We start from the raw sequence: 109747 nt of genomic DNA on the forward strand, positions 1-109747 counted from the left end.
TCAGACGCTGCGTCAGTAGTCTTTGAAATAGCCGAAAGGACTGCCCATGTGACCATAGGCAGCAAGAACATGGTGAAACGATTGAGCAGGCAACTATTCAGCATAGGTCGGCTTGGGCATGCCGATGCCCTCTCCAGAGCATACTGCCTCATGGTGCAGGCTGCTAGATCCGATGGCTCTATGCTGGAGGAGGATATGTAGTAAAGTGACTGAGGCCCAGTATGTCAGCTGTAGGGTGATGAGGGCCCTGAATAAGGGCATGGCCCTTTAAGAAACCTTACCTTAAAAGGTGGTAATTGCTGGAGACCTTCCCCAGAAAAGAATGAGGCACAAGAGAAACTAGTCCCTTGCACAGGCACCTGGGGCTCGGCCTCAGTTCAGACCTGAGAGAAGCTGATTAGCTGAAAGGCAGTTGAGGACAGCTGGTACAAGATGGTAGGACAGAGTAACACTAACTCAAAGTAATGCTCTGGGTTTATTTTTTATTATAACCTGTAAAAGATAATCTTTGACACCTCCTTTACAAACTGAAAAGCCCAAATTCCTCCAGTCTTTCCTCAACTCAGACATTTTGATACCGGGATGAGCTGTGTAATTCATCTCTACATTGCATCTAGCACTGGAATGTCTCCCTTGTGTCTTGGTGACCAGGAATGGATGCAGTACTCAGTGTGGTCTGACTAGAGCACTAAAGTTTGACCATTGCCTCCTGACTTAGTCTACTGTTTTTTGGTTAAGCAGTTCAGCTGCCTTTTGGCTTTGGTTGCTGCTCTGGGACGGTTGGACATGTTGAGTCTGTTCAGACTAGAGTATGCTTCAGCTGTAGATGTTTCAACACAATTCCTGGAGTACATGTTGCTTATTTTTATGTGCAGTACTTTACATTTGTCTGAATTAAATTTAATTTGACATTTTACTGTGCACTTGCATTTCTGTCCCCACACTTTGACATAACTCCTGACCCATGTTAGTTGTTATCTGTTTTATGGCTAAAGGGTAGATTTCAAAATAAGGCCAATTCCCAATATGCCAGGACACTAGCTCTCAATGGTTCTATTTATTCTGAGAAACATCAAGGTCATTATCTGTGTTGTCTACTAAAATTGTTCTAATTTCAGTAATTGTACTGTTCTTTTCAAATGAAGGGAACATGGAAAAGGTTTTTTAATAGATTGTTAACATTATTGCAATTGATATGAGCACATGATTGTAGTAAAAGCAGTCAGATTTAACATTTACTCCCAAACTTTCCTTCAATATCTTACCCATTACTGACAAGTACACAGTGTAGCTTTTTGCTCCATGTCCACTGCATAAGAAATGTAAAGTTTACCCAAAAAAACACTACTTAATGCTACAATAGCAAATTCAACATTTTTTAAGAGGTATATTTATTCTAAATTCTACAAATGTTTGAAATTATCCATAAATTGATTTGTAATGCTATTCTGAAATAGGATAATTATGACCATTTTCTACATATCCGAGACAGGTGTTCTGGGTGATGAAACTAGGACTTTTCTGCCATAATTAGATTTTATTACCATAAGTTACTGTCCTTTAATGGCAATTAATTGAAGATATTATTGAAAATTCATCAAGATTCACAGTTTGTTCTTCAGTGAGCAGTTTTCTTTAGCAACAACTACATTCAGTTTTTTTTTGCAACTTCACTAGTATTGATTTACTGACCAACATACCTATTCTACCCATTACTGGATATGTCTCCTAATAAGAGCCTAAAGGATTACAACCAGAAGATTGCTAAATTGATAAGATGACAAAAAAAAATTTAGTCAGGAACAATTTGATTCTTGGTTGAACAGATTCAATTTTCAAAAGCTATTAATTTAATTAGATTTTAAAAATCCTAATTTAGATTTCTGTAGCTGGTAAGGATACTGGATTGTAACTGATGTGACATTCCATAGCATAACCTTGCACATTTAAACAAACCCATTTTTTTCCTGTTACAGATACAATGATGTGAACACATGATTTATGAAGTTTTTCCTTCAACACCAAAGTACAATGGAAAAATGTCTCCACATTCCCTTTCATTTAAGAATTGGTACAGCTGCCCTAGATCCATATGATTTCCCTTGTTACCACGTACATCAAATATTTTTTCTTCAAAATTTGTGAACTTCTGAAACATTCGGATTTCAGCATCCATATTGACATTTGTGACGTCCAAAGTAGTATCCTCCCTGTGGCGGATTAGAATCCTTTGCCAAGTCAACTTTTTTACTCTGCAAGGAGATGGAAAGATGTTAAAAGGATATGGAACAGGTGGTCACAGTCTTGATTCATTCCCACAATGATATGGCCAAGTTCAGGCCAGGCACTACCCCCCCCCCCCCCCCCAGCTGATATTGTGCCCAGAGTTGGTTACATTCCTCCAGATGACTGACTGCTGACCTCAAGTTTCCATTATTCTGTACTCTCAGTTGAGGAGACTCATTTGAGAAAGGGAAGAAACAAAGCAATATCCTTCCTCCAAAGAAAGAAATGATACAGAATGTGCAGTAGCTGTTACTGAACATAGTATAGCCTGAGTATAACATTTCATTGTAAGAGTCAGCATTTTATGTCACAAGGAGTCCATATTTCTTTCACAAGCTTTTGTAATATACAAACCTCCAAGTCTGAATATTTACTGACCTGACAGCATATTACTTTACAGAATATTTTTATGAATTACCTTTTGTCATATCTTGATACGTGACTTAGACCCTTCTACTGTACCTACTACTGCATACTACTTTCATAGATGCTGTGCATGGAACACTCTTGATTGCCAAAAGTTAAAGTGGATGTCCTTATACTCACCATTATTGTTTCCTGTCAGAGCTGAAGCTACTTTCAGTGATATGTGACTAGGTATTGCAGTATAGATCAAGTACTTTGATCCTGTGCTATTGTTTGGCTTTCTTCTGCAGTGTAAATTTTAGTATGTAATCAGACTTTTAAAAATAAAAACGTCCTAGCTTTTACACGTCCTTTCCCTTGTACCATTACCCACACCTCTAAGATCGAGGTGCACAACAGCAGACTGAATTGATCTGGTCCCAAAGTCTTTCTCCCTTTCCTCACTTCTCCCCCTGACAGAGCTCAAGAGGGGGGGAAATCACAAACACAAACCCATATCCTACCACTCCACAACACTATGTGCTACTAAATGCAAAGGGATATGTCCAATCACACAAGAATTATGCATCAGATTTGGAGCTACAAAGCGTTAGCACCACCAAGTGTCAATCAGGGATACTGCAGAGGGTAGAATCAATTTTTTTAAAATGTTGAGTACATTTATTATAGAATACCTTGTGTGAAACTATTCCACAAAGTTAAGTTATCAAAACATGGTTTTAGGGTATTGTAGGCAAAAAGAAACATTACCGTAAAGCACTGTTGCTACTCACTGCTGGGCCCTGAGTCCCTGCAGTCACTGTTGTCTGGGAATGAAAACTGGCTTTAACAATGGTTGAGAAAAAGAAATGGAAAGTAGAGCAAGATAGCAACCAGACCAGAAGTTAAAAAAAATCTATAGGAAATCAAATCATGAGGCAAGAGTGGAGAAGAAAAATTATGTAGTAAGATGGGAGGGAGCAGGGTCAGATTAAAAATAAGTGATTTTATAAGCTTTTACTTCCCCTGTCAGCTTGGGAGTGTTAATTTTATAGGTAGCTTTTAAAAATATCTGTAGTAGTCTATGGAGTAGACTTGAACATGGGATCTTTGTCTCAATTGCAGGGGATGAAGCGAGTGAGCCTCATGAGCAAAAAGGGTAGAGAAAATATATTGGATGGGGTTATGATGAGAGACACAGAGAGACCATGTGGTAGAGAAAGAGATCCTGTAGCTGTAAAAAAGAGGGAAGAAACTGACCCTGTTTGGGGGGATGGGAAAAGTAAAAGCTAGATAGACAAAGAAAGATTGGCGGGCGGAAGAGAAAAAGGGACACTGTGTTGGGAGCAGAGGAAAGAGAGAAACCCAGTTGAGGGGGATTTTTTTTTTCACATCCTTTTCCCTGCCTGTTCATTAATGGGAGGATTGTGGTGTCACTATGTATGGCTATTTACAGGACTGAGCTCAGATGTCTGAGTAGTGGAGCTGAGTGTAAGAGTTGTAGGTCCTAGATGGAGACTTCAGGTCCAAAGTCAGGAGAAGTGTTCGGGCTCGAGGCTGGGCAATGGGGTCTGAAGAAAACATAACCTGGAAGGTGTAGGGAAGGAGTTCAGGAGACAAAAATAGGCACCTCAAGCCCTGAATAGTTTTTCCTTTTAACTGGAAGCAACGTTACAGGACATCACTGGTACGTGTGTCTTGTGTAAATAAAATAAAAACCAAAAGCACCACAGCAGAACTGGAAAAATATATCAACCCAAATAAGTGTTTCTCTGCTAACGGTGACCAGGGAGGGAGAAGCAAATCTCTTTGGGCCCAGGAGTGGCAAATTTAATAATTATAATCTATGTTCCCCAAAACTATGGTGAGGAAGCTAAGTTCATATTTTATCCTGTACTCTGATGCTCTCTTGATGGTACTTATTCTGAAGAAACCAATAATGTACCAAGCCAAACCTTGCCCAGTATTCTTCACATGCGCTCTGTGGTCCTTCCACACAAACCACTCCAGGCTTGCCGGGCATACTGAACCCGGTAAGTGAGAGCTCTTTTGCCCACTCCACAATATTCTTTCTCTTTTCTTTGTTGTAGATGTGGTGGCTGTAGATCCAGAGTCTGGTACAAATTGCATCTTTGATTCTGTTATCAGTTTGTCTCTTTTCAACTGGAATAGTTTCTTTGCTCATGTAAGTGGCTGCATGCTCTTTGATCCACTCGATTGCATTCAACATACATATCTCACCACAGCACTTCTCTCTGAGATATTCTTGAAGGTCTGTATTTAATTGCCCCTGCTGTGTTCTGTATAAAGCATCTGATCTGGAAAACAATGTGTCAGTTACTTTAAACTGAAGTTATCCAGTTTACAGCACTTCAAGAGACAGAAAAATAAACAATGTATTCTTTCAACTCAGCTCCAGGCAAATAATAAGCTGGGAACAGCCTCATTTGTACTCTTATTATAGAACTTCTTCCGTAAGTATAGAAAATGCTGAAATACACAGCAGGTCCATCAACATTTGGAAAGACAAATGATGGATAAACATTTTGGATGTAGACACATCATCAGAACTTATGATGGAACTGCACCCAAAATGTTTACCTGTCCTTTCTCTTTCCAGATGCTGATGGACCTGCAATATTTTTCTAGCATTTTCTGGTTTTATTCAGTACGTGCAGCTTTTTTTTCTTTGTAAACCTTCCATTATTGTACTGGTTCCCTTGATGACAAAAACACCCCATTTATACTGCACAATGGAAAATTCCAAATGCACAGTTGCTGTAAGTTCTGTATAGCAATCAGAAGGGCCGAACTGACAGAAATGCTTGCAATGGCAGCCATCAGCATTTTGCTATCAGTGGTACCCAGTGAAGCTGCTCCAAGGACTGTTTCAGTGCCTACAAAGGTTTACAAAGAAAAAAAAGCTGCACGTACTGAATAAAACCAGAAAATGCTAGAAAAATATTGCAGGTCCATCAGCATCTGGAAAGAGAAAGGACAGGTAAACATTTTGGGTGCAGTTCCATCATAAGTTCTGATGATGTGTCTACATCCAAAATGTTTATCCATCATTTGTCTTTCCAAAGGTTGACTTATGGGAACAGGAGTAGGCCATTTAGCCCCTCGAGCCTGTTCCACCATTCAGTAAGAGCATAGCTCGTCTGTGACCGAACTCCATATCCCTTAACAACTATGGTTAACAAAATCTATCAATCTCGGATTTAAAATTAACAATTGAGCAAGCATCAACTGCTGTTTGCGGAAGAGTGTTCCAAACTTCTACCACCCTTTGCGTGTAGCAGTGTTTCCTAACTTCACTCCTGAAAGTCCTGGCTCTAACTTTTAGGCCATGTCCCCTAGCCCTAAACTCCCCAACCAGCGGAAATAGTTTCTCTCTATCTACCCTATCAGTTCCCCTTTAATATCTTGAAAACTTCAATCAAATCACCCCTTAATCTTCTAAATTTCAGGGAATATGAACCTAGTTTGTGTTATCTCTCCTCGTAATTTAACCCTTGGTGTCCAGGTATCATTCTAGTAAATCTACGCTGCACTCCCTCAAAAGCCAATATATCCTTCCTGAAAGTGCGGTGCCCAGAACTGAACACTCCGGGTGTGGTCTAACCAGGGCTTTGTATAGTTGTAGCTTAACTTCTACCCCCTTGTATGCTAGTCCTCTATATATAAAGGCCAGCATTCCATTAGCATTTTTGATTATTTTCTGTACCTGTTCTGTGACATTTTAATGATCTATGTACAGGAACCCTAAGTCTCTTTGGGCCTCCACTGTTTCAAGCTTTTCACCATTTAGAAAGTACTCTGATCTATCCTTTCTAGGTCCAAAGTGGATGACCCCACACTTTCCTACTCTGAAATCCATTTGCCTCAGTTTTGCCCATTCACTTAATCATTAATATCTCTCTGTAATTTTATGCTCTACACTGCTTACAATGCTGCTCATCTTTGTGTCATCGGCAAATTTGGATATGCGGCTCTCTATCCCGTCTCCAACATTACTCTTCCTTAAAGGGTTTACCTTGGTAGTAAAGAGGGAGTTAAACATTAACTTTTAGCTACTGGGACATTGACAACATCCATGTCCCATTACTTGAACTAAGCACAAAATTCTAAATTTATCATCCCTCACCCAAGTGTCAACATCTCCCTCCCCATCGTAAACAGTACAATAGCTATTGCTTCTCAAAACAGGCCACACACACACACTCAAGGCACAAGTTGTTTTACATTTTTCCAACAATGTTGTCAGCCTGAATATTTGATAAAATGATGTTTCTACATATGCTTAACTTATGTTTTTAACAATCATGGAGAGATGGAAGAAGGGAAGTGATTAAGCCAGATTGCAGGACAGTGGAACAACCAAAATAATCATGGAAATTGTAATCTAGTTAGGGCCTGTAGTTTTCCCAATCCACTGAGCCATGGATCTGCATCCTTTATTCCTTATGTCCAGAGTTCTTGATCTCAGCTGTGCCCTCAGGTGGAGGCACCAGAGGACATACACTTCCCCTCACATGGGAGAAGATTTGGAGAGCAGACCACTCTGACCTATTCTCATACAGCTTCTAGCAGCCTCTTACAGAGCAACATTAGCAGCTACCTAGGAGCAGGGGTGTTACAAGGGAAGGCCAAAGAGAAAGGAATAAACAAATAAAATGATGGAACCTCCACTTTTCCTCACAAAAAAGCAGCATCTTGTCATGTGATTTATGGCAAACACAAACATTTGACACTTGATACTGAACCTTCGAACAGTTTCTAGTTATACCAGCAGAATTTGAATGTATTTTGCTTAAATTGTTTCTTTTCAACCTGCTAATTAGAGTGATGGCTTCAAATTTTAAAAAAATAATCTACTGTGCAAATGCACCATAATGTACAAGTACTGTACCTTGTTGAAATTTCTGGTAACACTGCTGGATAATTTGGGGGAATGGCACAAGATAATACACAGACCACCTGGAAACAAAAGAAGTAATTCCATTGGAGGAAACAAAATAAAATTTGATTTTCATGTACAATTATTCAAAACAGTCATAAACTATATACATTACGTAAACAATTCTAATGCAATACTGACATTAGGAGCATCCAGCTGGAGGTGAACAGTGAATTGTAGTCTTGATGTTGGTGGGCTCAGCATCTTTCCCTGCATGTAGTCTCTGAGTTCCGCTAAAGCCAATTGATCATCCACTAAAAGCTCATTAGGAAACATGCTGAACAGAAGCTCCAGTTCAGATATCTGGGCCTCGGCATTAGTAGGACTGGACATTTTTCAAAGAATGGCTTCTAAAGGTGTGATAACCCAACTGGAAAACCTAAAAAGTCAACATGCTGCATGTCAAATGTTGATTATATAAAACGACCACTGTTAAAATAGCGTTTTTTACATTGCTTGGGGAAAATTTCCCAGCATGCTGAAGAGCATCCTCCTGTAGAGTCAGCATGAGATGCCCATGAGCAAGACTTCCTCATTCCTAATGTGAATGTATATAAGTAAATGGGGGGGGGAAATTACAAAAAAAAAGTACTCTAATTAGATAAAATAGCCTGTTATTGCACTCCTTTTGTTTCAAGCATATTCCAACCTATTACCTATGTTGAACTGGCAATTTAATAAATCTTTGAAGCTCCCAAACTTCATTCATTCAAATGACCAGTTTTTATATCAAGTTCAAATGAAATTTCATTGCTGATCCCATTTCTAGCTTCCATGGATCTAATGTTTCTCCTGCTCTTTTGGCTCCAGACCCATAGACACCCATAGTTTCAAAGCCCAAGAGATTTAGGTGTCCATATCCACAAATCACAAAAAGCTCGTGCACAAGTACAAAAAGTAATCACAAAGACTAATGGAACATTGGCCTTTATCTCAAGGGGATTAGAATTCAAAAGTGAGGAAGTCTTCAGTTGTACAAATCCCATCTGGAATCCTGCATTCAGTTTTGGGCACTGAACCTCAGGAAAGATACACTGGCCTTAGAGGGGGTACAGTGCAGATTCACCAGAATGATACTAGGGCTTAAAGGGTTAAAAGGTTGAATTATGAGGACAGGTTGCATAAACTTGAGTTGATTCCCTTGAGTTTAGAAGGTTGAGGGGTGATCTAATTGAGGTGTTTAAAATAATTAAGGGATTCCATAAGGTAGATACAGAGAAACGATTTCCTTTGGAAAACAAGGTCAAAGACTCAGGAGTGGTTCATATGATCCAGCTCAAACTTTACAGCTATCTGCCAAAAAGGTAAAACAAATATTCCCAAAAGATGTCTCTGTCCCATTGTAACATATTTGGGTCTGTCATAGATACCTTCTTGGGTTCAGTAGCATCATTCACTCCTGTAAATGGTCTGAGCACCTTAATATTCTGGTCTAATCAAGTAATTTTATCAGAATAGCTTCTCTGAATGTATTTCATGTAGGTTGCGAATGAAAACAGAAGGGTTACTCAGGGGTTCTGCTGCCACACTCCTTTTTTTCCTCAGTGAAGGGAGAGGCTTTTGGTATATTCACTAACAAACTTAAAATAATTTCTCACAAACTGACCTGTTCCAGCATGGAACAATATTATGCTTGTGGAATGAAAAGCGATTGATTTTGTATGAACCGCAGAGATCTTTTGTTTTACATTTAGGAAGGTATAGAATTAAAGGTAAGTCTTAGTGATTCCAATTTTAAGTGCTTATTCTTGAAATATCTTCTTTAATGGCTTCAGCCATTCCACCTTTCAAAAGCTCCTCCGAGGGGAACGCTGTCAAAGTTGATGTTGCTCCTACTGCAGTTAAAACAAACTCCTCCACCTAATTGGATATAGAAAATGAAAAACATTTTAGAAGAGTAGCACCTTCACAAAGTGCTGACTAATTTGCAAACACACTTGATAATGTAACTCACAGTGAACTGAGTCAAGGCCTCACTTACAAGGGATATCACTGTCATTAAACTCTTTTGGCTGTTCTTTCTCCACCCTCCCCAAAAATGCCATATTTCTTTAATAAGGAACAAATTAATAATGTCAATACAATAATGATCAAAAGGCCGAGAAAGCTTGTCGTCATTTAAATAGATGAAAGTTGTGTTAATTTTTCAGCATAAGTCAAAATAGTTTTTAAGTCAGTGGAAGGGGCTGGAAATGTTGAATAAACCATACGGTAATGTCCAACGCTTCACTGTGGCCTTACAGGTCGGTTATTGGCGACTTTTACGGGACAAATATTACACACCATTACACTGAGGGCCCAAAACAGAGTGTACCGTACCGTGCCTGCACACTGCCACCTTCACCATCCAAACCGCGGTTTGTCCTCCACTTCCGCCGCCGCCGCCGGTAAAACGCCAACTCTTCGCCTCATGGTTTTTTTTTTTTGCCTTCTCTCGGCCGCCGTCTCCTCGGCCTGGCCGCGCATGCGTCGTGGTAAACGCAACAGCCGCTGAGGTTTGTCGGCTTTTGGCGGCCTGCGGAGACCGAGCGACAGGCAGCATGTTAGCGGCGCAGGAGACGGACAGCAGCCCCTGAAGGACCAGGTGAGGGCAGTCAGGCGGGCCTCAGCAGGGCTTCAGCCTTGCGGTTGGTGCCTGCGCTTAACTTGGCGAGGGGAGAACGCTGTGCTCCTCGGTGCCCGGTATCCGAGACCTCGATCCGCATGGGATTGGGCCACGCTGGCGGCAGTGGGGGGGACCGGCGGTTAGAAAGGATTCGGGGCAATGTTGATGCTTATAAGGAGAAGCTGGATAAACACATGAGGGAGAAGGGATAGAAGGATAGGCTCATGAGGTTAGATGAAGTAGGTGGTGGTGGTGGGGGAGGCTCGTGTGGAGCATAAACACCGGCATGGACCTGTTGGGCCGAATGGCCTGTTCCTGTGCTGTACATTCTATGTAATTCTGTGTAATGTTGGGAGTGAGGTTTATAATCAAGGAGCGAGGCGGATTGCAGCCCTTTTTCAAGGCAGGAAATGGTATTTAAAATCATCAGTGGCGCCTGCAGTAAGACACGTTTAAACTAATATGAGTGACTAACTCCTAATTCATGAGATTCACGCATCTTTTAGTTCCATAATATTATAATTTATGGAGAGGCTGAGGTTGTTCTCCTTAGAACAGAGAAGGTTAAGGGGAGATTTGATAGAGGTGTTCAAAATCAGGAACGGTTTTGATAGAGTAGATAAGGAGAAACTGTTTCCAGTGGCAGAAGGGTCAGTAACCAGAGGACACAGATTTGAGGTGATCGGCAGAGATGACATGAGGAAACATTTTTTTATGCAGCGAGTTGTAATGATCTGGAATGCACTGCTTGAAAGGGTGGTGGAAGCAGATTCAATAGTAACTTTCAAAAGGGAATTGGTTAAATACATGAAGGAATAAAATTTACAGGGCTATGGGGAAAGAGGACGGGAATGGGACTAATTGGATAGCTCTTTCAAACAGCTGGCACAGGCACGATGGGCCAAATGGCCCCCTCCTGTGCTGTACCTACTATGATAACTTTATCCCCCTTCCACAATGTAGATGTTGCTTTTTAAAAATTTCCATCTATAAAGTCCCCATGTATAACCTTTTTTGGGGAGGTGGGGAATTATTGTATTTTTAAGATCCTACAGCGAGCAAAATACTGTCAATGCTGGAAATGTGAAAGTAAAAACAAAAAATTGCTGGAAACACTCAGCAGGTCAGGGAGCATCTGTGGAGAGAGAAACAGAATTAATGTTTAAGGCAGATGGCCAGTTCTGATGAAAGGTCATCGACCTGAAAATGTAATGTCGTTTATCTTGCCCCACAGATACTACCTGACCTGAGTGTTTCCAGCATTTTCTGTTTTTACTTCAGATGTGTGTATCACAATCATAGTTTGAGCAGCAGAGTTGTTGTCTCTTAGCAAGTGGATGGAGGCTGAACCCTTGGCGGGGGGTTGGAAAATGATGTTCAGTTATTTCTCTATCTGCATCCGATCCCATATTAACTCTAGTTCATCTGCCACGCCAGTCTTTGCTGACCTCCACTGGCTCCCCATCCATTAAGAACATAAGAAATAGGAGCAGGCCATACGGCCCCTCAAGCCTACTCTGCCATTTAATAAGATCACGGCTGATCTTTGACCTCAACTCCACTTTTCTGCCCAATCCCCATACCTCTTGATTCCCTTAGAGTCCATAAATCTATCGATCTCAGTCTTGAATATACACAATGACTGAGCATCCACAGTCCTCTGGGGTAGAGAATTCTGAAGATTCACCACCCTCTGAGTGAAGAAATTCCTCCTCATCTGAGTCCTAAATCGCCCATCCCTTATCCTGAGACTATGCCCCCTAGTTCTGGACTCTCCAGCCAGGGAAAGCAGCCTCTCTGCATCTACCTGGTCAAACCCTCTAAGAATTTTATATATTTCAATGAGATCACTTCTCCTCTAAACTCCAGAGAGTATAGCCCCATTCTACTCAATCTCTCCTCATAGGACAACCCTCTCATCCCAGGAATCAATCTAGTGAACTTTTCGTGCACCTGCCGCTAAGGCAAGTACATTCTTCCTTTAGGTAAGGAGACCAAAACTATACACAGTATTCCAGGTGTGGTCTCACCAAAGCCCTGTACAATTGTAGCAAGACTTCCCCACTCTTGTACTCTAACCCCTTTGCAATAAAGACGAACATACCATTTGCCTTCCTAATTGCTTGCTGTACCTGCATGTTAACTTGCTGTGTTCTTATGTTCATTGATTTAAAAATCCTTGCCCTTGTCTATAATTCCTTCTGTGGCCTTGCTCTGAACAACTTCTGCAGCATCCTCCAACACCAATTCGTACACTTCACTCTCATAAGTCTAGACAACTGTGTCCCTTAGCCCCGTTCACTCCATCATTGTTGTATAGCCTTTAGCCATCACAGATCTTCCCCAACTTCAAAAATCTTCCTCAAAACCTACCTTTTTTGAAGTGCATTCACTGTTTGCATACTTGGTCTTTGAATGTAATTCATTGGATGCAAAGTGCTTTAGGATATCCTGAGGATGTGTTAAGATGCTATAACATGCAAGTTCATTCTTTAACTTTTTCCTACCTTTAGTCACTTCCCAAACTCTTCTTCCAATTCCTGGTCATATCTGTTTTTCTTTATTTTGTAGAGTGCTGTTGGGTGTTTTAATGCATTAAAGCTGTTATATAAATATAAAATTGAGAAAAACGTAACTGTGATGAATGACAAGACCAGTTGTGTGCCAAGTGTGTTCGAGTTTGTAGTCCTTTGACTTCAGGGAGCGAAGATAGGGTTTGTACCATGGGAATGGCAGAAATGAGTGTAGATAAGTGATTTGGTGGGAATAAGAGCATCAAAGAGAAATTTTGCACGTCAATGGTAGCAGAGGTTGTGACAAGTGGAGGGCCAGAGGAAAAGGCAGTTGGGAGTTTTAAGGGTGAGTTTGTTAGGGAGCTGGGGAGAGATTTTTTTTTCCTTTGGTGGATGGTTAACGTAGTGGGGCTGGGAAGATATATGGATGGTAAGGGAGATGGGAAAGTAATCAGAGCTGGCCAGTGTTTGGAAACCTGCTTTGTTGCCTGCTGAACGTTCAATTATATTCAGCATTTCTTTATTCCAGCAGCTCCTATAGTTATTTTTTATTTGTCATACATGTTTGTGAAATTATTTTTAAGCTGTCTGCACATTGGTTTTATTTAATATCTTCAGATGCAGAGGTCTCTTGACCCTTAAGTTGTCTTTTGATTTTTGTAGGCTCTTGAGTTGAAGAATACTGGAATAGCGTGGAAATGGGAAAGAAGAAGGAAAGACAAAATTCTCCTCAGGATGATGAGACCTCTGATAGTTGTGGTAATGAAATGCTTCTTTGGTTAAAAGTTGTAGTGAGGCTGATCTTCCCCTCCCCTACAAAAGTGTATTCTTTCACACCTCATTTCAGATTGTTTCATTTCCTTTCTTGTGAAGGGAGCCTGTCTCGAACAAATTAGGGTCAAATAAATCAACAGTCAAAAGTAACAAAATAATGACACAGTATTGGGGGAAAAAAAACAACTGCAAAGGTCTGAAGGCCTTAGGCTAAAGTTGAATGGAATCTTTATTTTACTGTATGTGCTATGTGTTCTCTAAATAGTCATAATTTTAAGAAATTTATTGGTGGGAGAAATTAATTAATACTGTGGAGAGCAAAATGTTCAGATTGATTGACTACTAGAGTTTCAAAGCAAATTGAGGATTCCTTCATACAACAAGCCTGCTGAGCTAGATGTAGCAGGGTAGATACTCGGGGAGTACAATTATTTTATACCTAGTGCAATGTCACTCAGTGGAGATCAATTTCAGTAATAGTCTTCATTAAGGTTTCAGCTGATCATATAGATAGAACTCTGGACAGAGAACAGTGGCCAGTGATGTGAATTCACAAAGCACAGGGCTGCTGAAAAGAAGAACTTGCGTTTATATTAGGGCTTTTCACATCTTAAAGTGCTTCACTGCCAGTGAGGTACTTTTGAAGTGTAGTCACTGGTGTACTGTAGGCAAATAAGCCTGCCAATTTGTGCACAGCAAGGTCCCACAGTGAAATAAATGACCAGGTAATCTATTTTAGTGGTGTTGGTTGAGGGAAGAATGTTGGCCAAGGCACTGGGAAAACTCCCTTGCTGTTCTTCAGATAATGCCATGGGATCTTTTATGTTCACCTGAACAGGCCATAGTGGCATTGGTTTAATGTCTCATCTGCAAGACTGCACTTCTGACCGTGCAGCACTCTCTCAGTACTTCACTGAAGTGTCAGCCTAAATTTTGTGTTGAATTCTTTGGAGTGGGGCTTGAAACCGCAACCTTCTGACTCGTGAAAGTGCTACCACTGAACTAAGACTGACACTACCAACATCAATCTGTGCCATAGAAAAGGTAGTTTAGCTCCTGCCAAATTGTGCTAAAAGTTTAATTGTAGTGAAAATGTGAGGCTACGCAGTTTTTAATTTAAAAATTCTGCTCGCATGCCCCAATTAGGATTCTATATTTTTTAAATTCGTTCATGGGATGTGGGCGTCGCTGGTGAGGCCGGCATTTATTGCCTATCCCTAATTGCCCTTGAGAAGGTGGCGGTGAGCCGCCTTCTTGAACCGCTGCAGTCCGTGTGGCGAAGGTTCTCCCACAGTGCTGTTAGGAAGGGAGTTCCAGGATTTTGACCCAGCGACAATGAAGGAATGACGATATATTTCCAAGTCGGGATGGTGTGTGACTTGGAGGGGAACGTGCAGGTGGTGTTGTCCTTCTAGGTGGTAGAGGTCGCGGGTTTGGGAGGTGCTGTCGAAGAAGTCTTGGCGAGTTGCTGCAGTGCATCCTGTGGATGGTACACACTGCAGCCACAGTGCGCCGGTGGTGAAGGGAGTGAATGTTTAGGGTGGTGGATGGGGTGCCAATCAAGAGGGCTGCTTTGTCCTAGATGGTGTCGAGCTTCTTGAGTGTTGTTGGAGCTGCACTCATCCAGGCAAGTGGAGAGCATTCCATCACACTCCTGACTTGTATCTTGTAGATGGTGGAAAGGCTTTGGGGAGTCAGGAAGTGAGTCACTTGCCGCAGAATACCCAGCCTCTGACCTGCTTTTGTAGCCACAGTATTTATATGGCTGGTCCAGTTAAGTTTCTGGTCAATGGAGACCCCCAGGATGTTGATGGTGGGGGATTCGGCGATGGTAATGCCGCTGAATGTCAAGGGGAGGTGGTTAGACTCTCTCTTGGAGATGGTCATTGCCTGGCACTTGTCTGGTGCGAATGTTACTTGCCACCTATCAGCCCAAGCCTGGATGTTGTCCAGGTCTTGCTGCATGCGGGCACGGACTGCTTCATTATCTGAGGGGTTGCGAATGGAACTGACACCATGCTATCATCAGCGAACATCCCCATTTCTGACCTTATGATGGAGGGAAGGTCATTGATGAAGCAGCCGAAGATGGTTGGGCCTAGGATACTGCCCTGAGGTACTCCTGCAGCAATGTCCTGGGGCTGAGATGATTGGCCTCTAACAACCACTAACATCTTCCTTTGTGCTAGGTATGACTCCAGCCACTGGAGATTTTTCCCCCTGATTCCCATTGACTTCAATTTTACTAGGGCTCCTTGGTGCCACACTCGGTCAAATGCTGCCTTGATGTCAAGGGCAGTCACTCTCACCTCACCTCTGGAATTCAGCTCTTTTGTCCACGTTTGGACCAAGGCTGTAATGAGGTCAGGAGGTGAGTGGCCCTGGCGGAACCCAAACTGAGCATCGGTGAGCAGGTTATTGGTGAGTAAGTGCAACTTGATCGCACTGTCGACGACACCTTCCATTACTTTGCTGATGATTGAGAATAGACTGAAGGGGCGGTAATTGGCCGGATTGGATTTGTCCTGCTTTTTGGGGACAGGTCATCTTGGACTTTAAATAATAAGGTAAGCAGATAATCTGCTTCCAGACCATTTTAACTGTTGCTCTAATTAGCCACTAGGAGGCACACATGAAATTAGCTACATTAACCTGTCCAGCAGTTTTTCTGTTTTTTTTGTGGGAAAGTATCTCCTTTCTGCTCAGAGAGCCCAGCAAAGATTAAGAGCTCACTGGGGATTTGCAAGTATCAGTCTGTGTCTTACTACTCCATGGTACAGCACAATCAATGGTACATCAATAAATTATGCCACTAACTGTAAGGCACTGCAGCTTTAACTTTTCAAATTAATGTTAGAAAAAGTTCATCTTGTACCTTTTACATTGTGTATTTGTGTTGAATGCTATTGTGCATATTACATCAATTCAAATTAAAAATTCCTTTACATTAGTCTTTAGAGCAAGAATTTGTGTGTTGCAATCAATAACATTACTTCTGCAATTCAGTATAAATTCGCATGTCCTAAACTGTATGTTGCTGCATTTCTGATTTATTGCAGTGCCACAGTGTGTGCACATTCGTAAGGGACTGAACCAAGGCCTGGTTAAGAAATTGCTACTCCAGCGTTGGGGGAATGCTTGTGAGGACTGCAAAAGTGATGTCAAAACTGGGAGAAAACACAAGGAAACTGATGAAAATTCAACTGTCTGGTTATGCTTAAAATGTGGGCATCAGGTAAGTTGCTGTTTTAGTAAAATATTGCTCTTGTGAAACACAATGAGACAGATTTTGCTGTCAAAATAACTGAGGCTAATGGCTCTCGCTGTTATTTATGCACAAATGGTACAGCAACTTCAGTCGAGTGGCAGATGCGCAGTTAAACTCAAATATCCAAAAGTGTCTGTCCGAGATGTGCCGCTCCACCATTAGCTTTGCAAATCGGCATCTCACTGACTGCTTCCCCATTGAAATGCATTGAATGGTGTGAAGTTGCTGTATTTGCGGTAGATACGAACTAAAACTCGCCACAGAAAGTTAAGTCTTGTCCTTTACAATCTAAGTACCCTTTAACAATGTGATAAGTGTTAATAATTGGCAATCAATCTCTCTGGCACTGAAAATTAACTATTACAAGTGTGGAGTCTTATTCCTTCAGGTATTAATTGTTGGAGATTTTCAAAACGTAAAATTTAAAAATTATTTTTACTTTTCCTTTCAGTTTCTTTTTTTTCTCTCTCTTGATCTAATCTTTTTTTCCGTCTCTCTATTTCTCTTTCTGTACCTGATTTGACATTGAATTCACCCACTCTAATTTACACTTCCTCCTCAGTCCTTGCGCTGTAAATTTCACAATCCTTCAATCTGATTGGTTAAGGAGATACACAGTTGATTGCCCTGTTCACTCAGGTCCCAGATGCCCTGTTTCCCTCGCTGCTACATTATCACCTTGCACATTCAACAACTTGCCACGTAAAAAAATTTAAAAATCTAAACATGCAAGGGTAAGTGTAACTAATGGTAGATGCCTTGCCACTGCAAAATCTGGGCCAATATACTAAGATCTGGGTTTACTTAGGTTCTGGGCTCTGGATCTTCTGCTGCTTCAGACTATTCGATTCCTTTTCTGGATCATGTTTTCTGAAGAACTTCAAATCTACTAAATACAAATCATGTTTAGTTTAATCTTATAGCTAACAATCCAACTTTTTTAGAATGGTTTGACTGATAATACTGAATGTTATGTTCTTGTCTCTGCCACAGAGGTGGTTATTCAATTTCATTTTTGTTTGAAAGGATTAACTGATTTATTTAGCTACATCTACAGTACAATTAATACCATCATAAGGTACAGTATCAGTAAATACAGTGATATAATTCAAAATGGTAACTGTAGGGCAGTAGAGTCTAAATCATGACAATAGTAACAAGTATAATTTTAAGTATCACAATAGCACGATTGCTTGGTTAAGGAGTGCAATAGTGTAACTGAATAACATTCAGTGTTGAAGTTCACAATATGGAATTGTCCAGATTAAATTCAGTTATATTGCAGGCTGACACTGATGGGCTTCCTTTGTTGATCCTGTCCCTTGGGTAAAAGGATAAAGGCATACAAACTGTCTCAAATAAGTTAATTTCAGTATTGGATAGTTCTGTCTCTGCAGCGCTGGGGTACATCTGTGGCAAGTCATTGTTGATAGCCATTTAAAAAAAATCTCAACTGTTTTCCTCCGAGCTTTGTCTAGCTACCATCTTGAACATACTGGTATTTTATACTCTGGAGGGGATGGATAGAATTTTCCGGAATCTCAATCCCGAGGGAATTCTGCAGGAAGGGAAAATAGATCCTGTGGCAGCTCTGTCCATTTTCTGTGGCACATTATCAAGTTGTCTGTACATATTTGTATAAGAAAAATTGTAGCAAAAGCTATTTTTATTAAAAACAAACTAAACAATCAAAATGCAGCCATTTAAAAATCAAACTTTCATCACACAAAGCTATATTGTCATTTAAAAAAAACTTTAACGATAGCCATAGCGCCAAAAAAATCCTGGTATGGTTGAGCCTTCCAGTAACAACAATCACAGACTCGGAAAGCTCACACTGAAGTACTCTGTAGCGGCAATGGAGCTATGACTGCAGGAATAGGCCAGTTTATATAACTGTTGCAAAGCTTCTTTGTTTTACTGCCACTCTTTATCTAGCCTCCTGCTAAATTGACTGAATAGCTGTGTGACGTCACATCCAGGTAATCTGATCAGTCATAGCAAACAAATCGATTTGTATAAATCATTTTAAAAAGTTCAATTCAGCTATCCAAACATGCCTTGAAATAGAAAAACTGACAAATATTTAACCATTAACAGACAAGGTATAAATATTTTTTAATTAATTTTTTTACAAGAGGAAAATTGTATATTGGTTTTTACGTTCATGTTATAGTGGTCTACACTCTCAACATGACATTTACAATAGAGTACATTGACAATGTGATTGTGCATGTATATACGGTAATTTAATACATTTCAGGACTGAGGTGGGATGGCAAATCTGGACAAGGGTGCACAAGGGTTACCCCACCTTTTCTAGGCGTGTTTTTTGGGTTGAATCACTTGTTCTGAACACCTAGGGACAAGTTGTGTTGTACGGTCACTGGCATTAGCCAGTGCTAATTGACTGCTTCGTACTTTTCTAGTTCTGCACTTCGTGTGTGGGAATATTAATCAAATGGTACTGTATACACGTACGCTTTTTTTCAGGGGGTGTGGGGTCGGGACTTAATATGCCATGCCATCAGCCGTAAGATTAGGTCTGAGCAAATCCTGTTTAGCTGGTCACTAGTTTGTTCAACTAAAAAGAGAAATGTACCCCTTTCTCTGATCAATACCACCTGGTACTCTGTGCAGGGTTTCTTATTCAGTTTAAATACCAAAATCATGTAAGAAAATTATTGAAATTTGCTACAGATTCACTGTATACATGCTGTCATCCACATTGAAGAATTAACTATTGTGAAACAGCCACTACAATTCACAATATAGTACTCTGAAATTGAGCAAGTGTAAATTATATCTATAATATATACTGGCCATAAACATTTCTTTGCTAATCAACTATTTCTTTGAAAATTTGCTATCATTACACTACAACCGTTAATTCTTCAGGGTGGAAGTCATTACCTTCAACAGTTGAAGTGTGCTAACAACCTTGCTGGAATGCGATCGACCCAAAATTGAATAATCTTGTAAAATTATTGGGTGGTGTTGAAAAAAGAGATTGAACTAGTAGTTATTTCAACACAGTTATATAATTTTGAGGATCAAATTGCTGTTCCAAATTACACTGCTGCTTTTGTCATTCTTAAAAGCTCTCTTGTATTCTCTACATAACTCTAACTGAAATATTGTTAGAAAGTGGAACTATGTGTACAAAAGAGTTTTAAAAACCATCATAATGTAGATAAAACTTTGGCCTGCTGCCTGTTTCTGTTGTCCACCTTATGTGTATTATGAAATGTTTTCTTCAGCATTGCACAATTACATCATGGCTTGATTTGTATTTTTCAGGGTTGTGGGAGATGCACAGAAGAAAAACATGCCCTTAAACATTACGAGAAGCTGCATTCAGAATCACACTGTGTGGTTCTTAATTTGGACGACTGGATTGTATGGTAGGTTCAATATCTCATGTAGGGAAGCATATTCATGGATTATGACGTGTAAATAGCGCTGAATTAAATTCGTTTTTGGATCAGATTGTGACCAGCTCCTGCTATTTTGATGGTGGATAACATAACATTTGTGGAATTCTAATTAAGCAATACAGGAGCAGAGAGACCTATTGTAGAAGATTCAGAAACCAAATATCCAACACTTGTGAGACTTGTTCATGTTTTCTGCGGTCTCTGAATTCCTACTGGCTAATAAATACATGGGGCAGGATGCTCAAGGGGGGTCAACCGGGATCACTGAAGTCACATGTTTGAGCTTCAAGATCACCTGTCACTAAATTGTTTGCCACCAGTCAGTGTACCTTAAAGGCACAAGTCATTCCATGCCAAAAGGTGTAAGAGAGTGCATGGTATGACATGTCTCACTTGTACCTCCTGGTAATCTGTTATGAACTGGTGGTGTTGATGGATTTGGAAAAAAAATTGCAACCCAGGCACTTTACTCTCCTGAGTAGAGGAGTGTGTGTGAAGGTGGCAGTGAATGGGATGGTGTAGGGTGGGGGAGAAGCAGCTGTATAAGAATGTATTAAATGCACTAAAAAAACGTACAGCTGCAAGAAGCTGTAAAGGGGGAAAAAAAGGTAGGAGGGATTGGAAAGAATGGTTGTGAAGCACAATAAAATGTTCACCTATTTGTGTATAGTTTAATTACCTTTTGGTTATTTTGATGCAGGTGCTACTTGTGTGATGATGAAGTGCATTATGAAGGCAGAGATCAGTTAGGACAATTTGTAGCGTATATCCGAAAAAAGATTGCTGTTAAATGCACCAAAGGAGGTGAGTTATCTAGAAGGACTTTTGAGCTACATAGTTATTAAACAAAATATATATAAATGCTACGTGCTTTACTCCCATTAGTTCTCAGCTATCCCAAATTGCTGTATATTAGGTCGCAGCTATTGAAGACCGTTGAATGTTGCTGTTCTCCACGGACTAAATACACACACGTGCAAGGATTTAAAACTGAATGGTGCAGTTTTCCACTGAGTCTGCAGAACAAAACAAGACTGTCTGGCAAAAGCAATTTTAAATGTGTGTGTAGGTACAGTCTGCTCCTGTAGAATATGATTGAATTATGAATGCTGTAGTAGATGTGGTGCTAATTGCTGTTGGGAGTGGTTAATGTGAGTAACACAAATGTATGTAGTTTAAATTGTGGTCAATTTCAAGTTACAGCTGTACTGCCTCAAACAAATGAAAAAGAGGATAAGGGAAAGGAAGACAGCACAGCAGAAACTGGAAAACATGAGAAAGAAAAGACTTCGGCACAAAACAACCAACGGATACCAGTGAAAGGACTCAGTAATCTTGGCAATACTTGTTTTTTTAATGCTGTCATGCAGGTGATTATAAAGTGTTAACTCAATGTCACATGAAGCATTGACTATTGTATCTTGTGCTTAAAAATATATCAGCTAGCCAGCTCACATTTCATTTAGTTGACATTTTAGATTGCATACTAAAAGCTGCAGTAATGGACAACTCAGACGGTAACTTCATGAAACTAGCTGTCAATCAGCTGTGGATTGAAATCATTGCACAGGAGGACATTATTACTGCTAAAATGCATAGTAAATTGTTTACCCTGTTTTGATTAGGTGACAAGACGACTAGTCATAAAAGGCTATCATTATAGACAGTCATTTACTCAGAAGCCAGAGTACATTTTTATATTCTTTATAAGAACATAAGGAATAGGAGCAGGAGTAGGCCATCCGGCCCCTCGAGCCTACTCCACCGTTCAACAAGATCATGGCTGATTTTCTACCTCAACGCCATTTTCCTGCACCATCCCCATCCCCATATCCCTTGTTGTCTTTAATATCGAGAAATCTATCGATCTTTGTTTTGAATGTAATCAATGACTGAGCCTCCATAGCCCTCTGGGATAGAGAATTCCAAATATTCACCACCCTCTGAGTGAACAAATTTCTCCTCATCTCAGTCCTAAATGGCCTACCCTTTATTCTGAGACTGTGACCCCTGGTTCTAGATTTCCCAGCCAGGGGAAACATCCTCCCTGCATCTACCCTGTCGAGCCCTGTAAGAATTTTATATGTTTCAATGAGATCACCTCTTCTAAACTCTAGAGAATACAGGCCTAGTCTACTCAATCTCTGTCCCTGTCTTATCCTTGTGCTGCTGCACTCTGTATTTTAAGACTGTTCTAGCACTTTAGAATTCTTTGAACATTATCTGAGTGAATTTTGTTCGTTAAAATTTTTTGTTGTTGTTTACTTTGTAATAACTTTTGACAGTTGAAAAGGACAGACAGTATCCTTAACTTTATTTTTTAATCCAGATCTTATCACAGACCTACGTACTGAATGAGTTGATTCAGCTAATAAAAGTGAATGGAACTACAATGACCGTTGTAATGCCTGACTCCTCAAATCTGGTAGGTGAATACGTTGTGAAGAACTGCTTAGAGAGCTTTCATTTTACAGTTTGTAAACTACCATATTATAGAATTTAACCAGTGTACTAACTGAACTCAATATAAAACATTGTCCATTTTGTGAGTTTTTAAATGTACTCTGTCCTTGTATCTGTGAACCTTTGAATGATTTACTCTCTGATTCCAATGATACCTAACAGTCCCTAATAGCACAATAACTGACGTGAACATATTGCACTCTATTATCATTAAAACAACACTTTAGAAAGGAGTGCAAAAATTGTATTTGGTAAGTCTTGTGAATTGACAGATTAACTATAGAATTAAAAAGATCTTTAACTTCCTAAACAACATTTCTTATGACTTCTGGTTCTACAAAGAATGGCTGTTTCTTGGAGTTAACAGTCTTAGACATGTCAACATAGGATTTCATTTCTCCTTTAAAACATGTCAGAAGTTCATGCATGAAAGTGTCTTACACATGATCTTTGTTCATAGGATGTTACAAAGTTGTGATGTTTAGTTGATTGCAAATTTGAAAATTGTGCAATACTTAATTTTTTGGGCAATTCGCAGTGATTTCCAAATTACCTCAGCTAGTAGCTTTTCAGCTACTATTCTATCATTTTTTTTTTACAGAGATCATGAAAACCAAGTCACTTTAATTAGAAAAGATTAGTTGATCCCTATCAGATCCTGGTATAATACCACTGATGTATCAGATACTGGTATTAAAATTTTGAAAAATAAAAAGAACTTCTCGAGACTGGCTTTTAACTCTTTTAAAATTGAAGTCCCTCCATCATCTAATGGTACATCTTTATTAAATACAAATGTTTCAGATAATTAGCTTCTCTTATTCATAAACTCTCTAATATTATACTTCGGACTACACATCTGTGAATTAGAAAACTTCTAGAACTCATTACAGCTGAATAATGGCCTGATGGAACTTATAAGTAATTGTAGCTCTTGAAGGCATAAACATGTGGGAAAAGTTCTGTACTTTTAGATGATCTTTGTGGTAATTGTCTAAGTCTGCTCCTTTCATGTTTCAGGAAAAGAATTTCATTTTTTTCTGGGTAGGGAGCCTGTTGAGAGGTCACTTTCCTGTTAGGTTTTTATATTTTTTAATATAATATATGCACACACACAGTAATGTTCCGGAAGCATTGATTAAATATAAATGTAGATATATGATAATAGAAGAGTTAAGTGTCAGCTTAGCTCAGTTTATAGCAGTCATGCTTCTGAGTTAGAAGGTTGTGGGTCCAATCCCTGCTCTGGGATTTTAGCCTATAATCTAGACTGACTATGTAGCATTCCCTCAGCACTGTACTCAGTCGGAGTTGCCGTCCTTCGGATAAAGTGATAAACTATTTTCTTGTGGTTCGGTTGCACTTGGACGTTATTTGAGGAAGTGTAGGCCGTTCTCCTGGTATCCTGGCTAACATTCTTTCCTCCACCAATGCCACACCAAACAATAGCCTCAGTGCTGTTGTGGAACTTGCTGTGTAAAGTGACTGCTACATTCACCCACATAACAACAATTACTGCACAATGCTGTGTGAAGCACTGAGATGTCTGTGACAGATGTGATAAGATGCTATATAAACGCAAGTTAAAAATTTTTTTTTTCTTTTCATTTTTCAAACCTGGACATTGAAAATGAAAGTAAGGGTGGAGATTTCTAGGCACCAGGCATCTTTTCTGCGATTGTTTCACTTGCCTTTTTATGAATATATAATTTATTTTTTGACTTTAAAACTTTATGGATTTTACTTTAAATTATCAGGGACCCCTAGAGATTCACATTGATCAACCGGGACCACTGTCATCAGCAATGTGTCAATTTCTTCTTGATATCCAAGACACCAAGAAGAATGTTGTCACCCCAAAGGAACTGTTCACTCAGGTCTGTAAAAAGTGAGTATTCACCTTCGTCACCGCTGTGCAGGTATGAAGCCAGTTATATTCAGACCAAAACATGTTGCACTGCATAGAACTCTCAGAACAAATATAACCATTTGAGGACTGTAGTGTTGTACTTGTGAATATTAGCTTTTGTAGAATTTACATTGACCAGTTGATTCATTCTTTCAAACATCCACCAAAAGTTTTAATAAATCTTGTTGATTTGTACGTTAGAAAATTGTCCATCTTGACAATACAGGTAATGAGTCCCCATAACAGAGACCGATGGGGTTCCGTTGCCATTTTATTTAATCTCTTCTACATTGAAATTGTAACCAGTAGTGAAGAGATGTAGTGCCTAAAGAATGTCTGCATTATGGATCTGTACCATAATGTGTTTTTCTTCTGACATGTTTTATTTCGTCAGGGCTATACGATTTAAAGGGTTTCAACAGCAAGATAGCCAGGAGTTGCTTCGTTATTTATTAGATGGAATGAGGAGTGAGGAGATCAAAGTAAGTGGACTGCATTGGTTGTAGATGACTGTCCATATATTGTTCCACTGAAATGTACATAGTTAGTCTGCTCACAAAAAATGAAAGTTGATTTGCTGTAATTTCATAACTTTTGGGTTATACATGGGAGGAGAGGGTTGTATATGTAGATGGGTTTCACACGTGACTCCCTTTTTAGAACACGATTGTCCAACCTGTGGCCTTAGTGCTATACGACCTCTGAGCCCTAGGAATCTGGCCTTTGAAGACAAGGCAACATACTCCTATTTGCATTTATATTTCATGGGTCTGCAGGTTTGGAAAGGGCTGTTCTTCGCGCTGTTGCCTCATTGATTGGTAATTCCTAAATCAAGATCTGTTAGTAGCAGCAACGTGAGAAATATGCAAATTTATGGCAACATAGTTTCAAATTTTCTATATGGCTGTGACAAACTATAGTACATGCCTATGCAGCTCATGAAGGCAAAAGCTTGGATACCCAATCCCTAAAATATTGTGTTGCCATTTTTTATACCATTTTTAAAATATTTGAATATTTACTAACAAACGGACTACCGAGGAATAAAAGGATAGGTGAAGATGCTGAGAGAAGGATCTAAAATTACTCTAAGCTTGATTGCTCTCCTTTAATTATTGATGAATGTGAATTTATGTGTTCGACAAGGAGTTGGGAGAAAAACTTTGAAGCTTTTTGTCATACCAGTTATTCCCACTCGTAATCTATTTGAACGAATACTCTTTAATACTGGTTTTCCTACATCATTTATAAGTGAGGATGGCTCATGTTGCATCTTTATATGTGATTGAGATTTAACTTGCAAAGATTATAGTGTATGCATTCAAGTAAGCATGTCAAAATAGGTATGTACGGTGGGTATAATGTACAGCCAGGGTGACATGGAGCTGAGGGATATATATTTTAAATTTGGCAGAACGGTAGAGACAGAGGATTTGTATCAGTTATGCAAATTGGCAAACAAATTTAACATAGCTATGTATAAAATATGTGGGTCATAAGTAAACTATGAATTAAACTGAATTAGCACAGGGAATAAAGTAGACGTTTCACTTAACTGTTAATGCCCAGCCAATGTAGCAGAGCAATTTATAAAAGCTAATGGAATGCTAGGATTATACAACTAGAACAGTACTACTCCACAGGCTTGTTAATGTATTGGGAAGACTACCTCTAGCTTATGGTGTTCAGTTTTGATCACCACACCATAAAAAAATATATGGACATTGGAAAGGGTACAGAAAAGCACAATTTTTTTTTATTCGTTCACGGGATGTGGGCGTCGCTGGCGAGGCCAGCATTTATTGCCCATCCCTAATTGCCCTCGAGAAGGTGGTGGTGGTGAGGCCATTTCAGAGGGCAATTAAGAATCAACCACATTGCTGTGGGTCTGGAGTCACATATAGGCCAGACCGGGTAAGGATGGCAGGTTTCCTTCCCTAAAGGACATTAGTGAACCAGATGGGTTTTTACGACAATCCGGTAGTTTCATGGCCATCATTACTGATACTAGTATTTTTAATTCCAGATTTTATTTAATTAATTGAATTTAATTAATTGAATTTAAATTCGCCAGCTGCCGTGGCGGGATTTGAACTCATGACTCTGGATTTTAGTCCAGGCCTCTGGATTACTAGCCCAGTAACATAACCACTATGCTACCGTACCCGTCATGAATGATCACAATCGGAAAGGAAATGAGTGCTAAGAGCAGTGAGACTGATCCCAAGTGTGAAGGGAATGACCGTGAGAAAGGACTAGAAAAGCTTAAATTTGACAGTCTAAAAAAGAAAACAATTAAGGGGAGACTTCATTTTATGAAATATTAATCTGGGTTTACCTAATCTCTTCTATTTGTTACTCCAAAGTAAACGAGGACCAAGGACATAATTAGTGAAAAATAAATTGAAAAAAAAATCAGGAAGAACTTCTTTACTCAAAGAATGATAAATGTTTGGTATGATCAGCCATGTAGCGTAATAGAGAACATTAGCTTTGTTCAAAATGCAGTTTGATGCTATGATGGTAGAGTTGGTGCATTCGAGGGATGGGTTTTGATGGGAGGAAGGATTTATTTTTAGTGAGAAATTTATGGTACTTTTTACCTTTTTTTATATTTAAATGTACACTTTTGAGAGTACAACGAATAGCAATGTGTCAATTGCAGTCAATTGTCAAGTACAGTGCCTGGTGGTTTTTAAAAAATTTTCAATTAAACTTTTATCGGCGTTAAAGGGGCTCCCTGCAATAATATCTCAATCATTGGCATTTCAGAATTATATAAATGAAAAACCTTTTTGCACAAAAAAGTCAGTTCCTGCAATGCACTCTGTTAGGACTCCCTGTCCTTATCTCCAATTTATTGAGCATAGATGACCAGCTGGAGCAAAAGGGCAATTTATAGCTCCCTGTTTAATAGTGTACTAAAATCCTGATTTCAAATATTTATTAAGGCTGTTTAGTTATGCAGTGTGAGTAATGGCACTGGAGTATTTAGGTAGAGCGGGAAGTGCTTTTTAAAAATTTCTCATTTACACCGGCCACTGCATATAGCGGACAAATTGCGTTGACACCAATGCGCTCGCTATAAGCGGTGGGGACTGTACATATAAAGAACATTGCGTTACATAGTGAAAAATTTCCTGTATGTTTCTCAAATTGCTACCTGAGTGTGATTGCCTGCCCTTCACCCTATAGCTTGGGTAATTGAAACTCTGTTTCATATAAAGTCCTATAATCCAGATAAATATTTTTTTAAAGTATCTTCTAAATTTATTTCAATCTCAGCGTGTAGGTGCTGGCATTTTAAAAGCCTTAAATTATTCTTCAGAGACAATGGAGAATGAAGAATCCAGGAAAACCATGAAAGGTAATGTCATAATATTACATGCCATTTCTGTTATAGAGAGTATAGTATCTCTTCTGGTGGCTCAGTGAGCGAATGCACCATCCAATATGCTGTTGAGCCATGCGGATCCCTGATCTGTAGCTGATCTTAGCTGAGTTGGTGATAGAGGTGCTGCAGTTGGTCTTAAGGTCTAGTGAGCGTGGGCAAGTGTGGGGGGGGGTGCTGGGTAGGTAGGTAGATAGAATCAGCTAGAGTTTCAATTGTTACCAGATAATTCTCCATTAAGAAATATATGTGAATAAATATGGGTCCAACTGTGATGCCCCAGATGGTCGAATAGGCCAAGACTCGTCGTCTTGGCTCACACAGGAGGAATGGCCACTTGGGTGAGGTGCTAAAGGGCTGTTAGTGCCTCTGGATCCATTCCTCAGCACAAACTTAAGACGAGGTGAGAATTATGGGGGTTTGTGGGTAACCTTTTTAAAAGAAAATGTGTGAACCCTACCAGTGATTTACAGTTGTGCCCAGGGCCATTGGCAGATACACTGTGTAATATGTTGAGCTATTGTTCAAATTTAAATGAATATGTAAAGACTAGTAGGAACTTGCTATACAGAATTATTCCCGCTGATTTGATTGTTGCAACCCGTGCCGGTTGTGATGTTGCATCGCTGGTGTTACGCCATCACTACAAATACTACACTTTACTAACTCTGCATATTATGTATAGAATTCAGACCATCTTTGTTTTAGGAAACCTGCACATTTTTTGTTACAATGATAGATAAGAGGATATTCTGTAAAACAAGTTGTGTGCCCCTTTTGAAAGAGTGTCCATTTTTGAGCAAAAGTGAGGCATACTTTATATTCCATGCTTCCTTTTTTGTTAACCACACTATAGCATTTCTGAGGAGATTTGTGTTTCTGTTTGAGCTATCAATAGGTCAACACATTTTGTAGACACTTAATTGAACTTTATAAATGTGCTATAGTATGTGGAACTAAAAAGTACAAACTGTAAGTATTATTTCTACAGTGCACTGCAAAGGTACTCCTTCAGTGTCCGATGCTAAACAGTATATAGTCTACAGCACAGAAGCAGGCTGGTCTTTGCCAGTGTTTATGTTCCACACAAGCCTCCTCCCACCCCTCTTCATTTAACCCCATCAACATAACTTTCTATTCCTTTCTCCCTCATGTCCTTATCTGACGTCCTCTTAAATGCATCAGTGCTATTCGCCTCAATTACTCCTTGCAGCATCGAGTTCCACATTCTAACCACTCTTCGGGTAAAGAAGTTTCTCCTGAATTTCCTGTTGGATTTATTAGTGACTATTTTATATTTACAATCTCTAGTTCTGCATTCCCCCACAGGTGGAAACATTTTCTCTACATCTACCCTATCAAACCCTTTCATAATCTTACAGACCTCGATCAGGTCACCCCTCAGCCTTCTCTTTTTTTTTAGAGAAAAGAGCCCCAGACTGTTCAGCCTTTCCTGATAAAAATATCCTCTCAGTTCTGGTATCATCCTTGTGAATATTTTTTGCACTTTCTCCAGTGCCTCTATATCCTTTTTATAATATGGAGACCAGGGGCCCGATTTTAGCACCCGCTCTCGGGTGCGTTCTCGGCGGGGGGGCCCCGAAAATCCCGAAATCCAGGTGCGGGACCGGATCGCGCCTCGATCCCGCCCACTTCCGGGTTCCGCGCTGACGTGCGGGGGTGCGTGCGCAGCCCCCGCTGGTGGGAATCCCGCAGGCAATTAAAGCCAGCGGGATGCCACTTGAGTGTATTTACTTTGCTTGTTCAGGTCATTAACTGACCTGATTAAGGGACTGTGTGTGATTTTGGATAAACATGGGACTGTTTCACACACTGGGGGAAACAGTCCCAGTTGAAATTGACGTGTTGCAGCCGTCAGCCTGTGGCAGCTACAAAGGTCCATTTGACAGGTGGGGGGGAGGGGGGAGACCCTCACTCATTGCAGGAGGCCGCTCTGTCACTTGGGACAAAGTTTGGCCTCCACCACCCTCCTCCTGATGGTCGAAGTCACCAACCTGCACACTTACCCCGGGGTCCGAAGACACGTACCTACCTTGCGGACCCCCTCAGATGTACATCTTGCGGATGGGGGCCGCCGTAGCTGCAGTCATGACCTCCTCGGAGGGCGAACAGCATCACCATCCGCGCCGTCCACCTCTGACACGTGGAGCTCCACAACAGAGTGCTGTGACACATCCACCTGTACAGCAGGAGGGAGGGCTACCGCAGAGAGAGATGCGTCGCAAAGGGCACTACCCTCGCCACAGGGTCTACAGACTGAGGCTCAGCTTCCTGGACCTCTCTGAGCAGCAGTGCACACGGAGGCTCAGAGTCACTCGACATGTAGCCGTGGACATCTGCAGCCTCTTTCATGCCGAGCTGCTCCGTGCACCATCTTCCTACCTGTCGCTGTCAAAGTCACCACTGCCCTCCCGAATTTCTCCTCCACAGCCTTCCAGGCTGAAACCGGGGACATCCCCGATGTCTCTCAGTCGTCTGCGCAGAAGAGCCCTGCAAATACACCTACACCCACTCTGCAGTGACACACTGGGTGGCATCAGTGGTGGGTCCCCATAGGGATACCCAGGAGCGGGCATTATTGCACAAACCGGACAGGATTTGCGAAGACATGGCAGTAGTGGTGCTAATATAATGTGTGATGTGAGTTGTTCTTTAATTCAATATAAGTAACAACCATGACAAACCCTCAAACACCCTTGTGCATCCCCTTCATGCTCACGACACGTTTGCCTTACGCTGCCTAATGCACATATGCGATGCATGCCCTGTGGCTGCAGCACAGGTAGTGGCAGGTTGAGTGAGGCTGGCCGTGAGAGAGATGCACGAGAGGGTGAGTATGGGATAGAGCCATGAGATTGTATGAGGATTGGGTTGCGTGGTAGTGGCGGGGTGAGTACTCGCGAGGTGAGTAGGTGCAGGTAAGATGAGGATGAGGTTTGAGTGGGTATGAGGGGTGATGTGACAGAGTAGTGTTGGCAGTGCCGAAGGAGATGTGGGGTGGGGGCAGTGTTGTGGCAGACGGAGTGTAGGGGAAAGACTACGTGTTCTCACTGTGGCTGACCTACTGAGGTCATTGGAGCGCCTCCTGCACTGTATGCAGGTGGGCGATATGTTGGTGGCGCAGGTGACCCCCTCTGCCACCTCGAGCCAGGCCTTCTTGGTGGCAGAGGCAGGCCGCTTCCTCCCGCTCACCGGGGGGGAAGATCTCTGTCCTCCCCCTCCTCCTCACCCCATCTAATGATACCTGGGGTGAGGCATCATTAAACTGGGAGCAGCCTTCCCCCTGGGCTGCTCCATGCTGTAATTTTTGCTGTTTGTGGCAGCATCTGTCAGTGGAGGACTGCCCCTTTAAATAGAGCGCCTCCAGCTGACAGATCTTACTGCGCATGCGCAGCCCGCCCGACGCGCGGATCAGCATCGGGGAACCCGGAGGAGCAGGTAAGTGGATCCAATTAGTGTGTTGCCTGCTACGATTGCGTGGGCAACCCACTAAAACGCGCCCGCTGGCCTACCCGCCGACAACCCGCACCCCTGGTAAAATCGGGCCCCAGATCTGTGCACAATACTCCAAGTGTGGTTTAACCAAGGTTCTATACAAGTTTAACATAACTTCTTTGCTTTTCAATTCTATCCCTCTAGAAATGAACCCCAGTACTTGGTTTGCATTTTTAAGGCCTTATTAACCAGCATCGCTATTTTTAGTGATTTGTGTACCTGTACCCCGAGATCCTTTTGCTCCTCTAACCCATTTAGACTGATTATCCATGCAGTATGTGGCCTCCTTCTTCTTCCTACCAAAATGCACCATCTCACACTGATCATTTGCCAAATACACGCCCATTCTGCAAGTTTATTAACGTCTTGTGTTTTGTCGTATTCTTCCTCAGTATTAACCATACCCTCAATTTGGTGTTGTCCTCAAATTTTGAAATTGTACTTCTGATTCCTGAGTCCAAATCTTTGATGTAAATTGTGAACAATGGTGGTCCCAGCACTAATCCCTGTGGAACACCACTTCCCACCGTCTGCCAGCCTGAGTAGCTACCCCTAACCCTTGTTCTGTTTTCTGTTTTGTAGCCAGCTTGCTTTCCATTCTGCTACTTAACCCCTGACCTTATTCATGAGTCGACTTACTATGCGATACCTTATATCAAAAATCCAAATATATTACATCTACTACATTACCCTTGTCTACTCTTTGTTACTTCTTCACAGAATTCAATAAGGTTAGTCAAGCATGACCTTCCCTTTTGAAATCCCATTTTCTAGATGTTTTTCTGTTACATCTTTGAGTAAAGATTCCATTATCTTTCCTACCACTGATGTTAAGCTAACTGGTCTATAGTTCCCTGGTCTTGTTCTGTCTTTATCTTGTTAAATATAGGACTCACATATAATTGTGGTATTGATGTGAATATTATGACAATTTCATGAGTATGTGGGTGTATTCAGTACATTTTGCAGTAGTTGTATATTTAACAGATTTATTTGCTTTCAGTCATCATCCTTAGGGCTGTATTATGCCTAGTGAGGACACTCAATCATTGTGTTGGAAAGAAATATTCAGCATCAGTGGTTGAGAATTCCTTTGGCTCAAGGACTGGATTGCTTAAAATATTTCAGTTTAACAGAGTTAATGGGAAATAAGTATTAGTGTTGCTATTGATAATTGCTGCTGGTGACTGTGTTGTTCAGCTTAGTAGCAGCCTTTTGTGGCTGAAGTCACACTGCATCACTACAGTATTGAGTGGTCTTGGACCTTTTAGTTTGGCTGATTTCAAAGTTGCAAGCCAATTAATAATTCCATGCTTGTTTGTGTAGAATAATTAAATATGTCCAATTTAAAATGACATTCTCTCCCTCATACTAGTGTATGAAAAGGAGGGCTCCATGCTGAACTTCGTTGACCGGGTTTTTGGTGGCATATTGACAAGTACAATCATGTGCGAGGAGTGTAAAATGGTGAGATTGTTTCCTAGTGATCTATTAAAAAGAATTGATACAGAATATTAATAAAGATGATAACTTTGTACTGATAGTATGCTAGCTTTTAGGAATGTAAAAATAGTTTAATTTTGTGTACAATGTGTATTTTTAATGAAGTTAATTTGTAAACCATAGGTTTTTTATCCCCTCAATTTGCTCGGTCAGTTTTTTTTCTTCTCCTCTCCCCTTCTCTCCTGAAGGTATTGACTTCTTGTTGAGATACAATTCCACAGTGCCAGGCATCCTCCAACGCCTTGCCCGAATGGCCACTGTTTGTATACAAGCCTTGACCGTGAGCAATAGCAGGTTATTTGACTGTGGCGGCAGCATCGCGGCCAGGTCCGATCCTGATCCTTATAGAGGTGGACTTCCAATAAGGATCCCTGGAACCCTGGCCGCTTTTTCCCCCCTCCAACTCAACGGTCCTCAGACAAATTGTAGCACTCCTACTCCTGCATTAGCAGAGATCAGCTAATTAAATGGAGGCTGGGGTTAGAACCTGGGACTATCCCAGTCTGTATGTTATAGCTACCATACAGAGCTTGGAAGCTCTTGTGTTAGCATTGCAAAGTCTGAGCTGACTAACACAGCAGAACTGGCAGTGTTTACAATTGGTTCTGGGGGAGGTGGGACCAGTACAAACCGGACGGTCTGCACCTGGGCAGGGCCGGGACCGCTGTCCTAGGGGGAGTGTTTGCTAGTGCTGTTGGGGAGGGTTTAAACTAAAGTGGCAGGGGGTTGGGAACCTGAGCAGGGTGACAGAGGAAAGCGTGTCAGGAAGGGACAGAAGGTATGGAGTAAAAGGTAAAGTGTTAAAAAAGGAAAAAGCAGGAACTAAGTGTCACAAAACATATTTGAAAGTTCTTTATCTGAATGCACGTAGCATTCGTAAGAAAATGGACAAGTTAACAGCACAAATAACTACGTATGGGTATGATCTTGTGGCCATTACAGAAACATGGCTGCAGGGTGACAACGACGGGAATTAAATATGCCAGGGTATTTAACAATCAGGAAGGACAGGCAGGAAGGAAGGGGAGGTGGGGTGGCTATGTTAATAAAGGAAGGAATCACTGTAATACAGAGAAACGATATTGGGACAAGGGATCAGGATAATGAAACAGTTTGGGTAGAGATAAGGAATAATAAGGGGAAAAAAACACTAGTGGGCGTAGTATATAGGCCTCCTAATAGTTGCAACTCTGCTGGAAGAAGTATTAATCAGGAAATAGTCGGGGCATGTAATAAGAGAACAGCTATAATTATGGGGGATTTTAACTATCATATTAACTGGACAAATCAAATTGGGCAGGGCAGCCTTGAGGAAGAGTTTATTGAGTGTATTAGGGATGGATTTCTTGAGCAGTATGTAACTGATCCTAAAAGGGGGCAAGCAACCTTGGATCTGGTCCTGTGTAATGAGCCAGGGTTAATTAATAATGTTCTAGTTAAGGATCCCCTTGGAATGAGTGACCATAACATGGTTGAATTCCATATCCAATTAGAGAGTGAGAAGGTTGGTTCTCAAACAAGCGTACTGAGCTTGAATAAGGGAGACTATGATGGTATGAGAGCAGAATTGATTAAAGTGGACTGGGAAAACAGATTAAAGGGTAAGATGGTACATGAGCAGTGGTGTTCATTTAAGGAGTTATTTTACAACTTTCAAAACAAATATATTCCACTGAGGAAAAAAGGGTGTAAAAGAAATGACAGCCATCCGTGGCTAAGTAAAGAAATTAAGGATAGTATCCGACTAAAATCAAGGACATATATGGTAGCCAAACTTAGTGGGAGGATAGAAGATTGGGAAGTCTTCAAAAGACAGCAAAAAGTAACTAAAGGATTGATTAAGAAAGGGAAGATACAATATGAAGATAAATTAGCAAAAAATATAAAAACAGATAGCAAGAGTTTCTATAGTTAATTAAAAAGAAAAAAGGTGGCTAAGGCAAACATAGGTCCCTTAGAGGATGAGACTGGGAAATTAATGGTGGGAAACATGGAGATGGCAAAAATGCTGAACAAATATTTTGTTTCAGTCTTTACGGTAGAGGACACTAAGAATATCCCAACACTGGACAAAAAGGGGGCTCCGGGGGGGAGGAGCTAAATACGATTAAAATCACTAAGGAATTGGTACTCAGTAAAATAATGGGACTCAAGGCGGATAAATCCCCTGGACCTGATGGCTTACATCCTAGGGTCTTGAGGGAAGTGGCAGTAGGGATTGTGGATGCTTTGGTCATAATTTTCCAAAATTCTCTGGACTCGGCAAAGGTCCCGGCAGATTGGAAAACTGCTAATGTAACACCGTTATTTAAAAAGGGTAGTAGGCAGAAGGCTGGAAATTATAGACCAGTTAGCCTAACACCTGTGGTGGGTAAAATTTTGGAGTCTATTATTAAGGAGACAGTAACGGAACATTTAGATAAACGTAATTTAATAGGACAAAGTCAGCATGGCTTTATGAAGGGGAAGTCATGTCTGACAAATTTGCTTGAGTTCTTTGAGGACGTAACATACATGGTGGATAAAGGGGAACCAGTGGACGTAGTGTATTTAGACTTCCAGAAGGCATTCGACAAGGTGCCACATAAAAGATTATTGCTCAAGATAAAGAATCACTGGATTGGGGGTAATATTCTGGCATGGGTGGAGGATTGGTTATCTAACAGGAAGCAGAGAGTTGGGATAAATGGTTCATTCTTGGGCTGGCAACCAGTAGCCAGTGGTGTTCCGCAGGGGTCGGTGCTGGGTCCCCAACTCTTTACAATCTATATTAACGATTTGGAGGAAGGGACCGAGTGTAACATATCAAAGTTTGCAGATGATACGAAGATGGGAGGGAAAGTAGAGAGTGAGGAGGACATAAAAAACCTACAAGGGGATATAGACAGGCTAGGTGAGTGGGCGGAGATTTGGCAGATGCAATACAATATTGGAAAATGTGAGGTTATGCACTTTGGCAGGAAAAATCAGAGAGCAAGTTATTATCTTAATGGCGAGAAACTGGAAAGTACTGCAGTACAAAGGGATCTGGGGGTCCTAGTGCAAGAAAATCAAAAAGTTAGTATGCAGGTGCAGCAGGTGATCAAGAAGGCCAACGGAATGTTGGCTTTTATTGCTCGTGGGATAGAATATAAAAACAGGGAGGTATTGGTGAGACCGCACCTGGAATACTGCATACAGTTTTGGTCTCCATACTTAAGAAAAGACATACTTGCTCTCGAGGCAATACAAAGAAGGTTCACTCGGTTAATCCCGGGGATGAGGGGGCGGACATATGAGGAGAGGTTGAGTGGATTGGGACTCTACTCATTGGAGTTCAGAAGAATGAGAGGCGATCTTATTGAAACATATAAGATTGTGAAGGGGCTTGATCGGGTGGATGCGGTAAGGATGTTCCCAAGGATGGGTGAAACTAGAACTAGGGGGCATAATCTTAGAATAAGGGGCTGCTCTTTCAAAACTGAGATGAGGAGAAACTTCTTCACTCAGAGGGTAGTAGGTCCGTGGAATTTGCTGCCCCAGGAAGCTGTGGAAGCTACATCATTAAATAAATTTAAAACAGAAATAGACAGTTTCCTGGAAGTAAAGCGAATTAGGGGTTACGGGGAGCGGGCAGGAAATTGGACATGAAGCTGAGTTCGGATCGGTCAAGGCCCTGTGGGTGGCGGAGCGAGCCCAGGGGCTGAGTGGCCGGGTCCTGCTCCGACTTCTTGTGTTCTTTAGATTTGAGGTTAGGATCAGATCAGCCATGATCTTATTGAATGGCGGAGCAGGCTCGAGGGGCTGATTGGCCTACTCCTGCTCCTATTTCTTATATTCTTATGTGTCTAACATAGAATTGTACATTTGTAAATAGGCAGTTTGTTTCCTTTTGTCAAATTCTTTTATTTAGAAGAAAACTGGGGCTTGACTGATGGTTTAGGAAGTTTATCCAATGGGTACCTTGTACCAAACAGACTAGGGTATGCCTGTCATTGTACATTTTGCTCAGGTAAATAGCTACCAACACGTCTGTGCGTGTGCTTAATACCATCATATCTGTATTTATTCTATAATTTTTTGTATGGAGTTTTTTTTTAGAACTTGATTTCTAAATCGACAGTTTCTATTGGCTAGGCACTGAAATCTATATTTTTAAAAAATGATTCTAACTTAATTCACAAAATCAAAATCCAAGATACTACTCTTGTTATTTTCAGTCTCAAGTTGATTAAACGCTCACTTGAATTATTTTGTTTTGACAATTTAGAGCACGGACTGTTCTTATTGTAGACTTGGGCCTGACCTGATTTTCCAGGATATGTACAAGTTTAAAATATTTTAAGCAGGGATTTGCTTACGAAGGTTAAATACAATCAAGATGATCAGTAGCATTCTTTGAGATTTATTTAAATGCAGTTTTAACTGTGATAAGGTAGCCAGTCTCAACCAGAACAGTGGTTAGGGTGTTACCATTTGCCCTGCTTCCCCTGGGCAGGAAAAAAAATCATTTAGGGTTTGTGCTACTATGCAGCGATCCCTGCTGGGGAGAGTGCGTGTGTGCACCTAGGTTAAGAATGGGATCAGGCTCAGCCATGATGCCCTCTGTGGTTAAAAGCCTCGTGATGCATGAAGAATAGCCAATTGGGCAGTATATCAGAAAAGAGCTGTCACTGCCCAAGAAACTACCTCAGCAAGAGTTGGAGGGGAAGAAATGTGTTACTTGTGCATTAGTTCAGCAATAAATTACCAAAAAATAATATAAGTATTTTGTCTGCTTTGTTCTCAGGTTACATTAGTAAAAGAATCTTTTTTAGACTTGTCGCTCCCTGTTCTGGACGAGCAGGTAAAATTATACTGCGGATCCTTTCATTTATATAAGTTCTTTGTTTTTTTTTCTTGCTTTTTGCTTTGCTTTGCTTCTAAGGGTAATGCTTGGAAGCTCTTATGCAGCTCAGGCTTTGCGGTGTTGATAACAGCAGAACTGGCAGTGTTTATAACCTGTGTCTAAATAACTTATTCCTGCACAATATTGCTTGATGTACAATGTTCTAAATGTTAAGATAACTGCTTAATGTCTGATTTTGTTTCTTCACATCAGGCTCCCACAATGGCACAGTGAATAACTGAGCCACAAACAGGAGGGTCCCAAGTTTTGTCCTTGATCTGTGCTCGGATAGTTGATCTCAGGCAGGACAACAGCAGGGCCACTATATCTGGCCACAGCCTTTTAGTTTAGAGATGGAAATTCGGCCAAGGTTCCCATTCCTGATCGCTGTTTGTCTGTTGGAATGTTGTTGGGTATGGTCCTGTTCATTTGGGTAAGGCATTGATTGAGCTTGGCCAATATACTACCCAATTGGCTATTCTTCATGCCACCCGCAGACATAGGAACAGGAATAGGCCATTCAGCCCCTCGAGCCAGTTCTGCCATTCAGTTAGATCATGGCTGATCTGTATCTTAATTCCATCTACCTGCCTTGGTTCCGCAACCTTTAAATACCCTTGTCTAACAAAAATCTATCCATCTCAGTTTTGAAATTTTCATTTGACTCCACAGCCCGGGGGAGAGTTCCAGATTTCCACTACCCTTTGTGTGAAGAAGTGCTTCCTAACTTCACCCCTGAACAGCCTAGCTCTAATTTTAAGGTTATGTCCCCTTGTTCTGACTTCCCTCCCCCCCCCCCCACCCCATATCATCAGAGGAAATAGTTCCTCTCTATCAACTCTTTTAATGATCTTAAACACCTTAATTAGATCATTGCCTGTCAGAAGACTTTGTCAGTCTTCTCTGACTAGATTCAGACATGAATCATGGCCACTTAGTCAGTTTAAGGCGCTGTCTGGATCCCATGGAATTGCCCTCTGGAAAGGAGTCAGTACTTTGACTGCAAATATTATGAAGTATTTTGTGTGTATATTTATTATAAATATAATATAGTTTATATGCCCTTGAAAAAAGTCACTGCTTTCTCCAAGGATGACTGTGTGTGAGCAGAAATCTGCTTGGCCTGTGTTATTAAATCTCTGATTACAGCAGCATCATACAAACCTTTGTCATAGATTGGTATTAGTCCATGTTGTTTGTCTCTGTCTCCCTGTGATGTGGCAAAGCGCATGTGATCTTGTTTGTTTAATCTCCATCCTGCAGAGGAACTACATGCAGAAACTATTCAGCACTCAGGATTAAGTTTGTCAGTACATTCATTGTGGTGTTTTAATATAGGGTGATAAGAAAAAAGCCCTGGGAAAAAGTGGAAGAAACATTACTGAAGATGATCAGAATGATAATCATGGGCACTGCAATGGAAACTTTGTTTCCAAGGACAGAAGTGATATCTCAACTGGCACTACCAAATACCAACAAAAGAAGGCAAAGAAACAAGCTAAAAAGCAAGCTAAGGTAAAGCACATTCTGCTGCAATTCAAATAGAAGTGATCAACCAATTGTCATTTAGGGCCATAGAAATTTACAGCCCAGAAGGAGGCCATTCAGTCCATTGTGCTGATTCTTTGCCAGAGCAATCCAAAACTAATCCCAGTGCCTGCCCCCCCCCCCCCCCCCCCACAGCTTTGTATTTTTCTCTGCTTCAAATATTTATTAAATTTTACCTTAAACTGAGCAATGGTTTCTGCCTCAGCCATGTTTCAGCAACCGTCTGTGTAAAGAAATGTCTCCTAATCCCTCTTCACTTTCTTAGTGATCATTTTAAATTGATGACCCCCTTGTCACTAACTCCCTAACCAAAGCAAATAGTCTTTCCCTATTCACTTTCAAAAACCTTCATTTAAAAAAAACTCTATTAAAACTCCTCAGTCTTCTCTGCTCTAGTGGAAATAGTCCCAGTGTCTCGGGTGTCTCCTCATAACTATAATTTCCCATTCCTGGTGCATCTATGCTGTATACTTTCTATGACTTTTATGCCCCTTCTATAATGGGACACCCAAAACTCTAAACATACAAAACAATTGTTAGGCACAGTTAAAGTACTAAGTTTGTCAACTTGTGCACTGTATGCCCCTATTTTTAAAACCCAAAATTCTATTGGCCTTTTCTGTAGCTTTTTTCTATCTGACTTCGCACTTTCAGGGAATTACGTATTTTAACCTCTAAATCTCTCTTCATCCACACCCTCCAGTGTCTTTCCATTGAGTGAATACTCCCATTTCTCTTTTTTCTCCAAAAATAAATTCCCTTGCACCTATGCACATTAATTTGCATCTGCCATCTTTCTGCCCATTCTACTAATCTAAGACTTTCTGATTTTTTTTTTACAGTTCTCCTTACTGTTTCTACTTCCTACATTTGTGTTGTCAGCAAATTATAAGATTGTGTTCCCTATACCCACATTCAAATGATCTATATGTACTAGGAACAAAAGTAAACCACTTTTAACTCTTCTCCATCCATTTATCCTCTTTGTTTCCTGTCCACCTTTCTATCCAAACTGCTACATTTCCTTTTCTACCATAAGCCTGAATTTATCTAATAAGTCTCTTGTGACGCATCTTACTGAAAATCCATATATACCACAATGATTCTAACAGCTTGCTGCCACTATTGATATTAGACTAACTGGTCTATAGTTATCCGGTTTATCTTCTCTCCCTTTTTGAACACAGGGGTTATATTGGCCACCCTACAGTCACATGGCACAATTTGCACATTTAGGGAGTAATGAAAAATTATGGCCAGAGCCTCTGGAATTCCCAGTACTGATTGACATAGAATTTTGCAGCATAGAAACAGCCCATTTGGCCCAACAGGGTCTATGCCGATTGAAAGCAAAAGACTGTGGATGCTGGAAATCTGAAATATAAACAGAAAATGCTGGAGAAGCTCAGCAAGTCAGGCAGCATCTGTGGAGAAAGAAACAGAGTCAATGTTTCGGGTCAAAGACCTTTTGTCAGAACTGGAAGATGTTAAAAGAATTAACTCTTCTAACGTCTTCCAGTTCTGACGCAAGGTCTTCGACCTGAAACATTGGGCCCGATTTTAGCAGGCCTGCGGGTTCTCGGTGGATGGGCTATCTGGCGCGTGGGTAACGCGTCCGGTGAAATTAGTGGGTTTCCCGCGCGATCGTAGCAGGCAAACCACTAATTGGAGCCACTTACCTGCTCCTCCGGGTTCCCCGCTGCTGATCTGCGTGTCGGGCGGGCTGCGCATGCGCAGTAAGATCTGTCAGCTGAAGGCGCTCTATTTAAAGGGGCAGTCCTCCACTGACAGATGCTGCAACCAATAGCAAAGATGACTGCATGGAGCAGCCCAGGGGGAAGGCTGCTCCCAGTTTAATGATGCCTCACCCCAGGTATCAATACATGGGGTGAGGAGGAGGGGGAGGACAGAGATCTTCCACCCGGCGGGCGGGAGGAAGCGGCCCGCCTCCGCCACCAGGAAGGCCTGGCTCGAGGTGGCAGAGGGGGTCACCAGCGCAACCAACATATCGCCCACCTGCATACAGTGCAGGAGGCGCTCCAATGACCTCAGTAGGTCAGCCACAGTGAGTACACGTAGTCTTTCCCCTACACTCCGTCTGCCACATCACTGCCCCCACCCCACATCTCCTTCGGCACTGCCAACACTACTCTGTCACATCACCCTTCATACCCACTCAAACCCCATCCTCATCTTACCTGCACCTACTCACCTCGCCAGTACTCATCCCGCCACTACCACGCAACCCAATCCTCATACAATCTCATGGCTCTATCCCATACTCACCCTCTCGTGCATCTCTCTCACGGCCAGCCTCACTCAACCTGCCACCACCTGTGCTGCAGCCACAGGGCATGCATCGCATATGTGCATTAGGCAGCGTAAGGCAAACGTGTCGTGAGCATGAAGGGGATGCACAAGGGTGTTTGAGGGTTTGTCATGGTTGTTACTTATATTGAATTTCAGAACAACTCACATCACACATTATATTGGCACCACTACTGCCATGTCTTCGCGAATCCTGTCCGGTTTGTGCAATAATGCCCGCTCCTGGGTATCACTATGAGGACCCACCACTGATGCCACCCATTGTGTCACTGCAGAGTGGGTGTAGGTGTATTTGCAGGGCTCTTCTGCGCAGATGACTGAGAGACATCGGCGATGTCCCCGGTTGCACCCTGGAAGGCTGCGGAGGAGAAGTTCGGGAGGGCAGTGGTGACTTTGACAGCGACAGGTAGGAACGTGGTGCACGGGCCAGCCAGGAGCAGCTCGGCATGAAAGAGGCTGCAGATGTCCACGGCTACATGTCGAGTGACTCTGAGCCTCCGTGTGCACTGCTGCTCAGAGAGGTCCAGGAGGCTGAGCCTCGGTCTGTGGAACCTGTGGCGAGGGTAGTGCCCTCTGCGACGCATCTCTCTCTGCGGTTGCCTTCCCTCCTGCTGTGCAGGTGGATGTGTCACAGCACTCTGTTTTGGAGCTCCACGTGTCAGAGGTGGACGGCGTGGCTGGTGAGGCTGGTGATGCTGTTCGCCCTCCGAGGAGGTCATGACTGCAGCTACGGCGGCTCCCATCCGCAAGATGTACATCTGAGGGGGTCCGCAAGGTAGGTACATGTCTCCGGACCCTGGGGTAAGTGTGCAGGTTGGTGACTGACCGTCAGGAGGAGGGTGGTGGAGGCCAAACTTTGTCCCAAGTGACAGAGTGGCCTCCTGCAATGGGTGAGGGTCACCCCGCCCCACCACCTGTCAAATGGACCTTTGCAGCTGCCATAGGCTGACAGCTGCAACACGTCCATTCGAGCTGGGAGTGTTTCCCCCAGTGTGGGAAACAGTCCCATGTTGTTCCAAAATCCCACATAGTCCCTTAATCAGGTCAGTTAATGACCTGAAATACCTAACTAAATATTGTCAAGTGGCATCCCACTGGCTTTAATTGCCTGCGGGATTCCCACCAGCGGGGGCTGCGCGCGCACGCCGGCGCGTCAGCGGGGAACCCGGAAGTGGGCGGGATCAAGGCGGGATCCGGTCCCGCTCCTGGATTTTGCGATTTTCGGGGCCCCCGCGCCGAGAACGCACCCAATAGCGGGTGGTAAAATCGAGCCCATTGACTCTTGTTTCTTTCTCCACAGATGCTGCCTGACTTGCTGAGCTTCTCCAGCATTTTCTGTTTTTATTTCTGGTCTATGCCGATGTTTATGCTCCACACAAGCCTCCTCCAACCTTACTTCATCTCACCCTATCAAAATATCCTTCTATTCCTTTCTCTCTCATGCACTTATCTAGCTTCCCCTTAATTGCATCTATGCTAATCAGCTCAACCACTCTATGTGGTAGTACATTCCATGGCTGATTTTTGTCCTCCCTTGCTCCGGGATACTGAGGCCAAACAAGAGAGAGATTGTTGATTAATGCTCTATCAGTTCTGAAGATTTTGTAACTCGCAGTCATGCAGGACAGCTTATTGAGGGATGCAAAGAGGTTTTTTGGATTGTCTGGGCAGGAAAAGGTTCCAATAGGGAAGAGAATATATGGAAGATCAATGTGAATCTGAGATATTCCTTTAAGCTCTGTTGGAACAACTCAGAATTATCAACAGGCAGCACTTTATAAAATACAAGTAGACATTAACAAACTTGCAGAATGGGTGTGTAAATGGCAAATTAATTTCAATATAGATAAGTGTGAGGTGGTGCATTTTGGCAGGAGCAATAAGGAGGCCACCTACTTCTTAGAAAATAAGAGTCTAAATGGGGTCAAGGCGCAAAGGGATCTAGGGGTACAGATTCACAAATCATTAAAAGGAGCAATGCAGGTTAACAAAGCCATAAAAAGTGCAAACAAAGCACTGGGGTTCATTCCTAGAGGAATAGAATTGAAAAGCAGAGACATTGCTGCCACCGGTGACTTGTTTTGCTTTGCTGCACCCTCTACAGAAAGAAACTACCACAAGCTTGACATTCTTGGTCACAATGTAGCGCATTGCCATGATGTTCTGAGCAATGCAACTTAGATGTTTGAAGTTTTCTGTTCTTTTGTTATTTGGATTCTCATAAAACTGCATTATCTTATATGTTTTGCTTTGTTTGTAGAACCAACGTCGACAGCAAAAGCCTCGGACAAAAGCCCTCGATTTGGAGGACTCTGCCGAATGTTCTTTGGATGAAGTACAGAGTGGAAAAGATGCTGCCTCTGCAGAAAAGAAGGTAGACCTAGAGTTAAATGACATTGTGGAAGAGGTTTCTCCAGAACAGAGCTCTCGTGACGACTTATCCACTCACCAGTATCTTGGGACTACAAGAAAGGAATCCATGGAAGAAAACAGTCAAGAACTGAGCCAAGAAAGCACTGGTGTAGACTATGAGGAAGAAGAGTCTGGTGAAGTTGAGCAAAAGAAAAGACACTCTGATCATTCCCACAACTCCAAGAACATTGGCTCTTCAGATATATTTGAGTCAAACATAGTAAATGAGAACCAATTTAATGCACTTTGTTCCAGTGAAGATGAAGAAAATATTATCAATAATATGAATAAATTAAATCTGAACGAGTGCATAGTTAATCATGATGAAATAACTTTAACCCTGGAGGAATATGAGAACTCTTCCGCAACTGCAAATGATCTACTCTCTTCCACAAAGGACAAACAGGTGTTTTTTCTGGATCCAGAGAAAGCATTTTGCACCCTTGCAGACAGTGAGCTGCTGAGTATTCAGGACTGTTCTATTGGGGCTTGTTTACGACAGTTCACTCAGATAGACAAACTCATTGGAGCAAATAAACTGCTATGTGAAGAATGCACCCAAAGGCAGCACAAAAGTGGATCAAAGACCACTGCAAATGGTGGTAATGTAACTGAGAATTGTGTTTACAATTTCAAATATAATATGCCTTGCATTATGGTTAAATACCATGGATTTAGTGTTAACTTGTTGAAATAGTACAATCTTGAGTTTAGAACTATTGGCAATTACTTCCCTTAAAGGAAATGGGGAGGTGGGGGGTAGGGTGTAGAGAAGTGTAGAGGGAGTATTTTCAACCTAAATGTTGCTGCTTCTAACTGCTAAAATCCCAGCAAAACCTTCATGCTATAAACTCCTTTCAGACACTACCATTGAGGTGAGCAGGATTTGAGTGCAGTGATAGTGCCCACCTTGACCAGCACTGAAACAACAACTTGCATTCATATAGCGTCTTAAGCATAGTAAAACTTCCCTATGGTCATAAAATTGTGGGCAGCATGTGCCCAAATTTCCAATTTACAGTGCCAGTGGGCAATGCAGTGAAGATTGGTAAAATTACCTCCCCCCCCCCCCCCCCCCCATGTTAATTAATACTTAAACCAACTAATCGCAGGGTTTCTGAAAATCTTTCACAAAGATCAGGGTTAAGAGACTTTGTGGTGCTGTATATTGATCTCCTGCTTCATTGTGTTCATTACAAATCTGCAGAAACTATTTTACAGAGGTATGTGTTTGAGAGCTGAAAAGATCTTTCATTGCCCAAAAGTTTTACGAACATACAAATTAAGAGCAGGAGTAGGCCATTCGGCCCCTCGAACCTGCTCTGCCATTTGATAAGATCATGGCTGATCTGATTGCGACCGTAACCCTACTTTCCCGTCTACCTACTTTAACCTTTGACTGCCTTCTTAATCAGGAATCTATCTAACTCAGCCTTAAAAATATTCAGTGACCCTGCCTCCACCACTCTCTGGGGAAGGGAGTTCCACAGACTCACAACCCTCTGAGAGAAAAAAATTCTCCTCATCTCCGTCTTAAATGGGAGACCCCTTATTTTTAAACTGTGTCCCCTAGTTCTAGTCTCTCCCACAAGGGGAAACATCCTCCCAGCATCTGCCCCTTCTAGTCCACTAAGGATCTTATATGTTTCAATAAGATCACCTCTCATTCTTCTAAACTCCAGTGTACACAGGCCCAACTTGTCCAACCTTTCCTCATGAGATAACCCCATCATCCCAGGAATCAGTCGAGTGAACCTTCTCTGAACTGCCTCCAAAGCAATTATGTCCTTTCTTAAATAAGGAGACCGAAACTGCACACAGTATTCTAGATGTGGTCTCACCAATGCCCTGTACAACTGTAGCAAAACATCTCTACTTTTATATTCCATTCCCCTTGCAATAAATGACAACATTCCATTTGCCTTTCTAATCACCTGCGTACTAACCTTTTGTGATTCATGTACTAGGACATCCAGATCCCTCTGTACCCCAGAGTTCTGCAGTCTCTCTCCATTTAAATAACATACTGCTTTTCTATTCCTCCTGCCAAAGTGGACATGTTCACATTTCTCACATTATACTCCATCTGCCTAATTTTTGCCCACTCACGTAACCTATCTATATCCCTTTGCAGACTCCTTATGTCCTCTTCACAACTTACTTTCCTACCTGCCTTTGTGTCATCAGCAAATTTAGCAATCATACATTCGGTCCCTTCATCCAAGTCATTGATATAGATTGTAAATAGTTGAGGCCCAAGCACTGATCCCTGTGGCACTCCACTCGTTACATCTTGCCAACCTGAAAATGACCCATTTATGCCTACTCTCTGTTTCCTGTTAGCTAACCAATCCTTTATCAATGCTAACATATTACCCCCTACACCATGAGCTCTTATTTTGTATAGTAGCCTTTGATGTGGCACCTTGTCAAAAGCCTTCCGGAAATCCAGAGGATCCCCCTTTTCCACGTTGCTTGTTACTTCCTCAGAGAACTCCAATAAATTAGTCAAACACGATTTCCCTTCCACAAAGCCATTTTGACTCTGTGTGATTGCACTGAGATTTTCTAAGTGCCCTGCTATAACCTCTTTAATAATAGATTCTAGCATTTTCCCAATGACAGATATTAAGCTAACTGGCCTGTAGTTTCCTGCTTTCTGTCTCCCTCCTTTCTCGAATAGAGGAGTTACATTCGCTGTTTTAACTTTCTTTGGAATATAACACGTTTAAGCTTATTTCTTTAAAAAATATATATATTTTTGCAGATGAACAGAATGTGTACACAAATGCCAAAAAGCAAATGCTCATTTCATCTCCTCCTCCAATTCTTACACTGCATTTGAAAAGATTTCAGCAGGTAATTATTATTCAAATAACTCTCTTTCTAGTTTATATTTATACAACTGGTGGGTTTGTGTGTTTCTACATTCAGTTTATGTTTGTGTTGTATTTGCCAGCGAGTTAGTGTGATTTGCAGAAAATGAACATGAAACTTGTAAAGGTCCACACATTAGATGACAACTTGCATTTATATAACGCCTTTAACGTAGTAATGGGTGAGCGGGACTTGGTGCTGGTTAGGATACGCATTAAAGTTTATGGAGGATGGAAGATAGGAGGCCGGCCAGGAGAGCATTGGAATAGTCTGATCTGGAGGTAACAAAAGTATGAATGAGGATTTCAGCAGCAGATATGCTGAGGCAGGGGTGGAGGTGAAAGTAGGTGGCCTTTGCATTGAAGTCAAAAACTCAGCTCAGGGTCAAGTAAGACACCGAGGTTAGCACTGTCTGGTTCAGACTAAGAGCAGCAAGGGAGATGGAATCGGTGGCGAGGGAATGGGGGAGAAAGACACTGGCTTCGGTCGTCCCAGTGTTTAATTGGATGTTACAATTTTTTGAGATTATTGCTTTGAATCAGATCAGTAAGCACACCATGCGTTATGGTTTGCTGAAAATAAAGCCACGTTTACCAAGATACATTCATAGACGTACAAAACATGCTATTATGTAAATCCCATAATAACTTTATGGATTCCTTTATTACCGGCAAACCTAAAATTTTTATTGATATTCTGTACTGATGGGATGAATTATGAATTATTAGTCCTTTCCTCTTTAGTGATAGAATTCCCAGGGCGATTATATGCAGTTTAGCTGCTCTTGCTGTGTTAATACAGTCACAACTCTAATCTCAGGTAAACAGTTTCCATTGTACGAATAACATTTCTATTGTCCACACCAATTAAGGACTATTCTGAACCTAATTCTCCATTCACACTATTAATCTTTTCTCAAATCATTTTTAATACTGCACATCACATTGTTTTTTATGCTGCTGTCCATATTAAATACATTTTCTCAGTTTTGTTTCTCTACATTATATTAATGTACATGATTGAAACTTCCCAACCAGAAATTATTCCTGGTATATACATGTATCCTGATGTGTGCTGTGCATATATTACACACAATATAGACATCAATGTCTTTTTGTTCTGAGGACAAGCATGTAATAATTTCCTGCATTACAACAGTGACTACACTTCAAGTACTTCATTGGCTGTAAAGCACTCTGAGGGGTCCTGAGGTTGTAAAAGGCGCTATATAAATGCAAGTCTTTTTTATGTAAACTTTTTTTTAAACCAGTTACGGAGAACTTTATTGGAAACAATTGTTCAGTTTAGAAAATAAAACCTAACACACGCTCACAAATTCCGTGCCTGAAATAGATTGTTTAATGGTTCCTGGTAGAAATGATAGGTAACACTTAACACTTAAATTTTGGCTGGCAAGTATGATTAAGAACCCTGGAGAATGTAGTTTTGTAGTATAGATGCTGTTTACGTTTGCAAAAATTGGCATGAGAAACCTTGAAAGCAAGTCTATTATGTTTCAGTGCAATTTCTTAAATATATTCTGGTTTATACTGACAAAATTGTTGCAGTTTGTCAATTTAATGTGGACTTATAAGGAACCATTCCACCTGTGTGCCTGAACATCAGTAATAGTTGAATATTTACTCCTCTTTGGGTAAAATGTAAACGTAAGCACTAGAACTTTCACTGCTGTTTAATAACCACACAATAGCTATTGTTCACTGAGTAAAAGACATTTTGCAGAACTATTGCTGTAGGTAATTATCAGCTGTTTGGTATACCAGTTTAATTTTTCATTATTGATGATTGAGGTGCGCACAGAAGCATTGTTAAACTTCAAATATTTTTTTTCCTTAGTTGGGGTTCAATCTTCGTAAAATAAACAAGCATATCCATTTCCCACAAGTACTCAACCTTGCTCCATTCTGTGCACTAAATTGCAAGGTAAGTTTTTAAAAAAAAACATGGTTACACCAGCCATCACATCTTCACAGATCAAGCAGTCACTGGTGTCATAAGTGCTATTACCTCATAAATCAAAACCTTTTTTATCTTCTCTTTCCCAATCCTCCCCTTTTTCTGAAGGATGCGACTTAAGCTAGGGTTCAGTTTTACAAGTGCTGGGGTACCAAGTGGTGTTTTGAGTCATGATAATCAGTATTGACTGGGGTGGCATCACAGCCAAGTTTGATTCTGTCCTGCTGATCATCCACAAATGTGCACTTCAGTCGATAGTGATCAGGAATGGGATATTTTCTTCTCCTGCGGTACTGAAGCTAATTATAACATCCGAGTAGCCGTTCAAGCTAACTCGGAGACCAGGGATTGAACCTGGGGCTAATCTTGTTTGAATGGCTCAGTGCCACATCATGTAGTGCATTTAGCCACAGATTCACTGGGGAATTGCTTTTTTAAAAAACTATGATTAACAGTGTATTAATTCTCCAATGTACTAGCCCATCACGTGATAGTTATGGTTCTTGTCTGATCCTGAATGTGGCTTATTGAGGTGGAGGTAATTGTAGACAGACTCGTGTGGCTTTTGCACATTTGTGGATGACCAGCAGAGCACAGGGAATGGAGTTTTTACAATGAGTGTAGGACTCCTTTCTTACCCAGTATGTAAAAAGCCCAACAAGAGAGGAATCACTGCTGGATCTAGTAATGGGAAATGAACCAGAACAGATAAGAGAAGTAGGTGTTGGGGAACATCATCATAATAATGTTTAAGATAAAGATTGAGAAGGACATAAATAAGACAAAGACCAAAATAATAAATTTGAAAAAGGCTGATTTTCAGGGGATGAGAATGGAACTAGGGAAAATAAACTGGAATAATTTACTGACAAACAAAGAAATAGAACAGCAGTGGGGAAACATTTAGAACGGTGATCAATGGAGTCCAGGAGAAATATATCCCACTAAAAAGCAAGAACCAACTAGCTAGTAATGACGTGCCATGGATGAATAAAGAAATAAGGGCAAAATTGAAACTAAAGAAAAAGGCATACACTAAGTACATAGACAATAAAGGAGAGGATATCAAAAGGGAATACGAAAAGGTTAGAAAAGAAGTAAAAAAACAATTAGGAAGACAAAGAGAAATAACAAAATTAAATTACCAAGGAATATAAAAAGAAATAGTAAGGGATTTCACAAACACATGAATAACAAAAGAAAAATCAAGGTAGGGCCACTAAGGGACACACACGACAAACTCACAGGTAATGACAGCAAAATGGCAGAAATATTAAATAATTACTTTGCCTCAGTATTTACCAGGGAGACGAACATGAGCATGCCAATAGAAGAGATCAAAAAAGGTATGACATTTAAGGTAGAAAGGGAGGAGATAATTGATTACATCAAGTTACATTGAAACTACAGCACAGAAACAGACCATTCATAGAATCATAGGTTACAGCAAGGAAGGAGGCCATTCGAATCTGCACCGGCACTATGCACGAGCATTCCAGCTAGTCCCACTCTCCCGCCCTATCCCTGTAGCCCTGCACATTTTTTTGTGTCAAGTACTTCCCTTTTGAAGGCCATGATTGAATCTGCCTCCACCACCCCCTCAGGCAGTGCATTCCAGATCCTAACCACTCGCTGTGTAAAAAAGTTTTCCCTCATGTCACCTTTGGTTCTTTTGCCAATCACCTTAAATCTATGCCCTCTGGTTCTTGACCCTTCTGCCAATGGGAACAGTTTCTCTCTACTCTGTCTAGACACTTTATGATTTTGAACATCTCTATCAAATCTCCTCTCAACCCTCTGTTCCAAGGAGAACAATCCCAACTTCTCCAGTCTATCCATGTAATTTAAGTCCCTCATCCCTGGAATCATTCTGGTAAATCTCCTCTGCACCTTCTCTAAGTCCTTCACATCTTTCCTAAAGTGCAGTGTCCAGAACTGGACACAAACTCCAGTTGTGGTCGAACCACTGTTTTATAAAGGTTCATCATGACTTCTTTGCTTTTGTACTCTATGTCTCTATTTATAAAGCCCAGGATCCCGTATGCTTTTTTTAACCACTTTCTCAACCTTCAATGATTTGTGCAAATATACCCCCAGATCCCTGTTCCTATACCCCTTTTAGAATTGTGCCCTCTAGTTTATATTGCCTCTCCTCATTTTTCCTACTGAAATGCATCACCTCGCACTTTTCCTTGTTAAACTTCATCTGCCACGTGTCTGCCCATGCCACCAGCGTGTCTATATCCTCTTGAAGTCTATCACTATCCTCCTCACTGTTCATTTTCCTTCCAAGTTTTGTTATCTGCAAATTTTGAAATTGTGCCCTGTACTCCCAAGTCCAAGTCATTAATATATATCAAGAAAAGCAGTGGTCCCAGCACCGACCCCTGGGGAACACCACTGCACACCTCCCTCCAGTTCAAAAAACAACCATTCATCACTACTCTCTGATTCCTGTCATTTAGTCAATTCTGTATCCATGTTGCTATTGTCCCCTTTATTCCATGGGCTGCAATCTTAATAGCAAGCCTACCATGTGGCACTTTATCAAACACTTTTTGAAAATCCATATACACCACATCAACTGCATTGCCCTCATCTACCCTCTCTGTTACCTCATCAAAAAACTCTTATCAAGTTGGTTAAACACTATTTGCCTTTAACAAATCCATGCTGGCTTTCCCTAATCAATCCACACTCCAAGTGACTTAATTCTGTCCTGGATTATCGTTTCCAAAAGTTTCCCCACCACCAAGGTTAAACTGACTGGCCTATAGTTGCTGGGTTTATCCTTACACCCTTTTTTGAAGAAGGGTGTAACATTTGCAATTCTCCAGTCCTTTGGCACCACCCCCATATCTAAGGATGTCTGGAAGATTATGGCCAGTACCTCCGCAATTTCCCCCCTTCCCTCAGCATCCAAGGGTGCATCCCATCCGGACCAGGTGACCTATCTATTTTAAGGACAGCTAGCCTTTCTAGTACCTCTTCGTTCTCAATTTTTAGCCCATCCAGCATTTAACTATATCTTCCTTTACCGAGACTCTGGCAACATTGTCTTCCTTGGAAAAGACCGTAACAAAGTACTCATTTAGTACCTCAACCATGTCCACTGCCTCCTTGAGTGGATCTCCTTTATGGTCCCTAATCGGCCCCACCCCTCCTCTTACTACCCATTTACTGTTAACATGTCCGTAGAAGACTTTTGGATTCCCTTTTATGTTGTCCGCTGGTCTATTCTGATACTCTCTTTGCCCCTCTTATTTCCTTTTTCACTTCCCCTCTGAACTTTCTATATTCTCTCTGGTTGGCACGTGTGTTATCAACCTGACACTTGTCATACGCCGCTTTTTTCCGCTTCATCTTACTCTCTATCTCCTTTGTCATTCTGGGAGCTCTGGCTTTAGTTGCCCTACCTTTCTTCCTCGTTGGAATGTACCTTGTCTGTACCCGAATCATCTCCGCTTTAAAGGCCGCCCACTGTTCAATTACAGTTTTGCCTAGCAATCTTTGATTCCAATTTACCCAGGCCAGATCTGTTCTCATCCCACTGAAATTGGCCCTCCTCCAATTGAGTATTTTTACTTTAGAGTGGTCAGAGTCCTTTTCCATAGCTATTCTAAACCTTATGATACTATGATCACTGCTCCCTAAATGCTCCCCCACTGACACTTGCTCCACTTGGCTCATCTCATTCCCTAGAACCAAGTCTAGCAATGCCTCCTTCCTCGTTGGGCTGGAAACATACTGGTCGAGAAAGTTATTCTGAACACATTTCAAAAATTCCTCCCTTTCTTTGCCCTTTATATTATTGTTATCCCAGTCTATATTAGGAAAGTTGAAATCCCCCGTTATCACTACTCTATGGCTTTTGCACCTCTCTAATTTCCCTGCAAATTTGCTCCTCAATCTCCTTCCCACTAGCTGGTGGCCAATAGAATACACCCATAGTGTAATGGCACTTCTGTTGTTCCTTAACTTTAACCAAATAGATTCTGTCCTTGACCCCTCCAGGACATCCTCTCTCTCCAGCACTGCAATATTCTCCTTAATCAATACTGCCACCCCCGCCAACTTTCTTTCCTTCCCTATCTTTCCTGAACACCTTGTATCCAGGAATATTGAGTACCCAGTCCTGCCCTTTTTTGAGCCAGGTCTCCGTTATCACCACGGCATTGTATTCTCATGTGGCTATTTGTGCCTGCAGCTCAACAACCTTGTTTACCACGCCTTGTGCGTTCACACACATGCACTGCAAACCCGTCTTAGACTTTCTTGTACTCTCTTGGTCTGACCCCACCTAATACCTTACTATTTCTTATTCTAGGGCTATCCTTCTCTCCTGATCCTTTGTGCCCCTTCTTTCCCCTTTCTAATGCTACATCCTGGTGCCCATCCTCCTGCCAAATTAGTTTAACCCCCCCCCTCCCCCTCCCCCTCCCGATACAGCACTAGTGAACCTCCCCGCGAGGACATTGGTCCCAGCTCCGTTGAGGTGCAACCTGTCCGGCCCAGGTCCCACCTCCCCCAGAACTGGTCCCAATGCCCCAGGAATCTGAAGCCCACCTCCTGCACCATCTGTCCAGCCTTGCATTCATCTGCTCTATCCTCCTATTTCTATACTCGCTAGCGCGTGGCACCAGGAGTAATCCGAAGATTACTACCTTTTGAGGTCCTGCTTGTTAATCTCTTTCCTAACTCCTTAAACTCTGCCTGAAGGACCTCATCCCTCTTCCTACCTATGTCGTTGGTACCGATATGGACCATTACCTCTGGCTGTTCAACCTCCCCCTCCAGAATGTTCTGCAGCCGCTCAGTGACATCCTTGACCCTGGCACCAGGGAGGCAACATACCATCCTGGAATCACGTCTGTGGCCGCAGAAACGCCTGTCTGCTCCCCTAACTATGGAATCCCCTATCACTATTGCTCTCCTGACCTTCTCCCCCTGCCCCCCTGTACAGCTGAGCCAACCATGGTGCTATGGTCTTGGCTCTGGCTGCCCTCCACAGAGGAACCCTCTCTCCAACCAGTATTCAGAACTGAATACTGGTTAGAGAGTGAGGTGCCCTCAGGGAACTCCTGCACACCCTGCCTGGTCCTCCTTGTCAGTCTGCTGGTCACCCAATCCCTCTCTGTTTGCGCACTCAAACTTTGGGGTGACCACCTCCTGAAACGTGCTATCCACATAACACTCAACCTCACGGATACACTGCAGTGATGCCAGCTGTTGCTCAAGCTCCTCCAGCTGGCGACACTTCCAGCACCTATGGTTGTCCAGGACACGGGAAGCGTCCTGGAGTTCCCACATGGCGCAGGATGTGCATTTCACGGGTGTGAGCTGCCCTGCCCTGCCTCGATGTATTAGATTAACTAAACTTAACTGGAAATAAACTAAAGACTTAAAAAAGACACTCACCAGAAAAAGAGAACCTCACCAGCTAGCAGCCAATCAGCTCCTTTCCTTGTGCTGACGTCACTCTTCATTTTCTTACCTCGCTCCTTAAAGCCCCGAACACTTCATGCTCCTCCTTTTATCGCTGATCACACTCTCTCTCTTTCCTCCTTTTATCGCCGATCCCACTCTCTCTCTCCTCCTTTTATCGCCGATCCCACTCTCCTCCTTTTATCGCTGATCACACTCTCTCGCTCCTTTTATCGCTGATCCCACTCTCTCTCTCCTCCTTTTATCGCTGATCCCACGCCCCACTCTCTCCTCCTTTTATCGCTGATCCCACTCTCTCTCTTCCCCCTTTTATCGCTGATCCCACGCCCCACTCTCTCCTCCTTTTATCGCTGATCCCACTCTCTCTCTCCTTTTATCGCTGATCCCACTCTCTCTCTCCTCCTTTTATCGCTGATCCCACTCTCTCTCTTCCCCCTTTTATCGCTGATCCCACGCCCCACTCTCCCCCCTTTTATCGCTGATCCCACGCCACTCTCTCTTCCCCCCCTTTTATCGCTGATCCCACGCCCCACTCTCTCCCCCTTTTATCGCTGATCCCACGCCCCACTCTCTCTTCCCCCCTTTTATCGCTGATCCCACGCCCCACTCTCTCCCCCCTTTTATCGCTGATCCCACGCCACACTCTCTCCTCCTTTTATCGCCGATCCCACGCCCCACTCCTCGTTTTATCGCTGATCCCACGCCCCACTCTCTCTTCCCCCTTTTATCGCCAATCCCACGCCCCACTCCTCGTTTTATCGCTGATCCCACGCCCCACTCTCTCTCCCCCTTTTATCGCTGATCCCACGCCCCACTCTCTATCCCCCTTTTATCGCTGATCCTACGCCCCACTCTCTATCCCCCTTTTATCGCTGATCCTACGCCCCACTCTCTATCCCCCTTTTATCGCCGATCCGACGCCCCACTCTCTCTCTCCCCCTTTTATCGCTGATCCCACGCCCCACTCTCTCCCCCCTTTTATCGCTGATCCCACGCCCCACTCCCTCCTCCTTTTATCACTGATCCCACTCTCTCTCTTCCCCCTTTTATCGCCGATCCCACGCCCCACTCTCTCTTCCCCCCTTTTATCGCTGATCCCACGCCCCACTCTCTCCCCCCTTTTATCGCTGATCCCACGCCCCACTCTCTCTTCCCCCTTTTATCGCCGATCCCACGCCCCACTCCTCGTTTTATCGCCGATCCCACGCCCCACTCTCTCTCCCCCTTTTATCGCCGATCCCACGCCCCACTCTCTCTCCCCCTTTTATCGCTGATCCCACTCCCCACTCTCTCTCCCCCTTTTTTCGCCGATCCCACGCCCCACTCTCTCCCCCCTTTTATTGCTGATCCCACGCCCCACTCTCTCCCCCCTTTTATTGCTGATCCCACGCCCCACTCTCTCTTCCCCCCTTTTATCGCTGATCCCACGCCCCACTCTCTCCCCCCTTTTATCGCTGATCCCACGCCACACTCTCTCCTCCTTTTATCGCCGATCCCACGCCCCACTCCTCGTTTTATCGCTGATCCCACGCCCCACTCTCTCTTCCCCCTTTTATCGCCAATCCCACGCCCCACTCCTCGTTTTATCGCTGATCCCACGCCCCACTCTCTCTCCCCCTTTTATCGCCGATCCCACGCCCCACTCTCTCTCCCCCTTTTATCGCTGATCCCACTCCCCACTCTCTCTCCCCCTTTTATCGCTGATCCCACGCCCCACTCTCTTCCCCCCTTTTATCGCCGATCCCACGCCCCACTCTCTCTCCCCCTTTTTTCGCCGATCCCACGACCCACTCTCTCCCCCCTTTCATCGCTGATCCCAGGCCCCACTCTCTCCCCCTTTTGTCGCTAATCCCAGGCCCCACTCTCTCCCCCCTTTTATCGCTGATCCCAGGCCCCACTCTCTCTCCCTTTTGTCGCTAATCCCAGGCCCCACTCTCTCTCCCCCTTTTATCGCTGATCCCAGGCCCCACTCTCTCTCCTCCTTTTATCGCTGATCCCAGGCCCCACTCTCTCTCCCCCCTTTTATCGCTGATCCCAGGCCCCACTCTCCTTCCCTCCCCTTTTATCGCTGATCCCACGCCCCACTCTCCCTCCCCCTTTTATCGCTGATCCCACGCCCCACTCTCTCTCTTCCTTTTATCGCTGATCCCACGCCCCACTCTCTCTCCCCCTTTTATCGCTGATCCCAGGCCCCACTCTCCTTCCCTCCCCTTTTATCGCTGATCCCACGCCCCACTCTCTCTCCCCCTTTTATCGCTGATCCCACGCCCCACTCTCTTCCCCCTTTTATCGCTGATCCCACGCCCCACTCTCTCTCCTCCTTTTATCGCTGATCCCACGCCCCACTCTCTCTGCTCCTTTTATCGCTGATCCCAGGCCCCACTCTCTCTCCCCCTTTTATCGCCGATCCCACGCCCCACTCTCCTTTTATCGCTGATCCCACGCCCCACTCTCTCCTCCTTTTATCGCTGATCCCACGCCCCACTCTCTCTCCTCCTTTTATTGCTGATCCCACGCCCCACTCTCTCTCCCCCCTTTTATCGCCGATCCCACGCCCCACTCTCTCTCCCCCTTTTATCGCCGATCCCACGCCCCACTCTCTCTCCCCCTTTTATCGCTGATCGCACGCCCCACTCTCTCTTCCTCCTTTTATCGCTGATCCCACGCCCCACTCTCTCTCCTCCTTTTATCGCTGATCCCACGCCCCACTCTCTCTCCTCCTTTTATCGCTGATCCCACGCCCCACTCTCTCTTCCCCCTTTTATCGCTGATCCCACGCCCCACTCTCTCTCCTCCTTTTATCGCTGATCCCAGGCCCCACTCTCTTTCCCCCCCCTTTTATCGCTGATCCCACGCCCCACTCTCTCTCCTCCTTTTATCGCCGATCCCACGCCCCACTCTCTCTCCCCCTTTTATCGCTGATCCCACGCCCCACTCTCTCTCCTCCTTTTATCGCTGATCCCACACCCCACTCTCTTCCCCCTTTTATCGCTGATCCCACACCCCACTCTCTTCCCCCTTTTATCGCTGATCCCAGGCCCCACTCTCTCTCCTTTTATCGCTGATCCCAGGCCCCACTCTCTCTCCTCCTTTTATCGCTGATCCCACGCCCCACTCTCTCTCCCCCTTTTATCGCCGATCCCACGCCCCACTCTCTCTCCCCGTTTTATCGCTGATCCCACGCCCCACTCTCTCTCCCCCTTTTATCGCTGATCCCACGCCCCACTCTCTCTCCCCCTTTTATCGCTGATCCCACGCCCCACTCTCTCTCCCCCTTTTATCGCTGATCCCACGCCCCACTCTCTCTCCCTTTTATCGCTGATCCCACACCCCACTCTCTCTTCCCCCTTTTATCGCTGATCCCACGCCCCACTCTCTCTCCCCCTTTTATCGCTGATCCCACACCCCACTCTCTCTCCTCCTTTTGTCGCCGATCCCACGCCCCACTCTCTCTTCCCCCTTTTATCGCTGATCCCACGCCCCACTCTCCTCCTTTTATCGCTGATCCCACGCCCCACTCTCTCTTCCCCCTTTTATCGCCGATCCCACGCCCCACTCTCTCTCCCCCCTTTTATCGCCGATCCCACGCCCCACTCTCTCTCCCCCTTTTATCGCCGATCCCACGCCCCACTCTCTCTTCCCCCTTTTATCGCTGATCCCACGCCCCACTCTCCTCCTTTTATCGCTGATCCCACGCCCCACTCTCTCTTCCCCCTTTTATCGCTGATCCCACGCCCCACTCTCTCTCCTCCTTTTATCGCTGATCCCACGCCCCACTCTCCTCCTTTTATCGCTGATCCCACGCCCCACTCTCTCTCCTCCTTTTATCGCTGATCCCACGCCCCACTCTCTCTCCTCCTTTTATCGCTGATCCCACGCCCCACTCTCTCTTCCTCCTTTTATCGCCGATCCCACGCCCCACTCTCTCTCCCTTTTATCGCTGATCCCACACCCCACTCTCTCTTCCCCCTTTTATCGCTGATCCCACGCCCCACTCTCTCTTCCCCCTTTTATCGCTGATCCCACGCCCCACTCTTTCCCCCCCCTTTTATCACTGATCCCACGCCGCACTCTCCTCCTTTTATCGCTGATCCCAGGCCCCACTCTCTTTCCCCCCCCTTTTATCGCCGATCCCACGCCCCACTCTCTCTCCTCCTTTTATCGCTGATCCCACACCCCACTCTCTTCCCCCTTTTATCGCTGATCCCACGCCCCACTCTCTCTCTTCCCCCTTTTATCGCTGATCCCACGCCCCACTCTCTCTCCTCCTTTTATCGCTGATCCCACGCCGCACTCTCCTCCTTTTATCGCTGATCCCAGGCCCCACTCTCTTTCCCCCCCCTTTTATCGCTGATCCCACGCCCCACTCTCTCTCCCCCCTTTTATCGCCGATCCCACGCCCCACTCTCTCTCCCTTTTATCGCTGATCCCACGCCCCACTCTCTCTCCTCCTTTTATCGCCGATCCCACGCCCCACTCTCTCTCCCTTTTATCGCTGATCCCACGCCCCACTCTCTCTTCCCCCTTTTATCGCTGATCCCAGGCCCCACTCTTTCCCCCCCCTTTTATCACTGATCCCACACCCCACTCTCTTCCCCCTTTTATCGCTGATCCCACGCCCCACTCTCTCTTCCCCTTTTATCGCTGATCCCACGCCCCACTCACTCTCCTCCTTTTATCGCTGATCCCACGCCCCACTCTCTCTCCCCCCTTTTATCGCTGATCCCAGGCCCCACTCTTTCCCCCCCCTTTTATCGCTGATCCCACGACCCACTCTCTCTTCCCCCTTTTATCGCTGATCCCATGCCCCACTCTCTCTCCTCCTTTTATCGCTGATCCCACACCCCACTCTCTTCCCCCTTTTATCGCTGATCCCACGCCCCACTCTCTCTTCCCCCTTTTATCGCTGATCCCACGCCCCACTCTCTCTCCTCCTTTTATCGCTGATCCCACGCCGCACTCTCCTCCTTTTATCGCTGATCCCAGGCCCCACTCTCTTTCCCCCCTTTTATCGCTGATCCCACGCCCCACTCTCTCTTCCCCCTTTTATCGCCAATCCCACGCCCCACTCCTCGTTTTATCGCTGATCCCACGCCCCACTCTCTCTCCCCCTTTTATCGCCGATCCCACGCCCCACTCTCTCTCCCCCTTTTATCGCTGATCCCACTCCCCACTCTCTCTCCCCCTTTTATCGCTGATCCCACGCCCCACTCTCTTCCCCCCTTTTATCGCCGATCCCACGCCCCACTCTCTCTCCCCCTTTTTTCGCCGATCCCACGACCCACTCTCTCCCCCCTTTCATCGCTGATCCCAGGCCCCACTCTCTCCCCCTTTTGTCGCTAATCCCAGGCCCCACTCTCTCCCCCCTTTTATCGCTGATCCCAGGCCCCACTCTCTCTCCCTTTTGTCGCTAATCCCAGGCCCCACTCTCTCTCCCCCTTTTATCGCTGATCCCAGGCCCCACTCTCTCTCCTCCTTTTATCGCTGATCCCAGGCCCCACTCTCCTTCCCTCCCCTTTTATCGCTGATCCCACGCCCCACTCTCTCTCCCCCCTTTTATCGCTGATCCCACGCCCCACTCTCCCTCCCCCTTTTATCGCTGATCCCACGCCCCACTCTCTCTCTTCCTTTTATCGCTGATCCCACGCCCCACTCTCTCTCCCCCTTTTATCGCTGATCCCAGGCCCCACTCTCCTTCCCTCCCCTTTTATCGCTGATCCCACGCCCCACTCTCTCTCCCCCTTTTATCGCTGATCCCACGCCCCACTCTCTTCCCCCTTTTATCGCTGATCCCACGCCCCACTCTCTCTCCTCCTTTTATCGCTGATCCCACGCCCCACTCTCTCTGCTCCTTTTATCGCTGATCCCAGGCCCCACTCTCTCTCCCCCTTTTATCGCCGATCCCACGCCCCACTCTCCTTTTATCGCTGATCCCACGCCCCACTCTCTCCTCCTTTTATCGCTGATCCCACGCCCCACTCTCTCTCCTCCTTTTATTGCTGATCCCACGCCCCACTCTCTCTCCCCCCTTTTATCGCCGATCCCACGCCCCACTCTCTCTCCCCCTTTTATCGCTGATCCCACGCCCCACTCTCTCTCCCCCTTTTATCGCCGATCCCACGCCCCACTCTCTCTCCCCCTTTTATCGCTGATCGCACGCCCCACTCTCTCTTCCTCCTTTTATCGCTGATCCCACGCCCCACTCTCTCTCCTCCTTTTATCGCTGATCCCACGCCCCACTCTCTCTCCTCCTTTTATCGCTGATCCCACGCCCCACTCTCTCTTCCCCCTTTTATCGCTGATCCCACGCCCCACTCTCTCTCCTCCTTTTATCGCTGATCCCAGGCCCCACTCTCTTTCCCCCCCCTTTTATCGCTGATCCCACGCCCCACTCTCTCTCCTCCTTTTATCGCCGATCCCACGCCCCACTCTCTCTCCCCCTTTTATCGCTGATCCCACGCCCCACTCTCTCTCCTCCTTTTATCGCCGATCCCAGGCCCCACTCTCTTTCCCCCCCCTTTTATCGCTGATCCCACGCCCCACTCTCTCTCCTCCTTTTATCGCCGATCCCACGCCCCACTCTCTCTCCCCCTTTTATCGCTGATCCCACGCCCCACTCTCTCTCCTCCTTTTATCGCTGATCCCACACCCCACTCTCTTCCCCCTTTTATCGCTGATCCCACACCCCACTCTCTTCCCCCTTTTATCGCTGATCCCAGGCCCCACTCTCTCTCCTTTTATCGCTGATCCCAGGCCCCACTCTCTCTCCTCCTTTTATCGCTGATCCCACGCCCCACTCTCTCTCCCCCTTTTATCGCCGATCCCACGCCCCACTCTCTCTCCCCGTTTTATCGCTGATCCCACGCCCCACTCTCTCTCCCCCTTTTATCGCTGATCCCACGCCCCACTCTCTCTCCCCCTTTTATCGCTGATCCCACGCCCCACTCTCTCTCCCCCTTTTATCGCTGATCCCACGCCCCACTCTCTCTCCCTTTTATCGCTGATCCCACACCCCACTCTCTCTTCCCCCTTTTATCGCTGATCCCACGCCCCACTCTCTCTCCCCCTTTTATCGCTGATCCCACACCCCACTCTCTCTCCTCCTTTTGTCGCCGATCCCACGCCCCACTCTCTCTTCCCCCTTTTATCGCTGATCCCACGCCCCACTCTCCTCCTTTTATCGCTGATCCCACGCCCCACTCTCTCTTCCCCCTTTTATCGCCGATCCCACGCCCCACTCTCTCTCCCTCCTTTTATCGCCGATCCCACGCCCCACTCTCTCTCCCCCTTTTATCGCCGATCCCACGCCCCACTCTCTCTTCCCCCTTTTATCGCTGATCCCACGCCCCACTCTCCTCCTTTTATCGCTGATCCCACGCCCCACTCTCTCTTCCCCCTTTTATCGCTGATCCCACGCCCCACTCTCTCTCCTCCTTTTATCGCTGATCCCACGCCCCACTCTCTCTCCTCCTTTTATCGCTGATCCCACGCCCCACTCTCTCTCCTCCTTTTATCGCTGATCCCACGCCCCACTCTCTCTCCTCCTTTTATCGCTGATCCCACGCCCCACTCTCTCTCCTCCTTTTATCGCTGATCCCACGCCCCACTCTCTCTTCCTCCTTTTATCGCCGATCCCACGCCCCACTCTCTCTCCCTTTTATCGCTGATCCCACACCCCACTCTCTCTTCCCCCTTTTATCGCTGATCCCACGCCCCACTCTTTCCCCCCCCTTTTATCACTGATCCCAGGCCCCACTCTCTCTTCCTCCTTTTATCGCCGATCCCACGCCCCACTCTCCCCCTTTTATCGCTGATCCCACGCCCCACTCTCTCTTCCTCCTTTTATCGCCGATCCCACGCCCCACTCTCTTCCCCCTTTTATCGCCGATCCCACGCCCCACTCTCTCTTCCCCTTTTATCGCTGATCCCACGCCCCACTCTCTCTCCTCCTTTTATCGCTGATCCCACACCCCACTCTCTCTCTTCCCCCTTTTATCGCTGATCCCACGCCCCACTCTCTCTCTTCCCCCTTTTATCGCTGATCCCACGCCCCACTCTCTCTCCTCCTTTTATCGCTGATCCCACGCCGCACTCTCCTCCTTTTATCGCTGATCCCAGGCCCCACTCTCTTTCCCCCCCCTTTTATCGCTGATCCCACGCCCCACTCTCTCTCCCCCCTTTTATCGCCGATCCCACGCCCCACTCTCTCTCCCTTTTATCGCTGATCCCACGCCCCACTCTCTCTCCTCCTTTTATCGCCGATCCCACGCCCCACTCTCTCTCCCTTTTATCGCTGATCCCACGCCCCACTCTCTCTTCCCCCTTTTATCGCTGATCCCAGGCCCCACTCTTTCCCCCCCCTTTTATCACTGATCCCACACCCCACTCTCTTCCCCCTTTTATCGCTGATCCCACGCCCCACTCTCTCTTCCCCCTTTTATCGCTGATCCCACGCCCCACTCTCTCTCCCCCTTTTATCGCTGATCCCACGCCCCACTCTCTCTCCCCCTTTTATCGCTGATCCCACGCCCCACTCTTTCCCCCCCCTTTTATCGCCGATCCCACACCCCACTCACTCTCCTCCTTTTATCGCTGATCCCACGCCCCACTCTCTCTCCCCCCTTTTATCGCTGATCCCAGGCCCCACTCTTTCCCCCCCCTTTTATCGCTGATCCCACGCCCCACTCTCTCTTCCCCCTTTTATCGCTGATCCCATGCCCCACTCTCTCTCCTCCTTTTATCGCTGATCCCACACCCCACTCTCTTCCCCCTTTTATCGCTGATCCCACGCCCCACTCTCTCTTCCCCCTTTTATCGCTGATCCCACGCCCCACTCTCTCTCCTCCTTTTATCGCTGATCCCACGCCGCACTCTCCTCCTTTTATCGCTGATCCCAGGCCCCACTCTCTTTCCCCCCTTTTATCGCTGATCCCACGCCCCACTCTCTCTCCCCCCTTTTATCGCCGATCCCACGCCCCACTCTCTCTCCCTTTTATCGCTGATCCCACACCCCACTCTCTTCCCCCTTTTATCGCTGATCCCACGCCCCACTCTCTCTTCCCCCTTTTATCGCTGATCCCACGCCCCACTCTCTCTCCTCCTTTTATCGCTGATCCCACACCCCACTCTCTTCCCCCTTTTATCGCTGATCCCACGCCCCACTCTCTCTCCTCCTTTTATCGCTGATCCCACGCCCCACTCTCTCTTCCCCCTTTTATCGCCGATCCCACGCCCCACTCTCTCTTCCCCCTTTTATCGCTGATCCCACGCCCCACTCTCTCTTCCCCCTTTTATCGCTGATCCCACGCCCCACTCTCTCTCCCCCTTTTATCGCTGATCCCACGCCCCACTCTCTCTCCTCCTTTTATCGCTGATCCCACGCCCCACTCTCTCTCCTCCTTTTATCGCTGATCCCAGGCCCCACTCTCTTTCCCCCCCCTTTTATCGCTGATCCCACGCCCCACTCTCTCTCCCTTTTATCGCCGATCCCACACCCCACTCTCTTCCCCCTTTTATCGCTGATCCCACGCCCCACTCTCTCTTCCCCCTTTTATCGCTGATCCCACGCCCCACTCTCTCCTCCTTTTATCGCTGATCCCACACCCCACTCTCTTCCCCCTTTTATCGCTGATCCCACGCCCCACTCTCTCTCCTCCTTTTATCGTTGATCCCACGCCCCACTCTCTTCCCCCTTTTATCGCCGATCCCACGCCCCACTCTCTCTCCCCCCTTTTATCGCCGATCCCACACCCCACTCTCTTCCCCCTTTTATCGCTGATCCCACGCCCCACTCTCTCTCCTCCTTTTATGGCTGATCCCATGCCCCACTCTCTCTTCCCCCTTTTATCGCCGATCCCACGCCCCACTCTCTCTCCCCCCTTTTATCGCCGATCCCACACCCCACTCTCTCTCCTCCTTTTATCGCTGATCCCACGCCCCACTCTCTCTTCCTCCTTTTATCGCTGATCCCACGCCCCACTCTCTCTCCCCCTTTTATCGCTGATCCCACACCCCACTCTCTCTTCCCCCTTTTATCGCTGATCCCACGCCCCACTCTCTCTCCCCCTTTTATCGCTGATCCCACGCCCCACTCTCCCCCCTTTTATCGCCGATCCCACGCCCCACTCTCTCTCCCTTTTATCGCTGATCCCACGCCCCACTCTCTCTTCCCCCTTTTATCGCCGATCCCACGCCCCACTCTCTCTCCCCCTTTTATCGCTGATCCCACGCCCCACTCTCTCTCCCCCTTTTATCGCCGATCCCACGCCCCACTCTCTCTCCCTTTTATCGCTGATCCCACGCCCCACTCTCTCCTTTTATCGCTGATCCCACGCCCCACTCTCTCTTCCCCCTTTTATCGCTGATCCCACGCCCCACTCTCTCTTCCCCCTTTTATCGCTGATCCCACGCCCCACTCTCCCTTCCCCCTTTTATCGCCGATCCCACGCCCCACTCTCTCTTCCCCCTTTTATCGCCGATCCCACGCCCCACTCTCTCTCCCCCTTTTATCGCGGACCCCACGCCCCACTCTCTCTCCCCCTTTTATCGCCGATCCCACGCCCCACTCTCTCTCCCTTTTATCGCTGATCCCACGCCCCACTCTCTCTTCTTTTATCGCTGATCCCACGCCCCACTCTCTCTTCCCCCTTTTATCGCCGATCCCACGCCCCACTCTCCCCCTTTTATCGCCGATCCCACGCCCCACTCTCTCTCCCGCCTTTTATCGCCGATCCCACGCCCCACTCTCTCCCCCCTTTTATCGCCGATCCCACGCCCCACTCTCTTTCCCCCCCCTTTTATCGCTGATCCCACGCCCCACTCACTCTCCTCCTTTTATCGCTGATCCCACGCCCCACTCTCTCTTCCCCCTTTTATCGCTGATCCCACGCCCCACTCTCTCTTCCCCCTTTTATCGCTGATCCCACGCCCCACTCTCTCTCCCCCTTTTATCGCTGATCCCACGCCCCACTCTCTCTTCCCCCTTTTATCGCTGATCCCACGCCCCACTCTCTCTCCTCCTTTTATCGCTGATCCCACGCCCCACTCTCTCTCCTCCTTTTATCGCTGATCCCACGCCCCACTCTCTCTTCCCCCTTTTATCGCTGATCCCACGCCCCACTCTCTCTTCCCCCTTTTATCGCTGATCCCACGCCCCACTCTCTCTTCCCCCTTTTATCGCTGATCCCACACCCCACTCTCTTCCCCCTTTTATCGCTGATCCCACGCCCCACTCTCTCTTCCCCCTTTTATCGCTGATCCCACGCCCCACTCTCTCTCCTCCTTTTATCGCTGATCCCACACCCCACTCTCTTCCCCCTTTTATCGCTGATCCCACGCCCCACTCTCTCTTCCTCCTTTTATCGCTGATCCCACGCCCCACTCTCTCTCCTCCTTTTATCGCCGATCCCACGCCCCACTCTCTCTCCCCCTTTTATCGCTGATCCCACGCCCCACTCTCTCTCCCCCTTTTATCGCTGATCCCACACCCCACTCTCTCTTCCCCCTTTTATCGCTGATCCCACGCCCCACTCTCTCCCCCCTTTTATCGCCGATCCGACGCCCCACTCTCTCTCCCTTTTATCGCTGATCCCACACCCCACTCTCTCTCCCCCTTTTATTGCTGATCCCACGCCCCACTCTCTCTCCCCCTTTTATTGCTGATCCCACGCCCCACTCTCTCTCCCCCTTTTATCGCTGATCCCACGCCCCACACTCTCTTCCCCCTTTTATCGCCGATCCCACGCCCCACTCTCTCTCCCCCTTTTATTGCTGATCCCACGCCCCACTCTCTCTCCCCCTTTTATCGCTGATCCCACACCCCACTCTCTCTCCCCCTTTTATCGCCGATCCCACGCCCCACTCTCTCTCCCTTTTATCGCTGATCCCACGCCCCACTCTCTCTCCCCCTTCTATCGCTGATCCCACACCCCACTCTCTCTTCCCCCTTTTATCGCTGATCCCACGCCCCACTCTCTCTCCCCCCTTTTATCGCCGATCCAAAGCCCCACTCTCCCCCTTTTATCGCCGATCCCACGCCCCACTCTCTCTCCCCCCTTTTATCGCCGATCCCACGCCCCACTCTCTCCCCCTTTTATCGCCGATCCCACGCCCCACTCTCTCTCCCCCCTTTTATCGCCGATCCCACGCCCCTCTCTCTCTCTCCCTTTTATCGCTGATCCCACGCCCCACTCTCTCTTCCCCCTTTTATCGCCGATCCCACGCCCCACTCTCTCTCCCTTTTATCGCTGATCCCACGCCCCACTCTCTCTTCCCCCTTTTATCGCTGATCCCAGGCCCCACTCTTTCACCCCCTTTTATCACTGATCCCACACCCCACTCTCTTCCCCCTTTTATCGCTGATCCCACGCCCCACTCTCTCTTCCCCCTTTTATCGCTGATCCCACGCCCCACTCACTCTCCTCCTTTTATCGCTGATCCCACGCCCCACTCTCTCTCCCCCCTTTTATCGCTGATCCCAGGCCCCACTCTTTCCCCCCCCTTTTATCGCTGATCCCACACCCCACTCTCTTCCCCCTTTTATCGCTGATCCCACGCCCCACTCTCTCTTCCCCCTTTTATCGCTGATCCCACGCCCCACTCTCTCTCCTCCTTTTATCGCTGATCCCACACCCCACTCTCTTCCCCCTTTTATCGCTGATCCCAGGCCCCACTCTCTCTCCTCCTTTTATCGCTGATTCCACGCCCCACTCTCTCTCCTCCTTTTATCGCTGATCCCACGCCCCACTCTCTCTCCTCCTTTTATCGCTGATCCCAGGCCCCACTCTCTTTCCCCCCCCTTTTATCGCTGATCCCACGCCCCACTCTCTCTTCTCCCTTTTATCGCCGATCCCACACCCTCTCCCTTTTATCGCTGATCCCACACCCCACTCTCTCTTCCCCTTTTATCGCTGATCCCAGGCCCCACTCTTTTATCACTGATCCCACACCCCACTCTCTTCCCCCTTTTATCACTGATCCCACGCCCCACTCTCTCTTCCCCCTTTTATCGCTGATCCCACGCCCCACTCACTCTCCTCCTTTTATCGCTGATCCCACGCCCCACTCTCTTCCCCCTTTTATCGCCGATCCCACGCCCCACTCTCTCTCCCCCTTTTATCGCTGATCCCACGCCCCACTCTCTCTTCCCCCTTTTATCGCTGATCCCACGCCCCACTCTCTCTCCCCCTTTTATCGCTGATCCCACGCCCCACTCTCTTCCCCCTTTTATCGCTGATCCCACGCCCCACTCTCTCCCCCTTTTATCGCTGATCCCACGCCCCTCTCTCTCTTCTCCTTTTATCGCCGATCCCACGCCCCACTCTCTCTCCCCCTTTTATCGCCGATCCCACGCCCCACTCTCTCTCCCCCTTTTATCGCTGATCCCATGCCCCACTCTCTCTCCCCCCTTTTATCGCTGATCCCGTGCTCTGCTGTCTCCGCTCTTGCCGATCCCACGTTCCGCACTCTCTCCTCTTGTCGCTGACCCTGCTCTCTGCCAGTGTTTATGCTCCTCAGGGGCCTCCTCCCTCCCTCATTTAACCCTGTCAGTATACCCTTCTATTCCTTTCTCCCTCATGTGCTTATCTAGCTTCCCCTTGGATTGGATCCACAAGTCTTAAAAGAAATTAGGGAAGAGATAGGAGAGACACTATTACGTATATATAAACATTTAATAGAGAAAAAAAGTGCCAGAGGACTGGGGGACAGCTAATGTGATTCCTTTATTCGAGTCCAGGGAACTATCGACCAATTAGCTTAACATCCACGGTCGGAAAGATAATGGAATCCTTACTCCAAGATGTAATAGAAAAACATCTAGAAACTGAAAATATAAAATAGTCAGCACAGATTTCAAAAGAGGTCATGCTTGACCAACATTAGTGAATTCTTTGAAGAAGTAACAAAGGATAGACAAAGGTAATGCAGTCGATGTAATATATTTGGATTTTCAAAAGGACTTTGATGAGGTACTTAAGGTCAGAGCATGTGGAGTCAGGGGACAAGTAGCAGAATGGATAGCAAGCTGGCTACAAAACAGAAAAGGGTTAACGGTAGTAAGTGGTGTTCCACAAGGATCGATGCTGGGACCACTGTTGTTCATCATTTACAAACGATTTGGACTAAGGAATCGGAAGTACAATTTCAAAATTTGCAGACTACACCAAATTGAGGGGGACTGTGACAAAATACAGGAAGAGATTATTAAACTTGCAGAATGGGTGTGTAATTGGCAAATAAATTTCAATATAGCTAAGTGTGAGATGGTAAATTTTGGTCGGAAGAATAAGGAGGCCATATACTTCTTGGATAATAAGTCTTAAGTGGGGTGGAGGAGCAGAGGGATCTGGTGGTACAGATGCACAAATCACTAATAGGAGCGACAAAGGTTAATAAGACCATAAAAAAAAAAGCAAACCAAGCACTGGAGTTCATTTCTGGAGAGATAGAATTGAAAAGCAGAGATGTTATGTTAAACTTGTATAGAACCTTGGTTAGACCACACTTGGAGTAATGTGAACAGTTCTGGTCTCCATATTATAAAAAGGATATAGAGGTACTGGAGAAGATGCAAAAGATTTACTCGGATGATACCAGAACTGAGAGGCTATACCTATCAGGAAAGATTGAACAGACTGGAGCTCTTTAAGATTATGAAAGGGTAGACGCAGAGATGATGTTTCCACAAGGGGGAGAAAAGAACTAAGGGCCATAATTATAAGAGTCACTAATAAATACAATAGGGAATTCAGGAGAAATTTCCTTATTCAGCGAATGGTTAGAATGTGGAACTCGCTACCACAAGGAGTAGTTAAGGCGATTAGCATAGATGCATTTAAGAGGAAGTTCGATAAACACGGGGGAGAAAGGAATAGAAGGATATGTTAATGGGGTTAGATGAAGGAGGCTCATGTAGAGCATAAACACCACCATGGACCTGTTGGGCTCAATGGCCTGTTTCTGTGCTGAATTAAGAGCAGTGCAGAGGCAAGGGAGCAGAAGAATAGTGCATCACACGCAAACCAGAAGAGGGAGAAAATAAATTGCATCAATGTTTATATTTCCATTCCAAATGTTCAATCATTCAGAATTACAGTTGGGCTATTCTTACAATTTCTGTAGAAATACTTTATAAACTTTGGGCAACTTTAATCTGCCACTTTTAAATGCATTTTGCATCATATAGGGTTAAAATGTTTTTATTAGTTTCTGCATTAACCACTAAACTTAATTGATGCTGCAGAATAACTACTTCAAAGGATGACGGTTACTACTTTGCAGAGTGGGGGAGTTTGAGTCCTGTGCTGAAATTCCAGTTTATCTAAATGTAAATGGATTACCCAAACTGACTCATTATGTAATTTGGATGGAATGTGTGTTTTTATTTGAGGGGGTGTTATCCAGTAATTGTTTTTTTCCCTTCTATCTTTTCTGGTCTTACTATAATACACTTGCACCAACTTGAGGATGTTAACACATCTTGAGATCTGAGAAAATGTGACTGAGCTGCCCTGTGACAACTTTCCCTCCCTTATATTGCTCTTGTGTGTGGCACCACTGCCAGTCTGCACTTGATTGAGATAGATCTTGATTTGACAGCCAGTTGTTTGTCCTGTTATGTACACATTCCATCCCTATCCTTGGAAGATATGGCTGGAACCACATAAATGTACTGAATAACAGTAGTCTTCATTGCAAGGAAGTTATTGAAGTCCAAATTTTAATTCTAATTTAATATTTTCCTTGCACAATAGAGCAGCTGTATTTTTGAATTAACTGGCCATTTCATTTTATATTCTATCTCTCAGACTGTGGCAGATAATTGTACAAATGTATTATATAGTCTATATGGAGTTGTGGAGCACAGTGGCACTATGAGATCTGGACACTATACAGCTTATGTCAAGGTACGAACTCCCAGCAGCCATCTTTCTGAATATGTGATGACCAGATGTACACTGCCAGGTAAGTGCTGTTGTCTGGCATCATTGTACTTTTAAAATTGAGATTAAGATGCATAACTCCTTTTTAATACTAAAGTAACACTTAAAACAAAACCTGCTTCTAGATTAATTTTCTTTTTTATAATTACACAGATTTTAATACACAGCAAGTGTAGGTATTCTGTAAAATGTATTGAGATGAAATTATAAATTTTTAATCCTTCAATGTTCAGTAATGATTTCACCAAAAACAATTGGCCATTTGACAAATTAAAAGTTGTTTCATATAATAGGAAATGGGCACTTAGCAAGGAGCTTTTGACATTCCTGTACTTTCTACCTGTTTGAGCAGTACATCCCTCTAAAATGCTGTTGATAGTCTCTCTCTAATGGTGCAGTTTGTTTTTAAAAAAAAACAGCAAAATGATACATGTCCACTTGTAGATTACTTAATAGATCTGTAGAAATGTCCAGTTGGTTTTCCCCACAACAATTGTGAAATGTCAATTTAAACAAAGTCCTATTTTTGGTAACCCAGAAAGAAAACTTTGAACACAAACCTTTATGTAATTAGCTTTGAGATCTATTTTATGAAATAAATGGTTACTTGACAATTTTGTTTCTTTTGTAACAGCGATCAAAGCAGAGCCACCGAAGGGTAACTGGTTCCATATAAGTGATACCTGTGTGCAAGCAGTGCCAGAGACGAAAGTATTAAGTGCCCAAGCCTACCTGCTGTTCTATGAGAGAATTTTCTAATTATCACCTATGAAAGGACATAACATTTACCAATTTGGTTTGCTCTAGAATAGACCACTTGTTTAATTTCCAGAAGAAAAATGAAAAAAGTATCTAGGTTCTAAATCTATGCAACATTCATTAAATAGATTAATTATTGCCTACTGTATAACAAGCTGAGGGAGAAATCACCCATAGGAATGGCTTGTATAATGTATATGAACCTGTGTACTACTGTAGGTAAAAACAAATGCCTTGTATTTTGCCTGGATGTTTTATTAAAGAAAAATAATTAGTCACTTTGAAAGTAAGCCATACTAAAATTGTGGGGAATAAAATGTGATGTAAGCAGTACTTTTGATAAAGTATATTTATTTTGCTGTGTTGATCAAAAAAAATGTTCACAACCCTCATTTTTCTTATCTCCTAAAACACTAAAATCTGCTGTGAAGGCAGGTCATGCATCAGCATTTCAGTAATTTGAAACCAAATGTCCAAGGGATTCTAATGGAAGATGCTTTAAGACAATTTATATTCTATTAATTTAAATGTTGTGAAATGATACTTCCAAGTTTTAAAGTGAGGAAGACAGCTACATCTGTTGATCAGACCAATTAGCTTTTTCTGCTCATACTGGGCTTGAAGGTTAACCAATTGGTGGCTGCTTGTTTTGTGAAGTTAAATCTGACCAATTTTAAGCATTTGTTTCAAAATTATGTATAATACAATGTTGTAAAGTTTACTGATCACAACTGGAATAAAAAAGTCTTTATTGGTAACTTTTTTTGGCTGGCATAGTTGGTAGCACAATAGAATAAGACCCTTGAAATCCACAGCCTTCATTCGCCCAGCTTTGATGTTGTCTCCCTTCCTGGTCGATCCCTCCAGTGGGTTTTGGAATTTATCCACTTTCTTTCCCTTCCCATATATAACTTTGAATTAAAGGAAAAACAACCCTGTGGCCAGAAGCTATGTGTACTCATAGCAAAAGTATGCAGACTGAAAGCAATCAGAACAGGGGCCTTGGAATCTGGGTGAAATCAATTTTCAAGTTCTTAACCCCAAATGGAAGAGTCCTTAAATTGTACTTTTGCAAGTTATGGTAGCTTAGACAATTGGGTTCAGTTCCAAGTATCGTTTTCATTCCATGTACCTGGGAAGAGGCTTGGCTGAACATTACATACAGGTGCCACAAGCTACCACATCAAGGTGGTGTGATTTCATTCAAGGCAGTATATGATGGGCCAATCCTAAGCACACAGTTGAAATAGGGAGTCAAAGGACAATCTTTATTTTCACAGACATTAACAGAGGAAAGCATAACCAGTTAAGTTCGGAACAGCTACCCTGATTATAAAGAACCGGGCCTCAATTTGCAGGAGTGAAAGGTTAACTGAGCCCAAGAAATTCTTTACAGAAATATTTAATTTTACCATTCAAGTACTTTTAATACCTTTTTCAAATCCAGCTGATCCCAAACCACACTTCAAGACAAACTAAATCAATGAGCCTACATTTTCTATTAAAAGAAATGTTATCTTCAAAAGTTAATATGCAAGGTTGTAGCCCTGAAACTAAGCACTGGCATTTAGGATTGGTTATCTTTAGAATACTTACAAATTATGCACAGAACCAGTCAATTGTTAACTGAATAAACAAACACAAGCATGTTTTGGTAGCCCAATGTCTTTTATTGGACAGAATATCAGAATTTTCTGACCTGTGAGCATAATGCCCCAATTTTGTATCTCAACTAAACAAGCTGCATAAATAAAAAACTTAACAGTTCAAATTTGTACTACAAAGTAGGGCTTCTGCTCAGTACATACATTAGTTGGTACAAATTCATCCCTAGGTGGTTTGAACTGTTCAGTCATTTTGGTCATCATCCCAGTCTTTCTTCTGTGCTGGAGCTTTGGGTCCACCTGACTGTTTTGCCATGATTATCTGCAAAGAAAAAAAGCATCAAGAGGGCACTGATAGCAATGTTTCAGATTCATGTACATTTAATAGTAAATAAAAGCATGCTTTGTGGAACAGCTCACAAAAATAGCAATGTTACTCAGTAAGATAAAGGTTTTTCAGGTGTCAATTGCTGGAGCTCAATATTTTTGTTGTAATGGCTTCAACTGGTTTATGAAGCACCTAAATGTTTCAAATATATTCAATGAAATACAGAAGTAGAATTTCTTATGCAATATTTAGCTTATATCATGAGCTATGAACTCATGAGTAAGCATACAATATATTTTAAAACCTCAATGGCACATAATGGTATCACACTAAGGAGCTGTGAATGGCAGCTGCAGTCCAATAAATTAAAAAAATTAAAAATGGGAGCAGTGATTATGGTCTGAAGTTATTCAAATCAATTCTAGACTCATCATTGATTACAATTACTTCAGACCATAATCACTGCTCCCATTTAAAAAAAAATTTTTGGACTGCAGCTGCTGGTTATAGTTCTTCTGTTCCAATTTATAGCTCCTCTAGACCGATATTTTATTTCTTAACCTGTCCTATTACCAACCTCCTTGCTTGCACCATTATCCCTTTTGTCATTTAATCACTCTTGCCCTTTACCCTCTCACAGACCTTCCCTTTTGTTCTTTCCACCTCCCACCGGCTCTGTACTTGCTTAAGAACTTTTAACTAACATCTTGCAGTTCTGATGCAAGGTCTTCGACCTGAAACGTTAACACTGTTTCTTTCTCCACAGATGCTGCCTCACTTGCTGAGCTTTTCCAGCATTTTCTGTTTTTATTTCAGATTTCCAGCATCTGCAGAATTTTGCTTTTGAAATGTTAATTTTATGTGGCTATAATCCAGTCTGATCTAACTTTATTTGGTATTTAAATTTCTCAAAAGTTCCCCTTTAAATTTTATAAAAAAGCAAATTGACACAATCTTAGGAATTGCCAGTTGTTAGTGTCTACAGACAAATATGGCTTTACAGAAAAGCCCATCATTCTCATAACGAGGGTAATGAATGAATTGACACCAAACTAGATTTCAATTGTTCTAGTTGCTGTTTGGCTCCAATTGATGATCAAATCCATTGCTACAATTCCCACTGGGCTCCAATCACCAATCAAGGACTAATTTGCCCTGATGCTGTTCTATGTAACTCAGAAGCCTTGTGGAATACGCTTACATTTATCTAGAGATTAATGCCCTCAAATCTCATACATGAAGTATTGCAAAAATCTTGAACATCGGTCTTTCAAAACTAACTCCTGGCATCTACACTTGTGGGCTAGATATTTTCAAGGGTGCCAAATCATATGATGCACAATGAAACCAGAAACAGACTTTTCATAATAAGTAAATAGTACATTTAAAATCTTCAACTATACCAGCGTCATTCTGGTAACTACTACTCACCTGGTCTACTCTTAAAACAGTTATAGCAGCATTTGTAGCAAGCTTAAGTCCCCAGTATTTAACCAAGTATGGGTCTAGTACTCCAGCCTCAAGCATATCTTTCAGCCCTGAACCTTCACCCTGAAAACAATATAAAGGGATAAAGAAAGTATTCATATCAGCCACTTAAGTTATTTAGGAAGAAAACAAACAATTAATGGGTTTTTTTGGGGAAGAAAAGGAACTGACAAACACCATGACCAGGTTTAATGCAAAAGCTGGGATTCTGGACTTAACAGTTTTCTAGAGATGCTAGGTTACAAGCCCTATGGTTCCTAATAAGATGTGCCTTCTAGAGCCATGTCCTGTTACATGTTAAGCTTTCATCTGACAGTACCATTTTGACATCATGGAATATCTTGTCACGCAAATGTCTGGTACCAGATGCTCAAATCATTCTTATGAAGAGACAATGCAACACATCATTAGCATTCCACACATGAATCACCATACAAAACTTAATGAAATTCTTAAGACAGCAATCAGAAGCAGCAGTTCCTGTGTATTAAAATATGGTGAATTTCCCCAAGTCAAAGTTCTTGAATGTAAATTTCTAGTGGTTACTTTTTTTTGGGGTGGAGGGGTTAGTTAGTGTTCATTAAAGTGACGTAAGCAAGTAAAGAAATTTAACCACCTCTAGCACTAAATAAAGCAGCAAAGTGAAAATGCCGTAATAGCAACCAAAGCGCATGTACTAATGCACTAGCATGATTTTTTTCTCCATATCAGCCCATCTTTGTTTCTCCAAATGATACTGCTGACCCATACCTAATCATGGTTAGTTTTGTGTCGCAAATTCTCACCTGCCAGAATGTGAGCTGAATCTGCAAAAATTAGTCATGTAGGATCTGTACAACCAAGAGGTGATAGGACTTTCATTCCATTAATATGTGCTAGATTTTACTCAAGGCTTTAGGAACAGAGACAATGCACTATTCCCTGGTCAGGACCGTGTGAAACTGGGTCCCAGAGCATTTAATTAAGAGCATCCATAACTGTTACAAGGATTAGACACATTAAGGGCTGCTTAATTACCTCGATATCAAATCCAATGTTTTTGTTTCCTTCCTGATGCACTGCATATAATTTTGAAATGATTTCATTAGCCCGAATGCCAGAGTTCTCAGCCAATGCTCGTGGAATACTTTCAAAAGCTTCTGCAAATTTCTTGATGCCATATTGTTCAAGACCAGGACATGACTGAAAAGAAACAAAAATTATTCGTTCTTCACTGCAAATTTCTTAAATATGACAAACTGATTGTTTTCTTCCATACCTCTCCATAAGTAGTGATCTGCTTAGCCAGTTCAATTTCAGTTGCTCCTGCACCTGGTGCACAGCGTTTATCCTGTGAATCATACATTTTGTTAGCAAGAAAATACACTTAAGTTAAACTTTATAACATATATATGCAAAATATAAGGATCTATTCAGTCCTGTATCAGTTTTAGGTGAACCACTCATCCAGTCGAAACCAGGAAGAGGCCAGCAAAAGTGTATACTTAGTGGCCTCCACAGCCAAATCAAATTTTTCACCGAGATGTTGAAGAATTAATTTGTAAATACTAAATTCTAGAACACTTGGCCAACTGACAAATAAATCGAGATACCCCACTCAGTCTTGTGCGAAACACTTATTCCCATAGAATACATTGAGAGATACTGGACTTATAGATGTAGAAATAAAGGAAATTATGTGCATGCGGACATCAAGTATCAACCCACCAGATTCAATAAGTTTCAAGTCTTAACATATTGTGTGAACTTTGGATAACCACACAACATACTGAAAATCCAAAAACAGATCCAACACTGTAGACCCAAAAGAAAAGCATTAGGTGTGAAACCTTTCAATAGATTTGAGGTGCCCAGAATACAGTACCCTTGTAAGAACTTTAAAGATGTTGACACCATCATCGATTGCCCGCTCAATATCATCCATTATGTTATCTGTAGAACCACGGATTAGAATTGTAGAAATTGCACCATCTTGTTTCTCTGCAGCAAGATATAACAGCAATTAAGACTTGTGGTAAAGGTTTCATCTCTACCCACCCCAGGTAATAGAAACAGACAATGCTAACCACAAGCTTACATGATGTGCAAATGTATGCATACACTTAAAAACATTCCCGTTAAGACATTTTTCTGGTTGAGTGTGGAGTTTTGGACAAAAAAATACATATTTTAAGTTATGCCAGCTCTATATTGCTGAACCTACATGTACAAAACATGCCAGGATGCTAGGTCAGGGAGATGTGTAGGACATGAATTAGTTTCTTTCATTCAAATTGATAATGAACACAGTAACAGACCCAAATTACACCCTCAATTTCATCTGCTACCAATCAAAGATTTCCTCAGTTCTCTAGCTGTACTGGAACTGTAAATACACACATAAAAGAACAGCAGCAAACACAGGAAATCTCCACCTCAAATAAACTGTTACAAGTGATTGAACAAATGAAAAATTAAGCACTTCTTAAAAATACAAGTTAATGAAAGACTAAACTATAGATGGGGCAAAAAATTAACAATGTTTTTCCATATTTCTGTAAATGTCATATTAAAGTTAAGTTTTTACAGAACAAATACTCAAGATCTGGTATAATGCTTTAAAAAGAACTAAGTTAATGTTTCAGACATACAACCCTTCATCAGAACTGAAAAAAAAATGACCCAACATTTCAATAGAATCTGAACAAAGGGGAAAAAGCACCAAGGAGGTGGTTGGGGAAGGATTGGCTGAATTATGTGTAACCGCCCTGCTGTTCGGATTCTATTAAAATGCTGGTTCATCTTTTAATTTATTTCAATTGTGTTGAGAAGCGGTATGCCCGAGACATTAACTTAGCTTTTCTCTCCACAGATGCTGACTGACCCGCTGTGATTAACATTTCCTGCGTTTGTTCCCATTTTTCTTCAGAAAAACAAAAATAACTTACCCAACTACTGCTTCTCTGCCCCTACTGTGCATAACATTTAAAAAAAGCTTTTCATTGCCTAGAAACTAGGTTCAAAGCCCAGATTATAGTCACATCAATGGCCCCCACACCTCAGCAATCTAACTAAACTCATCCATAACACTGTAATGTCACGTGTTTCATCCAAAAAGTACATTTCACTGAATTTTCAAACTGCAATAATGCATTTAGATGGTCTTTTAAAATATTGTAGAAGTTTGAAATGTAGCCTTTTTATTTAAATCTATTCAATTGGTTCAGTTTTTAAATCCACCAACTCGGAAAAAAATTCAAAAATTACCAACAAAATTGGTCAAACAACCTGGATTGTTGACATCTGTTTGCTCATGAAGGGTAATAGAATGACCCATTCTGTTTGACAAACGTTTTTCAGCATTCATGTTATGTAAGCAGTAGGTCGATTATGCTGTTTAATGCTGAAGGATCTTAAAGTGTGAAGAATTTTGTTTTGCATATCCCAAAACAAAATTGCTCAGACGGCTTGCTTCCCAAAATACAAGGGCCTTGGCAAATCAACATGCTGAAAAATGGTCCAATACGTCTCAAACCCATACCCTTAAAATCCGGAACAAATTCTTTAAGCCTACGTATATTTGCAGCAACCATGAAAGTTTATCCAATTCTTTCTTGCATTACTTGGTTCAATAACTAATTTACAAAAAAACAGCGACATTTAGAATTTACGGTTACTACAGAAATTCCTAGCATCTCTTCTTGGGAAGGTATTTCATCAGCAATGTATCTTACAACATCTGAGATCTGTCTCATTTCTAATCATAGAAGTATTTTTGTCCCCCCAAAGATTTCTTCATGCAATTTTTGGTAGCTGATCAATTGGTAACCACTTTAATTTGTTTACTGATGGTTTAAAAAAACCCTACAATACACTATGCAGCACATGTTCACTCACTTCAGAGGGAGGAGAAAAGAGAAGAATCACCTCTTTGTAGACAGGTATATTAAAACAAGTGACTATCAAGGTAACAAACATTTACTATTGATCACATGGCTGCAAGGAAGTGACAGAACGAATCACTTGTGATTGTCTCATCAGCCTATAAAGCTCTCAGATTTGCCTTGTCATGATGCTTTTCAACTCTACAGCAAGTGACTGCTGTATTCAATTGTCAAACACACCGTTGATACTTATTTCACTTTCAATTTCAAAGTAAAAAGTGGATATAACTTGAGATTAATATAGACACAAAGGAATATAAATGAACTGGGGACAGATAGAAGGCTAGATTTTAAAATGACACCAAACTGGAGGGGGTGGCTTGCCAATTAAAGGGAACAGGCAAACAAAGTATAAAAGGGGTCTGGATAGGTTGGGGAAGCTAGGCTGAGGTGCAACAAATAACATTTAATGTGGACAAATGCAAGGTAATGAGATTAACAATGAGTAGTGGGAATATAAATCAAACAGCTGTAGGCTATGAGACACAACACGAGAAAGATTTGGGGGTATTGGTGGATAGTTCACTGAAACCAGTAACAGTGTGAACATCAGTAGGGAAACCAAATTAAGTATTGGCATGTGTAGCCAGAGGGACAGTACACAAATCCCAGATGGCGATAACTACTCTGGACTAAGCACAGAAATGGCCATACCTGGAGTACTGTGTAGAATTCTGGTCACTGTACTACAGCAAGGATTCCCTAAGCGTTTGAAGACAGTGAAGATAAGGGCGACAAAAGTGACAACTAGCTTAAGCCAACTGAGCCATGAAAGTTTGAAAAGCCCAGGATTAATTACTGTGGAGAACAAACAGCTCAAGGGAGATATTATTTACGAATTCAAGATTCATAAGAGAATAGATATATTAAACCGTGATAATATGTCCAAGACTGATTGAGTTTAGAAAGAGGACAAGAATGCAAGCTTACAAGAGAGAAGGAGCACTAACAGTTCAGATTTAACTGCTTTGCACAGGGCGCGGTAACGTTGAAATAGACACACAGCGCGGAAACATATAGACAATTGAGGGAGTAGGTGATTGAGATGCAATTGTCTTGGGGACTGGCCAGACGGACTACGGAGTCTTTTCCAGTCCCGTGATTTGTGTTCTTAATTGTGGCCCACATTGAAGCTTTTTAGTGGATTTTGCTTAGTCAAGCTGTTGACAATTGGAGACTAGCAGAAGCACTCAGGATACCAAATTTCACACACAAACTTTGCATTAGGGATGCTGGTCCAAGTTGTGTGTCATTACTGAGAGCACCCAGGACTTGAGATTTTGTTATTAAACTTACAAGAACTATACACACAAATATATCTTCGTAACCTAATGAAATCTGTTGTGCTTCCTCTTATTTTTGTTCATTTTAATTTTTTAACAAACCCAATATGTAGTTTACAGCTAGAGATATACAGAGCATTATTTGTCTAGCAATCGGAGAGGTTTGGAGAGTAAGCTCATCGGAACAAGCTTATTTGTTCATCCAGAGTACAAAACCTCCCATATTTCTGTTCACAGCAAGCATGGGCTTCCCTGTGGAAACAGTTCTTTGCATTAGATAGGTGGAAAAAATGTACTGTAAGCATATCAATCATTGTCATTTATAATCTACACAATTAAAAAAACTCACCATGCTTAAATATCACCACTTGTGTGTCACCAACTTCTGACAAGTAAACACCGTCACAGTGCCCCATTTCTTCTGGAGTGGGTGGTGTCTGTAAAATTCACATCATTAAATTTAAAAATGACATTAAAAAGTAAATGCAATTAGTAAGAGATTGAATTTATTATGCTACTCACCAATCGTGGAAGGGCTGTAGCTCCTACTGTTTTGCATAGTCTTCTTAAATCCCATTTAGAGTTTAACCTGGAAAAACAAAATGGACACAACAGATGAGGTCACGAAGATAAGCAATTTAGACTTAAAAATTGTTTCCGATTATCATTTCAAATATTATACGAACATTTGGGAATCAGTAGCAAAGCCAATCCATTAACAAGCAAATAAAAATCTAATCAACGAGGTTTATATATTAGAGCAGTTTGCCACTAAATTGAAAGCCAAATAACCCTATATCCTTAAATGCCTATTTCCTTCAATTTTCCCCTTAAAAGTTGGTCCTTGTGCAAATTTCTCATCATAAACAAGTACACTTTTTTTTCCTTAAAAAAGGATAAGCACCCCCACCACAATTTTCTTCCCCTTTCTCCTCTAAAAGCAGTGATTCATGCCGTGGTACTGTTCCAGAGTACACCCAAATGACTATTCTTTTGTTGACTGCGTTTATACTGTTTGATTGAGGGCACCACAGCCAAACCCAAACCCAATCCCATCCTCGCCCAACATCCATATGCACACACTTTACTAAGCAGCTCACTGGATCCCCACTATTCAAAAGATATTTTTATACCAACTTGCATTTATATAGTGCCTTTAACATAGTAAAACGTACCAAGGCGCTCCTTTAGCATGAACAATGTTCCTCCAAATTGGGTTATTTCTTTGAAATAATCAATGGCTTGCATGTATGCATAGTATATACGGATACTTAATGTCACATTCAGCAAGCCAAACTGCATTTTCTTTTAAAAATGACACTTATGATCAGCACAGTCATTGTACCCTAATAGAACATCCAGACCTACTTGTGAGCATGGAGCAAAAAGAAATGAACCTGGCCCCAGAGACTGACTTATAAAATCACTTACCTAACTAGCATCAGCTGGTACTTGTTAGCATAATGCAGGGCCATGTCTGCTATTTTTCCTCCAGTTACAATTAGATTAGCACCAGTATCTGCTATAGCCTTCACTTGGACCTCCATGAGATCCTCCTCTCCTTTGCTGAAACTCATCAATTCATCTGCATTCTTCAACAAGACCGTACCCTTCAAAAAGAAGTTTCACCGTAGAAAAGATTATTGACTCCTTATGTAATTTAAATTCAACTTCATTGTTATACGCTATGACATTGTGCTCAGAAGGTTTCTATAGAATGTGTTAATGATCTTTGCAGAATGGGAATTGGATAAAAATTTGAAGGGAAAAAACTTACAGGGCTATGGGGAAAGAGCAGGAAAATGGGACTAATTGGATAGCCCTTTCAAAGAGCCAGCACAGACACAATGGGCCGAATGGCCGCCTCCTGTGCTGTATCTACTATGAATGCCGAATGAAATTTAACAAATTACTCGAACGGCTCTTAAAAGTGTGTTTAGGTCATCCAACAACGTACAATGTAAATATTGCTGAATTATTAGGCAAATAGTAAAAACTGCATTTCAGCTCTCAATCTCCATAGTTTGCAAAATAATCCTATTAGAAGAGAAATGAGAATACTTTGAACAAAATCACTTCTGAAAAGACAAATCAATCACATCGGCATCCAGATCACCACTGCACTGTTTTATTTCAAGGTCTGCATAACTTCAAGCACTTTTTTTTTAAAAATGGGGAAACTGCCATTCACCATACCCAAATTTTCCTATCTGAAGACAGGAGCTGCGACATGGCAGGCAAGGAAGAAAGCAACTTGCATCCAAAACCAGCTGCACGATATGCTCTCCCAAGCAGTTCGTCAGCCATCACCAGGTACTGCCTATACATGCGCAGGTAATTGAGGAAGAAACCAACTCGGGTGGTGTTCGCGATACCCGACTCCGTGGTAACCGTGATACAGGTTTCTGACCACCAGTGGGATCACGAGTTCTCTGGTGGAGGTTCTGGCTGCAGATGCTTTGACAGCTGCTATTATGAAAGAGCTGGAGAGTATTGCTATAGAGTCTACCCACATACCATTAACTATGACATACAAAAGGCACTTTTACAGATAGTACAAGATTGATCCTAGGAAAAGAAGCAAGAGAGCTGGTGGAAGTGAGAACTGAAGCCAGTCAAACCATCAGCAACAGCTGCAACATGCTCAACTCGTGCAGCACAAGGAGTTTTTTTAATTCATTCATGGGATGTGGACGTCGTTGGCGAGGCCGGTATTTATTGCCCATCCCTAATTGCCCTTGAGAAGGTGGTGGTGAGCCACCTTCTTGAACCGCTGCAGTCCGTGTGGTGACGGTTCTCCCACAGTGCTGTTAGGAAGGGAGTTCCAGGATTTTGACCCAGCGACGATGAAGGAACGGCAATATATTTCCAAGTCAGGATGGTGTGTGACTTGGAGGGGAACGTGCAGGTGGTGTTGTTCCCATATGCCTGCTGCTCTTGTCCTTCTAGGTGGTAGAGGTCGCGGGTTTGGGAGGTGCTGTCGAAGAAGCCTTGGTGAGTTGCTGCAGTGCATCCTGTGGATGGTACACACTGCAGCCACAGTGCGCCGGTGGTGAAGGGAGTGAATGTTTAGGGCGGTGAATGTGGTGCCAATCAAGTGGGCTGCTTTATCTTGGATGGTGTCGAGCTTCTTGAGTGTTGTTGGAGCTGCACTCATCCAAGCAAGTGGAGGGTATTCCATCACACTCCTGACTTGTGCCTTGTAGATGGTGGAAAGGCTTTGGGGAGTCAGGAGGTGAGTCACTCGCCGCAGAATACCCAGACCTGCTCTCGTAGCCACAGTATTTATATGGCTGGTCCAGTTAAGTTTCTGGTCAATGGTAACCCCCGGTTGACAACAGGGGCGGGGGGGGGGGAAAGAGAGGAGAGGACATTATAAGGAGAGAAAATGTCAGACACGCTAGATTAAACACATATCCACTTCAGCAGATATTATACATTATGTGATATCATGATCCTGGTATTACAAACCAGCATGTCCAATTAACACCGCATCGTAAGCCTAGTATGAAATTAGTTTCTCGAATGTCATTATAGTTCTGAAATATTAAATCATATGGATTGTGAAATGTTATACATCAGAATCTAGACTATGGTACCTTTGTCTCTGTTACCATGCAGTCAAAAGGACAAGAATATACTGCTATTTTGGCATCTTTGACAGAGGTTACATCCCCCTCGGTCTCTCGTTTGAAAACCATCCCATGCAATACCGATGAAGAATGCACACCAGCTCCCTAGAAAACAACACAGAAATTGTACATCAACATCAAGCCCTTTCTGATCAAACCACTATGTTCAATCAACCAAATATTTCTGCCAAGTCATGAAGGCATCTACAATCAACTTCAACAAAAATTAAAAATGGTGTTCTGCAGAATCCATGCAATTTCATTCAACCAAACCTTTGTGGTCCTACATAAACCACCACAAAATGGAAAGTTTTATTACTCCTATTGCTTTACTACAGTTGAGCACTGATAAAAGTTAAAGGAAATGCTCACTGTAGCAAGTTTAATGCTATAATAACCCAACCCGTGAGCCCAAAAATGTGTTTCATCCGAAAGACTCACCAGAATTTTGCAGACTTGAATATTGTCCACATTAAAATGACTGGATTCTGAATAGATAGATACTGAAAGGAAAACAAAGTAATTAACATACAGGCTTTATATAAAAATCTAATGGAGCTCCTGGCATTAGATATTTTTTAAATAATGTATTACTGTTCACAATCAAACATAACATGGAAGACAGCATACAAGCATTCTCCACTCCACCCCAGATGTGTAAGGAAATATAGGTTTAGGAGGTATCATGGGGAATCAGGCTCAAAAGAGTTAAATAGTCAAGGCTTTAGCTGAAAACTACTGTACCATAACATAGACTGCCTTTAAATTAGCTTACTGCAGCTGCAGGCACTAACAGCCATGAGAATTTTGTTATTGCAAACTAAGGGAGGGACACAACAGTAACCCCACTCCTTCCGACATACTGGGATGCATCAACTGCAGAGACAGGGAAACATTGTGCTAATAATCTTGTTATGGAGAATAAGGAGCGATAAGGGGGGCACGTGGCAGTGTCTCATCTGGAAAAGTACATGTTGTCTATATGATTGGGTAAATTAAGGGGAGTATTTGGAAAAATACCTGATTGGATGTATTTTGCCACAGTTCCCTTTTTTGGAGTATAACTGGCAGGATCTGAAACTTGTTAGTGTACAGGACAGAAAAGAAAGGACCAGGCGGGTAAACGAGAACATGAATGAAGGAACAGGGAACGAGGTCACGGCTTCTACCCAAGGGACAACAGGGTAATATAACTCAATTGTGCTTGGTGAACTACTACTTAAATACTGAATTGTAATGATTCTTGCTTGTGCTAAATAAAGTCATATGGCTATTAACCATTATGGTGTCATTCTCAAACAATTTAACAGAGTCAAATTGACTACAGATGTTAGCACTTAAAATCAGAACATTTTCTCTTTACAGATATACAGTGTCAGCTTGTATCACTCTCAAGATCAGGGGAAGAACTGTTAAATGCTCCATCTACTTTGCCTGAATAATCTGCCTTGGCCCCAATCCCAGAAGAGCACCACAGAGCAACATTTCCCCACACCAGCCACCCACTGGTCTGAGTAACAGTGAATTCACACGACAAGTTTAGCATCAATGTAAATAGACGTGTCAGGTGCTAGATTCAGGCTGCATATATACCACAACCACGGTGTTGGCATGAAACAAAACTGCTATGGACAGAAGCTTTAAATGCATTCCAAGATGTCAGTTAGCCAAATTAGTTTCTAAAAATTTCAACACTTCCAGGGCTTAAAACAATTACAAAAAAGCAGTAGGGAGAAGACTTGCAGATTCATACAGCCATTATTTTATGACCAACTTACCACCATGGGTACTTGTCTTCATTACCGAGAAATTCTAATACACAGCCTCTGCTGAACTATGTCAGATGACCTAGCTATTGAGAACTCAACAACCCGCCCACCCCCCCCCCACGTTCACTACTTTTGGCCATTGTAAACCACCCTTCCAAACTATACAAGAAATGTCTTTATTTTGAGGTGATAACAAGGAGGGTTGATGAGGGCAGTGCGTTTGATGTAGTCTACATGGATTTTAGCAAGGCTTTTGACAAGGTCCCACACGGCAGACTGGTCAAAAAATTAAAGGCCCATGGGGTCCAAGGGAAAGTGGCAAATTGGATCCAAAATTGGCTCAGCAGCAGGAAGCAAAGAGTAATGGTCGACGGGCATTTTTGTGACTGGAAGGCAGTGGCCAGTGGGGTTCTGCATGGCTCAGTACTAGGTCCCGAGCTTTTTACGGTATATATTAATGATTTGGACTTAAATAGAGGGGGCATGATTAAGAAGTTTGCAGATGATACAAAAAATTGGATATGTGGTTGATAGTGAGGAAGAAACCTGTAGAATTTTTTTTTTAATTTGTTCATGGGATGTGGGCGCTGCTGGCAAGGTCAGCATTTATTGCCCATCCCTAATTGCCCTTGAGAAGGTGGTGGTGAGCCGCCTTCTTGAACTGCTGCAGTCTGTGTGGTGAAGGTTCTCCCACAATGCTGTTAGGTAGGGAGTTCCAGGATTTTGAACCAGCAACGATGAAGGAACGGCGATACATTTCCAAGTCGGGTTGTGAGATTTGGAGGGGAACGTGCAGGCGGTGTCGAAGAAGCCTTGACGAGTTACTGTAGTGCATCCTGTAGACGGTACACACTGTAGCCACAGCGCGCCGGTGGTGAAGTGAATGAACGTTTAGGGTGGTGGATGGGGTGCCAATCAAGCAGGCTGCTTTGTCCTGGATGGTGTCAAGCTTCTTCAGTGTTGTTGTAGCTGAACTCATCCAGGCAAGTGGAGAGTATTCCATCACACTCCTAATTTGTGCCTTGTAGATGGTGGGAAGGCTTTGGGGAGTCAGGAGGTGAGTCACTTGCCGCAGAATACCCAGCCTCTGACCACTGCCTGGCACTTGTCCGGAGCAAATGTTACTTGCCACTTATCAGCCGAAGCCTGGATGTTGTCCAGGTCTTGCTGTATGCGGGCATGCACTGCTTCGTTATCTGAGGGGTTGCAAATGGAACTGAACACACTGCAATCATCAGCAAACATCCCCATTCCTGACCTTATGATGGAGGGAAGGTCATTGATGAAGCAGCTGAAGATGGTTGGGCCCAGGACACCGCCCTGAGGAACTTCGACAGCAATGTCCTGGGGCTGAGATGATTGGCCTCCAACAACTATCACCATCTTCCTTTGTGCTAGGTGTGACTCCAGCCACTGCAGAGTTTTCTCCGATTCCCACTGACCTCTATTTTACTAGGGCTCCTTGGTGCCACACTCGGTCAAATGCTGCCTTGATGTCAAGGGCAGTAACTTTCACCTCGCCTCTGGAATTCAGCTCTTTTGTCCACGTTTGGACCAAGGCTGTAATGAAGTCTGGAGCCGAGTGGTCCTGGCGGAACCCAAACTGAGCATCGGTGAGCAGGTGCCACTTGATAGCACTGTTGACAACACCTTCCATCACTTTGCTGATGATTGAGAGTAGACTGATGGGGCGATAATTGGCCGGATTGGATTTATCCTTTTTGTGGACAGGGCATACCCGGGCAATTTTCTACATTGTCGAGTAGATGCCAGTTTTGTAGCTGTATTGAAACAGTTTGGCTAGAGGCGTGGCTAGTTCTGGAGCACAAGTCTTCAGCACTACAGCCGGGATGTTGACGGGGCCCATAGCCTTTGCTGTATCCAGTGCACTCAGCCATTTCTTGATATCATGTGGAGTGAATCGAATTGGCTGAAGACTGGCTTCTACGATGGTGGGGATACCAGGAGAAGGCAGAGATGGATCATCCACCCGGCACTTTTAGTTGAAGATGGTTGCAAATGCTTCAGCCTTGTCTTTTGCAGTCACGTGCTAGACTCTGCCACCATTGAAGATAGGGATTTTCACAGAGCCGCCTCCTCCTGTTAGTTGTTTAATTGTCCACCACCATTCACGACTGAATGTGGCAGGACTGCAGAGCTTTGATCTGATCTGTTGGTTGTGGAATCGCTTAGCTCTGCCTATAGTATGTTGCTTCCGCTGTTTAGCATGCATGTAGTCCTGTGTTGTAGCTTCACCAGGTTGGCACCTCATTTATAGGCACGCCTGGTGCTGCTCCTGGCATGCTCTTCTACACCACATTGAAATAGGGTTGATCCCCTGGCTTGTTGGTAATGGTAGAGTGAGGAATATGCCGGGCCATGAGGTTACAGATTGTGATGGAATACAATCCTGCTGCTGCTGATGGCCCACAGTGCCTCATGGATGCCCAGTTTTGAGCTGCTAGATCTGTTCTGAATCTATCCTGTTTAGCATGGTGGTAGTGCCACACATGTTGGATGGTGTCCTCAGTGTGAGGACAGGACTTTGTCTCCACAAGGACTGTGCGGTGGTCACTCCTACCAATACTGTCATGGACAGATGCATCTGCGACAGGTAGATTGGTGAGGATGAGGTCAAGTAGGTTTCTCCCTCGTGTTGGTTCGCTCACCACCTGTCGCAGGCCCATTCTGGCAGCTATGTCCTCGAGGACTTGGCCAGTAGTGGTGCTATCGAGCCACTCTTGGTGATGGACATTGAAGTCCCCCACCCAGAGTACATTCTGTGCACTTGCTACCCTCAGTGCTTCCTCCAAGTGGTGTTCAACATGGAGGAGGACTGATTCATCAGCTGAGGGAGGGCGGTAGGTGGTAATCAGCAGGAGGTTTCCTTGCCCATGTCTGACCTGATGCCATGAGATTTCATGGGGTCCAGAGTCAATGTTGAGGACTCCCAAGGCCACTCCTCCTGACTGTATATCACTGTACCACCACCTCTGGTGGGTCTGGCCTGCCGGTGGGACAGGACATACCCAGGGATGGTGATGGAAGAGTCTGGGACGTTGGCTGAAAGGTATGATTCTGTGAGTATGGCTATGTCAGGCTTTTGCTTGACTAGTCTGTATGACAGCTCTCCCAATTTTGGCACAAGTCCCCAGATGTTAATGAGGACTTTGCAGGGTCGAGTGGGCTTGGTTTGCCTTTGTCGTGTCCGGTGCCTAGTGGTCTGATGCCGGGCGGTCCGAACGGTTTTATTCTTATAAAGACTTTTCGTAGCGAGATTGTACAACTGAGTGGCTTGCTAGGCCATTTCAGAGGGCGATTAAGAATCAACCACATTGCTGTGGGTCTGGAGTCACATATAGGCCAGACCAGGTAAGGACGGCAGGTTTCCTTCCCTAAATGACACTAGTGACCAAATGGATTTTTACGACAATTCGGTAGTTTCACGGCCACCATTACTGATACTAGTTTTTTTTTATTCCAGATTTTATTAATTGAATTTAAATTCCCCAGCTGCTGTAGCAGAATTTGAACTCATAACTCTGGATTAGTCCAGGCCCTCTGGATTACTAGTCCAGTAACATAACCACTATGCTACCATACCCACTACAGGGTGCAGGAAGATATCAATGAACTGGTCAGGTGGGCAGAAAAGTGGCAAATGGAATTCAGTCCAAGGAAGTGTGAGTTAATACATTTGCGGAGGTCAAACAAGGCAAGGAATACACAATAAATGGGAGGATTCTGAGAGGTATAGAGGAAGAGAGGGACCTTGGAGTGCATGTCCACAGATCCCGGAAGGTAGCAGGACAGGTAGACAAGGTGGTTACGGCGGCATATGGGATACTTTCCTTTATTAGCCGAGGCACAGAATCTAAGAGCAGGGAGGTTTTGCTAGAACCATATAAAACACTGGTAAGGCCATAGCTTGAGTACTGCGTACAATTCTGGTCACTACATTACAGGAAAGATGTGATTGCACTAGGAGGGTACAGTGGAGATTTACGAGGATATTGCCAGGACTGGAGAATTTTGGCTATGAGGAAAGATTGGATAGGCTGGGGTTGTTTTCTTTGGAACAGAGAAGGCTGAGGGGAAATTTAATTGAGGTGTATAAAATTATGAGGGGCCTAGATAGGAGTGGACAGGAAGGACCTATTTTCCTTAGCAGAGAGGTCAATAACCAGGGGGCATAGATTTAAAGTAATTGGTAGAAGGATTAGAAGGGAGTTGAGGAAAAAAATTTTCACCCAGAGAGTGGTGGGGGTCTGGAACTCACTTCCTGAAAGGGTGGTAGAGACAGAAACCCTCATCACATTTAAAAGGTACTTGGATATGCACTTGAAGCACCATAACCTACAAAGCTACAGACCAAGTGCTAGAAAGTGGGATTAGTCTGGGAAGCTCTATTTTGACTGGCACAGACACAATGGGCCAAATGACCACCTCCCGTGTTGTAAATTTTCGATGTTTCAATGGCCAATGCATAAAACTAGCACAAGTACCGTTACTTACAGAATATAACAATGGCTTCAAACTCAGGATAAAGAGCTGTTTTTCACATACCTAGCTCACAGGTCAACATGGTCCCACAGGAATTAAGACATTCTATATGTGCTGAAGATATTACTTGGGTAACCTCAGACAATCAGCAGTCCAATCAATAAATATGAGATTAGCTTACACCTTGTCTCAAATTATCTTCTAGCTTGGTAGAGAAGTTTTCAACTCAAAACAAATTTTCCTGAACTATATGGGCACAGCTTTAACCAAGATTATTTGTAATTGTTTACCTGCATATTGGTCTGTACACTGATTGCATTTTACTCTGTGTAGATTTAAAATTTAGCATTTTAATAGTTGCAAATTCAGAATTCAAATCAAAACTCCACACATACCACATGCTTGTGTAATTAGCTTGGACAGGAAATCCTCATTGCCATACTGTTTGCTCATTACAGCAGTTCGAATGACAGGCAACACATCTTCCGTATCCCGAAGATTCTTGACGGAGGAACATATCAGGTCTGGAAGGATCTCGAGAGCCTTTTTGGAGGCAGCCTCATAGCCTTCTATTACCTGTAGAGTTTATTAGAATCAGCATGAAATAACTGTCAAATTTAAAAAATTTTCTGTCTACTGCATTTTAAAAAAATGCTGAATCTTCTTACCTACTCCCACAATAAAAATATTAACCCTGCTAAATTTCTGAAATTCTTAACTTCGAAGTATCCTCTTATTGATCATCTACAAGTGCATAAATTTTGCTACTTTCTCAAGTCTCCCTCAGCTTCTCTGGCGCACATACCAGCCGTACCCAAAGGGACATATCCACTAACGATGCAACAATGCTAAGAAAAGTGCTTTCCAACCTCCAGGCTCACAAAATTGAAACAAGGCAAAACCAGTGAAGTGCAATTTGGACTGACTTGAATGGGGTTTGTAATCCAGACTGCCAGGGATGTGGGATAGTCTGTGTTGCACTATTTTAACACCCGACTTGGAGGGATAAGTTATAGAAATGCATTCACATGCACTTTGGATCATAGTTGAAGTTGCAACAAATGACAAATAGGTACAATCAGCATAAACATCTACGATCGTAAGTCTCTGGCACACAATATACAGGGCACTTTTAAAAAAAAATCCATCTCTCAAGATTTAAACACTGCAAAACATATCAAAACCATAAAGGCACACACCTCCGAGACCGAAAGACCCATTCGCAAAAGCTCCTCGGCCAGTGCTAGCAGAGCACCAGAAAAAATTAGCACAAAATTTGTTCCGTCTCCAACCTCTTGCTCCTGCATATGGGAAGCCATTACTAACATCTTGGCTGCAGGATGCTGAACCTGTACGAGAGAAATACAAGAACTGAACTGGATCAACAGGGGGGAGAATCATCAAAAATATAGATGGATTAACAATTGTTCAGAGAAAGGTTTTCGTACCATGGGAATCTAAGTTCATAGTATCACAGTTGGTACTGCACAGGAGGCGGCCATTCTGCCCATCTTGCCTGTTCTTTGGAAGTGCTCTCCAATTACTTCAATTCCCCCGCTCTTTCCCCACAACACTAAATTTTTCCCTTCAAGTATTTATCCAATTCCCTTTTGAAAGTTCCGATTGAATCTTCTTCCACCCTTTCAGGTAGTGCATTCCAGATCATTACAACTCGCTGTGTAATAAAATATTTCCTCATGTCGCCTCTGGCTATTTTGCCAATCACCTTAAATGTGTCCTCTGGTTACTGACCCTTTTGCCACTGGAAACAGTTTTTCCTTATTTACTCTATCAAAACCATTCATGATTTTAAACATCTCCATCAAATCACCCTTTAACCTTCTCTGTTCTAAGGAGAACCTCAGCTTCTCCAGTCGCTCTACATAACTGAAGTCCCTCAATTATGGTACAATTGTAGTAAATCTCTTCTGCACCCTCTCCAAGGGTGACATCCTTCCTAAAGTGTGGTGCCCAGAACTGAACACAATAATCCAGCTGCAGCCTAACCAGTGTTTTATAAAGGTTTTCCATAACTTTCTTGCTTTTGTACTCTAAGCCTCTATTAATAAAGCCCAGGATCCCATGCTTTTTTTTAAAAAAAAGCCCTTTCAACTTGACCTGCTACTTTCAAAGACTTGTGTACACATACTCCCAGGTTTCTGTTCCTGTGCTCCCTTTAAAATTGTACCATTTTGTTTATATTGTCTCCCCTCATCCTACCAAAATGCATCATTTCACACTTCTCTGCGTTAAATTTCATCTGCCATGTGTCTGCCAATTTCACCAGTCTGTATGTCCTCCTGAAGTTTCCTATCCTCCACACTGTTTACTACATTTCTGAATTTCGTGTCATCTGGAAACTTTGAAATTATACCCTCTATACCCAAGTCTAGGTCATTAATATATCAAAAAGAGCAGTGGTCGTAATACTGACCCCTGGGGAACATCAATGTATACTTCCCTCCAGTCTGAAAAGCAACTGTTCACCAATACTCTGCTTTCTGTCCCTTAGCCAATTTTGTATCTATGTTGCCACTGTTCATTTAAACCCATGGGCTTTAATTTCGCTAACAAGTCTATTATGTGGTGCTTTATCAAATGCTTTGTGTCAAGATACACATCAACTACACTACCCTCATCAACCCTCTCCATTACTTCATCAAAGAACTCAATCAAGTTAGTCAAACACGATTTTCCTTTAACAAATCTGTGCTGACTTTCATTTATTAGTCCATACTTTTCCAAATGCCAACTAACTTTGTCCCGGATTACTGTCTCAAAGTTTCCCCACCACCGACGTTAGGCTAACTGGCCTGTAATTGCTGGGTTTATTCCTCTCCCCTTTTTTGAACAGGAATAAAATTTGCAATCCTCCAGCACCATCCCCATATCTAAGAAGGATTGGAAGATTGTGGCCAGAGCCTCCGCAATTTCCACGCTTACTTCCCTCAGTAACCCAGGTTGCGTCCCATCTAGACTAGGTGACTTTGCGACTGTGAGTACTGCCAATCTCATCTATTTTTATCCTATCCAGTATCGCTACTACCTCCTCCTTTACTGCTACAATGGCAGCATCCTCTTCTCTTGTGAAGGCCAGTGCAAAGTATTTGAGTACCTCAGCATCTCTTTTTGTCCCTAATCAGTCCCACCCATCCTTTGACTACCTTTTTACTATTTATGTGCTCATAAGGCTTTTGGGTTTTATTTTATGTTAGCCACTAATCTATTCATACTCCCTCTTTGCCCCTCATTCCCTTTTTTTTTAGATCTCCTCTGTACTTTCTGTATTCAGCTAGGTTCTCTACAGTATTATGAACCTTACGTTAGTCATAAGCCTCCTTTTTCTGTTCCATTTTAATTTCTGTATCTTTAGTCACCCAGAGAGCTTTAGCTTTGAATGTGCTGCCTTTCCCCTTCCCCCCACCTTGTAGGAATGTGACTACTTTGTACACAAACCAACTCATTCTTGAAGGCCTCCCGTTGTTCAAATATTGTTTTGCCTATCAATTTTTGATTCCAATCTACCTGAGCAAGATCCCATTTTAACTCACTGAAATTAGCCCTCCTCTAGTCAAGTATCTTCACATTTGATTGTTCCTTGTCCTTTTCCATAACTATTCTAAACCTAATGATATTATGATCATTGTTCCCCAAATGTTCCCCCACTGAAACATGTTCCACCTGCCCCATTTTATTCCCCAGAACTATATCCAGCACTACTTACTTCCTCATTGGGCTGGAAATACATTGTTTGAGAAAGTTCTCTTGTACACATTTCAGGAATTCATCCCCCTCTTTGCCCCGTTACTGTCCCAGTCTATATTGGGATAACTGAAGTGCCCCATTATCACTACTTTATAGTTCTTGCATTTTTCAGTAATTTGTCTGCAAATTTGCTCCTCTATCTCCTTCCCACTATTTGGTGGCCTATAGTATACACCCAGTAGTGTAATAGCTCCTCTATTGTTCCTTAATTCTAACCATATAGATCCTGTCTTTGACCCCTCAACTACATCATCCCTTTCCAGTGCTATAATAGTTTCTTTGATCAATACTGCCACTTCCCCCCTTTTCTTTCCTTCCCTATCTTTCCTGAATACCTTGTAGCCAGGAATATTCAGTACCCAACCCCGCCTTCTTTCAGCCAGATCTCTGTTACTCTGCCACTATATCATATTCCCATGTGGAAACTTGAGTCTGCAGCTCACCAACCTTATTTACTATGCTATGCGCATTTACGTACATGCATTTCTAAAGTCATCTTAGATTGCCTCGCATTTGCCCCGTCCGATTCCTATTTCTGAAATATTCTCTACTCTATAGAGTATTGTGTCCCATTCTGGGCACTACACTTTAGGAAAGATGTGAAGGCCTTTGAGAGGGTGCAGAAAAGATTTACTAGAATGATTCCAGGGATGAGGGACTTTAGTTACGTCGATAGGCTGGAAAAGCTGGGGTTGTTCTCCTTGGAACAGAGAAGGTAGCGAGGAGATTTGTAAGAGGTAGTTAAAATCACGAAGGGTCTAGACAGAATAGAGAGAGAGAAATTGTTCCCACTGGCGGAAGGTTCAAGAACCAGATTCAATCATGGCTTTCAAAAGGGAACTGGATAAGTACTTGAAAGGAAAAAATATGCAGGGCTACGGGTGTAGGGCAGTGGAGTGGGAATAGCTGGATTGCTCTTGCATAGAACCGGCAAGGACTCGATGGGCCGAATGGCCTCCTTCCGTGCTGTAATCTTTCTATGATTCTAGTGGTATTTGTCCCTACCGCTCCTCTGCGCACCTGGTTTCTCCTCTCTATGTTTCATCCTGCTATCCACGCCCCCTGCCAAATTAGTTTAAACCCTCCCCCACAGCACTAGTTAACCTCCCCATGAGGACATTCGTCCCAACTCTGTTAAGGTGCAATCTGTCCACCTTTAACAGATCCCTCCTGCCCCAGAACTGCCCCCAATGCCCTAGATATCTGAAGCGCTCTCTCTCCTACACCATTTCTCCAGCCACACATTTACCTGTCTTATTCTACTATTCTTATACTCACCAGTGGCACTGGAAGTAATCCAGAGATTACTACCTTTGAGGTCCTGCTTTTTTGAAGTTATGAAGAATAGTTCAAGTGGCTAGACTTATTGTCGAAAAAACTGAGGGGAGTTACGATACAGGTATTAAAAAGGTACAGGTGATGTGAACAAGTGGAAGTAAGCAAGTTATTTATCATGGACAATGAGCATAGGACTAAAGGACACAAATACAAAATTCACAAGCCTCGAGCAAGGTTAGAGATTAAATCTCAATGACATGTAGAATGAACTTCCAGAGAAGATAGCTGATTCAGGGTCAACTGAAACCCACCTATTGAAAAGCAGGATAGAGGGTTCTAGAATAGTTACCAACACCACTTGATTTTCTTTGTTTTTCCAAGGAAGGCAGGGAAAGGAAATTAGTGCGCCCCAAAGAAGGGAGCAACTGGCAGGATGGATTGGGCTTTAAGGCATTTTCATAATCTAGATTTCCATATGTTCTTAAGTATGAATGATAATGAAAATATTACTCATGCAGACATGCATTAATAATTTCACTGAAGAAAATGTCTTAACTTGCAAAAACCGCGAACATGAAAGGTGCGGAATTCCTTCAACCTGCCTCGGCCAATGAGGCAACAAAATTTGGAAGAAGTATTCCCCCTTAGTGGCTTCCTAACTCTCAGTAGCTATAGCTGTACTCCGTAAACACGAACAGCTGATGCCAGTATTAAACTGTCAAATTGGGACTTGAACTTCATTAAACAGGCTCCACCTTTCAAAAAAAAGTGACATTACTTGACTACCTACCTCCAGTTCTCGCAGTATAGTAGCAGCATCATTGGTAACAAAAAGTTTCTCCAAATGATTGATGACCATTTTATTCATCCCTATAAAAGTATTTCAAGCTTATTAGTACAATAGCACCCCAGTAGTAAAACAAGCAACAGTGAAGACATTTCCTAGAATTGTGCGAAGCTACATAATCATACCATTTGGACCGTAAGCTGTACGAGTGGTCTGAGCCAGCTCCTTGCAAGCTTGAATATTCCTGTAAACTGCCTCCTCCAAGCCTGAAAAGTGCTGAAATGTACAGATAAGTATATATCAATTACAACTTAAAGGAAGAATGTACCATACTCACGATGAAAAATTTATGCCCCTGATTGAGGCTAAAAGCAGTTATTAAGGTATCAGCAGTGAAGCAACTTACATAGAATTGTATGAAATTAAATATAAACATATCATTTGATATGTATGCTGTTAGGACAGCACTAGGAGAAAAAAAAACTATAAACAATCACAGGTCAGCTCCAGATGACTTATACAAAGTCAATATATCATAATTTCCCTTCCATTAGTTTCTACTGAGATCTTATGACCTTCCAGAATGGATGCAATTATTAGCACGGACAAAGTACTGCAGAACCTTCAGCATTCTGCAGCTCCCTCCAGAATTCCATCCACCTTGCTTCTTTTCTCTTGGGGCTAGCATCTCGTTTTCACCAGTGCTTGAAATCACCACTGGTTCGCTGGACCGAGAATACCTCCTAACTGGTGACTGTCAAATGACAATGTGCCCTTATGATTAAAAAAGCTTAACACACATCTTATACACTTAATTTAGTGTTTAAATGTCTGTTACCTCCAGACTGGATTGCTTCAAATCCATCCTCGTTGGCCTTGAGTTCCACCCTATACAAATTCTAAACACATCCAAAACTGCACCCCACGCCCTGTCCCTTACTAAGGGTCACTCGCCCATCACCCTTTTGTCCTTGTTGATCTCTATTGGCTCCCTCCCCCTAATGCACTGAATTCAAGTCCTTTTCCTCATTTACACATTATCCTTAGCCTCACCCTCACCGCAGCCCACGCTCGTGTTCTAACTCTGGCCTCTTGTACATTGCAATCTCCATTTGCTCCACCATTATGGCAGCACATTCAACCACCTTACTCTCTACAACTCCCACTAATCCCCTCCACCTTGCTACTTCTGTCTGCTTTCAAACGTATGTTTTGGATCATGCTTTCATCGACCTCTTCTAACTCTTCTGTCTGTTTATCCTCCATAAAGCACCTTAGAATGTCTTACTACATTAAAATACACTACACAAATGCCAATAGTTTGCATATTTTGTACAAAAGTACTTAAGTGTTGGTCAAGTAGTTTTTATTTTCCAATTTTTGATGTGGTCACTATTTTTATTGCATAGTGGAAGCAGGAGAATGTACTAGCAGACACTTCATCAGGAAGCGTTATCAGCAGCCCATGGGCCAAATGGACAGCATCAAACCTTAAACATGCATAACTAAGGCAACTAACCAAGTGTTTCTTGTTTTTTTTATGCACAGCTGCTAATCCTGATTTAATTTCTAACCCTGCAACAGCAAGGATATCATGTCATTGGATTCAACTGTTAATTATATCAAAATAGTGTGCAATGAGTAGAATGTGCATGATTGCATTCTGTGCTATAAACTATGCAGCTTCAAATGATGTTTGAATGTAACCAAAACTAAATTGGAATACTGGCATTTTGTACTCATTCAAAACTCACCCATTTCATTGCTGACAGTGCCAAAAATTAACTAGAAATTTTAAAAGCAAGCCTTTTTGCTGCTCATTCTCATTTTACCATGCACATTACTTAATATTAATTCAGGATTTAATGCAAAGCATTAAGCTCAAGATAAAAGTACTACCAGTCCTCAGTCAGGCTGATGTAAGGTGCAAAGAGGGGGAGGAATTTTTGAAGTGTGTTCAGGAGAACTTTTCTTGACCAGTATGTTTCCGACCCAACGAGGAAGGAGGCATTGCTGGACTTGGTTCTGGGAATGACGTGGGTCAAGTGGAGCAAGTATCAGTGGGGGAACATTTAGGGAGCAGCGATCATAGTATCATAAGGTTTAGAATAGCTATGGAAAAGAACATGGACCACTCTAAAGTAAAAATACTCAATTGGAAGAGGTCCAATTTCAGTGGGATGGGAACTCATCTGGCCCAGCTAAATTGGAATCAATGATTGGCAGGCAAGACTGTAATTGAACAATAGGCAGCATTTGAGGAGATGGTTCAGGTACAGTCTAGGTACATTCCCATGAGGAAGAAAGGTAGGGCAACTAAAGCCAGAGCTCCCTGGATGACGAGAGATAGAAAGTAAGATGTAGCAGAAAAAAGGGGCATATGACAGATGTCAGGTTGATAACACAAGTGACAATCAGGCTGAATATAGAAAATAGAGGGGAAGTGAAAAAGGAAATAAGGGGGCAAAGAGAGAGAACGAGAATAGACTGGCAGCAAACATAAAAGGGAATCCAAAAGTCTTCTATGGGCATGTAAACAGTAAACAAGTGGTAAGAGATGGGGTGGGGCCAATCAGGGACCAAAGAGATCTATTCACGGAGGCAGAGGGGATGGTTGAGGTACTAAATGAGTACTTTGCATCTGTCTTTACCAAGGAAGATGATGCTGCTGCCAGTCTCAGTAAAGGAAGATGTAGTTGAGATAATGGATGGGCTAGTAATTGATAAAGGAGGTACTGGAAAGGCTAGCCGTACTTAATGTAGATAAGTCACCTGGTCCGGATGGGGTGCATCCTAGGCTGCTGAGGGAAGTAAGGGTGGAATTGCAGCGGTACTGGCCATAATCTTCCCAACATCCTTAGATACAGGGGTGGTGCCAGACGACTGGAGAATTGCAAATGTTACACCCTGGTTCAAAAAAAGGTGTAAGGATAAACCCAGCAACTACAGGCCAGTCAGTTTAATCTCAGTGGTGGGGAAACTTTTAGAAACAATAACCCGGGACAGAATTAGTAGTCACTTAGACAAGTGTGGATTGATTAGGGAAGGCCAGCACGGATATTAAAGGCAAATCGTGTTTAACCAACTTGATTGAGTTTTTTTGATGAGGGCAATGCGGTTGATGTGGTGTATATGGACTTCCAAGTGGCATTTGATAAAGTGTCACATAATAGGCTTGTCATCAAGATTGAAGCCCATGGAATAAAGAGGACAGCAGCAGCATGGATACAAAATTAGCTAAGTAACAGGAAGCAGAGGGGTATACAGTGGTGTTCCCCAGGGACCATTGCTTTTCTTGATAAACATTAATGACTTGGGTGTACAGGGCACAATTTCAAAATTTGCAGATGACACAAAACTTGGAAGTGTAGTAAACAGTGAGGAGGATAGTGATAGACCAAGAGGATATAGACAGGCTGGTGGAACATGCAGACACATAGGTAAAATTTAACACAGAAAAACGAAAGTGATGCATTTCAGTAGGAAGAATGAGGAGAGGCAATATAAACTAGAGGGCGCAATTCTAAAAGGGGTACGGGAACAGAGAGATCTGGGGTATATGTGCACAAATCGTTGGAAGTGGCAAGGCAGGTTGAGAAAGTGGTTAAAAATGCACATGGGATCCTGGGCTTTATAAATAAAGACATAGAATACAAAAGCAAGGAAGTCATGATGAACCTTCATAAAACACTGGTTCGACCACAACCGGAGTATTGTGTCCAGTTCTGGGCACCGCGCTTTAGGAAAGATGTGAAGGTCTTCGAGAGGGCGCAGAAAAGATTTACTAAAATGATTCAAGGGATGAGGGACTTTAGTTACATGGATAGACTGGAAAAGCTAGGGTTGTTCACCTTGAGAGAAGATTTGATAAAGGTGCTTAAAATCATGAAGGGTCTAGACAGAAGAGAGAGTTGCTCCCACTGGCAGAAGGGTCAAGAACCAGAGGACATTGATTTGTGATTGGCAAAAGCACTAAAGGCAACATGATGAAGAGCTATGGGGATAGGGTGGGGGAGTGGGACTTGATGGATTGCTCTTGCAGAGCCAGCACGGACTCGATGGGCCGAATGGTCTCCTTTCATGCTGTAACCTTTCAATGATTCTAATAGTTGTTAGTGATTCTACCAATTAGCCAAATTAAAATATAGAAGGCTTACACAACAGCTGTAACTACTGGTGGAATTCGTATTTCGTTTAAGCCAAATATTAAAAGTAGTTTATTCTCACCGTTGGTCGCAACTTGGATCCCTCTGGGGACATACGTGGACTTGCGCACCAAAATCCCTGGTCTGCTAAAGTGGTAACATACTAAAACCTCCCTAATTACAGGGAAACAGCAATTTTACATATTAATTGCAAACACTGCAATCTTTACCACCATATCCTTACTAATTCCTGCAAATCTTACTACGTGATGGTGTCTGTGTAAAACATTCTGGCAATAAACTGGATTAAAGGATTATTTACTGGGAAAGGACGGAAAATTCGTCACCAACTGATTGACCTTTTCCCGTGATCTGAAACCCTTGGGGTTTTATTCCAGCTCATGACTGTTCTCGATGATCCAAGGCTCAGGATTACGGTTGCGGGCGAGGTCGCCAGTGGCCTCCACCACGAGCCGCCCCGGCCTTTGCGACTAGCGACTCAGCCGTGCTTTATTTACACGGCGCTTCAAAAACTCCAGCGTCCGACTGACTGTCCCAACTTGGAGTGAAACTAGGCCGCAGAGAGAGACCGAGCACATGGAGCCGGCGCCCGAACCGCCTCTCCCCCGCCCGGGATCACCCAGAGCTCGGATATAACCGCGGGCCTCGGTTTATTACAAGCCCCAGTACCGCAAACGGGCCCCTCCCCTCCCCTCCCCTCCCCTCCCGCCTGAAGCTCCATTCTTGAGGCGGGGGAAGAGTCCGCCCTCCGTCACTCGCTGCGGCCGGCATTACTCGGCGCTTCTGGAACATTCTCACAGCACGCGTTTTATTTTAAGGGCATTTCCCAACACCATCTCCCGCTTACAGCAACGCACCTTCGCCCCGTCCTTCAGCATCTGGGAAAAGCCCGGTGTTTTGGGAATATGAAGAGCCATATTTCGGGTACTTTATCTCGCTCAAACTTCACACGATTCGCGCTGTCCGACTCGGGCCCCGCGGAGAGAGAACGGCAAGAACCACCCACAATACACCTCGGCCGCACGCCCCACCTCCCATCCAACACCGCGGCCGCACGCCCCTCCTCCCATCCAACACCGCTGGCCGCACGCCCCTCCTCCCATCCAACACCGCTGGCCGCACGCCCCTCCTCCCATCCAACACCGCGGCCGTACGCCCCTCCTCCCATCCAACACCGCTGGCCGCACGCCCCTCCTCCCATCCACCACCGCTGGCCGCACGCCCCTCCTCCCATCCACCACCGCTGGCCGCACGCCCCTCCTCCCATCCACCACCGCGGCGAAAGCAGTGCTGTGTGCGCCTGCGCAGAGCAGTGCCGGTTGAGGTGTGGCCGTGATGTCGGGTCCGGTGGGCGGGCGCGGATTCCCGCTCATCACTCTCCTCACCGAGGGACGCGTCGGCAGAGTTTTTTTTTGCTTCACTCGCTTGCCCGAAGCAGAATCCCAGACTATCATTTTTCCAAACACCAAGAAACCTGAGAAAGAGACACAACAGCCGCCCTCTTTGATGGCCATCAACATTCATCCCATGCTGCACTGGGGCATCACTCTGGACAATTACCCTGATGAACCACTGGCTTCTATTTTCAATTTTACAAACATACAATGGACAGGAAAGTAGTAGCTGGCCCATCAAGCCTCTGCCATATAATCATGTTGACCAAACATCATGATCCCATTAACCAGCAGCAACATAATCTCCGAGGAGAGGCGGAAAACAGATTACGCCAATTCAAGGGAGAAAAGATGATGGGAAATTGCTCCCCGAAGACGATCAAAACGAGTTGCAGCAGACCACAGTGACCATAAAGGACATCACCTAACATCCCTCCTACCTTTTGTATGTACAGAATTACATAGAATGTACAGCACAGAAACAGGCCATTTGGTCCAACTGGTCCATGCCGGTGTTTATGCTCCACCTGAGCCTCCTCCCACCTACTTCATCTAACCTTATCAGCATATCCTTCTATTCCTTTCTTCCTCATGTGTTTATCTAGCTTCCCCTTAAATGTATCTGTGCTATTTGCCTCAACTACTAGTGAGTTCCACACTCTAACCACTCTCTTGGTAAAGAAGTTTCTCCTGAATTCCCTATTGGATTTATTAGTGACATTCTTATATTTATGGCCCCTAGTTTTGGTCTCCCCCACAAGTGGAAACATCTCTATATCTGCCCTATCGAACCCTTTCATTATCTTAAAGCTTTCTGTCATATATTTATATTTATGATCTCTAGTTCTGGACTCCCTCACAAGCGGAAACATTTTCTCTATATCTACCCCATCAAACCCTTTCATAATCTTAAAGACCTCTATCAGGCCACCTCTCAGTCTTCCCTTTTCCAGAGAAAAGAGCCCCAGCCTGTTCAATCTTTTCGGATAGGTATAACCTCTCTGTTCTGGTATCATGCTCTTTTGTACCTTCTATATCCTTTTTATAATATGAACACCAGAACTGTGCACAATACTCTTAAGTATGGTCTAACCAAGGTTTCATAAAAGTTTAACATAACTTCTCTGCTTTTAATTCTATCCCTCTTGAAATGAACCCCAGTGCTTGGTTTAATTTATTATGGCTTTATTAACCTGCATTGCTGCATTTAGTGATTTGTGTATCTGTACCTAGAGATCCTTTTGCACCTCTACCCCAATTAGACTCTTATTTTTCACGGAGTATGTGGCCTTTTTCCCTCCACAATGCACCACCTCACATTTATCTATATTGAAATTCATTTGCCAATTACACGCCCATTCTGCAAGTTTCTTGTATTTGTCGCAGTCTTCCTCAGTGTTAACTATACCCCCAATTTGGTGTCCGCAAATTTTTAAATTGTACTTCCGATTCCCGAGTCCAAATCGTTTATGAAAGTGGTGAACAACAGTTGTCCCAACACCGATCCTTGTGTAACACCACTTCCCACTTTTTGCCAGTCTGAGTACCGACCCTTAACCCCTACTCTCTTTTCTGTTTTGTGGCCAGCTTGCTATCCATTCTGCTACCTGTACCCTGACTCCACATGCTCTGATCTTAGTCATGAGTCTACAATGTGGTACCTTATCGAAGGCCTTTTGAAAATCCAAATATATTACATCTACTGAATTACCCTTGTCTACTCTTACTATTACTTCAAAGAATTCAATAAGGTTGGTCAAGCGTGACCTTCCCTTTTGAAATCCCTGCTGACTACTCTTTATTATTATATTTTTGGTTCTAGATGTGATATCAGCCTTAGCCAGGAACTCATCTAGCTGTCTTCTGAAAATTTGCAAAGCATGTGCTGTCACTGCGTGAGCCAGCAACTTGTTCCAAAGGTCGATGACCCTCTGCAAAAAGAAAAACCTCCTGACATCTGACCTAGTTGTATCTAACTTACATGTGTGTCCCTTGGTTCTCCCTAACCAATATAACTCAAATAGTCTAACCACACGGACGCAGAATAAAAAGATACAGCTTTCTAAGCCTATCGTGATAACTAAAGGCTTTTAAACTAGGTATCAATCCAGTGGCCATCCTCTGAACCTTTTCCAGGATCTCTATATCACCCACTATGAGAGCGGACCAAAACTAGACACAGTATTCTAGATGAGGCTTAATCAAGGCCTTGTCCCCTATCTGAAGGTGTAACTTATACATGAAGCCACAGTTCTACAAGTGTTAGCTGCCCTTTGGTATCAAACAAATGGCCATTCTTCATGTGTGAGCCTAGATGGTGAATGTCAAGAGGCTATTTGACTCTGGGAGTTATCACAATCAAGCTCAATCTTATCTTTACGCAATGTCTATACATACTGGCTTTTCCAGCAGAGATCACTAGGTAGCAACCTGGAGGAATCACTGCTGGATCTAGTAATGGGAAATGAACCACAGCAGATGAGAGAAGTAAGGGTAGAGGAGCATCTAGGCAATAACGATGATAAAATAATGAGGTTTAAAATAATGATTGAGAAAGACATAAGTAAGACAAAGACCAAAGTAACAAAGTGGAAAAAAGCTAATTTTGAGGCGATGAGAATGGAACTAGGGGAGGTAAACTGGGATAAAAATTGACAAAGAGATAGAACAGCAGTGGGAAATATATTCCTCTAAAAAACAGGAACAAACTAGCCAATAATGAAACACCATGGCTGAATAAAGAGATAAAGGTAAAATTGAAACTCAAGAAAAAGGCATACAATATGTACACAGACAATAAAGGAGAGGATGACTAAAGGGAATATGAAGAGGTTAGGAAGGATGTCAAAAAAAAAATTAGGAAAGCAAGAGGAACTACGAAATTAAATTATTAAGGAATATAAAAAGAAATAGAAAAGTATTCTACAGACACATAAATAACAAAAGAACAATCAGGATAGGGATAGGGCCACCAATCGATGCACAAGATAAACTCACAGATAATGACAGTGAAATGGCAGAAATATTGAATAGTTACTCTGCCTCAGTATTTACCAGGGAGACTAACAAGGTGGGCATTAGATTAGAAGAAGAGATCAAAAAAGATATAAAGACATTTAAGATAGAAAGGGGGAAGATAATTGGATCTAGTAATGGGAAATGAACCACAGCAGATGAGAGAAGTAAGGGTAGGGGAGCATCTAGGCAATAACGATGAGAGGATAAAACCCCTGGTCCGGATGGATTGCAAATGCGCATTTTAAAAAAAGTTAGGGAGGAGATAGCAAAGGCACTGTTACATATATATAAAAATTCATTAGAAAAAGGCAATAGTGCCAGAAGACTGGCGGACGGCTAATGTGATTCCAATATTTAAAAAGGGAGATAGAACAAGTCCAGGGAACTACAGACCAGTTAGCTTAACATCGGTGGTAGGAAAGATAATGGAATCTTTTCTCAAAGATATAATAGAAAAACATCTAGAAAATGAAAATATAATACAGAATAGTCAGCACAGATTTCAGAAGGGAAAGTCATGCTTGACCAACCTTATTGAATTCTTTGAAGAAGTAACAGAAAGAGTAGACAAGGGTAATGCAGTAGATGTAATATATTTGGATTTTCAGAAGACCTTCGATAAGGTACCTCATTGTAGACTCATGACTAAGGTCAGAGCACGTGGAATCGGGACAGATAGCAGAATGGATAGCAAGTTGGCTACGAAACAGAAAACAGAGCAGGGGTTAAGGGTAGCTGCACAGACTGGCATAAGGTGGGAAGTGGTGTCCACAGGGATCGGTGTTGGGACCACTGTTGTTCACAATTTACATCAATGATTTGGACTCTGGAATCAGAGGCACAATGTCAAAATTTGCAGACAACACCAAATTGAGGGGTGTAGTTAATACAAAGGAAGAATGTGTTAAAATGCAAGAAGACATTAATAAACTTTCAGAATGGGCGTGTAATTGGCAAATGAAATTCAATATAGATAAGTGTGAGGTGGTGCATTTTGGTAGGAAGAATAAGGGGGCCACATACTGCTTGGATAGTAAGAGTTTAAATGGGGTAGAGGATCTCCGGTACAGATACACAAATCGCTAAAAGTAGCGACACAGATTAATAAGGCCATAAAAAAGGCAAACCAGACACTGGGGTTCATTTCTAGAGGGATAGAATTGAAAAGCAGAGAAGTTATGTTAAACTTGTATAGAACCTTGGTTAAACCACACTTGGATCACTGTGCACAGTTCTGATCTCCATATTATAAAGAGGATATAGAGGCACTTTAGAAAGTGCAAAAAAGATTCACAAGGATGATACCAGAACTGAGAGGATATACTTATCAGGAAAGCCATGATGTGGAGATGCCGGTGATGGACTGGGGTGGACAAATGTAAGGAGTCTTACAACACCAGGTTATAGTCCAACAGTTTTATTTGAAATCACAATAGTCTGGGCTCTTTTCTCTAGATAAAAGAAGGCTGAGGGGTGACTCAATAGAGGTCTTTAAGGTAATGAAAGGGTTTGATAGGGTAGACCTAGAGAAGATGTTTCCACTTGTGGGGGAGTCCAAAACTAGGGGTCCTAAATATAGGATAGTCACTAATAAATCCAACAGAAAATTCAGGAGCAACTTCTTTACCCAAAGAGTGGTAAGAATGTGGAATGCGCGACCACAAGGAGTAGTTGAGGCAAATAGTATAGATGCATTTAAAGGGAAGCTAGACAACTACATGAGGGAGAAAGGAATAGAAGGGTATGTTGATAGGGTTAGATGAAGTAGGGAGGGAGGAGACTCATTTGGAGCAAACACGCCAGCATAGACCAGTTGGGCTGAATGGCCTGTTTCTGTGCTTTCGACTCAATGTAACTCTGGGAGCTGGGAATCTTGGCTGATTTTTTATTTACCCAATTTTTATGCCCAACATCCCTGTCCCCACTGCCGTGGCTGAGTTTGACTAATTCAGCACAGGAGTTTCTATCTTAATAGCCTGTGAATATTGCTATCTTTTTGTTCAAAAGCAGAACAATCTACTAAACCACAGTTTAGTGTTGTTTCCAAAATATAACTGTAGCACCTTTCTACCTGTACATCTGTACTTGACTGAAGAGCTCTGTACTTTCCAACTCTTCCAAATATGTTCTGAAAATCCTGGGTAAGTACATCTTCAAACTTTTTCAACTGTTCCAAAAGCCTTACATTTGCCTCCTAAGTCAATGACTCTCAGTTGGGCAGGGTGCAGATAACCATAGTATATCCCTCTTTCTAAGAATGAACTTCAGATGGCCAAGTTTTGTCCAGTGGTGTTGGTGATCAGGCAATAAGTCAGGAAAACGCACTGAGCCATTACTGTTCAGCCTCGGCTCTGCTTGATCCTTGAGGCAATTTGCTGGACTGGAAAATTTATGCTTCAGGTACAGTTTGAGAACACTTTAAGCTGGCTGCACTGAATTATACTGCAGGTTCCATACAGCTCTCAAATAGGGGACAGCAGGGTGCTGTGCGTGTGTGCATAAATGCATGTTCAGTACCAGGCTAAGTGGCTTCTGAATGCCAGTGTAATTTTCAATGTTAAATGAAAGTTGTAGTTGTTAGAAAAGAATTGATTGTCTTTTCAGAGTTTTAAAAGAAATTCCCTCTCTTTCTCCCCTGCACGCCTGAAAATGCTGATTCTTGTTGGAGTATGGTTCCAGAATATTTGCAGCCCTCCACTACCTTGCTAAAGTCACCACTTGTGAGCATTGACATTCAGGATCAGCAGGCTATTTTGGTATGATCACAGCCGAACCCCTATCTGTCTCGCACCCAATGTCCATGCACATGTACTTTCCAGCAGGAGTCACTGGATAGAAATCAGGAACATGGACCCTTGTAAATTTCCCCCTCCCTAGCCTGGGGATGCTGAGACCATTTGTAGTGTTCCACTGGCTGAAATCAACCAGCTCACCACAGACCAGGAATTGTAACTTCTAGCTTAGTGCTGCACGATGCGTTGTCATTACCCACTAGGCCATCCCATTGATGGAGCTTTCCTGTCAGTTCTTTACTGATGTTAAAAAGCTTAAAGATGTTCAAACAGCCACTTGTGAACTTTTTAAATTTGAATTTTAATGTTTATAATGCTTGCTTTCTATCAGTTGCAAATATCGTGAGACTGAAGTGATGCGAGTGTACATCCTACATCAAAGGTGACAGTATACCTGCCCGCTGGGGAAACGAGAGATGATTTACTGGTCGGGGGAGGGGGATTCATTGGTTCAGTAGCAATAATTCAAATACTGATTTCATTTACATTTTTATGGGATTTACATGCTCATGCAAAGTAGTGATATCATCTGTGTATGCACCACTGTAAACATCATGTAAGGGGACCCAATGTCACGCGACATATTTTTCAACTGTAAAGCCATCAGCTCAGACCAGACTAATTGGTTTCACGGAGGCTTCATTAGGTGTGAGTTTCTTGGGCAAGCACAATGGGTTGTTGAAATTGTTAATTGTCTAATCAATCCAAGGCCATCACATTCAATCAGAAATATTTTTACCAGTGTCAATGGTTGTTTGATCTAATGTAAATATGAGGGATGCAGCTGTCTACTGCCCCTTGGCTCCATAAAGCTGGAGGGGGGAGGGGGTCCCATGCCACCTTGACACAGATCGAAGAATCAGGCTCCAGCCTTTGTTTGATGACAGCTTGAGACATTTGAGAAGGGGACAGGGACATTGTTTGGCTGCAGTTCTCTTTGACGGATAACTCAGTGGCCAGAGGTCTTCATTATAGAAATATACTGAGCGTCTTGTGTCAGTCTACAGTCAGTTTCATTCTCGCAGCTAGCAGCCTGAGGCCTGACGCTTTAAGTGTTGGGCCAGCCAGAATAATATCTGAGCTAGATTTCAAACAGTAGCTTGTCCTGCTGGATAAGAAGTGAGTCTGTACTTTAAAGTCTATGTTTAGAGAGAAAGCAAGCGGTGCTTTTATTATTTTATGCATCGAGGAGTGTATAAAGGTTCACAGGCTGACTCTGTGTATGCAAACTGAATATTCAATCCACTTTCAAAGAGAGGAGAATTACGTGGTACATGATATATTCCAGTAGCTGGTGTACGGAGCAAGGGTTCTCTGTTAACGGATCTTGGGTCTCGCTATTGTTTACCTAGATATTGGGCAAATAATGTGCACTCCAGATTGTCGGGGTGTGAGTTTAGCTTCTAGGAGTGGCCAGTGATGCTAAACGTTAGACAATATGTCATAACTCAAAAATGTGACACCTCCCTAATAGCTCAGTTGCTAAATTCAGTGTGTAAGTGAGCCTCACACAGCGGGAAGTCCCAAGTTCAATCTGAGAGCTGTGCTGTTTTAACTCATTTCAGCCAGAGCAGCAAAGTCCTTGGTCTAGAAAAGGAAAAATCAACCAAGATTCATACTTTTATCCAGTGAATCCTGCTGGGACGGTTGCGTGTGTGGATATTGGGTGAGGACAGAATTGGACTTTTCTGTGTTGCCATCCACAGTCAGATTGTCCGCTGACACTGATTGTCTAGACGCAAACGTGAGGAATGCCTACTTGGCGTGGTATGAAAAGGCATGCTATAGTCATGTATCCCATACCCCAGTGCACCTTCAAGACAGAAAGGTGAAAATTGAGAAAAGAATGAATGTTGGTTTACATTAGTTTTTTTTACACACTTTACACCCATATTTGTCCAGGCCTACTTTGCCATGGGAAATCAGGGAAATTGGAGATGGTGGGTAAGATCCTAATTTGTTGTGATATTTATTTTCAGTTCTTCTTTATTGGTGCCTATTTGATAATATTGTAGTCTAAAAGTGTAGGCAGGTTTCTAGCAGCTCTGAGTTGTTATTGCTTGAAAGTGCATAAGGGTATTTTTTTTAAGTATGTTAGATACTGTTGTGGGGAAAGTATTCTGTTGTGGGGAAAGTATTCAGCTATGCCATGCTGCTCTAATAGAAAAAAGGCTGCTGCTTATGGGATCCAACCAGCAGTGATGTTATAACTGAGATAGTGAGGGTGGCACAGAACTGAGGCCAGGCATTTCCGCATAGGTAGGGAGGGAAAACTGGATGTTGAGTCATTATGAGTACACTTCCGAACAGCTGTGCTCAAGAGCACCACTGGGAGAAATTTGGAAGTATGATGCCAGCCCACATTCTCAGCTGGATAATTTATGCGTGGTGTGGGGAGACTTGTAGGGGAAGTAAAAATACATTTTTTAATGGGAGGGGGAATTTATTAAACACAAAAAGGATGGCTGTACTTTTTTTTTCTCTGAACAATTTCCTCTCTCAAGTAACCATTATTCATACCTCAACATGATAGTGACGATTCTGCAGGCTGTTTGACTAGGGAGGCATCACAGCCAAGTCAAATCCTGTCCCCAAACACCTCCCGCACATGCACAGGGGTTGCTGGATCCCGATCAGGACTGGGAGCCTTTGTTGATTATTCCTCTCTTTAATTTAACGATGCTGAGGTGAATTGTAGAGCCCCGAAAGTCACCCCAGAAGAAATCGGCTAGTTCAGCACAGACCAGGGATTGAACCTAGGATCTTGGTGGTCTGTATGGCTCAGCTACTCATATAAATTTGCTGAGTTTTCAAGGAACCCCACTGTACTATTATTATTTCCAGTGTTGTTCAGCACTCTATTAATTCCTTGTTTATTTGGCCAAATCACAGG

The 109747-nt window shown here is 43.4% G+C and overlaps 3 protein-coding genes across 10 annotated transcripts; 1 reads left to right on the forward strand and 2 right to left on the reverse strand.

The window, feature by feature from the left end:
* Positions 1-462: 462 nt before the first annotated feature.
* On the reverse strand, positions 463-10041 carry rwdd2b (RWD domain containing 2B). Of its 4 annotated transcripts, none has more exons than XM_067992756.1 (6): positions 9911-10041; positions 9376-9451; positions 7733-7970; positions 7544-7611; positions 4587-4949; positions 463-2252 (listed from the first exon to the last, which is right to left on the reverse strand). In XM_067992756.1, exons 3-6 carry the CDS (start codon positions 7922-7924, stop codon positions 2000-2002), a joined length of 876 nt encoding a protein of 291 aa, XP_067848857.1. In that variant the 5' UTR covers positions 7925-7970; positions 9376-9451; positions 9911-10041; the 3' UTR covers positions 463-1999. The 4 variants fall into 4 exon arrangements, with proteins under 4 accessions (XP_067848857.1, XP_067848856.1, XP_067848858.1 ...); XM_067992755.1 differs by having other exon boundaries at positions 9198-9451; XM_067992757.1 differs by having other exon boundaries at positions 9198-9451; positions 9875-10041.
* A 15-nt stretch (positions 10042-10056) lies between these two features.
* Positions 10057-71882, forward strand: usp16 (ubiquitin specific peptidase 16). Of its 5 annotated transcripts, none has more exons than XM_067992751.1 (18): positions 10057-10175; positions 13373-13468; positions 16543-16718; positions 20052-20155; positions 20889-20992; positions 21386-21558; positions 22518-22613; positions 24409-24539; positions 24955-25042; positions 27846-27927; positions 32843-32934; positions 37739-37795; positions 39176-39352; positions 43974-44727; positions 46893-46984; positions 48860-48946; positions 70231-70329; positions 71000-71882. In XM_067992751.1, exons 2-18 carry the CDS (start codon positions 13408-13410, stop codon positions 71039-71041), a joined length of 2415 nt encoding a protein of 804 aa, XP_067848852.1. In that variant the 5' UTR covers positions 10057-10175; positions 13373-13407; the 3' UTR covers positions 71042-71882. The 5 variants fall into 5 exon arrangements, with proteins under 5 accessions (XP_067848852.1, XP_067848849.1, XP_067848850.1 ...); XM_067992748.1 differs by having other exon boundaries at positions 10058-10175; positions 70231-70387; XM_067992749.1 differs by having other exon boundaries at positions 10058-10175; positions 21392-21558; positions 70231-70387.
* An 891-nt stretch (positions 71883-72773) lies between these two features.
* On the reverse strand, positions 72774-100668 carry cct8 (chaperonin containing TCP1, subunit 8 (theta)). Its single transcript, XM_067992753.1, has 15 exons — positions 100508-100668; positions 95670-95760; positions 95488-95567; positions 90854-91003; positions 90050-90230; positions 83824-83885; positions 83350-83487; positions 81182-81360; positions 80273-80339; positions 80100-80187; positions 76409-76524; positions 75803-75874; positions 75562-75726; positions 74488-74607; positions 72774-73050 (listed from the first exon to the last, which is right to left on the reverse strand). The coding sequence occupies exons 1-15, from the start codon at positions 100565-100567 to the stop codon at positions 72973-72975; spliced, it is 1647 nt and encodes a 548-aa protein (XP_067848854.1). The 5' UTR covers positions 100568-100668; the 3' UTR covers positions 72774-72972.
* Between the last annotated feature and the right edge of the window lie 9079 nt (positions 100669-109747).

This window comes from Heptranchias perlo, chromosome 11 (assembly GCF_035084215.1).
Source record: "Heptranchias perlo isolate sHepPer1 chromosome 11, sHepPer1.hap1, whole genome shotgun sequence".
Taxonomy (NCBI): Eukaryota; Metazoa; Chordata; class Chondrichthyes; order Hexanchiformes; family Hexanchidae; genus Heptranchias; species Heptranchias perlo.

Bases quoted from the DNA above. Each gene is read 5' to 3' on its own strand.
- rwdd2b (XM_067992756.1), bottom strand. From the start codon at position 7,924: ATGTCCAGTCCTACTAATGCCGAGGCCCAGATATCTGAACTGGAGCTT. The intron at 4,950-7,543 runs GTACAGTACTTG...ATTGTTTTCCAG, and splicing joins TTACCAGAAATTTCAACAAG to ATCAGATGCTTTATACAGAA. The intron at 2,253-4,586 runs GTTTGGCTTGGT...ATCTCCTTGCAG, and splicing joins TGTGAAGAATACTGGGCAAG to AGTAAAAAAGTTGACTTGGC.
- usp16 (XM_067992748.1), top strand. From the start codon at position 13,408: ATGGGAAAGAAGAAGGAAAGACAAAATTCTCCTCAGGATGATGAGACC. The intron at 24,540-24,954 runs GTGAGTATTCAC...TTATTTCGTCAG, and splicing joins TTCACTCAGGTCTGTAAAAA to GGCTATACGATTTAAAGGGT. The intron at 37,796-39,175 runs GTAAAATTATAC...GTTTTAATATAG, and splicing joins TCCCTGTTCTGGACGAGCAG to GGTGATAAGAAAAAAGCCCT.
- cct8 (XM_067992753.1), bottom strand. From the start codon at position 100,567: ATGGCTCTTCATATTCCCAAAACACCGGGCTTTTCCCAGATGCTGAAG. The intron at 90,231-90,853 runs GTGTGTGCCTTT...TAAACTCTACAG, and splicing joins TGGGTCTTTCGGTCTCGGAG to GTAATAGAAGGCTATGAGGC. The intron at 80,188-80,272 runs GTGAGTAGCATA...TGAATTTTACAG, and splicing joins CTACAGCCCTTCCACGATTG to ACACCACCCACTCCAGAAGA.